This window comes from Taurulus bubalis (genome assembly GCF_910589615.1).
Source record: "Taurulus bubalis genome assembly, chromosome: 4".
NCBI lineage: Eukaryota > Metazoa > Chordata > Actinopteri > Perciformes > Cottidae > Taurulus > Taurulus bubalis.
In genome coordinates, this window is record NC_136592.1 from 14319589 (window position 1) to 14423462 (window position 103874).

Below are 103874 nucleotides of genomic sequence, written 5' to 3' on the forward strand. Positions count from 1 at the left end.
CCTCTATGAAAGACCTAGGATAAGCAGAGCAGATTAAATAAACAGATAACGGTGAAGGCTTTAAGAGCAGGGGATAAAATATGTTTGGTTGATGGAGGGTCTGTTAACTTTGCATTGCTCATAGCATCATGGGGGATGGAGGGAAAGTGGGACTCTGAACAAATAAGGAAAAAGTCATAATCCGCAAAAGCAAGTTCCAGACATTCTGTGCTTTTCCCACCACAATGCCAGAAGATGCTAGCTAGGTTGTACCAACTAAAATAACATTGCTGTAAAATTTTAGAATTAGAAGTAATCTGCTGGTGTCTCTGTCAAACCGGTCTTTGTAGCAGCTCTAATGATCCTCAGACAACGAGCCAAAAAGGAGGAATTCTTTCGATGCAATACCCACAGAAGAGTGAGGGGAAGGAAGTGAAGATCCTCATCCAGCCTGAAACTCAGCACCGAGCCCGCTATCTGACTGAAGGCAGCAGAGGGTCAGTGAAGGACCGCACTCAGCAGGGCTTTCCCACTGTAAAGGTAACTGTTAAAACCTTGACACAGCCTCTTTAATGAACTTTGTAGTACATGTCTTGACTTTTCTGCCATAGTGTGCCCATGTTCAAGGTTAAGTTAATGATTGGGTTTTTGTTAGAGGTGGAAGAGTTCAGGTCACAGTGAGTCAAAATGTAGAACAAGTCTTTTTCTGCGGAGACATAATATGCTCCGTATGGATGCCGAAAACCAAGTTTGATTTCCCCCCTAATGGACAGGTAATACTGATTGCTTTTCAAAGCCAGGTCTGATCAAGTTCTTGTTTTATATCTGCTGCTCTTTTATAGTATTTTGTATTGTATATGTGGAGAGAGATTTCAGAACTGTTGAGTCAGATAGGTTGAAGTGGATTGAACAGGATCTCTTCATCCCCAGCATGAATGAAATACTTCATGTCTGCAGATGACAACCACCTGCATTACTTTTGAGGTGATGTGTGTGGTGAATCTGGAAAACTTTTGTGACAATCTGCCCACTATTGTTTGATATTTCCTGAGTCTGTTGAGTCAGGAGAAAGACTAGATATGCTGTCTAGTGTTTGATCATCATGTGGTCGTTTTATTATCGACCAAGAGGTAATCACCCGGAGATGAATCAGGGCGCAGAGAGGTGTGATTTCTACCTGATCAGGTACTCTTTGTACTGTCAGGGCTTGTGACGAGCATGTGCAACCAGATGCAAATAACTGGTACGGAAGTTAGAAATAGAAGTTAACAGCAGAAGATAAAAAACACAGGTTGGCTTTCAAAAGGCCGACTAGATTGCACAGAAAGATGTGCTGATAAACGAGCAAAGATTACAGGTCATAAAAAGCTTAATTGCTCGACGAGAAGATGCCAAAATGCACTTGGGCAACACTCTGAGATAATCTGCTGGACAGGAAGGGAAGCATCTATAAAAAACGTTTTTTATAATGTATATATGGCTTTTCTTTTCTTTTTACTTCCACAGCTGGAGGGAGTAAATGAGCCAGTGGTCTTGCAGGTGTTTGTGGGTAACGACACTGGGCGTGTCAAGCCTCATGGTTTTTATCAAGCTTGCAGGGTGACTGGCCGCAACACCACAGCCTGCAAAGAGGTGGACATTGATGGCACCACTGTTATCGAGGTGTCCCTTGATCTGAGCACCAACATGACACTAGCGTATGTCCTTCTTTTTTTAGATTGAAATTAAGGTTGTTTTTGTAATAAATATTACTCCAATCAATTTCATTTTAATGCATTCAACCCCAAACAGAACAAGTGTACCTTTTACGTGCCCAGTAGTACTTCACAGATAATTCAAACCAATTGCTGAATAAAGATATTGCATAATGGATAAATACTTTATTACTGGTATAAAATCAGTTATTGGAATGACACATTGTAGTATTTAGTGCTGTAAAGAGCTGCTAGTTTAGCAAACACTGTAACGTTGTTGTTTAAACTAGAAGTTTTCCTGGCTAACATGGTCTCTCTGTGCAGGGTGGACTGCGTTGGGATCTTGAAGCTCCGTAATGCTGATGTCGAGGCTCGTATTGGTGTGGCAGGATCGAAGAAGAAGAGCACACGCGCTCGGCTGGTGTTTCGGGTCAACATCCCACGTCCAGATGGATCAGTGCTCACACTACAGATTCCCTCTTCCCCAATCTTGTGTAGTAAGTCAGTCCCCTTGTGTTTGATCGGTGAAAATGCAATGATAAATGCAGAAATCATGCTATTTTATTTCACTATAATAAACCAGTTTCACTAGAATTACAAGAAGCAGAATCTGTAATTTACATAGTTAATAATTAACATTTAAAATTGAGCTATTTTCTCTTCTTTAACGAGAGATCCTGCTTCTGAAGTTTAATCGAGCCTGTGGGCGGGAGACTTCTTTTATGTGCACACTAGGTGACAGTGTGGAAGGATCCCCTCAGGTTCAAGTGTTATTTAATAATGTGTAAAGCATGACGGGTGTGGTTGGTTTCGCAAACAGGAAAGACACTTAGGGCTATAAGAGTGTTTCTGTGTAAATTGATTTGAGAGAACTGCTTCGAGAGAGACAACGGAGAAAGAGAAGGAAAGGACAAAACAATAGCGGTGTGTGTGGACTTCTATTGTTTACACAACATGCAATCCCGGGAAATATCTTTCGACAAACCCCCAAAAAATAGTAATCCCCCTTGGCATCTGTATGTGTGTGAGTGTAGCATAGGGAAGTGAAAAAGATTGTAGGCTGTCGGGAGACATATCACAAATGCATATTACAAATGTGATTGTTGCAACAGTTTAGTCCTTTTATTGTGGAGTTTTAGTCTCATTTTGTAAATACCATTTCCAGCACAAACCTTCTGTAGTTTAACCATTTATCATTCAAATCAATTACTTTGAGGCATTATAGACCTTATACAATTTGAGTTTAAACTCATCTGCTTCTTTTGTTTCTTTTATGAAACCTAGGTATTTTTTGGTGAAAATCAGTAAAAGTGACACTTTCAAAACTGTTTATGTCTGTATGTCTGTATGACTGTTTTCAGCTCAACCTGCAGGAGTGCCTGAAATCCTAAAGAAGTCACTACACAGTTGTTCAGTGAGAGGTGGCGAAGAGGTCTTTATCATTGGCAAAAACTTTCTCAAAGACACCAAAGTCATATTTCAGGAGAATGTCTCTGGTAAGAAATTATTATTTATAAGAATATGATTGTTTCTGGATATTTTGGGTTCATGCAGTATAATGGTTCTCCATGCTGCATCTTCTGTGTGTTCCAGATGAGACATCGTGGAAGGCAGAGGCTGAAATTGACATGGAGCTGTTTCACCAGGTAAAATGTGATTGCTCTTGTGGTATTTTTGTACTGACTGATTAAAGAGATGGTTGGATTATTTGAAGTGGGGCATAGTCAGCATATTACCTACTGTAGATGGCTGTCAGCACACCCCCAGTTTGGAGAAACAGACAGGAGTACTTGCACAGAAGCAAAGCAATGTACTGCAGTGGATGAGGGCAGCTGCAAATTACCACCTAAAAAAAATAGGGCCCACCCAAAAAGATTAATATCAGTTTAAGTGTACGCTATATTTAAGATATTTTCACTGTTTTATCTTGCTGTCAGACCGCCTTTTCTACGAGGAACTGATGCCGTTATCCAAGCTCTCTTCAAACTCCTTCGACAAGAAGGCATTAATATTCCCTCTCAGAACACTGAAGTTAGCTACCACTGTCTCTGTCATTTTTATTTTGTTTTGTTGTGTGATTTTGGTGTTTTAAAGGTGTCACACAGTAACACTAACTAACTAACCGATTGAGGCAGTGGTAAAAGAGTGGCTTAGAAAACAGTGCAGATAACCGCTCTCCACTGAAAATGGCTGTCAGCGGCTGTAGGTATTACACTGACTGACTAAAGATAAGTGCTTCATACCCCACTGGAAAATTCTAAACTACCCCTTTAATGCCAATTACTAATCACCTGAGTAGAAAGAAGCAGCCTTTTCAGATTTGTATGGGGCTTTAGATGTAATCATCTTAAATGACTGCTGGTTCAAAGGTTTAAGTAGTCTCATTGTGTTCTGACCTAATTACCCTCAGTCTCAAAAGCTGTACTGAGTGTGTCTCAACAGTCCAATTTAAACCTTTGCCCTTGTCAACAAAATGGTCATTGAATGTACACTGTGGGGTTTTGTTCATTCATTGCTTCTGACTGATACACATGTTGTTTTTCTGCAAAGCCTAACAAATATATTGACTGCATTTCTTATTTTTTTAATTAACATTACATTTTAAAGTGCTTTTTTTAAAACCAGCACTGTCAACGTTTGCTAGTAGTCTTCTTTTCTGCTCTTTTATAAGGCAATGCTACATTTTTCAAAAACTTTACTGCCACCAGCTGTTTATAGGTGGAATGAAAACAAAAAAAATTAAACCGAGTGATTCAGCAATTACCCCTGTATATATGGCCACAGTGAGAATGTCCTCGAGTTATGAACAACATTATAAGCATTACAAAAAATATATAGATAAATATTTTAAGAATCAAAAGGGTAAAAATAAATTACCATGTTTTATGCTCAGATCTTAGATATTTCCCTGTAAATTTCTAAAACAAATCATCATTACTGAATGCAGACATCAATGTGTAGAATCACAACTACCTCCAATCCAGTCCACACATTTACATTACAACCTCCAGCAGTCACAGTCATGTGTATCACATCACCTCAGGATGTGTCCATCGGGCAAAAGATACAGACAAAGTGATAAATATTTGTATACGATATACAGATATTCATCTTTAATAATAATATATCTTTATATATTATACTATATCAAGTCTAATCAACTCACTCTTTGACTCTGAGATGAGTGCAGTTAGACATGCTGTACTATTCATTCTTTCTTGCTGACTTTCCTTGAATGATCACCCCTCTAGAATCACCTGATAGTGAAGGTTCCTCCGTACCAGAACCAAGCCATCACCGCTTCAGTGTGTGTGGGAATCTATGTGGTGACGAATGCTGGGAGATCCCATGATGTTCAGCCCTTTACCTATACTCCGGATTCAGGTTTGTTCCTGTTTCAGTTTATTTACTAAATCACACAAAGTTTCTCTTCATCTGTCTCTTCTTCCCTTCTCAACTAATGAGACTAGCTGGTTAGAAAACGTGCACATTTTTGATGAGGTCATTCTTTACAAAGTACTTTTCATATTTACTGGCTGGCACCACAACTGGCTCTCTACCTACACTTAAGAAGCATCAGAGAAAGAATTAGCAATCAGTTGAGAGATGAGACCACAATAAACAGCCCATGTCTAAACACAAAAATCTAGGCTCATCCACATTCAGGACTCTTTCATCAGCACGTTTTGTATTTGTGCAGTCCTTAGCTACAAAGTAAACTAAGCCAGTATTGTGCTGTATTTTTACATAGATTTTCAAATTGTGTGACCTCATAGAGATAAAAATCTGTTGATGTTTGCCTTTGTAGCAAAAAATGATGTTCCTGTGAAGAAAGAGGCGCCCTCTCCAGTGAAGACTTGTTCATTTGATGAACAAATTAAAGGTTATTTTCCCTTTTGTTCACTACTTTTTGTAACCATGATTGATGCTTTAAGTTTGAAAGCTGTTAATGTATAATACACTGCAGCTCACAGTTGACTGCCACTTCTCTGAATAGTTGAACACAAAGCAAAATCAAACATTTTAAAAATACGACGTATTCCCTGGTGTTGCTCCTACAGCTCTAGATGGGGCCTTGATGCCTTCAATATTGCCTTTAGTAAAGAGAGAAGATGTCACTCCGATGGAGGTCACCAGCAACCTCCAATCTTCTGGTGTATTTAAGGTGATGTGGTGATTGATCTGTAACCTATTTAAAGGCCTCATTAATAACATTTTCATAGTCAAATCACATAAATGTTCAGAAAAATAATATTATTGTTCATACTTAATTATCTAGTCTGTAAGAGAAGTGTTTTATGTGAAAGATAACACAATAAAACTGACAACAAAATCTAAAGGCAAAATAAAGCACATCTGATATCTTTTATCTTTTATTTTTTATTTTGTGTTTTCAGCAGACTGGTGACTTGTGTCCCACTCAGCAGAACCCAGACATGACTGCAGGACATCAAAATAAAAACAGATCATTCTCAAACAACCTGTCTCAGCCTGCAGGCGAACCTGACCAGGGCCAGGCTCCTGTTTTCCCAAACACAGAGCCCTTAGGCACTATTCAGAAGCAGGACATTGCAGCCACCAGCTCCTTCTCTGTGCCCGCCGACTCTCTGCTCCAGCCGGGATCACAGCAGTTCCTCCTGGAGCCCAGAGAGGGCCTCGGGCAGGAGAGGCCCGGCAGCGGCTCTGGAGTTGTGGGGAGGCTGTGTGGAGAACCTGCACCTCAACCTCAACAGCAACAACTGCCTATTTTCCCCCCAGATGAAGTAGCCCAGCTGGAGGAGGCAGTGAGGCAGCTTAAAGCCAAAGGGTTCTGTAACTTACCACTTCAGTCTGACAACTCAATGGCTAAACAGCAGCAGCAGCAACACATCCAGCACCAACAACAGATCCAAAAACAGCAAATTCAGCAACAACAACAGCAACAACAGCTTCAACAGCAGCAGGTTTTGGAGAATTTACAGCAGCAGATGTTTCAGTCACAGATTCAGATGCAGTGTGGCATGTTTCAGGACGCCCCTCAGGCTAAGAATGCAGAGCAGCAGGTATCATCACAGGGGGTGGTCCCAAACCAGGGGACTCTTTTCCAACAGGCCCAACAACAACAACAACAGCAGCAGCAGCAAGCAGCTCTCTTTCAGCAGGCGAGTGACCTGCTCTCAATTCAAACCAACTTCCTCCAGCAGACACCATCACACCCTTCACCACCCATGTTCCACAATCCCAGTTCTTTGGCTGAAACACAAGATTCACAAGGAACGTTGTTCCAGAAAGCTTCGCAGGAGCAGGTCCAGGCCGCTATCTTCCAAAACACCATGACAGTACTACAGTCTCCGGAGCAACAGCCCTCAACCCCTGGACTTTTCCTCCCCCAGACATCCCTGTCCTCTCAGCTCACAACTAGTAGTGCTCAGCAGCAGCAGCAGCAGCTGGCCTTCCTCAGTGCTCTACAAACGCCTGCCTCTAAACCACAATCAGTATTTCAGGTTCAAACCCAGCTCCCCCCTATCCAACAGAGAAACCCCATGGATCAGCAGCAGCCCTCCCAGCCTCAGCCCCACACACAGGCACCCCAGCAGTCTTCCCTGTTTCAGAACATATCCCCACATCCATCTGCAAACACACTTTCTCCAGGCCAGCAACAGCAGACTGGCCTACTGTTCTGCAACAACCCCCTGTCCACTCCGGATCAGGCCTCCAGCCTCCTGTTCAGCAGCCAGGGCCAGATGCCACCGCTGACCAGCAGCAGTTTAGTTTCCCAAGAGCCTCCAAACCCCTCTCTGCTGTTTTCCCAAGCCAGCATGGAGACAGTAAACCAGCAGGATCGCTCTGAGCCCATGGCCTTAGGGAACCCAACCGATCCACGACAGCAAGTCCTCTTTCAGGAGCAACAGCCGATGCAGCTGGGCAGCAGCTCAAACAACCGGCAGGAGCAGCCTGTGGGCCTCTTTATGCCTCAGTCTAACATGGCCTCTCTGCAGGGGGGGCTGGCAACTCAGGAGCTCGCACAGTCAGCCATGTTTGCCCCACAGAACGGCGTTGCAAACCTCCAAACGACCACCTCCTCCCCTGTTCAACAGCCAGGGAATCTGTTTCAGACTGCTGTCAGTGGGAGCATCAATCAGCCCAGCCAGCCTCAGCCACCTGGCCTCTTCCTTTTTGGGATTCAGAATGGTAAGAAATTGATTACACAGGTGCACACCTTTTTAATCCTGTAGTATGAATGACTGCCAACAAGGGCAGATGGCAAATATTATATGAAACATGTTCTAAATTGCCAACGAGAGCTTTTGTTATTGACATCAAATTGACAGTTTTTTCATAACAAGGTCCTCGCATTCATATAAAGGATAGTAGAGTTGTCAAATGGTGAAAAAAGTCAACGGGAACCAAATGGGAATGTGCCGCTTGAAAATAAAATCCCCTTTAATTCCCTATTCCCTATTGGTTTACAATTTTTATAATTTATTGAGACAGGAAGATTCTCATCACAAAGTCCATCGACTCTCTGAATCTTACTTTTTAACTTTTTATACAAAATCAGAAAGGTATCAAATATAAAACCAATAACAAAAAAAAAGCTATTTCTTTTGCATACTTGAGACATACTAAATGTTGACAGAATTTGATTGCATTTCAATGCACTTGAAACAATTGTATTTTTACCCACTAAACTACAGTTGAACATGAAAGTGTGTGTGTGTGTGTGTGTGTGTGTGTGTGTGTGTTTCAAAAGCAGAAAGAAACGTGGAACATTAAACTTACTGTACAAACTTACACTGTAACGTGTGAGGTTTGGAAACTCATTCTGTTCCTTCCCTGCAGAATGTGACCAGCTGATGACTCCTGGAACCACGCTGTCGGACCAGATTATAGCCATCAGCCAGTCTGGTCAGAACCAAAGAGAGAGTGACGCACACATCCAGTCTCTGCTCAGCCAGTCCCTGTCTCAGTCTGGGCCCGTGCAGAACAGCATGAATGTCTCTCAGAACATGGAGAAGATGGATGACCTGATGGTCAGCCTGCAGGAGTCCGGCGGCAACTTAACTCGCTCATACTAACTTTGTCATTTAATTTTTGTATGTAGAATTATTTTAAAATGTAGAAATATAGACAAAACACGACTACATGCACAAAAATAGTTGCGAATTAGCCCTGCATCATGAAGTTTGAGACAAATGGAACATTCTGTTCTGAAATCTGAACTTGTATTATTGGTCTGCCCGAACATCCGGTCTACTTCAGGACTGAAGATTTAACAGGAAAGAGCAGTGAAGGTGCTGCTGTTCTTTCTTAGCCAGTCTCTTCCTCTCGTGGTTATTCTCCAGAGTGGCATGAATGACATCTGTTATCTCATTGTGAAGGTTAAACTGGACAAATGAATATCCAGTCAGTGAACTAGGAATTTGTTTGGGAAATTGTTGGCTGAGAAAAGTGAATATTTCTTATTGACTCCATTGTATCAAATGTGCAGAATTAGATGGACTCCAGGCGAGAACAGGCAAATTGTCATTACTTGGAGAAAAACACAATTTGGTGCTTTTTTGTCTTCATCTTTTCCTCCAAAGGTACAGTAACTTAGTGGTTGTGTTATTCATTTGACTTGTGAAGTTTGGTGTGTATCTGTAGATAGATTGTCAGTGATGTCATCTTCAGCGTCTCTTGGTTCTTGGGCCGTTTTCTAAAGTCTCCAAAGTGTCTTGTGGTGTCCATGAATAGTGTTCCCTTTGATACTTGTTTTGTATTTTTGTTGCACGGAAGGTGGACTGTGTGGCGTAGCAGCAAGGTTTAGACAGACTGTGGCAGGTATGGTTGAATACATTGATGATGTGAAAGGTAGTTGACATGGGTTGAAATTATTTTCTCCCATCAGTGCAGAAAGTGTATTGAAAGAAGGTTTGAGGGGAGACGGAGAAATGAGAGGTAGAAGAAAGTGGAAATGTGTTCCACACTAATCTGATGTGTAGTCACAAACAAGCGTCTTATGTGTCGGTGTTGATTGTTTAAATGTTGTAGCAGCTAGCTTGCACCTGATAATATGAATATATTCACTCACTCCGTCTCTGATAGACGGCAAAGTGAGCTTGGTTTTTATTAATGATGTAGAAAGAAGCTGTGTTCAGTAGCTGTATGACTAAAGTAAAGTGGCATTTTGTTGCTGTGTACAAGAGGCTGGATAAATGAGATCTGGTCTTGTCTCGACCGGTTTGGTGCTGTAATACCTGGAAAGAATATTTGAAGTTCAGCCACCAACTGTCAATGTGGATCTGCAGTGAAGCTCACCTCCAGCTGTGAAACATATCTTTCAGTATGACATACTTTACCATCTCCACCACAGTGTGCAGATAGCACTTTGTGATATAGATAAGATAGCTTCTGTATTCATCTAAACCAAACTGTGTCAGTTTGCTACTTTTTAGAGCAGATTATCCTTTTAAAACATTACAAAGAGATGGATCTTTTAAGAAAGTGTAGTGGTATAAATATGATACCACAATAGAAACAACTTAAACAAGTATTGGCTGATACTTTTCTTTTTACATGTATGTTCAGCACTGCTGTTCTTTGTGACCACTTGACTCATCGAGGGTACAGTACAGTCCCACAAAAGCTGGTGTAGGTTTTTGTCAGCCGCCTCTTCCTCATTGCAAACAATGAAGAAGATACATTTTGAAACATGCTGTTACAACATTCAACTATTCATTCCCAAAACATTATTTATTCATCAAAACCAGTGAAAAATGTGGATCGAGACAATTCATTCAAATAATCTTATTTCAGTTGACATATAACTCAAACACATCTATTGTAGAGAGAGTATAATGTAATATAGTATATGATTATTAATATTAAAGTGTTTTAGTATCACTTTGATGGCATCATTCTGCGTCAGGCACGCATGAACTGGAATAGTATTCTTAAACCAGCTAGAAAAGAGCCTTTTTTTTTTACCAGTTTTATTAATGTGGTGGATTTAGTGAATGTTGAGGAGAAGCAAACTGTACATCATACATCTCATCCAGGTTAAGGTATTAACATGCAGGAACAGAGCCCGTTTTACATGTTTTCTTGTAAATGCAGTCGTCTGGAGTTGGCCAGTGGCCTCAGGACCAAAGTTTGACTCGAATCTTTCTTTGCATAAATCCTGATGAAAGGCCAGTTTTATGGCTCGTGAGCTTTTATTAAACGTAGACATATATGGTTTCCTTACTAGGCACGATGTCCTGCTGCCACACTTCTTTCCGTTTGTTTGTTGTGTTGTTTTGGTCATGTGTGCATGAACAAGGGGCTGGTCTCTGATGAGGACAGAATTCGCACAGTTTGATGCCTAAGTCGTTGCCTTGTTTTCTCTGTACAGATTGGTAGAAACGCATACACACGTTACATTTTATACACTTTAAAGTCAGAAACCGCTGTTTTATGATGGAGATTATGTAAACTTTACTAATGTGAGTTTGAATGGTTGTGAGTGGTTTTTAAAGGGACCCTACTGAAGGAAACCTGGCGTTGGAGAAAAGAGCTGTCTGTGATCGGCTTTCTTCAACTTGTGAAATAGATTTTCTAGTGTTGAGTATTTATGATTTTATTACTTTTTGTCTCTTTTACAAAGTTTAGATCCTTTTTATTTTATTTTAATCTATGTAGTACCAGTCCCTCTCTTTGGAGAAGCATATCTAATTTATTTGTGTGTTGTTTATTATCTGAATTGTTTTCCTTAATCAGTTGTGTTTAGATATTCTCTGTATTGATAACAGCAATGTCATTTGGCCCCTTACAACAGCTGATATTATAACTGGCACCATGCCAAGATGACGGTGATGCCTTTTAATGGGATTGTAGACTATGAATAACATGTATATTCCTGTCCACCGTTATCTTTTGGGGGGATTTTGTAATAATACATAACTAAATGTACTTATCAGGTGAATGCTCAAGGCTTATTATTCTTGGACCCCGGGCCTTGTAGTCCCTCTTGACCAAATGGTAAACAGGTTTTAATCCCTCGGAACAAGACAAACACATTTCAGTATTTTTACTATGAATATAGAACTGAATGTGATTATGCCTCAGTCTACTGATACAGTCTACTGTAGATGTCTCACTAAGAATGCTCTTGTATACACATACTGTGGAGGTAACTACTTTTTTGAAATTACAGTTTCCTCATTTTTGTATTTACAAAGAAATAAACATCAGAAATATATCAAAGAGTGACTCATTATACAGTCACTACTAACTGTATAGAAAACAGTGGGATTTTTGATAAAATGTCTCATATTTCATGAAGATGCTACAGACTAACTTTATCTGTTTCTTGCAATAGAACAAGTGTTTTTCTTTTAACATTACCCATTCATTTAATTTGATCTGGAATCACAGGTGTCACTAAAGTGTCACTTTAGACTAGTAGATATCGTACATGTGCCTTGAGGAAGTGATGTAGTAGCAACCAGATGTTTTGCCGTTGTTGCCTGTTTAACACCTTGCTGGTTCTGCCAGTAATAATTAACTAGAATGTTTTAAGCCATAAGACTTTAAATGTACTTTAAATGCTCGACAACAGTGACCAGATAAATTCGTTTCTGGTTGATAAACGTGTAGTGCAATTTCTGTCATGCATCTAACTTGTTTGTATTGAAGTATCCATTGCATTTATGTTATACAACGTAGATGCAGACCAATTTTCCCTGAAACTGCTATGCAGCTAATATACTGTAAATGTAGATCTGTTAGTTTTTGAATATATATTTTTCTAAATGGCATCTTCTGTTTTCAGCATAAAGGAGAAACCAAAGTAGATGTTCTTTCTATTATTTATGTTGCTTGTTGAAATATTTGCTTTGCTTTGTTTGTTGCCTGAAACCGATTTTTAAATATTTTAGTCAGTTAAAATGTAAATTTCTCTTCTCAACAACCATCTCAGTCGTGTGTGTGTGTGTGTGTGTGTGTGTGTGCGTGTGCGTGTGAGAAACATGGGTCACAAATGTTTTTTCAGTCATCTTTATTGCCTTCTTGTGGATCCAGGCTTAGTGTTTACTGGGGCAGTGGTTCCTAATATTTCAGATTTCTCACAGGACCTCTGTGTTACGAGGATGTCATGTCATTCTCACAGTAAAATTCAATGCATACTAGATTTATGTCCTGAATTATACACTCTGCAAAACATTTGTCCCTGATTTGTTCACCATCTGTTTTCATTATTTTCCTAAATCCATTTGCTCTCTCAACATTTCCGTATCTCTGTATCTTTAAAGTATCTTCACTCCCAACATAAGTGAACCACTCTTCTAGTAAACAGCCTATTCGGTCCTGGACATAGCAAGGGGGAAAGCTTTCCATTCTGTTCCTATCTGTCAAATAATCAGCCTTGGGGGAGCTTTCTTAATATTTGGCTTTTGCTGCGATGTTTTTGATTCTCTTGCAATTACATTTCTGTAAACTTGCTGCTATCTATATTAAACGTATATACTTTAAATATTAGGCCCCTGAGCTTTTATTTCATGTTTTTGGTGTCAGCTACTGCAGAAGAATGTGTGGCTATGGGATGACACATCGATTCAGGAATATGTGGTTTTAGTTTTATTTAATACCGTTCCAAAACACCTGCTCTGGCACAGCTAAAGAGCCCGTGACAGATGGCTGGTGATTTTTTTTTTTTCATGTAGTGTTCACAGAAATGCTCGCTTATATGTCATATCTTCTAAAAGCCAACACACATTGTGAAATTGACCCACTTCATTACAGTTTGTGTACAGTTCTTTATATTTTGTATGCATACTCTTAAAGCAAATCATTGTCATAGATGGGCAGTTTTGTCCCATTAAGTGTTATCCCTTTGCCTCTTCTTGCTTTTAATGCCACAAATAGCTTTCGGCATGCAACATCAGACTTCTGCGGAAGTTTTGCAGAAAACATTTTATAAGAGATCATTTCTGTATTATGAAGTAATACAGGGAATAAAGATATAATTATGGCTTTACTGCAACATGTTTGGTTGTTGAGAAATGTTCCCTCCTCCTACAGACTGTGCTATGCTTCACATAAATTCTGAGAAAGCTTGGGATTTATGTTTGATTTGATTTATCAATAATTGCAATCAGACATGAATATACAAAATACAGGGAATAGTTATTTGTTATGCCACACAGGAAAATATAACACCTAAACCTGGCTTTGATTTTAATAAAAAAGGATCAACTTCAAGTTGAAAACCAAAAGATGACAGTTATGCCACAGCTGCATGAGAATGTCACCGCTGGCTCCTTCATCCTGCTTTCATTCACATATACAATTTACTGTGTGTGTCTTGCTCAACACTTATGTTATTTAGATATAATGTATTTGTTGTGCTTAACCAAATTAGACAAATTCTATTTTCATGTGTTTTTGAAAACCCATTTGAGATTTGATCCAGACTTTAGTTTTTACACTTTACTGAAATTTAAAGTAAAATTAGCTGTAATTGTTCAATATGAATTTTGAGGTGTATATGTTTAAAATGGGACAGAAGAGTAAGTAAAGTGGCCTGTATTTACATCATTTGAGTTAAAAACAACAACTACTGTTTATGTTGGATTTGAGGTTGTGACTTACACATTTAAACTAGTTGAGGCCTTATTAACCACATTGATTGCCCACCTGACAAGTTATCGTAGAAAATAAGTGTTATCACAGTTGAATTGTAGGTCTTTACAAAAGCAGAAGTCACAATCAAAGGACACATGTAAGCTCAGTCTAGAATTAAGCTTCAGTTTATCAATATGGCTGTAGGGGGCGAGGCTACCGCTCGACTAAATCCCGACTGTTATTTCATTACGGAACGAACTCCCCACTGTCACAGGTTGAAAACTCGTCGGTTCAGACTGCACCTTGAACCATAAAATAATATTTTTAAAGAAGAAAAAATTGACAAATCATTTTATTATCTCGTGGCATGTGTGCCACTTGAAGTAGATCAGCATTAATTAAGTTGTACTGGCATGATTGTGGCACTGTTGGGTTGTACCTTCATGGTTGAATGCACTTATTGAAAGTCGATTTGGATGAAAGGTTCAGCTAAATGTATGTAATGAGTTAAACTAAAGGAGTAGCATTATGTCTTCAAGTGATTGTGAACAAAACATTTGAGATTTGATTCAGACTAGAAATAAATGAAAAGCTTAAAAATTAACTGAAGTCTAATAATTGTTTGTGAGTTTGAACGTGTTTGTTTATAAAATAAAGACAAAAGTTTATGCTGACTTTGAAACTGTTACTAACCCTAATATTTTATTAGCACTACTTCAGGTCAAAACTACATGTTGACCAGCACTTTGTTGTAGTTGTAATAAAAAACAAGCCAGATTATTTATCCCGCCACCACCTGGACAAACAATAAGTTGCAACCTCTAATTGTCTACACTCGATTGTGTTTGTGTGGCTGTATATACTGTAGTTTTATTTCATTGACGTATAAATTCCCGTTTACTGACAGTCACCCAAACGCACCATCAAGTTCTCGCGTTTTTTCGGCGCGTGCGTGTCAAATGATCTTTGTGAGCGCAGCATCGACAACATGGCTGACGGGACAGCGTTGGACGGAGAGAAACTCAGCAAAAAGTGAGCTTATTCTTGTCTCCCGTCGCATGTTAACCATTCTCGGCTCTCTACTCGGTGTCGTTTGCATCGAATATTTTGTTGTTTTAGTAGTTGTGAACGTTTCAACTTGGTGAGGCAATTTTATTAAGTGTTGCATCAGGTCAGAAGATGATAGCGAAGACCACGAGCCTCCACATCGCAGGATGCAGTTCGGTTGTGCCTCTGGTAGTTGTAGTCCTGGACATGAGCTGAAGCCAAGCGCGAGAGTGTCGGTTACTCAACTGTAAAACTACAAGATCCACTTTTTTTTGTATTGGTTGTAAAATCGTTTGGTTTCTTTTCATTATCTTCGATAATAAACGTAATGTATGGTACATTTATTAATGTTACTCTGGCAGAGCACTTTGTTGTTTTGTATTTCAGGGGTATATAAGAGTCTAGAATATTCTTAAATCATGCTTACTGCATTGTCCTTCGTCTTTCTTGACTTCCTGTAACGCTACTTCCTAGCACTGACGGTATGTTACCTCTGACACTCCCCTGGCTAAAAGTGTCTCTACAGACACGTTATATGTTGCCTGGTGGGCCAAACTAAGACAGCCTCTATTGTATGTAAAATACATTGTCTGTCTATTTTCTCAGGTTTGTCCGCTGACTGGTAGCTCAGCATGCTGTGTCTGGTCAGGGCAGCCAGGCAGCAGCTGCGTCGAGCCTTTGGGGTCAGGGGTCAGTTGTTAAAATGCGCTGCCCCATGTACAGATGCAGTCTCAGCTCAAATTTACGGGATTCGCTGGAGAGGTGACAAAAGGTTGGTGGATTTCCATTCCAATGAGAAAATCAACCAACCTTTTGTCATCAGAGAAAATGTGGTCCCCTTTCCCTTTCTGCATGAGTGTTTGTCTCTGTTATTAGTTGATTGTGGCGTAGCCTTGTTTGTTATCTCAAACACCAGAATAACAAAACGGCACACAAATATATTATTTCCCACATACCCACACTTTTATTCTATTCTAAACCGTTTGAACACCCATGCAATTAATTTCATTCATTCGTTGTTTGTTGCATCATTAACTGCAAACTACAATATTTAACCTATGACTAATTTTTGTATTCATCTTATCAGTGAGCTGAAGAGACGAATGAAAGCTGATAAGAAGGCGACCGAGAAAGAAGCCAGGGTCAAAGAGCAGTTGGACCAAAAGAAAGAGTCCAACGACGAAGGAGCTCAAAATGCTTGTGGGTTGGATGAGGAGGCACTTGACCCAAATGTAAGATTTTTCTGTGTTGATCATATACCTTACTCTTACATTTAATATACCTTTTAATGTGTTGATCCTTTGTGTATAAATGTAATTTGTTTCCCTTTGACATAGCAATACTACAAGATCCGCACGCAGGCCATCCAGGAACTGAAGGGCACAGCAGAGGACCCGTATCCTCACAAGTATCATGTAGACTTGGCACTCACAGAGTTTATCGAGAAATACAGTCATCTACAGCCTGGAGATCAGCTCACCGATGTTGTTCTCAATGTGTCAGGTACCAGGAATATTTTATGATCTTATATTTTGTATGTGCACTGTACCCCAACAGTAGGTTCCCTGTTAATCATGTTATATGGTTTTCAGGCCGTGTCCATGCCAAGAGGGCTTCTGGTGCCAAGCTAATTTTCTATGACCTGCGAGGTGAAGGCGTCAAGTTGCAAGTCATGGCGACCTCAAGGTACAGAATGATGCCACCGTCAAAATACATCATTTTTTAGGCATCATAACTGTAGGCAGATGAAGAGTCGTACAGAGCTGGATGCATTGGTGAACAGCCTGTGTTCAAGTTAAAACAGAAAGAAGAGCGTGGAGGAAAACATTTTGGTTTCATGCTGTCACACACTGATGTAGTTCTTGTTCTTGAAACATATGTCCGTACTGTTACTGGGGGAATTCATCGGCTGCATAACCACTCAACTCAAGACAAGACTTCTTGACAGATTATTCGTATCGTCACATTTTTGTGTTGTGAAATGTTATACAGCATATCATTTCACCTTGTACTTTTTCTGTGGATGATTAAGCATGCAGGGATTTCATTTCTGCATATTTTCTCCTACTCTGTCAGAACGTACAAGTCTGAGGACGCCTTTGTGGCCATCAACAACAAACTGCGCCGCGGAGATATCATCGGTGTCCGTGGTAACCCAGGGAAGACAAAAAAGGGGGAGTTGAGCATCATTCCCGTGGAAATGACCCTACTATCGCCATGTTTGCACATGTTGCCCCACCTCCACTTTGGCCTCAAAGACAAGGTAGTGCCCATTGTGATGGTAAACTCATTTAGTGCACTCTGGCCTTTTTCTCAAAAAGACACAAATTCACACGTTTCTGCAAACACCACATTTAAAAAGTGAGGATGGACGACACAACGCAGAAGCATTAGTTATTATGTATCACTATTTTCAATGCATTTAGGGTAGTGGCTAGTGAGACTGAAACGTCCTCACATAGACAAGTCCGCCACCGCCTTTTCATGAAAAAGCTTAAAGATTCACAAGATTTGCCAGAGATTGTAGTGCCTCTTCCCTGGAAATTAGAAAAATGCCTCCAGAACGTGAAAAACATATTGACATGGCCAGAGCTCGGAGAGGGGGCTTCAAGGTCTTCAATTTTACTCATTTAGAGGCAGGTTAGTAAGTTAGTTAGCTAGCTGGCTTGCTAATTTCTTACTGACTTCATGCTACAGTTGCAGAACATAAAAAGCACCACATGAGCTGCTTGGTCTACGTTACTTTAACATGTAGGCAGACTTTACTGTTTTTATCTTATCGTTCATGTTGGCCGTTAACGTTGCACAAAAGTGGAAAACCTCAAAGCTTTTCATTGTTATGTTAGTTTTAGTAAATTAGCTCACAGCAGCCTGTGCTGATGGGGAGAGGACAAGGTGACCAGTCAATACAACAGCCAATGTTGAAGCAGTTTTTTCTCACCACTGTGTAATCTTTCGCTCAAAGGAAACACGATTTCGTCAGCGCTACTTGGATCTGATTCTCAATGACTACGTGAGGCAAAAGTTCATAACTCGCTCCAAAATCATCACATACCTGCGCAGGTTCTTGGACGAGATGGGATTTTTGGAGGTAAGAGTTGGTGTCTGTAGAGAGTATTTGTTCTACATCTAAACAACATAGTCAGTAATTTGTCAGTGCAGCTTTGCTGAATCCTGTTTGCTGTTACTTTAGATTGAGACACCAATGATGAACATTATTCCTGGTGGAGCAGTCGCCCGTCCATTTATTACCTACCACAATGAGCTGGATATGAACCTGTACATGAGGATTGCACCTGAGCTCTACCACAAGGTAATACGCCTTTCAGAAGTCATCCATCACTTTCAAGAACTGTTCTTCTCAGTAATCAATTACTTCCATATTTTTGTTTATGTTGTGAGCATTTTGTACAGAAATATATTCATTCGTTGTATACATCAAGTTGTTTATTACATGTCCAATGTCTAAATATTAACGCTGCATATCAAACTTTTCCCACAGATGCTTGTGGTTGGAGGAATGGACAGAGTGTATGAGATTGGTCGTCAGTTCAGGAACGAAGGCATCGATCTTACTCACAATCCAGAGTTCACCACCTGTGAATTCTACATGGCATATGCCGATTACCATGACTTGATTGATATCACAGAGAAACTACTCTCGGGTAAGTAAAACAGATAGTTAGCATAGTGAGAAATAGTTAAACTGGTGAACATATACCAATGGAAGAAAAAAAACTAATCAGCAAAAAACTTTTTGCAGTCTTGCTAATATCTGACTTGATTTGTTTGTATTGCCTTTGTTACGTGTGTCTTTTAAAATCCTGTTGGACTAATGAAACTGACAACCCTGCCATTTCTTGCCTTTACAATCACATGCATGATTGTAATGCATGCCATTAAGGGAGCCTCATCACTCCTCTAGTTAACTCAGTGGTGCCCTCTTTGTTTCAGGAATGGTGAAACACATCACTGGAGGATACAAGGTGATTTATCACCCTGATGGCCCGGAGGGACAGGCCCAGGAGATTGACTTCACTCCGCCATTCAGAAGAGTGAGCATGACACACGACCTAGAGAAGATCATGGGAGTGAAGTTCCCCCCTACTGACAGCTACGACAGTGATGGTGAGAGCCTGTAGAAATGTAGAGATGGATTTTATGTGAGAAGTCAACTGCCTCTGAAAACTGAGAGTAGCTTTTGTTTCTGTGACATTCTCTATCTTTCACAAATACAGGGGTTAGTCTTCATGTCATTTCAATATTTCAATTGTTTTTATTCTAGCAGCAGATTTCTCTTCATGTTTCTCTTTCACTCTTATCTTCAGAGACACGTAAATTCTTTGACGACCTGTGTGCACAGAAAGGAATTGACTGTCCTCCACCCAGAACCACTGCCCGCCTCCTTGACAAGGTGCTCCATTGATGAACATAAGCATTTGTTGTACAGTTGTTGTTTTTTTCACCATGAGGTATTTACTCATATCATTTTCCCCTAAGATGGTTGGAGATTTCCTTGAGGTTACCTGTATCAACCCCACATTCATCTGTGAACATCCTCAAATTATGAGTCCCTTAGCAAAATGGTGAGAAACGCCTCGTTTCAACTTCACATTTATCCTTTAAAGATGTGACGTTCAGGTTCACACTAACACTTCCTCAATTTTTACAGGCACAGAACACAGAAAGGCCTAACGGAGCGTTTTGAGCTCTTTGTGATGAAGAAGGAAATCTGCAATGCTTATACTGAGTTGAATGATCCGATCAGACAGAGGGAGCTTTTCGCGCAACAAGCCATGGTGTGTGTATAGAAGTATATATTTGTTTTTTTCTGGTTCATGGTCACAATATTTCGGTTATGGCTCTGTATTGTTAAACTGTTAGTGTATATATATTGGTGCATGTTAATACGTGTTATGGTGGATCTTTTTCAGGCCAAAGCAGAAGGCGATGATGAGGCCATGTTCATTGATGAGACCTTCTGCACAGCTCTGGAATATGGGCTGCCACCAACTGCCGGCTGGGGGATGGGCATCGATCGTCTCACCATGTTCCTCACGGACTCCAACAACATCAAGGTAAAGCTGTCGTATGAATCATGATGCTAGCAGACTGAGTCATTTTTAAATCCTTGTACCGCAACGACAAAATACATTTAGAAGTTGAATGTGGGAAAACTGTGGTATTTTGACCACTAGTAACGCTCTGCAGCTGTTTTTCTATGAGTGGGTCCCCTTTTGTTTGTCTCGTACACCTGCATGAGGACTCGCATGCACACAAATGCCAATGGTTTCACACTGATTAACAGTTGGTGGGAATTTGATGAAATATGCAGCAATCTGTGCATTCCAATACCCATACTACCATACTATTGAGAATGCCAGAAAGAGATTTAGTACGTCTCAATGCTCAGTATGTCAATTGCATAATGCCACTGTCCCACTGCATCCGGTCGCTTTTTGCAGTGTGCAAGCCAGCATTTTTCACTAGCTATTATGACCCACAATCCTCTGCGCAGCAGATATTTGAGCAAGAGTTCAAGAGTAAGTAGTGTCCCAATATAATGCATACTGAATGGAACAATCCTTAGTCAGGATGTAGGATGTACTCGAAGTATACAAAAATATAGAGCATTTTTGAATACTTTAAAATCTGTTGCATTGCAGCTTGCAAATGTATGTAGAAGACTAGTTTGTTAGACCTCAAGGATAAACGTAATGCTTTTTGGTGAGAAACACTGAATGTAAACTTTGTTTGCACTGCTGCAATTGTATAGCTGCGTTGTCCTCATTAGGATTTCAGGCTTTGTTCAGACAAAAAAAACAACAGAAGGACACATGATTAATGGGACAAAAAGAACAATGGGTTAAAAAGATGTAATCAAGAAAGCACATTTCTTGCACACATTTCCCCTGCCAACAGTGGTCCTCTTATGTACGAGCTGTAAGGGTTAAAACAGTTTTGTTCTCTCACAGGAGGTGTTGCTCTTCCCAGCTATGAAGCCTGACGACAACAAGACAGCGGCCACAGCGCCCACAGATGGCACCTCCGTCTAATGACATGACTGCTCCTGCTACCAGATCTGGGCAGGAGTCCGTATGGAGTAGGAGCCTTTACCTCACTGTGATCATCAGTGAGGCCTGCAGTTTTTTTTTTTGTTTTTTTTTTATCAATGTTGGTCTGTCAAAGGTTTGATTGGTGCTGTAGTTAAGGGAAATCATCTAGTCTCAGTTACATGGTCGACTGGTAAATTATGACAAATGCTTCTTTCTTTCCTTTTGTATTTCTTACACTTTTGCAATCATATTTGCTGCGTCCTCCTCGTGTGACTCTAAGGAGACATTTTAATCTGCATTGGCGTCCAGAAGGTAAATGGATGGTATTTGATCAGGAAGTCATGTGTGATTGGCTGTTGTATACAAACTTGGCTTGAATATGCTTTGAGATATTTCACAGGGTGCTTGATTCTGGCTACCAAATACAGAGCAGATACACCACATAATAAAGCTGAAGCACCCGTGTTCTCGGTATATGCATCTGTTTTACCAGGTCTGCTTGTATTCCATGTTCAAGACTTTTCAAGCTCGAATCCACAAATTAAATATTCCTCTGCCAAGAAGTTGAAACATGGCAATGTCGGAATAAAGAATGAATCAACATTGTTTGCTCTTGTGATGCTTTTGGTCTTTTCACAGAACAACATTCAATGTATTTTAAAAGTTTACAGAATATGATAGGATTTTGGTGATTTTGAGGCCCGCTGATTTAAAAATCCTGCTCATAGTAATGATTATCATCTTTTCTGTACATGAGAAACTATTTGAATAATTTTCTACATGAATTTGAGACTTTGTGATACTTTATTTAGTGCTGGGGGGAAATTACTTTTGACTCTTCCACTGGGACAGAGCATAGGGCCTGGTATAATTGCACTGACCTGGCAGCTGAGTAAATATCTTAATCAACATTACAGTAGGTGATGCAAGAAAAATTAAGCATACAATTATAATGAAATGCCAGTAGGCCATTACTTTTCATGAGGCTGTTTTTAAATATCTTGTTTTATTAAATGAGACGCTACTTTAAAAATGCAATCTTAATGATTTCTTACTTATTAGTGTGTGTATTGTCAAATTCCATGTCACAATTATTTTTCTTTCCCACTATTTCAATTCTGCGTATTTAAAAAGTAACTGAAGACATTGTCTTGCCCCCTTAGGAGTGCAACATTTCCCAAACCAAAATGATTTGTCATTCTTCAAACTCAAGGCTGCACAACCCTTACTGGTGTAAACATTACCACGTCTCTGAGGGAGCGACACATATTACACCAGTAGTTATATAAATGTATTTGCTCCGGGATTTAAAGCAAGTTTTGAAATGTGCACATATTTATTAGAAGCACATTTCATCCAAAGGTGGATATGCTCCATCTCTTTTTCAAAGCAATATTTTTGCAAGGGAGGAAGTAACTAAGTACATTTACTCAATTACTGATCTTGTAGGTCCTTATTTAATTGATTATTTGTACTTACGTTAGAACATATTGTAGCCTACGTGTTACAGTTACCAACTACTTTACATGCAAAACATACATCATCTTGTAAACATGAATCAATGTGGATAAACTACTTTTCATCAACCACTCACTACCTTAACATGCTTCTTAGATGTATATGCATTCATAATAATAATTCAATATAAAAGTCTAAAAGTGGTATTTATTTATTTTAAATGGGACTTTAAGTAGCCATTTTGGAGTGTTACTCAAGCCCACTTTTGAATGCAAAAGCTTTACTTGTAATGCGCTTATTTTTAAAGTTACTTTTTCTAAAGTAGAAGCTCTGAATACTTCACCCGACAGTGTTCATGTCCGATGATTAACGAGTGGAAACGGTTGCAGTTATATGTTGGGTGAACTCACCCTCCTCCCACCATCACGCGTCCTTCCTCCCGGCGGGAGTCCGCAAACAGTGGGATGGTGCGCGCTCCCGCAGTCAAATGTAAGTGCACCCGAGTGGGACAGACACACTGACAGAAGATGGCGATGAGAGTGGCTCTACGGCGCCTCTCTGCAAACTTTTCTCCCAGACTGCCTCAGCTCTCGCCGGCAGCGCAGGTTTCTTCTCGGCTGCTGTGGAGGAGCGACTCTCCGCGGACACTGAGCTCGACCTCGGTGCTGTCCACAGGTAAAAAACAATAAATAAACAAAGCACATTTACATGGCTGTGCACAGGAGCTGTGATGTTACAGACTAGCATGCGGGCTGTCTGTAATGGGCGAAACAACTCACGCAGTTTGTGTTACTTTCCCACAGCGGAGAAGAGGAGGAGCAGGGAGGGCGGATATTTTGTTTTTAACTCTGAAGCGCAAACAATACTTTAGCAGCCGCATGTTATGTTGTTTAAATTATGCAACAATAATTTATTTTTGTCTTTATTTGATGAAATTGGTAAAAAGCCAAACCACGAGCTTCAAATTGGGGTGTTAATTAATAAACGGAAACAACAAATTACCACAGGCTTGGCCTGTCTCGTGCACCAACTTAAAGCTTATTAAACAGAAGTCACCCATGATCCTGGATACCACAAATGGCTGTGGGGTGGTACATTGCCTGTGTGGTTCTACATGTGGTCTAACATTTTAACAATTTAATTATTTTTCACCTAGTTGTTGCTTTCAGTCATTATTCTTCCAGCCTGTGAAATGTTGCCCCTTTTAAGGCTCTCATTATAATATTTAGAAAGACATTACCTCAGCCCTTTAGCAATATTCAGCTCTCAGGACTGACTGCTCTCCCCTGTCATGCATCAGCGTCTTGCACAGTTCACAATCTGGTTCAAACCTGTATTTTGTACGCATTGTCTGATGCCAACACTGGAAATTGTTGAGGCGTTGTGATTCTTCCCTCGTGGTATTGTAAAGATGACAGCATGAGCATGGAATCAAAATGCTCTAACTCCAGTTTTTTTAATTGCAGATTACAGAATCAACCAGATTCTCTCCTTTTTTCTGTCTAAACACTGATGGTCAGGATCCAAAATTGCACCTGCAGAATACTCTTGATTTTGGAGATGTTCATTTTTTTCATTGCAACCTGTAAAGTACAGCTTTGTTATTTCTAATTGAAAGCACATGGTGTTTCATAAGAAACAGCCTTCTCTTCCATGTCGGTCCATAGTACAGAAAGATGTTCTTTGACCATCCGAATGATGTGCTTTCACTCTGGTGGGCTCATTTTCTTATCATTGTCAGAGCTGTGTCTCATTCACTATTCATAGTTTCATGTTGTATTTGAAAGGTGGTAGATACAAAACATCTACTATCATGTTGGTGACTCACACTAATGAATAAATCTGTGCCAAGCTAAATTATTCCCTTGTTCTCTCCGCAGCCCTAAAGTTCACAGAAAAGCACGAGTGGGTACGAGTGGAAGGTGGAATCGGCACAATTGGTATCAGCAAGTATGCTCAGGTAGGTTGTTGGGTCTTGTTAATAATCTTTAATTTATGACACAATTGGTTCAGAGGTTCACTGATGGCAATATGAAAATAATGATATGCTAATGTCTGCAGTTCAGAACTGCACTTTGTCCTCACCTGCAGCAACTGTACTCTGACCAACTAATCCCCTGTTTTATGACTATTGTTTGAGACAATTGATTACCACCAAAATGCTGTGGTGTGCAGAAAGTCTCAAGGACGGCAGGCGTATTTTAGTCTTTGGCCTGAATGCCGCTTTTAGAGAAAAGATTGCTCTGCTTGGAGGCGTTGTATTCATATGTTGAGCAGTAACAGCTAATCTGACAGCCACTTAAATCAAAAATTCTAATTAGTTCATCTCTGCTGCTGAACGGACAAACGTTATTTAAGGAAGGTGATGCAAGATGGTGATGTCTACTGTGTTTGTTGTTGCTTGTTTCTAAAGTGACACTGCAAATGTAATATCTGAAGAGGAAATTATTTGTTTGGTCAAATATTGAAAGTCTATCTCGGATCAAGACCGGCTTGGTGCCACAACTATTGATTACCTCAGGGTGTTGTAAAAGTATAAACTAAAGTATAAGAATGACCAAGTCAGTGTTCCTGCAGTTAAAATGATGTTGAGGCTTCAACAATTAACTAGTCTCAATATAGTTTCCTTATTTTAGGCTGTGCCCTGTTAAAGCCAGAAAGGTTTCCTTCAGTCTCTAAAGGAAACATTTGGACTCTAATCGGTTATTTGGGACTCACCATGCTCGGGCCAATCAATACAAGCACATTCCCACCACTCAGTAGAGTATGTTGCACCGGCCACCACATTTGAGTTTCGTATAAGACCTTTAAATTCCAAAATCAGTTGTGCTAACAGTTTGGGTCCAGTGTCTCTCTGCTGATTAGCTGCACTTTATCATAACGTTACACACAAAAAAGTTCTCTGAGCCAGTAATCTCAGTGAGATTGGGTATACTGCAACAGTTTGCAGGTTGAACTGATGTACAAATTAGTGTGATTTATTTTTGCTAATTTTATCTTCACTGCAAATCTGACTATGCAGCCTTTTTCAAATGTCGGTAGACTGAAAGAATAAGCCGACTAACAATTGTCTGTCTGTGTTTGTTTATATGTATCTTATTCCTCTGTGTCAATGAGCTCTATTCTAAAACGATTTAAACATAGAAGATCTGCACCACAATTAAACTGGGTGACATTTCACTGTCTTGCTGGTATAAATACTCACTACAGCAAATGTGAATTAATCTGTGGTTAAAAACAATCCCAATCAAATGGATATTTTACTCCTGATTGAGTGATGTTTGGGCAAATATACAGTGCCAATGTTTAAATTGTTATTGCTTTTTTCATGAACTATATGAGAATGTTTTTAAGATGTGCATCTTCAATAGAAACAACCTTATTTTAAAGTGCAAGAATTGTTTATAAGACATTCTTGGATTACTGCTTTTACTCACTTGATATAATACTTTGCGTATATAAAAATGTAGTTCTCATTTTAGGAAGCATTAGGTGACGTGGTATACTGTGGACTCCCTGAAGTTGGCCAAAGACTTGAACAGTTGGGTAAGAGCCTAAAATACACAGCACATTTCTGAAAGTAATTCCAGCAGTGTGATGAGAAGTAGCTGTCATGTTTTGTCTGTGTCTCTGTGTGTTGTAGAGGAGTTTGGTGCCTTGGAAAGTGTAAAGGCTGCCAGCGAGCTATACTCACCACTGGCAGGAGAAGTGACTGAAATCAACACAGAGCTGGCAGAGAATCCTGGACTCGTGAATAAAGCCTGCTATGCAGAGGGTAAGCGTCTCCAGTCTCTGTGGTTCTTTGCTAGTACATTTCTCCAAGTGCATTGGTTGCCAAGATAGATGAAAAGTTGCCAAACCAGAACAAGGTAACCGCTTGTTCATCAGAACATTCTTTTTAATTTGATTATTTTTCAGGGTGGCTCATCAAGATGACGATTGAAAAGCCTGAAGAACTTGAAGGCCTCATGGATCAAGCTGCATATGATACATTTATAAAGTCACTTGAAGAATAAATGGATAAATTCCACTGTGCGGTTTTTATAATGTAATTGCAATCAAAGATTAGTAGGTAGGATTACTAACCTCTTGTGTGACACTCTTATTTATTTTGGTACTGAAATTGTGCTATAATAATAATAATAATAATAATAATAATTAAAAAAAAATCATCAGTAATACATAAGGTTAGGTTTTTTTTTAGCTACTAGCCAACCAAAAGGGCTCTTAATCTCGAGATCTGTTGGCACACTTGTTTCTAATGATTTGCTCCGTGTGCACACAGAACAGCCCGGGAAGCGATTGTAAGAGCCGTGTCACATTAATTTAATAAAATTTGTTCCTTTCACCCCTATTATATTTTTTCTTCTTTCTTTCTTAGGTCTGTAAACTCACAGTTGAAACAGTGTGTTGTGATGCGATGCCCTTGGTGTCAACATGACATAAATTCACACAGCAACCAGGACAATGTAACTTCAACTTTTAAGAGAAGCTCATGCAGAGTTTGTGATGAGTTGTAGGCTTTTTCATATCATGTTGCTCTACATGTGCTTCTTCTTTTTGCTTGATATAGTTCCACACACCTTGACTTTTGCCCCGTGTAAAGAAAGGCAGAGATTGCAACTGATCAATGATTAATGAAGTGGTGAACAATAAACTGCACTCTCAAACTGAAAACTAGAAAATAAGAGCAGAAATTAGTTTTCTTGGCTAAAACTAACTAATTGAAATATTGTCACTGAGATAATCTAGTTAATTTCATCATAAGATTCCTATTAAATAATTTATAAATAAGACTTATTTTTAATTGTATTTATTAAGCAAATGTCCTTACAAGAGAAGGTATATTGTGCTGAACCTATTTGTGTACCATCCAGGTCTGCTATTCAAAACATTCAAACGTGACCTGTCTGCGCTTGATATCCTGCTCCAAAATAATAAAACATTAGGCTGGTCAGATCCATTACACAACCAATTTAGGTCAAAAAAAGTTATAAAAGCAATCCAAGTAATCCTATGCATTTAATATCAAGGAATCACTAAACTGTAATTGTTTTTACTTGAATCTCCTTTACCATGGCACAGTTTACGCTCACTGCAATAGCAATTACTGAAAGGAGTGGTCTCTGCCTATAATTATCTTTTTAAATGTTTTTCTGAACCTCCATTGTGTTCACAGAGGACAAGTTGATTCTGTGACATGCAGAGATATGAATTCAGACCGGTGTGAGCATAGAAAAAGTGCACACAGAAAAATGTCTTAAACGTATTCACATGTGATCAGATTTGGAATTAGTAAGGAATAAGTAACTATTCATTAGATGGCCTTTATTATATCTTTCTACAGATAACTCGGATTGCTTTATCATTAAATGTTAATGCATCTGAAAAAACTGCAGTCATTACAGCAAGTAGTGTGCTGTTCAGCACCACTCTGTCACAGTGTGCTGAAGGTTGCACATGAAGCACAAAATGAAAAAGTCCTTTCCCATGTGAGGGCTGTTCTAAGGACTGTTCTAATTTATGCACATAACAGAGGGGAGTGTTTTTTGCATTTGATCATAAATCTCTACACAGAATATAAATTAGTATGTCTTCATTATATCAATTTTCAGAGCAGTTTTCATTACACTGTTGTCTGTCTTCATATCAGAATCAGCTTTATTGGCCATGTGTGTTTACGCATGCATGGAATTTAACTCCGGTTTCACTTTGCTCTACGTATTTATACACAATTTACAATAAACAATATAAATATAAAATAGACAAAAGTGAAAATGGTGCAGATGGAGGTGACTGATTAATTGTTCATCAGAGTGACGGCCAGTGGGAAGAAGCTGTGGCTGGTGGTTTTGGCATACAGTGCTCTGTAGCGCCTACCAGAGGGGAGGAGTTGGAACAGCTTGTGTCCAGGGTGTGAGGGGTCTGCAGTGATCTTTCCAGCCTGTTTCCTGACTGGAGGTGTGCAAGTCCAGAATGGAGGGCAGGCTGGAACCAATGGTTCTCTCTGCAGACCTGACGACCCATTATAGTCTGTCCACTTTGGACCTTAATTACTAGCCATAGCCAGTAGAGTAGGAGAAATATTCAGAATAAAATCTATTGGAGTAAAACTGACGGTTGATGGGACGGAAGAGAGCTAGAGGGAGTTGAATCCAATTCTATATAGAATTGAATCTAATTCTATAACTTACTTTGACAACTTGACTGTAACCTTTAAATCCAGAAATAGTAAGTAATGGTCTTTGTATACTGGACAATAAATGTAAAGTGTAGCAAATTGAGTGCATAATTCTAAAACTTCACAAATGGAAATTTCTTATTCTTAAAACTCACAGCATCCTCAATAATAATACATACGTATAAATTGTGAGGCCTTAAAGGCTACTATCCTTGTCCAATCTTTGGTGACGAAATAGAAGTTGTTAAATAAATCTCCACGTTTTTTGGAACTCCACTTTTATTTCCAAACTCAATTGCAGCCCATTAACTGTGGTAAAGCCATAGAAAACAATTATGAAATAAATAATAATAATACATTGCTATTGCTATGATATCATACATTTAACATGCTTATGCATTTATACATGCTTACTTCCAGTTTTCCTGAAACAAAATCTTTCCTTCTGTGCACTGTTTAAACGTGATTTCACGTTTCAGCATAGACTGTATATGAGAAAGTTGCTGTGCATATTAATCTATTCCTTAATCCTTTCATGCATAGAGTTCACTAGTGGACAGCTATTAAAATGTTGTTTTCTTGTCTATGAATGCGTTTTGATGGCATAGTTAGTTGCACATAAACCACTAAAGTGAATGCTATTACATCATCCAAAACACTGCTACTCAGTAGTAAGCCATTGTAAGTGCAAGATATATTTCTCAAAACCAAGATGGCTGACAGAAGTTCAGAAAGACCCAGTCACTCATCAATATCTTGCCAATCCTTCTATGGAAAGAGACCCCTGCAGGTATGAAAATGTTTGTGACATCAAGTAACAACTAAGGAATTGTATCATTCATACATTTTCCAAGTATTGACTTTGTATTGGGAGGAAATTACAATGAATCATCTGTCCACTTAATTGGACATCATGCATCACTGGCTATAGGCTGATGCTGGGAGGAGGGAGTTGGGCGGAGAGAGTTGAGGTTGAGGAATCCCAGGATGTGCCACCTAAGGGCTCAAGTGAAAAAAACTGAAAATACAAGCAGAAAGTGTGAGTGAGAGCAGGATCCTCTGCATACATGCATAGATTTGAAGTTTATCAAGGATCCGCTGGGCGGGGTCAGATGATTCTGCATGTATACGTAGAACCAAGTACTGGTACATCTGCATGCAGTGTCTTGTGGCTTTGTGCCACAAGACACTAGCATGCAGATAGACAATAGTGCCATCACTTTTAAAACTGTACCCAGGACCCCGCCCATACTACTACTACACCTAGCAGATTCATATAATACTATATAGCTACATGGGACGGGTGTTACATAAATAAACACCATATATATATAAAAGTATGTGTATCTGTTTATATATAAACACAATAATATATATATATATATATATATATATATATATATATATATATATATATATATATATATATATATATATATATATACATACATACATACAATGCTATGTGTATCTGTCTATATATGTATATAATATATAAAATATATATATATATATATTTATATATATAATATATCAACTTTATATATATATTTATAAACCCAATAATATATATACATACAATGATATGTGTATCTGTGTGTTAATATATACATATATGTATATAATATATACTATATATATATATATATATATATATATATATATATATATATATATATATATATATGCAATTATATGTGTCCGTTAAAAAAATTCCTGACTGAGGTTATCACAATTAATGCATGAAAGGGTTAAGGTACTGACAACATATTTGTTTTGATGTGCATGTATTGCACAGGGAACATACGGGAATAGACGTCCGATAGCAGGATTATCTGTATTTTTACAGTATATATTTTTATCACAATGATTGCATTTTATATTGCCTATTCTTTCATTAAATATTCGGAAATATTTGGTTCACATTTTACGTTTTAGCGGATGTTCCTTGTGAAGATCCGCTCATTTATATACTCTTTGATTACGTCTGTTCAGCCATTGGCTGTTTGACGCATATCCCACAATCCACCGCATTACAACTTCCTTTTTCCTTTCGGCCATTTTCCTCCCTAGCAGGTACGGTATTTTATCTCTACACTTTCAGAAGTAATCTACTGTAATCCTTGTTATTTCATCGATATATGTTCATTTCAATTACAACCCTTGATAGAGCGTTTCGTCACCTTTGAAACAAGGTGATTATTGTCTTAAACTTTCCTTTATAAATTGCTGAACAACATCTGTATTAGTAGTGGTCCCCGATCGAGTCGTGTCTGTGTGTGACCGTTAGCACACAACGTATTAGGCCGAACTATAGCGCCACGTTTTTATAATGTCCCGTGAAATAAAATCCAGCATACGTATTGCGAAATGGAAAGGCCGAGTTATCACGGCTTGTAGCGGCCGCATACATGAATTGCCTAACAAATCGACCAGTAACCTCGTTAACCTGCTAGCTTAGCACTTAGCATCGCAGTTGTAGCCTCCGATAATCATGGTGTGCCGGCATGACAGTCCGCTCATGTCCGTGTGTCGTGCTGCTTTGCAGGGAAGAAGCAGGCAGTCATGGCCCCCAGCCGGAATGGAATGCTCTTGAACCCTCACTTCCACAAAGACTGGCAGAAAAGAGTCCGCACCTGGTTCAACCAGCCCGCCAGGAAGACCCGCAGGTGAGAACCCTCTGCATTGCGCTGCACGCCGTCCAGTCGCATCATGGTGGACTAGAAAAGAATCACTTTGGTTAAATTTAAACACTTTGTCTGTATTTTGTTTGCACGGACATGGAGTAATGCACAATAACCTGAATGTGCACTCTACAAACATTACATACTGATTGTGTCTTTCTTGAAGGCATGTGTTGTATATATTGTCTGGGAACACCTCAGGTGTTACCTGGGTACCAAAATAGCATAATGTACCTTGTCTAGTGTGTCATTATGTACAGATGTGTTCAGAAGACGAAGTACCATCTTATGTGTTTTTGTGTCACAACAGTCAAATGATGACACAACTCCGGAATCTCTGTATTTTCTTGATGATACACTGAACCCTTTTATCTGATGACTGCTCTGTTCTACAGCCATTTTACACTCATTGACGTGTATGTGACATTGCCAACATACTATGTATGCAAAATATTATATTGGTGATCCTCCTTTGATGCGACTGCCACCGTTTCATGGTGGGAACGCACAAGAGAATGCAAAACAGACCTGTACATTATATTTATTGTGGTTTCTGGGACTGAAAGAGGCATTTTGTTACTGTGGATTTAATTGAGATATCTCTTTCTTTAGGCGAAAGGCTCGTCAGGCTAAGGCCCGTCTCATTGCTCCCCGTCCTGTTGCTGGACCACTGAGGCCGCAGGTCAGGTGTCCCACAATCCGGTACCACACCAAGGTTCGATCCGGACGTGGCTTCACTCTGGAGGAGCTCAAGGTAATACCTTCTATTTGATGGTAGTTTTACAATCGGTAATAATAATTCACTGACAAAATACTGGGCACTGTTGGGATAACTTAATTATGTAATCCAACACCAAAGGGAAATATAAAGCAGTAAAGCAACTGATTGTCTTGTGTAGTCGGGTAGAAACATGTTTGTTTGTCAGCATGAACTAAACTCTAAAACCTGGCAGAAATGCTATTGATCACTACTGTGGATGCAAACTAGAACAAACTCAACCTTTCTGTGATGAATCATGCATCCCACCCAATCAAAATAAACTACTAGCTGTAGAAAAACAGGCTGCTCAAAGATGTGATGTTCTTGCCAGACTTACCTATCCATTCCTCCCCTGTACTTTCCTGCTGTGGGAGAAAGGCTAAATGAATGTTGCTGTGCATCATCCCAGAACATGTGGACTTCGTTCATAAGAAGTAGGCTCAGAAATGATTACTAGTGAAGTTTTTTCGGATGAGCCTACTTTGTACAGTTTGCGGCATACGCGGTACTAGTTGCTTTACTGTCGGACCTCATTCTCAGTTATACGATTTATTACAACCACCAGTTCTATTAAAGTTGTAGAGGGCAACAAATGCTCATGGTGTAGTCACAGCACATTTCACATCTAGGGAGTTTCATCCTCCACATAAGCCAGATAATCTGAGCAAATATCACACATTTCTTGTAAAATGTCAGGCTTTTGAAATGTGAACACAAGATATTTCTCCACTAAAATAGACTGTGGGGTGGTTTGGAGCGTGCTGTGCCCCAGTTTATTAGGGTGAAGTGTTGCATTATTATTAATGCTGCAACACTTCAACTCAATTAATTGATATTAATATGTATCAGCATATGCAAATAGTTTAGCCATGTCAATGCTATTTTAATAAAACCGATAATATCCTTACTAAGACTCCAGTCAGGACTAGGCTCATATTTTAAATATGTATCTATATGTAAGCACACAACTTGTTGGCCAATGATCAACCAATGCTGAGCTGCGAGCTGGTATTTTATGTGTTTGTGTCACAGCAGTCAAATGATGACAAAACTCCGGAATCTCTGTATTTTCTTGATGATACGTTGAACCCTTTTATCTGATGACTGCTCTTTTTTTGTTCAAAATGAAAAATAAAATCAGCATCTCCATCAAGTTCTTTCTTATGTTTAACTTATTGTGCTATGTTCCTCCCTACAGGCAGCTGGCATCCACAAAAAGACAGCTCGCACCATTGGCATCTCAGTCGATTCTCGCCGTCGCAACAGATCCACAGAGTCTCTTCAGGCCAACGTGCAGCGCCTGAAGGAGTACCGCTCCAAGCTCATCCTGTTCCCCAGGAAGGCTTCTGCTCCCAAGAAGGGAGACAGCACTGTAAGTTTCTTTTTCATGTTGCATGGAACATTTAAAATAAACTTCCCATCCAGTCTCAAAAGAAGTGGCAGACTAGTGGTTGTTAATGAATTGTTTTTTGTTTCAATTGTGTGGTAATCTTCCTGAGAAACAAGTGCTAAACCATTTATCAAAGGTATATGGTTTGTAGGAGTGAGTCATCTGTAAAGTGCAATTTGGGAGCCCTCAAGTGTTTTACTATTGCTCCATCTTGTGAACATGAATAACCGCTTTTACACAAGCTTTTAAGAGTAATAACCAAAAGAAACCTGCTTAAAAAACTTTAATTTATTCCTCATGCATTTTGAAATGATGAACTTCGTTCAGCACCAATAATAGTGTAGAGATTTGTCTTTGAGGGTGTTCAAATATTTAGCCCTAATCTCTGTATCTATACATTTTAACTTTCATAAATGCAGTACAGTGATAACAGTCCTCCATAAGCGCTGCAGGACACGGTTTATTGAGCTAGTGATGGCTAGATGTTTATCTGCCTTACTGTGTAATATGGATCTTTTTCATTGCAATGATGAATTAACTATCTTTTCAGGAGGAGGAGCTTAAGATGGCGACTCAATGCACTGGGCCCGTAATGCCCATTAAGATGGTAAGTCTTCATTCCTTAAAGATTGCACCCAACATATCCAAAAGTATATTCCTCTTGATTACAATAGGATCACTGGAAATGAATGTGACGCGTTTTCGGCAGACAATTTGCCAGACTTCTATTCTTGAAATTACTCTCAATAAACTGGCTGTATTATTGAGTATCAGAAATGAAAGTTACAATCAGTTTGTTTTGCCTCATAGCAGTCAGATGATGATAAATCTCCGGAATCTCTGTATTTCTTTGATGAAACACTTGAACCTTTTTTCTGATGACTGTTTCTTAATATCAAGCTGGAAAAGCAATTTGGTTGGCTCAAAATATTGACGCCACAACATTGGGCGTCTATTTGCGTCAGTCAACATTACAATTGCTGGATTTGGTTGAATATAGAATTATGAACCAATATGTGAAAAATCACTCACGTGATTGTCTTTCTGCTCTCAGGTCCACAAGAACGAGAAGGCTAGGATTATCTCTGAGGATGAGAAGAACTTCAAGGCGTTCGCCAGCCTGCGTATGGCCCGCGCCAATGCTCGTCTCTTCGGCATCCGTGCCAAGAGAGCCAAAGAGGCTGCTGAGCAGGACGTGGAAAAGAAGAAGTGATAATGGTCACTATACAACTTTGCAAAATAAAGAGTTTAAAAATATCAATGCGAGACTGTCATGATTATGATCCTTTTAGTTAAAAAAATCTAATATGAACACTTTAACCCAGTGGACTTTTTTGAGAAGCCCTTTTGCCAATGGCTCTGTTGCACTGTGCAGTAAGTACAGCTGAATGATTATTAAGACCTTCAGTTTTCGTTATTTACTGCTGTGACTTACTTGTTTCAGTAACTTAAAGATTTGAGCCCTGGGCAGCTGTCAGGTGTGAAATCTGACTGGTTGGTACAAAAGATAAATGTAGTTGTTCCCACTCACTGTACTTCATTAAATTCACTAATATGTTGGCATCAGTCTGAGGTTCATATTTGCAGCAGTAGGTGGCACTAGAGGCACAACATGTAGCTCATGAATGGGCACATTAAAGAATTTAAGAGCAAGGTTTAAGGACTGTAATTGAGGAATTGTAAATCCCTTAAAATTTGTATTTTCTCTGAGGTTATGTGCTTGCAGACATGACCCAAAACATACATTGCCATGACGACAGAATCTGGACATTTCTAAACTGCTCATGTTGGGTTTCCTGTGGCGTTCTGATCAATGAATAAATAAAAAGTTAATAAACAAAACGGTGCGGAGAAACTCTCATTCAAATGCATTAGTCATTTCCATTATGAAATATCTACATTAATAAATGCTCCCCAGTCAACAGAATCAAAAAAATGAGGTTGGGGTGAGACGGAATGTCCTTGTCTGTGTCTCCGTGTTCTATCTGCCTCAATACAAATAAATAATTCAGTTAATGAAGGGGAGTGGACAGTTAAGACATTTTGGACCCGGGCTGATTGATATGGCTGAAATGGAAACTTAAATGGATGGTTCTATATATTCTGGGGATAAGGTACTGCAAAGTATCTGTTTACTAAAACACGTCACAACACAACAGGACACTGGGTTTTAAGAACCATTTCCTTTCACCACCTTTCCTAAATGTGTTTAAAGCAAAAATAACGACAACTCCCACATTTCATTATTTACCAGACAAGATGAGAATTGCCTTTGTCCTATGATCAACTACATATAAAAAGCAATTTCAATTAATATTACTTGATGAAAGATGGGTTAATGCAACATGATACAAGATTAGTCAGTTAATCAAGGAGTCTATTGACAGAAGTCAAATGGGCAACAAATTTGATAATTATTCATTTGAGTCTTTCATCATACATTAAACATTCTCTGGTTATTGCTTCTCAAATATTCCACAATCCAACTGAAATCAATGAGGTTGCATGTATGCAGTATCAGCGTCACTCCTATGATGTATTGTGTGTATCACGTTTGTATGTAAAAAGGGAAAGAAGATCTTTGTATTTGTAGATCAAAACGGCAAATGTTACTCGAAGTAGAGTCCGCTGGAACACAACAAGCTCACTGGTTGATTGCCATCAACAGGGATGCGGTTGCTAGCCTCAGCAAGCAGAACAACTTTAGAATGGATAGTGTCTTTGAAAATATCCCAAAAACCTACATGTGTACAAAAATACCCCTACTCGAGGGAGCTGCTGGTGGAAAACTGGATGATGTTACACCAACATAACGGAGCTAGTTTGATTGAAAATGTGAGTGAGTCATGCCATTTTAAGAGATCTTCCTATTTGGGTTATTGTACATGCAATGTGGTCAGTGACTGGAGAGAGGCAGCGGGGGGGAATCTGAATAGATAATCCATGTGTAAATGCAGGGAACGTCCTGTGAGGTGCTGAACCGACAGCAGCAGCAGATGGCCGTTGTTTGGAGCTGTGGCATAACAGGGCTCAGGTGTGAGCCCCAAAGCAGACGCATCCTACTTACTCCGAATACCCATGGAAGAAGAGGCAGTGGGGTTGAAAAAAAAACTGCAGGAGAGAACATGACTTTAGGTGATGGCCATGTCAGAAAGCAGACAGTTTTTCATGTTAATCACAATGTGTTCAGATCCAGGCACTGATTTGTTACTTTTGTCAAAACAGTTACACTAACTAACCTGTGGGGAAAATTAGCGTGGTCTTTGGCTTGTTTGGTGTGCAAGTTGCATGGTTGCTTAACAGAGCAGATAATTAAAAAACAGGGTCCCAAATGTTTCATTTTTCAAGCTGTCTGAATAATTTGATTGACCTGCCTGTCTGCACACAACTTCATTTTGCCAGCTGAAAGCTCCTGAGTGGCTCAACTCTCAGAGAATCAGCCGTGTCCTCTTGAAATAAAATAAAAAAGCCGTAATGCAAAGCTCTAATGAAAAAAATGAAGTTATTTCTGTCTGAAGGACATGAAGGAATGATGAAATCGCAAAGCCTTCAGGCATAAAATGCAATAACGGCTGAAGCCTATATATTTCTATTATCATAAAGTGTACTATACTCACTCAAGGTACCTCTAAACAAACACTTTTATTTTCTGTCTTTCACTGTATTCTGATGAGACCAGATAATTTAGTCTATTTATTTAGTTGCTTTGGCTTTTGTGGCCTTTGCTTTTGTTTTGCAGAAACTGGAGGGCTGATGTTTTGTCAGTGCAATCTGAAAATCTATAAACGTTATGTAATGTCTGGAAATACATTCATGAAAATAATACATTTGTGGGTGGACTGTGAAAAGCTTCAAGCATAAACGTGGTGTAGAAAACAATACTTACATAACATACATAAAAATTTACACTATTAATCAGCTCACGATCCCTTTAATGTGAGTGACAATAGACATGTGCCTGTAGAGGCTACATGGGGATGTATGTGTCCATATGATGAAGAAAAGAGAGCAGAGAGTCACAGGTCCTCAGCTGTCTGGAGCTCCACATGGAGGTCTGGTTGTGATGTGCTGCTGCAGGACAATCAATGTATCTAAGTTCCTGTTGTTTTTCTGTGAAATGTCTCACATTTGTCCCTGCTATTTTTATTTATTTTTATCGTTGAGGTGTGACTAAACTTGCCAAGACCAGTTGATTTAGACATCCACTGCCTTCTTTTCTGAGTGCAAATTGACAAAACTAATTCTTAGTGAGAGGATTATCATTCAATCATCTAGTTCCACTTCTAGTGTTGGAGCCTGTATGTCTCATTTTAGATCGTGAGCAAATTGTTGGCCCATTTGTCAAAAGCTTACTAACTGTATATGCAGAACTACGCCATGTATGCACATATCTAAACATGACCAAAGTGGTAATGATGGGATGCTAATAAGGCATGTTCAGTGTGACACATTAATTACATGGCTGAAGCTGGATAAACATCTGATTGGTATATCCCTATTTATTTTATTGATATAAACCCCTCTGTTGAACCTGCAAGGGACTATTGGGGCAAATACTTTAACTTTAAAAGTCAAATGAAGTGTGAGAGATAGTGCATGTCCTACCCTTAGATTAAAATGTATTTAATTGATTTGTTCATAATTCATAAATTCTTAGCCGGAACGTCAGCAAATCACATAGAAACTATATGCACACATTTTCCGGATTTATCTCAGACTGTCATGCTTTGTGAAAGCCGCCAGATACTCATATCGGTTAAATTCCCCTCTTATACATTTCCATAGCATAGTGTGTTTTTAATGCTCGATTTCCAACTGAACTCCCAATGATCGAGTCCCAGCGAAAGCCCCATCCTTACATCAGCAGCTGGACTCTCTCCACTCCCCATCCCTCGACAAGCAGAGCCGACTCCCTCCTCCCCAGGAACAACCAATGAGTTGCGGCGGAGAAGGGAGAAAAGCAGTGTTTTATGGGAGAGGATTAAAACAAGTGTGTTTAAGAGGAAAGAACAACGACAGGTAAGTGAGTTTTTTGCGCTTTTGAACTTGATCCTCGGCAGTGTGTCGGTTGTGATGAGGCGGTTAAGTGCGGGTGTTTGGATCAGCTGTATGTGTTCTTATCGGAAGTGAGTCGGACAATGACACACGATGTTATCAAAGTACACGAGTCATTTCGAATACGGCGCTTTCGTTGCTAATTGTGATTAAGACACGTCATGTGACCCTGATCGTTCACTGGATTTTTAAGGATTACAGATTTGTAGCTGAGTTGATTTATTGTGCTGAATGATTAAGACACCATTGAGGAGCGTTTCCTGTATCGCCTTCCTTATTAAGTTGTTGGATCGAATCGGTAGAGGACGTGTTGCTTTACCAAGAGAGTGCTTTTTTTTAACACGATAACTTTTGCTTAGCTCCTGATTCATAGCTTCTGAATCTGATTGTATTTCGAGCTTTATTGTGTTAAGTTTGAGATTGATGCTTTCGGTAACATCTGGTTTCCAGACTCACAGCTGGCACACAAAAAAGAAGCACAAAACAAAACACGGGCGCTGTCCCTGGTGCTGAAAGCCAACCGTTCACGTGTTCGTCTGTCTTTTTAATAAGAATAATGTGACATTTACAGTGAAGGATGCTGGTAGATAAAATAAACCCGAATACTTTATTACCCTTAAAAACAGCTGAGCAGGGTCAGACAGCCTTTGCTCAAGGACATTTGAGGGGTGGATGCTTGACACAAAAAATAAAAATCAATGTCCTTTTCTTACTTTATCCTCTGGGCAATAAAGCCAATCAGCCATTGTGTCTGCTTGATTCCTGATTTGATCTGCCACTTTCACTTTTGTACCCATTGTTGAGTAAGGGAGAGTATAATTATTTCAACAAAAATGGTCTGTGATCTCAACAGGAATAGGAAACAAGATAAATAGTGGCATGCAGAAAATAAAAATATCAATATTTCTTTGTATATATTTTTTTGAATAGCGCTGTAATTCTGACTTTTTTCATGTAACTAAGCATTTTAAAAGAGGAAGAACCAGATTTGACCGTTTTAACACCTTTTTCCAGGGATCTGATCCAGGCTCCTGAAAGACACAACCCCACCACCTTCATGTCCTGTTTCTCGTCATTACCGAGGTGAGATGATACTCCTCACAAGGGGATAGCTCTGACAGGCAGTGATAACAGATTGGGTTTGCTTTGGTCTCCTGGGACTCAACAGGAATCTCTGTTCTTTTTCATGGCATCTGTACCAAGTCAAAAGAGCCTGTCTCCTGTGAGCGTGCCACGTCTTTACTGAAATCCCTTGACCCAGCACTACCTTTTCCCATCCCTCGGAGCTCCCACATCGCACTGCTTCGCTGGTTGGCAGTTCCTCTCGCCGTGAGCCAGGATGAATGATATTCTGGAGGCCATCTCCCCTGCGACCAGCCTCAGCGGTCCAGCTACCTGCGTCTCCAAAGTAGAGCTGCGTGTGTCTTGCAAAGCCCTGCTGGACCGAGACACGCTGAACAAGTCAGACCCATGTGTCATTCTCATGGTGCAGACCAACGGACAGTGGACAGAGGTGAGCACCCCCACTTGTTATACTTAAATCTGACAAATACAAAACATCTGACAGTTAGACCAGTTGGCAAAAAGTGTGCAGCTGTTCATCACCAAATAAGCATAAGTATGTAGCTTTTAAAAATGAATCCACCATATTTGATTAATCTCCCTATCTGAGTCATTAACCACATTATTTAATGATTATTTTATTTAAGAATCATGCCTTGAATCCCACATACATCGAGTTATTCAAATTGCAGCATCTCGGGGTGATCTGAGCAACATGATTTCTCAATGGTTGCACATACTTGTTGTATAAAGAAAGTGAGAGTACAGTTGGCCAGCCTTCCCTCTGTTGTCTCAGAGCTCAAAATATAAGATGTGGCACTGGTGATGTGTGAAATGCTATATATACATTGGGATGAATTTTCCGCCCCACTCCAGTTTAACCTAAAACCTGTGTTGTCGCACAAGCTCGACCAGGGAGATGAATATGTTCATGGTTTGCTGAACTTGCAGCTGTTTGTCACTTGAAAAAGAGCATGGCTTACACAACAGCTGTCTGATTCAGAATTTAAAATGTCAAATGCAGAGTATATTTTCAGAGAAGGCGTGAACACTGTCTGTCTCCACATTTCACCAGGCTACAGCAGATTGTGCAGTCTGCTCTCTATGAGTGCCAGTGGTCCATGTGTGGACAAACAGTGGGTTGTTGATAAACAGTGTGATGAGGTGTGTTCCAGCTGAAAATGTTTACTTTCTTGGATTGGTCCCAAGCTGATTTGGTGGTTAGGCAGCGGGTCTCTCATTTCCCTGTTAATTAAGTCCTTTAGTTCATTAGGGAAAGCCAAAGCTCAGGTCTCCATTAAGTAGAGGATGTGTTTAAACACGGCAGAGGATATCTAATTACACAGACTTTCTTTCCCCCGCTACCCTTTGTCCAACAAAAAGAGAAATCTCAATTTCTTGCCATACAAAAGCCATTTGTTGTTTGGGTTGTATGAATGTGAAACCTCAAGACACTATTATGATAAAAACACTCGGCTGGCAGTGTTGAGCTCACAGTTATGGATTTTCTTGGTTGTAATTTGATAGGAGGCTGTTACATGAAATGACTGACCTGGGTTCAATGTAGCATGTATGAGGGACTATTTTTAGCTTCACTAACTGAAGCAAATTCATATGATATTAAATAACGATGACGCACATTCACACAGTGCAGTATTATAATTACACTCAGAAGAGCTGTCTGTCTGTCTGTCTGTCTGTCTGTCTGTCTATATATCTATCTATCTATCTATCTATCTATCTATCTATCTATCTATCTATCTATCTATCTATCTATCTCTCTATCTATCTATCTACATATCTATCTACATATCTATCTATCTATCTATCTATCTATCTATCTATCTATCTATCTATCTATCTATCTATCTGAGACTTGACAGTCATGACAGTGTACATAAGATGTCCAATCCTCTGCTGTCAAATCCCTCAGTACTGGGAGGCACCATACATTGTTTACTTACGTCAACAACTGATTAAGAAGCTGAGCCCACTCATACCACCGCCACCCTCTTTCCCTTTTCTGAGCTCATTCTGTTTGTGACTTTAACCTGCTATTTGTCAAACATCTATTTCAATATGACCTTATTTCACCACCTATTCTACTTCCAAGACAAACTTAAAGGCAGAGTGCAGATGCCTTGAGGTGTTCTTTTTGTGTAAACTGGACTCTATACGTGCTCCGGTGATAGTGAGTTCATTCGAAACCAGATATTTCCACTGATATCCGACCTGAGCTACAAGGGCTTGTTTTGATTGAGCAACAGCGATAACGCTCAACCTACATGGTAGAACTGATTCGAGAAAGCCTTTGTTTCTATGTCAGGGATCGCTCTATAATTCTGGCCCCACTCCAACAACAAACAGGCGTCACAGACTTCGGCACCATCTATCCTTCATTGCTCTGAGAAGCTTTCATCAACAGACAGACTCATTCCAAATCTGTCGAACCAGATGGCACAAAGAGAGGAGGAGATGTCAGGAGAAGACAATAAAGAGAAATGAAGATGAATGAGGCTGAGGAAGCCAAGTCCTAGCTGGAGGTTCTTCTCTTACTTTGTGATGTTTGCCAGAGTGAGAAGGGAACAGTAGAGCAATCCCTGCTAGCCATCCACTGCATTTGTAATTGTCTGATTATTATTATTGTTTCCATTATACAAAGCTGAAGTGAGATGGATGTTAACAAGATAACTAGTCAGGTTATAGAATTGTAAACCCAGTGATGTTTATTCTTCAGTTCAAGAAGATGTGAAGATGTTTTACAAACCAACATTTTGTATTGCAAGTAATGGTGACTTGTTCTGTGTAAAAGGGTGCTCAAAAGCAAACAGCAGGACAGCACTCCAATTCATTTGTTTATTCATGCATTGATGTTTCAGGCAGACTTCCTCAATGTGTAAACTGGCAACAATGTGAAACAAGGGTAAAACAAAAATTGAAATACAATAAACAAGGATAGTGACATCATCTATCTATCTATCTATCTATCTATCTATCTATCTATCTATCTATCTATCTATCTATCTATCTATCTATCTATCTATCTAGCTAACGAAACAACCCCTTGAGACGCTTTTGTGCTTTAAATTAACTTTTATATGACGACCACTACAATGTGTGAAAGCCTGCCTTCATAGAGGTGGGGATATCCCGTAATCATCTAAAAATGGAGATGATGGCACACATGTTCTCTCCTGGGAAGTATTCACAGTGTTGCACTTGTTTTTTAATGTGAAAACTGACAGAAAAAGTGGATAAAGAATGAAAGAAGACGAGAGCGGTTTAAACCAAGCTTACAGTTTCACCATTTATGAAAAAGACTATCTCTATACCAAAGTGAGAAGACAAGACATCAGAGAGTCACCATTTTCTGATGGCATTAGGTCACAAATCTGGACTTGTAGCCAAGTGTATGACTATGTTTAGGATGACTACTAAGAGACATTTACAGATTTGAAACACTCTATAAGCATAAAACCAGTCTTTGATTGAATGTCAATGTCTCAGACTATACCTTTGGATGGGTCTGTTCTCTTTTGTGGTTTAAGTCCAAAAACAGGCACTGAACATAAACATAACTACAGTATAACATGAAAATCCTGAGTGTGTGTATTTTTGCTGCATGTTTGCCATTATTGAATTACTTAAATATTATGTTCAATGATGATTTATCCTTGTGACAAATTGGGCGGTGTGTAGAGCTGCGTGAGCGCAAAATCCTCCTTCATGAGCAGATGGGGATTCAGAGAGCTGAGCTTTTCCTTGTCAGGCATTGAAAAGCAAGCATGGACATTTTTTTGTATACTGAGATTAAATGTCCGAACCCTCCAATCTTCTCTCACATCATCCTCTTGAAGGAACGTAATAACATCTGCACTTCTGTAGTCGCTGGTGTTCCTCAAAATAAGCAGAAGATGTTGTGTTTTCCACTCCTGTTTTCCTCTGAGATCTGTAGAAGTGCTATCACTCCATAAGGTCCACTTTTGCGTTAATCACACATGTGGTGAATTAAAATAAGAAATACAGCATTACAGTGGTTGTGTATTAAATGAAAGTGTGTCTTCCTCTCAGCTGGACAGGACAGAAGTGATCAAGAGCAACTTGCATCCAGTCTTTGCCAAGGTTTTTTCATTGGACTACTACTTTGAGGAGGTTCAGAAGCTGCGATTAGAAGTCTATGACATCCATGGCACTCACAGCATCGGGACCCGCGATGATGACTTTCTGGGTGGGGTGGAGTGCACTCTTGGCCAGGTAGGCAGATTGACTGACTAATCCATGTATTTCACTTGTGTTAAACTGTAATTTGTCTGCCGTAAAAAAACAACTAAAACATGTTGGTAATAAATATACCTGACGCTGGTGTTGATGACTAAGATCCTCGTACTCTGCTTTTTATTGCTATGGAAAGCTCAAGGTCAAAAATGCGTTAATCTTGCTCTTTGCAGATTGTGGCCCAAAAGAAGATGGTGAAGCCTTTGTTACTGAAGTACGGAAAATATGCCGGCAAATCCATTATCACCGTAGGTTTCTTACTTTGCGCTTGTAACCTTGCTGCTATGTTGAATGACATTTTCTAGATTGCTGAACATTAAAACAGTGGAAGTTAGTAACTAATGGCCAGTGAGAGCTGAAAGAAATAATAAATGGCAAATGTATGGGTAAAATGTATTTCTCTATTCATTTAAATGTTTTCCAAGTGTCACATCTGTTTATTCTCAGGCACCATAATGGAGTTGCATTAAAGATCACTTCATTAGCCTAATTTGAATGGAAACAAACAGTGTGTACCTCGATACTCTCTCATTTTTTAGACTATTTAAAATAATGTCTTAGAATAAAGTTGAAGACACCACTCAAAGAATAGCTTTATGTTGCTGCTGAACATCTTTGCTTGGTTGTTGTGTGGTGGTAGCTGTTAAAAGTACACATCATCTCTGAGTACTTCCTATGTATGCTAGTGTCTATTATTGGTGCCATGGCACTCCATTCATGCACAACATGCCAATGCACACAGGGATGTAAGAGGAAATGATGCATGTCTAAAAAACCACATGTGTCCGATGTGGAAAGAAAAGCTGTTGGTTCATTTAGCACAATCTTACAGTTAACAAGCCAGTGGTGGTAGCATATTAAAAAAAAGCCAAGCTAGATTGTGCAGTCTTCCACTACCTTGTTTGAGAAAACATGAGAGAGACAGGATGAGGACATGATAAGAGGACCTGTACCTGCAGCACTTTTATGCAGTGATTTTATAGATAGTATTGGATCCCTGTGCTGAGGGAAAAGTTAAAGACAAATTCATCCTTGTTAAATCTTTGTCATTTAATCTTCGACCAGACTTTCTTTTCAAACCAACAAAGACACTAAGGTTTTTGAACAGCTGTGAGAATTCTCACACAGGGATTTTTTTGACCAATTCATCTATGCAAATATATAGTTCAGTGAACCATTGTTACATTTAATGCTTGTATTATGTTTTTTTCTCGAGCAATTACTTTACACATCAATATATTTGTTTTTATCATGAGTTGTTTCACACAGAAAGCAAATATTATGTGGCAAAAAAAAGCAGAAAATCTTCTAATGATGTTTCCCTGAACTTGGTACCTGTCTGGACAAGTTGTCTGATAAAAAGTGCAAGTTTCCTACTTTGCCAGTCATCATTGTCAAGCCTTGTATTTTACTGTATGAGGTAACTTTTATGTTCAAGTTGAGACTATAAACTATAACAGCTTGCAGCTAATGGGGCTCTCTACTCTCTAAATGTAATGATAATTAATAATCATGTTTACGTGACTAATACTACATTAATAATCATGTTTACATGACTAATACTACACTAACACTAATGCATGACTAATACTACTCTAATAATTATGTTTACGTGACTAATAATACACAAATATTCATGTTTACCTGACGAATACTAGACTAGTATCCATTTTTATCTGATGAATACTACACAAATCAAATATTCATGTTTACATGACTAATACTACACTCATATTCATGTTTACATGACTAATACTAGTCTAATACTAATGCAATACTAATACTACAATAATATTCATGTTTACATGACTAATACTGCACTAATAATTATGTTTATGTGACTAATACTACACTAATACTAATGCATGACTAAATACACTGATATTCATGTTTACCTGATGAATGCTACACTAATATTCATGTTTACCTGATGAATACTACACTAATAATCATGTTTACGTGACTGATACTACACTAATATTCATGTTTACGTGACTAATACTACATTAATAGGAATAATGTCCAGCATCCCAAGTTAAGTAAAAGCCACTTCACCACAGTGCAGCCGCTACTAAAGTAAACGTTACTTTTTACAATGGAAAAGAAAGTGGTGTATAAAAACTCACAAAAAAAATAAAGTATCGCTGTTTAAAATACTAGCAGATATCTTTCCATTAATATTCTACATAATAATAATCTCACTGCAACCAAATGTGATTTGTCAAAAAACTATATTTTTCGAGTGGAGTTTCAATTTCCGGTCACAACAGTATAGCTTTTATGAGTTTTTTCTTTCCTGAGTCGTAGATTATGTCGTTGTGATTTCTTGCTATCCATAAAGCCCATAAGCACAAAATATTACTGACAAATCATATTTCCTCTCAGGTGCACGCCGAGGAAATTTCTGGTAACAACGGGTATGTGGAGCTCTCTTTCTGTGCCAAGAAGCTTGATGACAAGGTGAGCGGAGCACATGGTTTTATTAGATGTGGTTTAACAGAGATAGTAGCAGCAGCAACGTGATAATCGTGATGCTAAAGTGCAACTTCAGAAAGTAGCCATAATGTATTATATATGTATGGTATTATTTTCTAATCATTATATCATTTAATGTTTAAACAAGAGAAAAAAAGATAATAACACATAATATCACACCTTTGTAGAGACATAATGCTTCAACATGTGAAGGTACAGTGATCATTTATCAACATACAAATATTGTACATTAAATGACGGCACATGATATCAGATGTGAAATATTATTTATTTGTTGAATTCATATGACTTTAGTTTGAGTCTGGATATGACTGACCTTAACTGCTCCTGCTTTCACGCTGTCAAACTTTACTGAAGGCATATTTCAATCAAAAATACAGCGGGAGCTTACATCCAATTACAACTCTGATGATCGGAAGTCACTCCATGTTCTTGGGAGCGAGCCTCAGGATGCCACACTCACAGCCTGCCCTTAAAGAAGTATTGGGAATTCAAATTGTCTGCAGCATGTACATTTATTTTTGAGATTGCAGTTTGCAGTTTCCTGCTACTCTGACAGTGAAATTGAACCTGATTCTTACACAAGGGAAATTATTAAAAAAAGTGCATCTTTCCCGGCATGTGCTATTTGCTTCATGTATCCAGTGTGCTACTGGAACTATTGAATTTCTGCCTGGAGAATCCACCCGCTTGCTTTGTTTAAACTGATTTCAACTGTGGGCGCATCACTGAGGAGCAATGCTGTGTAATCATGTACCACAAAGACACAAAAGTGAAAATGTTTTCACTCTGAACAAACATTTCAGCTGCTTATTTGGAACAGAGTTTGGTTCTGGATGCCAAATATCAAACAACACTGATGTAAAAATGATAGTCTTTTTCAAGCACATGGACAATTTCTGTCTGGTGGTTAGATAAACATCCCCTTCTCAGGTAGAGGATTGCCAACATAATTTGGTCAAATTAAACCATGAAAAGCTCTGGTGCTGGGACATCTTGTTTGGCAGTCTCACTAAATGGGGCTCATTTAAGCAGCATGTGTGACACATTTAGATGTGATCAACAAACATGGGTGTGAGCTATGTTTGCTGTCACTCATACAGGGTTAGAATTAATATATATATTATATTATTAATAATAATAATAATTATTAATTATATTAATATATATATTAATTATAATATATATATATTAATTCTAACCCTGTATAAGTGACCGGTAGATGGAAAACCCAATATCATGTTAGCAGGACAGTCAAATTAGGCGAGAATGCTAACAATGGTAATGGAAAGGCCGGACAAAATTAATGATGATGTTTTGTAGTGTCATTTAGTCACTCGTTAGCAATCGCTTTTTTAAAGAAACGGAAAAGCTTAAAAATGTCCTAAACGGGTAGCGTATCTACTGACGTATTTTATATCGTAGAACAAAATCTTCAAATCTCTTAAGCTTGTGTTCACCACAGACCTTATTTTAGGCGTCTAGCCAAAACCCCATTCAACCCATTGAATTTGAGACAAAGGAACCAGAAGTGTGAAAATGCAAAATCAGTTCCCTTTTTAGAACGCTTTCCTGCACAACTCTGTGCCGTTGGACTTCAACTCTAACTCGTTAATTCATGCAAACAAAGATATTGTACAGAAGGTAAACGGTGGATGTCAACAGGTCACACAAGTAGTAACCTGTTTACCATTATTATAATAAAGTTACCATTATGTGATTTCATCAGTAATCAGGTGTAATACATGCTAATTTTCTTAACAACGCAATTTAGCAGCCATTAATCTGGCAGGTTGATGTCGGGCGTAGCAGTTTATCTAACAGACGATGACTGAAGCAGCGAACTGTTTCTAATTAGCTGCTTGTTTTCTGTATCACCTCAACCTGCTGTAGATATTGAAGGATCACATTACAGATGTAGATGAACAGGAGGATTCATGATGAGATATCATAACTGGCCCAGGATTAGATTTTGACATCTGCGTCAGTGCCGCTGATGACCCCTGGCTAGCGGTTGCCGTGACAACAGAGAGAGGATGCTACAGCTCTTTTTGCTCAACTCCCTAAGGAGATGTATCTGCCTAATGTGGCGAGAAATGCAGCTTTAACTCTCTTTTTGTTGTACAGAGCCCCTTCACCCGCAAATCCCCCTTTCAGCCGCCACACACACACACACACACACACACACACACACACACACACACACACACACACACACACACACACACACACACACACACACATACAGTAATAATTTGTTTTCCTCCCTGAAGAATCAATTGACCTGAATAATCAGTGTTGCTCTGCTCTCAGACGCCTGTACTTGAGACAAAAGATGATTTAAGGCGTCTCCAAATAATGACCAAAATCTTACGTATGTTTTCAACGTATTTACTAACAGTGATGATGGACACAGCCACTGTGGAGTTAACTCAAATGCAGGATGTTAATAACAACTTGATGCTGGCCGATTTCAGATGCATTTTGCATATCGGAAGTAATGGAGTGCAGAAGAAAGTTTAAATGATCTGCTAGTGAGCTTCAAATATTGGTTGCAGAAACCAATAATGATATTTCAGAACTGCAATGAAGGCTGTAAGGAAGGAAATAGCAGTCAGTGATTGAGGAAAAAAAAGAATAACCAGGGAATGGCATGAGCCGAAAAGCATGTCCAATATTCTCAAACTGACCAAGAGGTTATAAAACAGACTTTTTTTCTCAATCTTGGTGGTGTCTCCTCCAAAGAGCCACCCCGCTGTGCTGTAAATGTTCTGCCTGCTTCTCCCTGACCTTTAATCACGGAGACAATCACCTGTGCAATCAGCAACGATACAAATCTGTGTCAACAGCCATTTGTATAAACACAGTTTCCTGCTATACAAACGATCCGAAAAACCAAGGTAACGATTTGAAAAACCCAAGATAGGTATTGAAATAACCCAAACGCAGATTTATTTTGAAATAGGTAGTGCTTTTTCTCAAATTTTGCTTGTGTAAAAGTATAATGTGTCAGATTGTATGTAACTGACACATTCACCTCTATACCGTCAATCAAATTAAGTCAAATCTCAGTGTTAAATGTGAGGTTTTATGTGCTATTTGTTCTCATTAAATAGATCTTGATCTCACTGAGTCCTGTTGACTTTTCCTTATTTGATTAAAAGCGATTTCAGGAAGAAATTTGACCTGATGATACTAGAAGCAATACTTACTTAAATATACTTTCTAATCTTTCCTATTAAATCTTTCCTATGAATCAATCGTTACAGGGTATTGTATTCAGAGTAGTTTTGATATTCTGTTTTCTCTGCAGGATCTCTTCAGCAAGTCAGACCCGTTTTTGGAAATATACCGAATCAACGACGATGGAACCGAACAGCTTGTGCACAGAACTGAGGTCAATTACTCATATACACTCAGTTTAAGCAATGTTTTTTTTCTGCAGCGTTGCTTCATATGTAATGTGTTCCTACTCTAACAGGTGATTAAAAACAACCTGAATCCTGTGTGGGAGCCCTTCAAAGTGTCTCTCATATCTCTGTGCAGCTGTGATGAGGAGCGGAAGCTCAAGGTAAGAGAACTTTAGCAACATCCACATCAACAAGTCCTCATCAGTAAAAAAAAACGCGGGCATCAGGATTTAACAGTAATAGAATAAAATACTTTCATTGAATATTTTAGGGATAATTTAATACATATTGTGTGGATACTATATATAGCGCCAAACCAACAGAGAGAAAGTAGTAAACAGTGTTGTCCCTGTGTGCCACAGTGCCTAGTGTGGGATTATGACTCCAGGGCGAAACATGACTTCATTGGCGAGTTCTATGCCACATTCAGGGAAATGCAGAAAATTTCCAGTGGAAATAAGGTCAGTGAATGGAGAGGCGGAGCAGAGACAGCCGTGTAACAGTTTCATCCATTTCCAATATGCCTCTCATTTTACTCTGCTGAAATCCATCCCAGATGAAACAAATGTCATGTTGCTTAAGACTTACCATCAATGTTCACAACGCTGCTGTTTGTTGCTCCTGTTCTTTGTCTTCCACTTGCTTTGTTTAAGGTTACGTGGGATTGTATCAATCCCAAGTACAAACAGAAGAAGAGAAACTATAAAAATTCAGGAGTTGTCATCCTCACTGAGCTCAAGGTAGGAATCAGTTGAACCAATCAGTGTTTTATTTGATTATTTAACATTATGAAATAGGAACAAAAAATTTGTCCCGGAGGCTTTTTGTTGTAGGAAACAGTTTACTTAGAATTTGAGGAACAGTATAAATGAATTGTAGCAAGAAGTAATTTTATGCACGTACAGTATGCTCTGAACATAGACACAATCTTGTTTGGTTTCTCGTACTGTACAGCTAAATGAGAAATGTCACAGCTACCTTAACAGAAGGTGTTTTTAGTTCCTGCAATCTTCCGTAAATATATCACTTTTTTTATCCTTTACAGTCAACAGATTTGTTGAGTTAATTCCGTTTTAATTACCAGATGCTTCTGAGGTTTTGCCTTCAAAAATATAATGTTTTTTTTTTGCAGCTCCACAGAGTGTACTCCTTCTTAGATTACATCATGGGAGGATGCCAGATTCACTTTACGGTAAATTGAGTAGCTTTACTGTCATTGAACTTTTAACTGCACTGGCTGGTGGTATGAATTACCTACTGTCAGATTACTTATTTGTTTAAGACCATATTGTTAGATAAACAGTCTTTGGTCTGGCTTTTCTTTGGTGGTCTGTTAGCATGCAGTACACAGCGAATGTTACATTTTCTGATTGTGAAAGATTACACAGTAATTCAAATATCTTTATCCTTGCAGCATAGTGTTTTTGTCCATCAGTAAGGTTTACCATAGGCAGCTTTGTGGACCTTCAACTCTGGCCTTTTTGTTCGCCCTCTGTGGTGCCACCTCTTATTCTCGCTGTATCACTGAAGCAATGAATATTAATTAAGAGGATTTTTTCTGTGGTAGATGCAGTTCCCCCTTGTTGAAATACTTGCCTATTTAGATCTACTGTGTACTGGAGCTGTAGCTGTTTCCATCTATGTGGGTGTGAAAAGTGCAAGTTCTTACCTCTGATCAGATAATTTATACTGCCATTATGCATATGTCAGGCTCGCTCATGCAGAATTATTTATAATATCATAAGCAGCCAAATAAAAATGTTAAGCAGCAAAATAAAAACTTTGATTCTGTCCTATTGTTCATGCTTCACATGTATTTCTATCAGGTTGCCATTGACTTCACAGCCTCCAATGGAGACCCCAGGAACAGCTGCTCTTTGCACTACATCAACCCTTACCAGCCCAACGAGTACCTGAAGGCTCTCATAGCAGTGGGGGAAATCTGCCAAGACTACGATAGGTTTGTCAGTATTTTCTTTCTCAGTAAAGGCTGTTTTTCACACTTTTCTGCCTCGAGTGATTGTCAGTGTCTCCTGGCCTTGCACGCCATTTTGATGGGATCGCTCACACTGAAATAAGCCACTCTATCTGAATCACAGCAAAAGGATTGGAATGGAAATCATGGAGTACTGAAACAGAATGGCACTAAATATTGCAAGTTTTTACATTTCATGCTCACCAGTTTGGTCTAGAGCTGATGGAACTGAACGGTTGGCCGCTAGCTCCTCCATCTCCGATTCATTTCTTTACTAAAATGTATTTTGTGTCGTGAAGAGCCTCTCATTGTCAAAACAGCAGCCGGTTGCCACAGATACAGTCTTGCTGACTATCTTCATCATCTTCACATTGGCCAATGTATTTTAATCTGTGTTTAACCATGGCAAAGTACTGCACGAGAAAGTGTTTGTACCTGGAAAATTAGAGCAAACTAATTTGGCCTTCACTGGCATTACTTATGCATGAGACTAATCTGGGGCTGAAGCTGGTGTTTGGTAGCAGCAGTCAAGGACACTGACACAGTATTCTGGACACAGTTGACAAACCATATTGTCAAAGTATTAATCACTTTACAGCTTCTAACAATCCATCAAAAAGTTGACATTTTGACCCTTATAGACACATGCATTTAAATGCTGTGCAACTTCAGTTTTCTTACTGAACTTTCTAAACTTTTCATGAATCTTTTTCTAATCTAATTTCTTGCATAACAGTTTGAAAAACTGAATATGTTAACAAACACCACATCTGTCACAAATTGATTTTTGCAAATAAGACAACAAACCAAAGTAAAAAAATGTCTCTGTCTTTTTTCTTTTCTATATGCTACTATTGAAAAAAACTCTCTTATTATAATGAACTCCTCAATATCATGGTTTCATGTAACTTCCATGTCTTGTCACATAAAGAGAGCGAGAGAGAGCGAGAGAGAGAGCGAGAGAGAGAGAGTCTTTGCTGTTTGTAAGGACAGTGCTAACTGACAGTGGTGGCTGGCTGCATGTGCTTTCTCCTTTAGATAACTCAATGATACAGTTTTCTCCCAGCATCAGTTGCAGCTCCTGGTCCCCGTTCTTAACTTGCATGGGCTCATTACCCTGAACTACAGACAGACACATGCAGAGACAAGGGCTAGCACCATGCTAGCATGAAGTGGGAGGCATTATTGGTGGTGAAATAACAGCGTGGTGTAGAATCAGATAAAGGTGCTGCAGGAGGCCTGTTTAAGGACTCATTAAATACAAAGTGGCCAATATAGTTATGAGTTTTTTTTGTTGTGAAAATGACTGATTGTCTGTTGTTTTTTAAAGCAAATATTAAACAGCGTACACATGTGCAAAGAAAATGTTAGTTATTGCAGGCAGGCTTGCAGGTACTTGCTAATTAATAGGACGTCATTTATAATATGATATGTGTCAGAGAAAGACCCTCTCATCTGTCAAAACTAAGCTAGATGAGGATTAACACTCTGACTCTTGATTTATGCAGATCCTCCTATTGAATATCAGGGGAGCACTGTCTGGCTAATTATAGCAAGATATAGCACTGGAGACACTGAACATCTGCAGCTCTTTCTTGTAGCTTTATCATTTTCTTGTTTACTGAACATAAAAGAGCATCATACATGGACACATGCCTCTGGATGATCAGTGACAGCAAGTGTAGGCAGCCATTCGCTCTTAAATTGCAATTGTTATCATGGTCTAAAACTGCGTGGGCAAGCACACCTTTTAGCCTTCAGTGAACATAGGTGATGTGGGATTTTAGAGTCCTTGCAGAGGAGTGCATTACGGAGCTGGAGTGACGAGCTTTTGCCTGTGTGGGCAGAGGCTCGTTTACCTTGCTCAGAGGGCTATTATACCGGGCACATCTCCCCGTGGCTTTTCACGTGTGCTGACAAAGAGAGAAATAAGGACCATCCTGAACTTAACAGCGAAATTCATGTAATGAAAATGATTTGTCAGTCTTCTCTACCCTCATGTCTGGGCTGACGGTACTGGTACCTCTATACCCGGATAGACAAGATGCAATCTTTTAAGACATTTTCAAATTGTGCATAGAAATCAATTAATGAAGGCTCCAAGGGCAAACTTTTAAAAGTATGGAACGAGTGTAGAGGTCAAGATAATGAGTGCTGCACAATACATCTCATGATAAAATTGGCTCAGCATGAATTACTTCTTCCCCATAAGAATCAGAATCAGCTTTAAGAATATTTTACCTTTAACATTATTGCGCTACATTGGTTAAAACCAATATAATACCAAATAAATTGTGTTTTTTATTATTATTTTGCATTCAGTAAACATACCCATGTGTGTTTGAAAGGTCACAATAGTGGGAGTAAGGCCTGTATTCAGTGGATGGAGAATGGAGATGAGAAAATGGATAAAAAAGGGAATTGAAAACATGTAAATGTTGAAGGTGAGTGTAGAGGAAAGACAGGTTTGAGTGCTGTTGTATCAGTTGCAGAGCTCACTGAACACTGCAATCTATTCAGTTGTTTGGAACATTACTGGACTGTGTTTGTATCTGAATTCAGTACAGCACATTAGCCAAGTTATGTGGAGAGGTAGCATTACAGAGAATACAATTTCACTCATTCAAATGCTTTTTTTTGGGAACAGAGGATAATGATGTTAACCAAATATGTGCTCAAAATGGCCCATGTAACATATCCAGTGTCTTCCTAACTAAGCCTACAGGCGGTTGCTGTTCCTATTTGCAGCCACTGTAAAATAAACAATATTGAAAGGTTATGGGAAAAACACCAATTATCTTTCTTTTTTTTTTCCATCCAACATCCTTGAGGAGGAGCAATAATAATAAAATTGCAATATAAATAAAAAATCTCCTCGTTAATACAAATGTTCAATACTACTGCTTCTACTAGTACTACTACAGATACTCATGACATAATAACTTTTTCAGTGTTAGTGTACATGCTGCTACAACAACAGCGACTGCCACTGCTACTATTATGGTAACTACAACTTGCCAAAGTAAAGTTGCTTCTGTCAAGAGTTCACACTTAAGCTTGTATTCACTCTGCCAGTGTTTATATATGTCCACACCCATCAGAGTTAATTAAACTTCAGCTGCCTCAAAGCCATATTAGCTCTAAGAGTGGACAAACAAGTCTCCAATCAACACTTGTCAACAAAACAAATAAATCAACATTTATTAACAGTGTACATGTTGCTGTGTACACAGTAAATCAATCAAACAAATAATTTCACAATTCTGTCGACTTGAGATGTTTTTTGTGATTGCACTGGGCTGGAGATTTGGGGTTGTTTTGTCAGTCATGTGTTATACTACACTTCCCACAATGCAACTATTTTTAAGTTCCTCCTTGCTTGGTAAAAGCTTGTGTCTTTAAAGAAGGAGTGGATAAAGTAAGCAAAATGAGTACAGCAAACCTTTTACACACATGCAATGGACTACTTTTTTATATTGTGGTAATTTCTTAGGGCATTAGAGTGGTGCAGGCACGACAGATTTTGGTAGACGTATGTCATAGTGCAGAACAAAATGTTAAACAATATTGTTTTACCCTCAGACCTTATTTAAGCCTTCAAAAAGCCTGTTAAAAAACACATTTTCTTCAAACTCTTTGCAATCAGGAAATGCAAACAAGCACAAGTTTTGCCATTGGAAATGTGAACATATGGATAGACCATCAATATCTTTTAGATCACTGCCAAAAGCTCTTCAAGTGCAGTAACTGTTCATGACTGGTTAATTTGCTATCTTTACAGTGACAAAAGATTTTCAGCTTTGGGGTTTGGTGCCAGAATCCCTCCAAATTATGAGGTGAGTATCTCTCTGCATATCTCTGCCCTCCTTGTTTTTCATTGATACTAAACCTCCCCTTGTTCTATTGTGTTCCATAACACTGTTCTTCCCTTCACACGAACAATGTTATGCACGTATTGCATGGTTTTCCACTACCTTGGGACTTTACGCTAAGCATCTGATTTCCATGACCTGTTTTATGACACAATTTGTCATTCTGTCAAAACTTCACATTTAGAACTACTATGCTATACTATTTTTATTCATAAGCCCCATGCCCTAAAATATCAAATTGTCCTGAGAAAATTACATGCTCCAATGAAATAAAAGCCCCATAGTGTTGATGCTCAATTTACATAAGAATTCATGAGTTCGAGAGCATTTGTTTAAGCAAATTGAACTTTGAGAAGCAAAAGCCTTCAGTGTTTCTGAATAGAGCCCTGGGGAGATGTTTGACACACACACACACACACACACACACACACACACACACACACACACACACACACACACACACAGACACACACCCACACACACACACACAACAACAATATCTACAACGGCATATTTCTTTATGTGAAATTGTACTGTTCTATGTGCTGATGTGAAACACTGATCATTATCATTTCAATCATGCAAAGATTTGTGGCTCACTAAGTGCAAACTATTAATTCCTGAATTTACCATGACAGTGACATGGCCTGCAGGAGTCAAATTTATTTTACTTCATGCTGTTGCCAAATTGTAGTTGGTGGTGCAGGTGAATGCTAATTAAGTCATTATACTAATCATGAACTGAATCTAACACCTGTGTGCAGATTTGATGGACTCTTTCTCAGTATATGCCGCTTGAAGTGCACTATTGTATAGTTAATAATGGATTGTGCATACTAAGTGTGATTTGAAAACAAATAATGAGTAAAGATCCAAGATGCTAATTTGCCAGCCAAGGATGCATCAGATAGTGAGTCTTGAGAATAAATGGTAAGCCTTTCATTGCATAGACTATGGCCTATTGTGTTTTGTTAATTTAATGCCTCAGAAAACTTTCACTAGTCAAAGCTGAAGTTTGGAAGAGGATATCACTTTTTTAGTATTATTTATAAAGAGTTTAAGGATGCTTTCACATCTAACTTTTTTTTTTTTTTTTGTTAAGATGGACTCTGGTGCGTTTGCACGTTTAGTGCGGTTTGTTTGTTGCTGGTGTAAAAGCTGTCCATCGAACTCTGATGCAGACTTAACAACCACGTCAAGAAGCCCTCTTTCAGGCGGTCTCGGCACAGTTTTGCTCCCAATCAGACTCTGGTTGGGTTTGTTTGTGGTTTGAAACTAAATGAGAAAGCAAACCACATGATTGTATGGTAATAGATATTTACATATGCAAAAAAACACTATATATATAGATACATATCTGCAGTGATGTTTGCATGAATTTAAAGCTAAACTTATATCAAATCCATCTGCTGGTTGCAAACTGTCCAGGAAGGGATGCATATATTTATGCAAATCATATGGTAACCATGGGGACATGTATGCATGTGAGTGCAGGGCTTTTCCTTGAACAATCTGACAGTCGGAAGCAGAGCAGCGTGTTGGGCTTGCATCCTACTGCGTGTACTTTATCATCTCAATAAGTTCATTAAAAATGAGTGACAGCGATAGAAATCCCCACAGGTAAAATGTTCAAGACGTCTCTTTGTATCCTGTCTCTATCTGTTGGTCATTTGCAGGCAAATACTACCTCTTAATAATAATATCTCTTATTGATCAGTTATTTCGTTGGAAGCTCTTTGTGGCACCAGAAAGCATAAATAAAAAAATGATCACCCTGTACATAAACCATCCCTGAACTGAAATTGCTCAGATGTGAAAACCTGCTGGGCAGTAAATTAGATTACGATTCTAAAAAGTCACGATGTATCACATTTTTCCTTCGTCAGGTCCAAATGAACACTAAACAAGTCTCCTTCACTGGGATTGTGTGATTGTGGTTTGATTGTATTTGATTGCCAGTGACCTGCCAACATCAGCAAATACCCCACAACTGCGGTCAGATTGAAATTTAAATGTTGCCAAATCATGATTAGAGTTGCGAAGCATGTAACCTGTTACACAAGGTGTAACATCACAAATCCTCTTCAAACCAGTGACAAAAACACAAATACAGAACAAAAACACAAATACAGAACTATCACAATGGAAATAACCAAAACTGACTCTTCATCCCTTTGCTCATAGTAAGAAGACAACAAAGACAATTGGTTTTCAGAGTCTTTTAAAAGGAGGGTTGTTTGCCATGAAACAGGCCTGTTATATGAGATACAAAGCAAGACCTCGTCTCTTGCCGTGGACCAATACAAAAAACGAATTGTGGTCTGTATAATAATAATAATTTCTCTAGGACTACTAATATCGTTCTATACACTGACTGAATGCAGGCTGCTAATCACATTAAAGAAAAAAAGGACTCAGAAGAAAGTAGCCAGCTGGAGAGGAGTCAGCTGTCACTGATCTGTCTGACAGTTGGTGCTTGCGGTAAAAAACGGTTTCTTGTGAAGGAGGTATCAAGAAGGGGATTTTGTTTTTGCCAATTTAACAGCTTTGATATAATCAAAGTAAATATGACGTTTGGAATAGACCAGATAAAAGAAGAGGGGTTGCAATCTCTTTTCAGAAACCACATTTTAAGCGAATAGTGCATGCTAAATGCTCGCTACTGTATAGGGTGATGATTCAGGAAATTAGTAGACATTTCAGAATGTAGTGTACACATATCCGTACTTCACATAACCAGGTTTCACTGTAAAAAAGCCCTAAACAAGTGAGATATTTGTAATCAGTGGTTGAAATAGACATTGTTGTAATAAAATGTTGACAATCTTAGCTTAAATTATGTGCAAATTCAAATACAATTTATTGAAATTCTTTGTATATTATTGTTGTAGTGTGTGTGTGTGTGTGTGTGTGTGTGTGTGTGTGTGTGTGTGTGTGTGTGTGTGTGTGTGTGTGTGTGTGTGTGTGCATCTGTCTGTCCTTCTGTCTGTCTGTTCACAGCTACCTTGCATACTACTGGCCTCATAAGCCTCATATTGTTTGTGGTACTATATGTTCAAGGACTTCTTGTGGTGGTATTTTATTGACTTTTTTTACAACGTCATTAATGGCTTACTTAACCGTAGCAAGTGATCAACAACTGCTTCAGGAGCAAAATACATTTCCAGGCCATCTTTGGGCTTTGTCATGGCTCAAAAACTGACATCCATAGAAAGGTTTGCAACCTGTGAGACTTGTGAGATTCAACCAATCTTGGTTTGGGATGGGAGCTAGAGACACACCTGGCAGAGATGTGCACTCTACTAAGTGGACTTTTCTAGTTAATTTACATGCAAAACGTATCATCATGCTGAACTAGTGTATCAGCCATGAAGTCACTACTGATATAAACATATCTTCTCTTACTTACCTTGAAATGTGTTGTGGTAACTGTATACATGCATACATCCAAGGCAAACATTATGTCAGTGCTCGAGATATGCATTCATTTAGTTTTTTTATTAAAAGAAATGACTGCCTAACTAATTAACCTGCCGGGTTGCGAACTGACTCCCAGTCCAGGCCTTCACAGATTCCAAACATGACACCCATTTAAAAAAAAAGAAAGAAAAGAAGAAGAAGAAGAAGAAGAAGAAGAAGAAAAAGCCATCTTGCACACCTAGTAAGTATTTCACAACTTCCTCTTTCTCAATCCACAGGTGTCCCATGACTTTGCCATTAATTTCAACCCAGAGGATGATGAATGTGAAGGTAAGGAAGGGCTTTGTACACTTGTTTATCTGAAAAGTGCATCTCCTAGTGATTAACGTCCGTAATTTGACAATGCAGCTGCTAAAGTATCAGTATTACTCAGTTGGTCCCCCATCACAAATGTCAGGTAAATGAATACATGACATCATATTCATAACATCCAACAGTAAAGAAGGAAGCCAACTCCTCTAGAAAGAGAGGCATAGTAGTGTTTATATTTGATTATCTTTATGGATTTCATAATCAATCAGTACTTAAAATACACATGAATAAGCCAAAATCTGAAACTTTGCTTCATTCAGAGTATTTAACTTGTGTGAGGCAGGAAACATATTCAGGCCTCTTTTACTTATCTGGGAGACTATAGTGTATAATTCATCTCATTGTACCTTTTTTGTTTGTTTACAATGGTTGTTTAATGATATGCGTAGTTAATTAAGTGATAATGGTGTTGATTGACTTAACTTTGCTTTGTGCTCTCTTTTGATCAGAGATCCAAGGAGTGGTTGAGGCATACCAGAACTGCCTTCCTAAGATCCAATTGTATGGCCCAACCAATGTTTCTCCCATCATTAACAGGTTAGCCAAGCTGGCAGCAGGCGACGGCAACATTAAAGATGCTTCTGTGAGTGACTCTTTATACTCTATTAGAAATATATGGATGTAATACAGGCTTTGTTGAAGTGCATCCCTCTGAGTTCCCAGAGTGAGTATCCTCTGGTTCACCTTGCTGTTAATAGTAATAATGCCCTACGGCTCAAAAAGGAAGGAGGGGCCCATTATAGAACAAATTAGTATTCTTTAAGTTATGCAGTGCTGTATGGCTGTTGTATATTTTATACATGTTTCCATATTAATAACCGTTTTTCTGTTAGAAATTACCTCATTAACTGCTGTTAAATGTGACTTATTAATAAATATAGTTATTGTGCTCCTTATCCCTCCTTAATATCTCAAGTAGGTAGGAACACAAGTATTTTATCTATTTACTCTCTTAAATTACCACCGGCTGCATGGACATTGTGTTCTAAAATACTACACTCTTGTAATTGCACTTGTAATGGCACACATTAGAAATACACACACTCAGGACATTAAGTAACACATAAAGACAGTAACAATAAGCTAACCACTACTCACAGGGCCAATTGGAAACTATCAGCGCCATGCTAATTTCTTGTAATTCTTGTATTCTCATATTATAGGGCTTCGTGGACACATACATTCATTTCACATATACACACATTCACACACACATGTCTCTTCCTTTTGTGATTTGTGAGTTCCATGTATTTTATTTTTAATATCCTCCTTTTTTATCTGTTCTTGAGCCCCTTGTTTTCAATGTAACATTTTAATAAAGTGCCATACACACAGCCTTATCTACTCAGTGGAGGCTGTAAAATGACCAAAGATAACACAAAAGGCCTTCAGACCACGAAACACACTGTTCTTGCGTATAACCACACTATGCTGTTAGAATGGGTTAATGTCCATATGGGTTAATACACACTGAAAACTTGTATCTTCTTCCAGCGGTACCACATCCTGCTCATCCTTACGGATGGTGTGGTGACAGACATGGCAGACACGCGTGAAGCTATTGTGCGAGCCGCCTACCAGCCTCTCTCCATAATCATTGTTGGTGTGGGCAATGCAGACTTCACAGACATGCAGATTTTGGATGGCGATGATGGAGTTTTACGCTCCCCGAAGGGCGAGTCAGTCCTGAGGGATATCGTTCAGTTCGTGCCCTTCAGAGACTTCAAAACGGTCAGTTCTTCTCTCCGTCTGTCAATCTTCACTTGTTTACTTTCAGCTTCAACCACACTCCTTCTGACTGCTGTGCTAGCGATGCTCATGGACATTACATTTTTTTTACATAACGCCCTCTTCACTTGTTATTCAAAACAGCATGCTGCAAGCTTATACTCTGCCAGTGCCACAGATGGACATCATAGACTATAGGAGAGCCAGAACAAAAATTCATCTAGCTACATGCGATCTGCAACATTTCAGTTGTACAACTACACTGTCTGTTGTGGATTTGAAGAATTACATTCTAAATTGAAAAAAATCCCCACATTTGCATTATAGTAGGCCTATATATATTAGAAAAAAAAAGCGAATAAACGAGTAGATAAACTTTGCAAATGCAGACGCTTCCATACAGGAAACAAGGTGATGAGAAGTGAGGAGACGGGTATGAAAATTATGTGAATTATATTCTTTATGGTCTTCAGACACCAGATCTCACACCAGTTAAACACCTTTGGGAGAGTTTGAACTGGTGCATTGCACAATGCTTTTCCAATACAATGTTTCACTTTATGAAAATAGGGAGTGCAGTTATGCATTTTGCAGGTGGGATTTTAAACAATGTAAGTGTTTCCACAAACTCTGGGTGATTTACAAAAACACATATTCAGGTTAACTTTACAGATTGGTTACTACTTCAAGGGAAAAAAAATGTGTTTAGAAAATGGGTCTAGATTGCATAGATTCCATAAGACTCAACTTTTCCAGAGGGATGACCAACATGTATTCCCTTTTACAGTGTTTTGATGATGGGTATAAATCTTGACAGATTGACAGGATTGTGCATATGTAAATTAACCCTTATGTAATGATTTTTTTCTATTGAAAATCGTTTTTTGAAATTTGCTTTAACAACAGCATTTTATCCAAACTGGTTTTAACAATGAATGAACGTTAAAACACTAGAATGCAAACACTGCAAGAAATATGATACATTTGTATGTAGCTCTTAGGAAGTAGAAGGGAATTTTGTCCAGGGTCATGAACAGAACAGTTACCCTTGAATACAATATCTGACACTGACATAACTCTTTTAAATTGTTTGAAACAAAGAAAGTAGTCCTTACACCATCAGTTTTCCCTTGATCAGGAATATAAATTACTTAAAAGCTTCACTGGTAAATGGTCTGAATCTCAGATTAAAACAATGTTGAACTGTTGTTTTGACAACTCCAGCTGTTCTCTGTCTCTATTGCAGGCTTCACCTGCAGCCCTGGCCAAATGTGTTCTGGCGGAGGTGCCCAAGCAAGTAGTGGAGTACTACAGCCATAAGGCCATCTCCCCTATGTCTCCGATGAGGGACCTGCTGACCCCCATCCTCAGCCCTGTCGCCACCACCCCAACAGAATAACCAGCCTTCCTGCTTTTGGGACCAAGCTTTGACCACAGCACCAGTCCAGCAACCTGAGAGGGAGAAGGGACGCATGCCTTGCGGTTTTGGAGAAGGACTGGAGAGAAAATCTTTCTATATGTGTTGTAACTCATTTATTTCATTCTTCACACCTATCAAAGTGTTTACACAAGGACAGTACGACAGAGGCTGTGGGTTACATTTATCTGCTCAGTGTGGATCCAGCGCTTCTCTCTGGCTGCGCAAACATGACCATCCAGCTGTTTCAGCATCATGAGTCCTGGAGGCTTGTGTTGGTCCCCCCCTCCTGATTTTTATGCATGCAGGCCAATCCCTCAGTGCTGATCCTTCAGATGAAGGCTTATTATTCCTGACTGGCCTTGAAATTCAGAACCTCGTAATTTATGTTACTGTTTTCCTTATGTCCTATCTTCAGATAATTTGAAGATGTACTGTATGGCACAATCAAAATTAGATTGCTCAACTTGAAAATACTGACAATATTCAAACCAGATTGAATTACAGGAAGTGCAAATTTTGCTGGCGATGCTGCAGTCAGATCTTTTATTACGTTGACCTTTCCTCATGTACCTAAGTCTGTCCATCTGCAGGATTGAGCTTATTTTGGATGACAATAAGACAATATTTTCAGACACACACAGGTCACAATTTCAAATCAACCTACCATGAATTGACATAGGAACCGACTAAAGGTAAATCATGAATTAAATTGAAGCAAAATGTGCTGTCTGCAACAGCATGAAACATGAATGACACCGCCCCTAATACCTAGCAAATACGAAAGCAAGCAATACTGACTGTGTATGGCAGTTAGCAGGGGCAGGTTGCCAAATTGGTGTATTATATGGAAAATAATTAGCGAATCACCCAGTAATTAGGCTTTCTTAATACCAGGTGAGAAAACCGCAGAAGTGGAAAAGTCTGTTTCGTTCTGATGTGTCACCGTTTCAGACGTATTCACCTCGTACATCTGTGAAACTGCAAGTGACATAACTTCCGCAATGTGATATATTTGCTATAGCTTGAGCTCTTTATGCTTCTTTCAGTTACAACAGGGAGCAAATAAATCATAGCAAGACTGAAAATACAGCCAAGTTTAGTTGGCAAGGTACAGTAGGATATGTGTTTGGGTTTCTGCCTTTTCCGAGGTGATTTCCGAACAAAGCCCGGATAACATTTTTCTCCGAGAGAAGATGAATAACAGCACCCCATTTTTGGTCCTTTGTCAGGTGGCTATGCTATAAACTGTGAAAATCTATATTGTTTGTTATTGTTGTCATCCCTGAAGCCAGCCGACATACAGGTAGCATTCCTCTTGTTTTTGCAGTGTGTTTCATTATTTTTCCTTTCAGCTGCTTTTTATATTCAATATAATTCTGCTTGATGTTTCATACGGGATTTATGAACATAGTTGAAATCCAATGAAAGCACAAAACCGATCAGTGAGTGCTGTAAAATAATAAAAATATGAAAAAAAAGTATCGTTACCAAAATTCCTCAGTGATGACTGAAATGTTTCTTACCATACAATTAGCATAATCAATTTGCATCTCCAGAACAAACTGATCTGTGAATCTATTCTTTTCATTTCCAAGAATCTTTTGCCTGCAAGGATCACTGTTTACTTGAGAGGCTGCATTTTAGTTTTCTGCTTTTCTTTTGAGCTTTACAATCTTCATCATATTCAAAAAGATATAACCTTCACTTACCTTGAAATGTTTTCTTAACTTTAAGGAAATATTTCCAAAACACAGATTTCACCTTGAAAGTAGATGACGAGTCAATGGTTATCAAGATCAAGATCAAGCATCTATAAGAGCAACATGTTTGAGATAAGAATTAAATATAAATCCCACAAAGTCTCTATCGGAGCTAAGCACATTATTTACTGTAATGGACCTGTTTCTTGCCTGGCCCTTGGTTTTTAATTGCATGCAAACTAGTATTGTTAAAGAAGTCAAATGTGGATCTTTTAGATCCAAAGAAAGCCTAATATATTCCTTAAAACTGGAAGATTTTATGAAAAAAGCTAACAGTTGTTACACGTACCAGCAGCCTAACTGAAGAGCATCAGAGACATACATGCTCTACTGTTTAATTCCTTACCGTTCACAATACAGTAATAACTCTAATACTGTTTGGTTTGGCAGCGGTCGATTTGCTGCCTCTTCAACACCTCAATGCTTTGTATATTTGCTTTGGGCTTTTGCATTTATCTGATATGATGTATTTGTGCTCTGAATGACGCTGAATAGTGACAAATTTAAAAGGACAAAAGCCATTCAATGCATTGGAAGAATATCTAGTCTTTACACAGCTACTCTAACATACACATATCCACCCCCAAGCTACATATTTTAATCTGACTTTGATTTGTCCTCTCGAGCTTCACCAGTCCTCCCCAGATACAGACTATTGACTTCTCATGAATGCACCTAAACACAGCCAGCTCTGCTGTTGGCTGCTTTCTGAACTCCTTTGAAGATCACCTATTGAGGAGTCTTCTGTCAGTGTGGATCACAGGATGAGGCCTATTGATTCAGCAGGTCTAGATCTGGAGCCATACTCTGTCACTTGATTGTAAATCATCCTTGAGGGACTTTGGTCTCACGATGAGTCGTAGGTTGGAGTTATAGATGACAAGGTTATTTATTGAGAGACCTAGTTGTTCCTGTGTATGGTGATTCATTAACTTTTGTATTTACACATCGTAAAATAGTCTTCTCAGGATTCTTGGTTTTTAAAAAACACAAAAAGTATGAGCAAGATATTAGCCATCTTCAATGATAATAATCCTAAAAAACTGAAACATTTAACCAGCTTTGTGCTTTCCCACAAACCTGGCTACCTATTCTGATTAAATACGGCAGGAAGTGCAGATATCAGCCAATATTTCTGTTCCTTGAGGGCAAACCAGCTCACATATTATCTAAACTGCAACTTTTTTTCTCCCTATTACTGATACCACGGTATTACCTGAAGTTACGATCTGCACCAGCTTAAATGATTAATTACCCTGTACTCTTAACATTTCAGATGGGATTTTACAATTGACCTCAGAAAATTCCAATTTGTATTCCTAGCACAAAATGTATTTTTTTAATTATTTTATTTTGCAATCAAACAACAAACATAATATGCCAAAATAGGTGTTTGAACATGAATACAATGAGCCATGAAAATATTTCAAGCTCTTCTGTGGTTAGCTGAATTACAAAATGTTAATGTCTTAAGGTAGTACATGTTAATGGGCGCAAGGGTCTTTTATGCCTCACCTTATAAGCCCCAAACAAATAACTCTTCATTCCTGTTTTGAAAGTTATTTTGAACTGTTTATCTTTTTCATTGAGTTGGACCCAAGTGCACAGCAATTGGGTGTCTTATTTACTATATATATAAAAAAAAAGAAACGCTGGAGACATTAAGAGCTCAGTTCATGTGGCCATCTTGCACTGCGGATTTAAAAAAAGCTGGGAAGAGTTAACTGAGCTGCTTATTTCCCCTTATCTGTACTTGCACCATTGTCCGACAAAATTAACAAGTCATAGGTTTTACACCACACTGATGCATTTGAAATTTCTCATCCACTCTTTCTATCTTTCTCTTTCACCCACCCACTACTAATCAGGACAAGGTTTACAGCCCATAACCATAATATGCAATTGGTATAATTGCAGGCCGCGTGGGAGAGAAGCAACCCATGCATCAATAGTAAATATTAGATTTTTTCAAAAGCAAGAAAGGGATTTTTGCATGCTTACTTTCATTGTTAAGCTGTGCTGTTCAGTCGTTCCTTTGGGTCTTATGATATGCTTATATGCAAGCCTGTTTTTACACAAACCTCTGTTCTTGTACTTTATGCTTGCAGTTAGGTAAATAAATCTCATCATTTAACTGAAAATGTCTCTGTTATTCCTTATCATTTGAATGACATTTGTTTTTTTTGGGGGGGGTGCGGGGGGGGGGGGCACACATTGTATATTACATCTGTCTGCTTTTGTCCGTCAGTTTCTAATGACCCTATTCACTCATGTCACATTTTCTCATTGCTCACCACTGTACAAACAGTACACTGAAAAATAATGAGATGCTTGATGAAATGCTGGTTATGCTCTCATGTATACTTGCCCTGTGTGGTTATGCTGCGGATGCTGTAGGTACTTATTGTATGGGAAGAGGGTCTGAGCTTACTCTTTAATTCTATCAGACAGCTCCTTTCATTTAACGGCTATTGTTGAGAGCACTGAATGGCGGTTGTTTCCATGGTGACACCTACTTGTGGGGAGACATAGACCTTCATTTTTGTCAGATTCAGGGACAAAGATCCAGGATGTAGTGAGGGCTCTGGGAGGAGGCTTTGATTGTAGTGGCTGCTGTCCTTCACAAGGCCACTAAAAATGTCTAGCGGGGCTCCAAGCCTCAGGTGAGCTTTGTGCTCAACATAGACACTTCCTCTCTCTCACTCCACAATAACCCCTTTGGTGCCCAACCGACTGATTTATGGCCACAATTAAAAAACACTCATCACCGCTTATCTGCCAATGAAATCAACAGCAGACTTGCACACTGGGACAAGGTGCTGTTGTTTAGTGAACAGCTCATTGCCTCAATGTTATCAGATTACCTTTAATGCCTTTAAACACAGCTGGGCTTCCCTCACCCTGGTATGCCTGCACATCTAGCTTGAAGCACTGTAAATGGGCTGGTTGCATATTGCCTGCCAGTAATGAGGAAATGACTAATAAGAGATGGAGAATGGGAAATCTCAGTAGTAATTAGCTGTCTCCTCCTTCCCCCGGGGGAACAGCGCATACCTTTGAAACGCTTCCAGCTAACTCCTCTGATGTTGTCGCTCACATGCTATCTATCTCCTAGTTAGTTTGTACCTTTACTGTAAAGGACATGCATGTATCTATATATATATACACACACTTATAAAATAAAGTTGCGAATACATCCCGAATAATAAATGAGGCTTTTGTGATAAGCCCATTGCGGAGTGCACTGTGTTACGTATAGAATATAATTGAAATAGAATAGAAAATACTTTTTGTGAGCAAAAGGCAGAAATGCAGCACATTACAAAATGAAAAATGATCATATTCTGTTATTTGCATTCAGAAAGCTTGAAGCTAGTCAATTTAAACATGGATGTAGTGAGTCATCCAGATTCAAGACTCACGCACACACAATGCTGAGGAAGAAGACCGGACATGACACAACAGAGGGGACTGTAGTTGTTGTTAAATTGACCTTCAGGGAAAATTTAGCCCCATCAATGTCATAGGCTTGCATTGTGTCTCACTCTCCTGCTCCTTCATGCATTCCAATCACGTCCTTTCTCTGCTTTCTCACACCCACATTTTAATATGCGCAATCAGTTTGTGATTCCCTTAGTCATTGTCACTGCTTGATATAAAACAAAGAAAACCCTCACTAGTGTGCTAGTATGCTTGCAATGACAACACTAACATACTAATTTTTAGCAAGTATGCTTATTATTATTATATGCTTGCATCCAACAATTGACACACGCTTTCATCATAATTCTTGAGGACATATGGCAATGCGGATGCCTGTTAGAGATGAAATCTCTAACTTTGTAAGTAATCCTCATTTTATGCCATCTTCTTTGTTGAGTTTTGATAGATGTTAAGACTGATATATTTACTGTTGTTTAACTTGGCGATGTCTGCTATTCATTGTCATTTCTCAGTGTAGCAGCTTGCTAATTTCCTGGCTTACAATACAAAGAGAGGCTGTGAAAACTAAAGCATCACACAGAAATTATGTTTAAATTGGCAAATCTGTGCCATCTATTGCTGCTTTGGTGTGTTACTTCACCAATTTAGCAAGTGAGTGTTAATTGTATAATTTAAAAACATATCAGGGGTTATGACAACAATTGTGGCACAGGGAAAACACATTTATGTTCAACAAATGTCGTATGTATGAATAATGTGTTTATAGTGTTCAGCCTGCAGGCCTCTGCAATCAAATGAAAGCCATACAAATGCTCCACTATGTTCACCATTAAGTTGCTAACTGTGTTGTCTGTCATTTGGTACTGCGCATGTGAACAGTGGATTTTTAGAGATATAACAGTGCATGTAATTACTGTGAACTGTTTAGCGCACTGCACATGCGGCAGGGTCGGGATTAGATATTTGTGTTATTTGTGTTAAACTGACATGAGTCAAACATGCTGAGAACAACTGCTATGGATAATGATGTCATCCACAATATGATGGCAGTAACATGGAGCCTTGAGAATGCAGCACCTGCTGTATGAATGATTGAGGCAAAACAACCTGAATGAAACTATAATACATGAAGAGCAGAGAATGACATTTTTTTCTCTTTGACTCTTCCCTTATGATATTCTCCCAGTGCTGGCATACGTCACAAGAATAGTTATACACTCTAAACAGAGACATTTTTCATGTTGGTGTCAAATATATTTGTGTAATGCAATGGCTGCTTTGGGGTTGCTAGAGGATGTGGATAATGCAAGACGACAATGAACAATGAGTTTTTAGAGAGACCTTGCTGATTTGTCCATGATGATGTTGCCAAAAATGGGGACCCTTTTATATCAGGTCACAAGGTACAAATCAAGAAACAAACATGGTATAAATAAAAAAACAAAAACATGTTAGGTATCAAATTAAACATAAAAATCAGGGATACAATACTAGATACTCCCCATGTACAACCTCTAAACACAACTCAAACAATAAATAGGATTAGGGGTTAGGGTTAGGCCTTAAAGGGCTACGTCTAAAATGTCATGGATGCTGATGCAACTGTATATACTATATATATATATATATATATACATATATATATATATATATATATATATATATATGTATATATATATATATATATATATATATATATATATAATGGTTACATTGTATGACTTTAACTTGTAATAAGACACAGTTTGGACAATATACTTTTGGTTTTCAGACTATGAAAGTGGTTTTCAAAGCAGTATAGTATAACGTGCATCTCTATAAATAGACCATCTTCCATCGCCCCTTTTTATAACTACGCACAGACCGGAAATATGCCGGGTCCGTTGGGCTCAGGGTTAATTTAACAGCGTGACCTCGTGTTCAGACGTTTACAGCTTTACACTGAAGATAAGTACATCTTTCAGCCAGTTCAATGGCACCAGTGTCAGGCCCTTTGAATAATAGAAATACAGAAATGTTTCTACCCTCACAACAGGTTAAATGAAGTGACACATACCGAATTTAACCATCATAAATGGACATAATCTGTTTTAGAAGAGAATAATCACTGGTACTCTCAGGCTCAACTGGTAAATTGAAGGAAACAAAATCACATCACAAAATAATTCCTTGAAATGGACATGAACATTGATGATATGTAACAGTGTAGGATGTAGAGATCATCTTTATTTTTAGCAGAAAAAGTAAAGAGAAGACCTGACAAAGTCACAAGTAACAAACTAGTTTAATAATTATCCCTTGCAGTCCAGTCAAAGTCCATCTAGACAGATGGTGTCATGTTTTTTCAAAGGAGAGACACATTTGTACATCTGCGTCAAGTAACAGTAATGTTGTGAGTCAACTCCAATATAAAGTGGTCATAAGTGCGTGCTGTCATATCAGAAAATGACATCTGTTACTTTCAGAATGCTATTAGGGGACTTTCAAGTCAAGATAAAAGACAGTGTGCATCTGTGATTCAGTTTAAATCTTCAAAAGACAATAAGAACGGTTTCTTCTTTTAAGGTTTACTTTATATTCGAAAAGATCATAACATTAAACATTAGATAGAATGGAATCTATAGAGACTTGACAATTTCACAGGTTGATGCATGTGTCAGTCTGAACAAATACTATAAGGTTTTCATGCAATGCTAATTAAGTCCCTCCACCTCCAGATGGGCTGTATTGACTATGAGGTCAAATTGCAATGCAATATCTTCCATGTTTGTTGATCCCAAGTTGTATTTACAAGCGTAAAAGCTAGTCATTCTCATGAGTAGAATCCCAGAACAACCTCAAGATGTGTTTAAATTGGATTTGTGAAGATTTTGTATTGATTAGTAATGTCATTTAAGATCCTAACCCTTCCCTAATCAGTGTTCAAGGTGGCTTGCTAAACTCCTGAATTAGTTACCTACTGATCACTGATGTCTTTTAAGAGACAACACTCCCTTTGGCTGATGGTCTGTTTGCTTGTTATCAATGTAATCTCTTGCTTGTGATTCACATCTGTGACACCCCAGCTGATGCTGGTGTTTTATTTTGTTCAATAAATACATTCCAATGATTCCAATTTAATACAATGTTTCTATTATGTAGTATAAATATTTATACTAGTTACCATAACATTGTACTCACCAAAGTCACAGAAATCGGGGAAGTATGTGAGAAAGAAGTGGTCAAGTATAAAAAAAATCATTTCAATGGGTGTTGTTGTTCGTCAACTGCCACATAGACAGTGATGTAACCTGGAGGGTGATTGGAGGTGACTCAAGAAACTGAGATTACAACATAATTAAATCAACTTAATTCAAACCACATTTCACACTTAACAAGACATCTCAATTAATTGATGCTTCCCCCAACTGTTCTTTTCCGGACAGTTTCATTGGTGACTTTGTGTTTGTGTATTCAGTATCTTTCATGTTTTAACAATGATACAGAAAGAAAGGGGACTGGCTGGCTGCTCTTGTATTGCTGTTGTTTAACTTTTACCAGTACAATAAATGAACAGATAAAAAAACAAATGTGTTGCAACTCAGTCTTTTTGTTTTTTAATAAGCCAATAAAGAGAGGCACCAATTTACAGCCTCCAGTGGCTCACTGTCTCTGCAGGAGATACATGGACTTAATTTTCTCCAATGCTCAGCCTGCATGTATCTATTGCCAAACTAACAAAAGCAAGGCACAACCTACGAGGAAACAGATACTGATAGTTTATGTTTTTGAGTTGTAATCAGACATTATATTTTGGCAATTATTGGTTATATGAAAGGATGGTAATTGTAATTGTGGAGGTCAAATATAATTTATGAAGATTCTTATGAAACAAAATATGGTCAATTGTAAAAAAAAAAAAAATCCGACACGCCTTATGTCAATAAACATCAATATAGTGGTATTTAACTTATTGTAGTGTCGTGTTCATCAGAGCAACCGCAACCACTGCTGGAATCTCTCCCTCTGCTACGTAGCCAACATGGCGATCGTTAATGGTGAGAATTGTCAACACTATAAGTACAATAGTGCACTGCATTTTACCATACTTGTCTGTATGCATTTAAAATAGCAAGTTAAAGTACCGAATTTAGACACGAAAGACTAAAGACATAAACATGTATTTAAAGAGGGCCGGAGTGAACTCTGACCCAAGGTGTTCATTCACAACTTCTTCTGGTTCGATGATTACAGGCTGAAAGCAATTTGCTATTTCCTAACTGATGATTAACTTTCAGTTTCACTGAAAACTGAGATTACTGTTTATTGATCTTGTTCATACCAAAGAGCTACTGCCCAGTTTCTATCCAAGCACGTAAAGAGTAAAAGTCTATTAAAGAAGGGGCTTGATCTTAGTCATAACAGTTGAAATGTAATTGAACATTATTATGAGTAAGGGCACATGTTTTTCATTGTTCTGCTGACCTTTTTTAATTAACTTTATGTCTGCATTCTCTTTTACTGACAGTTTATGTATAGGAATAATCAACCTTTTATCCTATTGTCTCATTGTAATAAGCATATCTTATCACTGGACTGTTTTAAATGCTCTGTTTAATAAAAAGTAGGAAAATGTCATAACACTAGGGAAATAAAAAGATAGCTAAGACTTAATTGATCGTCATGGGCAAAACAAAATCACGTTACAGCAACACAGAGAGAGGTTAAGTAAATACAAGTTAAATAAGAAATACAAAATATATACATTACACTACTTCAGGCTATATACTGTAAGTGAAGCAAGTATTTGTATGAAATGCATCCTATAATGCAACTGCAGCAGCCTTGTGTGTATGTACAGTAGTTTGAGTAATACATACAATATACACTACATTATATATATGTTTATATATATAATGTAGTGTATATTGTATCTTGTAACAGTACTTGTATGTACTTGTAACAGTTAATAAGGGTCCCCTCTCAATACACTACTCAGTGTGTACATAATTCACTACTAATAAATATGTCCTGGAGATCTCAAGAGTTTGCCCCCCAACAAAGTAGGTAATCATGTCATAAGAGGAATAATATTTAAAGGTACAGATAGAAAAGACAAACAGAGAGAGACAGACGGAGTGAGTTTCTAATGGGTTTTAACATATATAGATTAACATGCATGCATGTATTTATTTATTTTGTTGTTGTATGGTTTTCACCTTGTGAATCTGTGTCATCACGGCCAAATGTGGTCCTGTAGACACCTAGTTGAGACGAAAACGAAGGTCGAGTTCAAAGATGGATGAGGTCCGAGCAAGGGGGGGCGCCAGTCCAAGAGCCTCTCCACTTTTCTCTCTAACCTTACGTCCCTGGACCGATTTTGTATCACGAAACATTTTACAGATGTGTAGTTAAAATTGAAATGAAGTCAAAGATGGGTGTGGTCCGAGCAAGGCCGCTTGAAATAGTGGTAGAAAGTGTCAAGAAGGGGTCATTGACCCCCTAACTTTATGCCCCCCGCCCAGTGTGGCGTCGAGACTGTATCATCCCATCGCAAGATAGTCTGTAGCATATAATTTGTCTTTGTCAGTCGTCTGATGAACGAAGGACAGTTGACTGCACATTCAAAAACCAACAATCAGAGGGACATCAGCAACATTTGTGAGACAAATGCTCCAACCAGAATGAGAGTAATATTTATTTAGTGCTGTCCAGAAGATAGAGCAGTCTGTCCTCACAAAGCACATCCATTGTGGGAGTAATATATTGCGAACATCATTTCCTTAAACAAGACATTTTCTTATAATGGCCAGCAACAGTATCTGCCTCTAACTGCAAACTCGTGACAGAGGTGACATCTATCAGAACTGAAGTGAATAAATACATCTGTCACTATTTGTCTGTAGAATAGCCACATGATTGATTAATCACAGTTTCTCACTCGATCACAGAAGATGCTTGTAGTTACTGCTGTGAAAAAAGCTTTATTGAAGGACATTTGAAAAAACATGGGAGAAATAATGTGTCAGCACTTATTTTTTCACAGTCTGATACAATCCAGAAAAGCATTTAAATAGGGGCAATAACTATTATAACAATTTGTAAGACTGTATCGATGACGGCTGAACTACGGAGTGGGCCAAAACATTAAGATGATATTGCCTATGAAGCCAGTTGGGCCAGTCACGGCAGTTCAACTTCATATAAAGTAGACATAAGGCCAAGGGCATGCCACAGACGTGCCTCAGCCACGTCTGAATCCAGCAACTCCCTTCTGCCCTTCAATAGCCTATTTTCCTCTACTTCCAGTCATCTGACCTTCCCCACCCACCTGCTCACCCCTCATTAGCCCAGTAGTACATATGCCGATTCATTTCTACTCGTACCCTGACAATGCATCAAAGTTGCAATGCTACATGGTTGATTCATGCCCTTGTTTTCCAGCCACCTGTACCATAGCTTGTATCTAAACCTGGCTATCTGTACCTGCAGCTGATTTCTTCAATGAAGCCCCCCTCTGAGCGCCCCCCCCAGGGGCTCCACTAATGCAGCGTCATGCTGATGTGTATCTTTATGCACTTTATAATTGTATTTATGCCGGTCGTATTACGTCATATTTATTACGTCATATTTATTACGTCATATTTATTACGTCATATTTATTCGTCTACACCGTGAAGGCCGGTCCGTGAAAATATTGTCTGACACAAAACCGGTCCGGCTCAAAACAGGTTGGGTACCACTGCATTAGAGTACGGCTCCATAGCCCACAGCGGATCCGCACGCCGCCGCACCCACACACACGACCCGCAGCCGCCCCCAGCAAGCAGCCGCAGGGGGCGCCAATCCGCCAACCCCCCACACAGCGACATGATAGATATTGGAAAACCGCTTCACGGCCCAGATGATTTTTTTTTTTTTTTTTTTTAAGTGGTCGTGCCACCCCCCACGTGTCATGAAAAAGTGCCGCCCCGGGCGCTGCCCGGGTCACCCGTGCCCAAAACCGCCCCTGTGTGCGTGTCACATACACATTCAAAATGAGTGTTGGTGTCAAACACCAAGGAGCACTGACCAAGCTGTGTTACATGACGCCTTGGGAGTGAGAGCGGCTTGACCTCGCACACATCAGCAGTGACCCGACGTAAGCAAAGGTAATCCTTGCTCAGACCCACAACCACATCCTTTTCGTAAGTGAGAAAGGTTTTTTTTAGTTGGAGAGGGATCTGACGTGTTCATCTGCAGTCGGTATCGTGTGGTGTCATTGACTGAAACTATAGAGGCAATATTTCCCAGCATGCAACGTGTGCTGTGTAGCTTGTGTCCTTTCGATTTTTTGAAGCAGACCAGCTGAGTGCAGGAAAAAGTGAAATAGATTTTCCCTCATAATTCCCTCATGCAACTTTATGAGACAGAAACCTGGAAAAGATGTGCTATGTTAAATTAGAAAATAAAGGAGGTTAGATGTTGGAACTGTGTTTACATTCATGTCCCTTTATTTATCTCACTGTGATGGTGACTGTGATAACTGGGTTGTAAAACTAGACGCTTTATGCAGGGTCAAGATTCCTGGTATTAATATGTTTGCTTAATTAATCCCAAAAGCATGCATTTAATTAAACTGGGCCACTTTGACTGAAGTGAACCCTTTTCTGCAACTCTAATACAGATGTATAATAATAGCAACAGTCATCAATTATCAGGGGAAGAGTGGGTGATGCACATAAACAGTTTATAGTCCATTAGGAGCTTGATAATGGTTGTTGCTCCATTAAATAGTTGCCCAGTGTGGACAAAGTCAAAGCTTCTTCTGGGACTGACTGTCTGTTGTGATTTAATGCCATTGTCCCTTTATTAGTACACCACTTTCATGTTGATACTATCTCAGTGTTTTGCAAGCACAAAATGCCCTGATGGGAAGGGAGGAGTCCGAGTCCCATTTTAATTATAGATTAATCTGGAGGCTAGAATACGCAATTTCTCTTTACCCTCTGTGATGCTGATGCTACAAATGTTAATATGCTGTTATTGCCACTAAGTGATAGTGCACAATGTTGTACTCTATTCTACACATACACACACGCATGCCCACAGTTAGTTTTAGGAAGAGAGACAGAGACAAATGGTCAGAGAGAGTTGGCTGACTTGTGTTATTGGCAGGTGAGTTACATCTCCCCAAATCTGTTTTTGAACACCTGGTGGAGATTAATTTTGGTCCTGCTCTTCAGTGTGTTTTTTATCTGTATCCCCAAGAGATTAGTTTCCAATCATCAGCATATTGTATGCTCAGCTTCCGTTCTCTATTTGGGCTGTTCCAAATATGTTGACACTAATTTAGGTTTATGAAATTACCACCAGTTTGAATTATTTCAGCTTTGTTTTAGAGAAATCATGTTTGGTCCATCGCTTTGGCATGGCACATGGTTCTAAATACTTCCATACCCACAAGCTTTGACCACCGCTGCCATGTAGAAGAAGTCAGTCATAGGTGAGAATAAGTGCGCTAGCCAAACATGTTTTGTCGGGGAAGTTGAGAAAACAACAAAGTGCCATAATCTCTGAATTCATCCAGAATTGTCACATGGAGCACTTTCTGAAACAATGCATTTTCTTTGTTAGACAGTCTCACTTTTTAATCAATACAATCAATAGCAAGGATCACACCATCAATGTGATGTGTTTAACGATTTATCTAAGAAAAAACATGAATGATATGTGAGGCCTGAACGCTTGTAGCCCATCCACTTAGCCCAGGGAGTTGTGGGGAGCTTCCTAAGTGAAATCCGCGTTCGCACTTGGGCACGACGAACCCCCTCAGGGCCCTTTGCAGAGGAGAGGATGAGAAGAACAGGGAGGGAGGTGCGTAGAATACGAGAGAGGAACTGGAGCATGGGCTATGCGGGTATTTATGGGAAATACAGGTAGTGGCACGGCTTAGGTGTGGTCCCGCTTCCAAAGGTCTGCTTGGTAGCGTCAACATTTGCGACTTAGGCCAGCAACATGGCAACGAGACAGAAGAAGAGAATCCCAGATGTTCAGTTCATCAATAACTAGTAAATCACTAAGGCTTCCCCTGTGTGTTGTGCTTGCTGCAGGTCTTTACCAGCTGCCTGAAACACTTCTACTCGCACTCTAATGCCTTCAGTGGCTGCCACTGGGCTGTGTTTCATTGAAGACAATTTATAGATCAAATTTCTTCTCTGGACAATTGATCAACAGCAGGTGCAAGACATTCCTTCTTATCTCAGTAAGCTTGGAGATAAAGAAAAAAGAGTGAACCAGTTAGAGCACTGAATTGCTGAGAGAGTAGGTGTGAGATTTCTGCAGTTAGACACTTCCTGGATTAAGCCTCTGTGCGGTGGTACTTACTCCCTGACAGACTGCTTGGATGAATGGCAACTACCTCCACAAGCCTCTGACTTCCCCCACATCCCCACTGTTATTTATTTTAATTTTCAGAGCTCTCATTTCCCCTTGCATGAAATCAGGTACTTTGTGTGGATGTAGTGAAAAAGGTTTGGATGACAAAATACGCATAACATCAAAGAGATGTGATTTTTTTAGGGTAATTGTCCATCTGCCACAAAATGCTCAAAGGTGGGAATAATTGAGATTGTAATTCACAAGTGCTCCACTTAATTTATAGAGCATTTGATTAACAGGGATGTGGGTCTGCCGCCTCCACACACAGTCTATCTCTCTTACGTAGCTAAATAAACAGTGTTTTTTGGCAGCCGAGCAGCATATTGGTCAAGTTCTTGATTCCTCCTATACACCCTGGTCTGTACAACAATGCTGTGATCAATGCCATTGATTCTCCACAGGTCCACTGTGTTCTGAAGATCAGATGCGGAGCGAGAACAATATGCCTTTTCCTGTCTCTCTCTGCTATCACTATTCCCCAACTTCATTGAAAGCTTGGCAGATTAGTTGTCACCTTTAGTGGACAAACAGGCAGACTGAGGAAATATTCAACACTCAGCCTCAGTCAGTAAAGTGTATTAGAATTCTGGGCAAACTGGTGAAGCTATAAGTCTGTAAACAGGTGACTTTGAGCTGGAACACTGGTTGCGCCAGGTTTGTCATGCACCTGAATTCACACAGAGCAGATGTCCTCAGGGGTCTGAGGAGTCAATGACCTCCACAGTTCACTTCCTGAAAAAAAAAAAACAATGAAAAAGAAAACAAGCTGCCAAGTTGTGAATGCAGCCTGCATTCGGCATAAAGTAGCTCCATTGTGCGAAACATTGTTGATCGCTTTGAAAGAGTGCTCTGTGTATTATTCCATTTCCTAAACTGCAGCCAAAACATTAATATCAATAGAATCAATGTAATAAATTCATCTGAAAACAGCATAGTAGTTTATTAAAGTGATCATAAAACATATACTGTCGTTCCAGTATAAAATCCTTATTTTAAAATATCTAATCAACACACAGATCTGACAGCGAAAATCTTTTTGTTGTAAGACCAACACTGCTTGACATAGAAGCAATGTTGTATTATTGAAAAAGCTAAAATATGCCTTAAAAATGTTTGTTTTGTTTAGAAACACCATGCTGGGAGCTGATTCTTAACCTCTTGAGGATTTATTGGGAAACATTGTAGACATTTATCTATCTTTACCTTAAGCTCTTGAATTCAAAATAATAGTCTGTTAACTTGAGCAATGACTTTCTGCACAGCATGTGGACAACACAATTTCCTGCATTACTACTCAGTGGTAATATAACAAATGACTAAAAATGACCAGTTTCATGTGTCTGCAAATTGATTTAGGGCTGTGCTGTCTTGAAATGGATAACGGCTCTGTGGAAAGAAGGAAATCAATCTAAGTCTCGATTTGGAGTCCATATTTTATTTTCTCTCAGATTCCTATTGGAAAACATGACAAAATACCTCAGATTTCGTAGTGAGATAACAACAATCTAGCAGACATAGCGCTTCTTGAAGATAAAGATAACATGTGTATTTGTCTTCTTCCACTGGGTATGCAGCAGAGTTTGTTATTAAACTATGCTGTCATGTTTATATCTATTTTTTATCATTTGACCAAGCAGAGATATTTGAATTGGGAGTGAGAACATGTTGCTCAGATGACAAAACCCCCCAAAAATAGCAAAGAGCTTAAAAAAATAGAAGTGCTGAAGACTATATAGAGAACTTAAACAAATGTTTGCAGCAGAACTCCACAAAGAAAATAGAAGAATGAGGATCTCGAAGTCTCGAATGGAGTCCATATGTTATGCTCCATGGTCTAAAAGATTCCTATTGGAAAACATAACACAATACCTCTGATTTTGTAGTCAAACAATCAAGCAGACGTCACGCTTCTTAAAGATAAAGATGAAATGTGTATTTGTCTTCTTTCACTGAGTATGCAGCAGAGTTTGTTGCTGTCTTGTATTTATCTATTTTTTATCATTTGACAGGCAGGTTGTTTGGGGTCAGGGAAGAGTCACAGTGACAACGCAGAAGCCAGCTGGGACAAGGTTTATCCTCGGGTCAGAAAGATCACCTATATGAACATTCAACAACCTGCTGTGAATAATAAAACTTCACTGCGGAAAGTTTTCTTGAGACCAATATGTGTTGATATTGCCTGATGTGCATTGCTCATTATCACCCTCTGTCATGTGCTCTCTGTATTTTTGTTTTAAATTACAATAGCCACATGCTTTGAGAGGCCGCATATAATATCTGTTTGTTCTATACATCCTTTAGTCACAACAGCTCTCCAAGACTGGGACATTCAATGGTTATACTGGGGATAATTAATATTATCGTATTTCAACTCCTTTCAATAATGTGTTGAACTCTATCCTTCTCTAAATCATCTACAAAGTCAAATCTTGCAAAATACAGATGGCTAAATCCTCCAAAATGTCACGCATTACAAATATGACTTTGAAATGCATACCTTTGATCTTCAGCGACTTTCAGTGAGATTTATCATTCTGTCATCAAAGTGAAAAAAAAACATTTGAACTCATGTCATTGAAAAGAAACACTTCCATTGTTGACAATTTATACAATAATGAGTAATGTTTCTGTTTTATGCCCAATTGAAAGGATCTTACTGCAAAAATATGTACAGTACAGTACATGCAGTGCCATAACATTCTTAGCTTATTGGATGATTAGGCACTGTTAATCTTAAAGAAGCAATCTGACATTTTGCGAAATATGTTTGTTTGTTGATAAATTAGATGATAGGATTGATATGAGTTTAATCTCTGTGCACACAAGTTTAGACACATATTTCAATCTTTCTGCACCAATGTTGGCATCAGACATGATATTCCATTAAGTATTACTGTTATTGATCAGTGCTTTCTGACTAATAGCATTCATTCACTTCTTCTTTAGTGATATAGAGAGCTTCAGTGAAACTGGAAATTCCACCACATGTCAGAAAACCCCACTCAAAATCACAATGACAATCAATCAATGTTTCTAGATAAGGGCAGTAATCTTTTAAAGAACAATCAAATATTGATGATGTCTAATATGTTTTTCAGCTTTTCGTTGCCTTGAAGGAACATTGTTTTCCAAAACCAGATCATGCTGGGTTAAACATCATCACCTCGATGGGAGCGGCGACGCTTTTATCAGACACACCACTGCAGACAGCAGCCTCAGAGATAAACATTGAATTGCTCAGCCAAACATGGAGGACAATGAAGGACCAGGCTGATAGCCAGAGGTTGGCTGGCCTCGAGTTGTCCAGGAAGCTCAAGGACTGTCCAGTGGAAAATATTGTGCCATAAAAAAGAGGGGCAAAATGCTAAGTCCTGAGAACCACAGTGCCTGTGAGGAAAAGAAGGCGATTGAGTTTGTCACCAAGCTAGAGGGACAGGAGAAAGAAATACAGTCCCTCCACAAACAGATAAAGCACCAGAAAGAGACCAGGGGAAGGCAGGAGAGAGACAGGCGGCCGTATCCCTGGAAGGAGACATGGGATATACTCCAGGAAACGACAGTTCTGAGAGACTGGGACCTTGCGGAGACATGTTTAAAGGGGGTGAAGAAAGAAACACGCAGCTGACAAAACTTTGCAACAACTACACCTTGAAGTGAAGGTTGCCACAGATAAACCCGTTCTTACTCTAGCTTGTCAAATAAAACTGCTTTGTCAGTGCCCCTCTGCACACAAAGGTCCCCTTTAACGACTGGATGCGCTTGGCTTTCAACTTACTTCAATGTTAACTTTAGTGGACGATAAAAGCATTTGACATAGTATAAATAGTCTGTTTAGTGCAGGTGGGACAGTGGTGGATGGGGCAAACAAACATAGGACTTTCATCCAGAACAGCGATGCTGTGTGAAGTGACGCATTTGTCCCGGTTACGACTCTCACCAAGCAGAGATATTTGAGTTGGGAGTGAGAACTTGTTGCTCTGATGACAAAAACACAATAAAAAATGTGCTTCAGAAATATAAGTGCTGAAAGGTTGTATCCAGAACCTGAACAAAAGTTTGCACCAGAACTCCGCGAAGAAAAAAGAAGAATGAGGATCTTTGTCGAGGAAACGGAAAATTCCATTTTGAAACGCAGCTCAAGGCAGAAAGAATGATGTATATATTATATGTTTTAAATATGTCATAAATATGCCTGTAGTTTATATAACATAACTGATTGGGCAACTGAAGCAATAAAGGTTAGGGATGTTAATAACAATTTATCTGCATATTATACCACTTCTTTCCTTTTGCTTTTTTTGTTCTTCAGATATTCCAGCAGTTGAAAAATCCATCCTTGAAGTTTCTCTCTATTATACTCCCTCTGGCACAAACAGACCTCCACCTACGCGGTGCCTCGTATTGATCTGCCTGACATTTTTAAATGTTTGACTGACGCTTTATCTCTGCCACAGATTTTGTCTGAAGGGATGGCGGCAAGATTATGCCAATTTCCAATCTTGTGTCAGGACAGTGAGATGTGGAATATTTTTGGACGGAGACGTTAGAAAAATGATAGTATACTGAAGGAATCACAATGTCACTATCAGTTTACGCTGGTTTATAGTCAGAGCTTATTAGTGTGTGTGTGTGTGTGTGTGTGTGTGTGTGTGTGTGTGTGTGTGTGTGTGTGTGTTATTGAGTTTCACCATGGATACAGCACATATATTTTTAGCGGCTGTGAATCATTCTGTCAGACTAAATGACTAATAATTAGGGTTCCTGCATCATCATGCAGTCATTGGTCAGTGGCAGACAGCTCAATCTCTCACAATCCCGTCTCATTCCCATTTAGGTCTCTTTCCTCATTCACTCTCAAAGTCATTCATTATTTTACTATTTGGTCTATTTTTTGGAAGTTGGTGCTGCAGCACTGATCACAACATCCTGAGTACAAATATTATGGAAAACGCAACTTTAGTTACTGCTCCTGGTGTTTAACACTCTCTCCCTTATGTTGATCATGCTGAATATGTATTCTTTCAAATATTTCTATTTCTGAAACACATTTTCAGTGGGTGTTGGCCTCGGCCTCGGTCGTCCCTGGTCACCAATTCTGTTAGTAATTGTTATGGACAGGATTCCAAGCTGCAGTCGGAGGGAGAAGAGTGTCCAGTTTGGGAACCTCAGAATTGCATCCCTGCTGTTTCAAGATGATGTGGTTCTGCTGGCTTCATCAGACCACACACAGGGCAGTTTGAAGCCAACTGTGAAGCAGTTGGGATGAAAGTCACTACCTCCAAGTCTGAGGATGTGGTTCTCTTCTGGAAAACAGTGGATTGTGCCCTCCGGGTTTTGAGTGAGTCATGGCCCCAAGCGAGGGAATTTATGAATAAAGGGTACAGTGGAGCGTGAGTTGGACAGACGGTTTGGTGCTGATGCAGGCATTGTACTGGACTGTTGTAGTAAAGAGGACCATGTTTGTCACTGCGAAATACATGGTCTAACGGCGTACACTCCGGTAGTATAAACTCAAAACTTATAAGGCAATGGTCTGATAAAAGAGGGTTCTGTGGAAAGACTATCAAATGCTCCACGTCAACGACATATGCAAGAACAAGGTCGAGGGTGTGGCTAAAAGCAGTGAGTTGGTTTCTGTACTCTCTGACAGACACCAATCAAATCAGTCTTAAGGACCAAACTTGACAGAAACTCCGAAAATTCAGATAGAAATTCTGAATACGTATATTACATTATATTTTATTTAGCTGACGCATTTATCCAAAGCCACTTACAATAAGTGCAATTCAACCATGAGTACAAACTCAGAACAACAAGAATCAAGAAAGTACAATTTCTTCAATAAAGTCAAACCACAAAGTGCTATTAGTAAGTGACATTTAAGTGCTACTAAAGTGCTACTACGGCGCTACCTTCCTTATTCAAGGTGTAGTCGAAAAAGATGTGTTTTTAGTTTGCGACGGAAAATGTAGAGACTTTTTGATGTCCTGATCAATGGGGAGCTCATTCCACCATTGAGGAGACAGGACAGCAAAATAAACCAGCTGCCCAGTACACTATAACAAACATAATTGGCTGTACTGTTTATCATGTTGGATGTGAAAGACTAAGAACAAGGCTTTCAAAAGACACCAGTCCACAGGAGGCTTTTTTTTTAGAGAAAAAAATAAGAAAATACATCCACAGATACATACACAAAGTACAAGTGTATTTACAGGTGTGTAGTTGTGAGAACAATGTTGTTTCTCTTTTTTGATTTAATACCTCTAAGCTTTTACCTAGCTTTTAACTCTTTATATTCAACATAAGTAACATCCATATTTTAACAGTTTATTGTGACAGTTTTGAAACCATAGTTCAGAAGTACTCATTTGCATTTGGAGAGTATGGAGAAATGTTCATGAATATTCTCACCAGGCTTTACAAATGAAACATGATGAATGTGTTGTTGTTTTTTTTACATACAACTGTGTGAAAAAACATGCTGTGCTGTAATGACTTCACTTGGAAGAAAACATGTAAACCACTGAGCCTTAACCCCAGCCATAGCTGTATGTTCTGTTCATAAATATGGAATATTGTCTAAAATATTGAGACTTCGGCTTTATTCATCAATCTGTCAGGACAAATCTTGCTTCTCGCTCATTACCATTGTAGTTGTACTGGGCAGCTTCCAGGTGTGACTGTGTTCAAGCGGCAGCAGGATGGTCTTGAAAAATAAAGCATTGTTGTCAGTAAAACTTTTCTAATTGTAATTGTAGTTCCATTGTGAAGTAAATGGACAGGAACATGCGGCTACTGCTTAGAGCAAGAGACGCCGCTTTCAGGTCTGGTGACATACTGGCCTACAAAAGTGCCCGGAGGGACCTGAAGAAGGGCATCAGGGAGACCAAGTGCAGATACAAACAACGCATTGAGAGACACTTTGAGAACAACGACCCCCGGAGCATGTGGAGAGGAATTAAAACCTTGACTGACTACAAGAGCAGTGTCCCCGATACCCTGAACCGATTCTTCGCCCGCTTTGACAGACAGCACAGCGGAGCAACAGCTGAGAAGACCCAGCCCAAGGATGAGGAGCAGACACTCTTCCTCCAGCACCGCCAGGTGAGGTCTGCTCTGAGGAGGATCAACACCACCAAGGCAGCGGTACCAGACAAAGTGTTGGGCCGAAGACTGAATACCTGTTCCTACCAGCTGGCAGGGGTGTTCACTAACATCTTCAACCTCTCCCTGCAACAAGCTGCAGTCCCCAACTGCCTTAAAGCCACCACCATTGTCCCTGTCCCGAAAAAGACCGCAGTCACCTGCCTTAACGACAGCAGATCTGGACAGCCACCAATTTGCGTACCGAGCAAACAGATCTATGGAGGACTCCATCGCACTTCATACAGCCCTGTCTCACCTGGAGCACCCTAACACATACGTCAGGATACTCTTCACTGACTTCAGCTCTGCCTTCAATACCATCATCCCCCATAAACTGGTGCATAAACTCAAAAACCTTGGACTTTCTACATCACTCTGTTCATGGATTCTGGACTTTCTCTCAAACAGACCACAGAATGTGAGGATAGGGAACCTGACCTCGACAACCACCATCCTGAACACTAGTGCACCGCAGGGCTGTGTGCTTAGCCCGGCCCTCTTCACCCTCTTCACCCTCTTCACCCAGGACTGCTCGCCCATCTATTCCTCCAACACAATAGTGAAGTTTGCCGACGACAGCACTGTGGTGGGACTCATCTCCAACAATGATGAGACACACTACAGACAGGAGGTCCAGCATCTGGCAACCTGGTCATGAACACCACCAAGACCAAGGAAGTCATAGTGGACTTCAGGAGATCCAAGAAGACCACACCCTCTCCACTCTACATAAGTGGGGAGGAGGTGGAGAGGGTGGACAGCATCAAATTCCTGGGACTCCACATTACTAAAGACCTCACTTGGTCCCTGGACACATCACACCTGGTGAAGAAAGCCCAGCAGAGGCGTTTCTTGCTGAGGAAGCTAAAACAAGCTGGCCTGCCCCTTGAACTTCTGGTTAACTTCTACATAAGTGTGATAGAAAGCATCCTCTGCCAGTGCTTTACTGTGTGGTACTCCAGCTGCACAGCAGAGAACAGGAGGGACCTGGCCCGGGTGGTTAGAACAGCACAGAGTATTGTGGGAGTTACCCTCCCTGACCTGGACACTGTGTATGCTGGCCACCTCCAGAAGAAAGCCAGCAACATCTACAAAGACATCACACACCCGTGTCACTCTCTATTTGTTCCACTGCCATCAGGGAGAAGATTCAGGACTATTAAAACCCGGACTAACAGGCTGAGGAACAGCTTTTTCCCCAAAGCGGTTTTCTCTATCACCCCCACACCCACCACCCCACCCAGCTCACACCGGACAGTGCTGCGGGGGGACAAAAATAGATAATAACACAACACTTTTTTCACTTTTAAGCCATTGATGCCTGTGTTTTATGTTTTATTTATTTTTAAATGTCTTATTTTAAATTAGAATGTCCTGTCTTCATGTTTTTTATACATGTCGCCAACTTAATTTCATTGTATGTTTTTTTAAATGACAATAAATTCCCTTTCCTTAAATCTCAAATTGATTAAAAATCAATCCGTTTGCATTCCAGGTATTTGACTTGTCAAAATGACATTGATGATATTGTCTCCACCTGTTCCTTTACATTTAAGTGTACAGTACCAGTCAGCCACACCATTGAGTTCATCTGTTGTTATCATATACTCCATGTCTCATCGGATAAGAATATTATGGATGAAATGTGGTTATTGGACAATAGCTGTTCTGTCGTCTGCTCTATTCTGCTTCATTGTAGTGAAGAATTATGAAAGAATACTTGTATTATTGTGAGCTTCATGCCATGATCAAACTCTACTTCAATACATAGTAACTTGTTTCTCTTGTCTCAATCTGATCAACAAATAAATGTAAACCAACATACGCATTTTTTAATCTCATATTCTTTTTGGCAAGTACAAGTGGAAATGACAGTAAATGGAGGGGATGAAAGAGAGTTGTCAAGTCTGTGACACATGGGATTTAACGGCAGCCAAAAAGCATATTTCTTGCTCTGTGCCAGCGTGCCCATACTGAAGCCTCCATTTGACGGAAGTTATTCTGCCAACATCCATATTCATAATCACCTTGGCTGCCATAGTATTACTGCCTTAATGATTCATAAATTGATTAATTTGTGGTATATCAACCTATTGATGGCCTGTACATTACCAGTGCATTGTAGAGCTGCTAGATATGGTTGACAGTAGACTAGAAGGGAAATATATGTTCTGTTGCTGTCCATGTTTTGATTGATTTGTGGATTGATTTGAGTTGATGTTCATGACTGAATGAACTGACCAGGAGGTGTTGAAATGGCAGCCTTGATAAAAACTAATTTCAATTCAATTTAATTCAGTTTATTTTATATAGACCAACATCAATGTGTACAATCTGTACACATAACATCCCTGTCCCGGGACCTCACATCGGATCAGGAAAAACTCCCCCAATAAAGATAGTAAAGACCCGTTCACAGGGAAAAGAAGGGGAAGAAACCTGAGGGAGAACAACGGAGGAGGATCCCTCTCCTCGGATGGACAGAAGCAAGAGATGTCATGTGGCCAGAATGAATAACATAACGGAGTTACAGCACATTCAATGAATGTGACAGAAATTATTCATATAATGAGTAGTAGGCATGGTCCATGATCCAGATAACCACGATCCATGAGGCAGAGGGTGGCGGAGAGGGGTGGGGGGGCATCAGTAGGGCCATGGCAGCAGGCAGGACCGGTTCCAGGCCGGTTCCATCAGCAGGGCCATGGCAGCATCGTTCAGGCACAAATAATGGTTTGCTTTATTAATACAATTATCATGTTATTTTAATTGTTATAATGTTTACTGCTGTAAAGCCAGGTAAAAAAACAATACATTTATGCAATCTCTTTACACAGTGAAATAATGTATTAATCACTGGTTTGTCTGCATGGAATACCTCCCATGTTGTATGACTCACCAAACACAGGACAGCCTGTTCTCTCCACGGGTCAAACACAGACATCCTGTACCTTTGGTTTTGTGCAACCTGAAAGTGAAAGATAGTGATTTTGAAAGAATGGTGGAGAGAGAGAAATAATGAAAAAAAAAAATTAAATACACCCGGTCTCATTTATCAAGCAACAAGGGAGATACAGCAAAAATTGTATCATACTGACAAGCTACCTCTCAATAATGGGCTGACAACTCCATAATATATATGTAACTGTCCACCACATTATAATGGGCCACTGTCAGTTCAGCTTTTATTCAGTGATGGAATATGCTGCGTTTTGTAATGTTTAGATACCAGAAATCCATTTTCCCTATTTCTCTACTCCACAATAAGGCAGCAGCTACACACTGATAGTGAACAAGGCATGAATGGTAAACAAGCTTCATAAAGATGAAATCCTGGGGGATTCTTCTGCAAGCACCTGCTCCTACTTAGATAAAGAGCAGTGAACCCAGAACAGGAGGGGATGTAGATTGAGGGGGAGGGGAAGAAGAATAGCAAGGGACTCCATGAGTGCAGTGTGATTTCAACAATTGCATTTTGTAAGATGCCTATTGTAAAATGGATAGGAAAATTAATAACGCTCAACATCGGAATATTTTTCATTTTCCCTGGATGTGTCAGATAAATGAAATATAACATATAATGTAAACGGTGGATACTTTATTTATCCCTGGGGAGAAATGTACATGTCATAGCAGAAGTACATGAACAAACCCCACGGTGGAAACAATTGTACATGGATACATGTCAAACACAAGTACAAACATGAGAGGAAAAAAGTATGTCCCTTTTGTGCAAGCATACAAGGGTGCACATTACAGAAATGTTTGCAAAATTGTCGTAATTATGAATTGTAAGTAAAAATGATAATGATAATGCATTTCTAACTAGCTTGTTGAGCTTGTTAGCATCTCTTTCCCCCGCGTTCTGGACCCAGCACACGGCAGTGTCAAAGATAGCGCTGGCAACCTCAGACTGGTAGATAATCTGCAGCATCTTGTTGGAGATGGTCAAACCTCTGAGCCTCTGCAGAACACAGAAACACTGATTATTCAGTACTTGGACCCTCTGGCCTCTCCCTATAGACCTACAACAACCTCGCTGACTTCAGTAGATCAGCTAGCTACCTAGAAATTGTTTATATTTTTAAAGTTATGGCCACGTCAAAGAATGAACTGCATCTTGTATGCCTCTTATGAGAGTTTTTTAGTCACACCTACAGGCATTTTAATTAGAATAAGAAAGCCTTACTTTTATAATGTTTTCTCATTTTTGTTTTACAACTCTTCAAACTTTAATTTAATGCAAATAAATGTTGCTAAATACTCTGGGTGTAGAAATGAACAACATATATGTGCTGCCACTACAGACAGTATATCAACTCTGATGGCACCGCCTGGAAAAATCTTTTAGATGCTGTTATAAAACCTCTGTTGTCTGACAACACCATTATTGAGTCTTGATGACGAATGGTACCATACTATAACCTAATAATAAAAATCACGTTTCTCCTTTTGAGCCTGTAGATGAATCATGATGATGACTCTTCTTATCACAGTCTGGTGCTAAAGACACAAGCGGGAGATGGGCATTCTTCTGTTCATTCAGTAGTCATTTAGACATGTTTTTGTTTTCTCCAGCAAGATTTCATCTGTGGCAGCTACAATCAGATCTTCTGTTAGCATGGTAAATAAAGTAATTGTACCTAACAGACGGATCTAAACAATGCTCATTAGTAACAGTCCTGAGGCTGGAGATAAAAAAGTGTACATTCCATTGATTTTGCATTTGATCTTTTAGTAGTCTTCAAAATGTGAAATAAATCATTCTGTACTTGCCACTCCAACATAATTTATGTGCAGAGCTGCCTGTGAACTGGTGTGTGTGTGTTTTCTTTTTAGTGTTCCATTATTAATATAGCCACTATAGCGGCATGTCTCTATGTACTGCAATGTCAGTCAGTCGTTCTACCATTTTGGTCCACAATGAATCGTCTCAACGACTTTTAGATTGATTTGAAAAAATATTGATGTTCTCCTCAGGATGAATCTAAGGACATTGGTGATCCCCTGGCCATCCACCTCACCTCAAGCCCACTATATGTGGTCTCTGTACATTTTGTATATAGCTCTGACCATTGCATAGTTGCGTGGATGCGTTTAATGCATGCGTCCATCCCGAAAAGGATTCTAATTGACTTTTCAGTTGACATTGTTTTCATGACTAAAGACACAAATCAAATGGACAAGTTATGTCTTTGAAAATGAAAACAATTAATTGCATTTTGTGACCATTTTTCAAACGTCCATAATACCGGGCTGCTAATACCTACAAAACAAATTACATTCCCATCAGCTTCAGCTGCATTTGTTTCTAATTAGCAATTGTTAGCATGCTAACATGTAAAACTAAGGTGATGAACATAATACACATTGAAAAACATCAACATGTCTTTTAGCATGCTGAAATTAGAAAATATAATTTAGTTTATAATTGTCCTCTCAGAGGACTTGGTTTAATATTGTAATGTAAGATTAGGCTACCGCTGTACACATAACCTTGACTGCCCTTGAATAACTGCTGAAGTATTTATTTTCCCTTGTAGGACTTAGAAGTAACTGCATCAGAATTATATACCAAAATCCAACACTTTGAAAACAAATGTTTTGTGATGGCTCTTTCATGAGGAACTATTTTGTTAAAAACTTGTTATTGTGATATTATTAGGCTGTTAATAAACTTTAAGGTGAATAAAGCTGAAGGGGAGAAAACGGTTGCCATAACTGTAAGCTGCAGCCCTTTCAGCCACTCAGTGGCTCATTTTCATTCACTGCATGTTACTCAGCATCAGACCTTTGACGCACACATGGATGACGTCAAATAATAAACATTTCTCTGCACAATCACCAGGAACCAACTTGTAAAAGAAAAATCCATCAGCTTTGCTGAGAGGGCAATAACAAACAAGACTTTTACTTCAGCTGTGCATTGAGCATTTTCAATTCCTGTCTACTTTATTATGTATTGTTACTGTTACTCCTTAATACCTATTAGTCTTAGCTTAAAATAGTGCTGCAAAAAAGTATTTCTTTCACAAAAACTTTCACATATTATTGCAGTTACACAAAAGTTTATTATTTTGTTATCACAATTTCCTCTGGGGTGGAATAAAACAGGCATTTGCTCATTTGCTGAAGGCTATACCCAATCTTTAAGTGGTGAAATTACAGTGTTTTTTCAGTATCAGGATCTAATTTGTTGTCTTATCTTGTTTAAGCCGAGAAATGGCAAATGGCAGTTTAGATAAACTGTCGGGAGAAAGATCAAACTTTGGTCATATTTGTTAAACATGATTGTAAAATGTTTTGTAATGTCTCTTCTACCGCCATTATACTGTGTATACTGTCTGTGAGACTATAAGAACAGTACACACAAAGCACTTTTAGTAAAAATGTCAGTTCAAAAATCTACTTGAAATACCTTAAAATCTGTTTATGACAGATTGCATTCATTTCAGGACACTGGGGAGCTTCAAAATAAAGTTGCATGCTGCTGAACAGCAAGGCTACCAAGGAATTGAGTGGTTATATGCAAGTTGCAGCCATTGGCAAAACATAAAAGATCAAATCAATCCCGCTTTTCTGGACCCATGGATAATTCACTCACATTAACACTTTTATTTATTCAGAATCAGAATCAGAATCAGAAACCGTTTATTGCCAGCAATGTTTGCACAAACGAGGAATTTAGTTAGGCGGAAGGTGCATACATTAGACATTAGACGAGACAAACAACAATCAACGACAGCAACAGTGTAATGATGTCTAAATCAGATAAGGATAAAGTGCTCAGACAACAGATAACATTAATATAAGTTTATGTTAAAGTGACGTGTGTTTAAGTTAAAGTTAAGTGTATGTGGCATGAGTGTTTAAATATGAAGTGTGCAGTGGAGATCCATCCATTTAGTTTGAAGCTAATACTATAATGCTAAATGCACAGCAGTACCAAAGCATTATTGGCCTGGTGGGTGACTTTTCCAATGTCAGACAAACCCTATTCTAGGAGGAATAAAATAATAATACCCCTGTTGCAAAATCTCTACAGAGAGATGCATTAGTTAAATTCAATGGTGATTCTCTGAAAAAAAACATATTTTCAATGGTATTCAATACCCAGGGCTTTTAAATTAGAGGTGAGGATAGCTGTTATGCAAGGCTTAAATTCTAGCCTTGGTGAAGGTATTTCTGTACAAGGGAGAGAAGCAGAGGCACTATGACATGACTATATACTATACTATACTATATGACTATATACAGCAGCAGAGCTATATGAATATTGGCATATGAGTCAAATCTGAATATGATTAATCTATATTGCTTCTGTATATATTTGATGTGTAATGCATAATTATTAATGCTGGGCAAAGTTGAAAAAATGTAATCGATTAATCACATGATTTTTCTGTGATTAACAGCGATTAATAGCATTATACGCAAAATCCGGACGTTAAAATTCAGCTTCTGCACAATGCATGCAATGCTCTTCCTTATTTGAGTCCACAGGGAGGACACATTGGTGTGCGGGCACAAAGAGGATGTATCTTAGACACTTAAATAACTTCCAACCTGCCAGGTTGGTTTTGTCTGCGCTGATAGTGCCCAGTTATCAGTTAGACAGACTGTCATGACAGACATCAAGTTTTCCCATAATCGGCCATCAAATCCCCCTGCTATAGTATCTCTCTGAAACATCACGCATCAACCCTCACTGGTGGAACTAGATAGTTTTGCTGCCCACACAAACACTCACACAAGCACACATGCACAGACAGATAAAATCAATGGCTACCTTCCTCCACATCAGGAAGTACTGTACAGTAGCTGTCCAATGGAGGAGTCAACCCACTCACAGGATATTCAATTGCAAGCATGTACAAATTCATCCTCTCTTTATCTCACTCATGTTCACATTGGATCAACTACATTTACACATGCACCTTTGGGCAGGCACTACTAGAGTGTGCACACCCACACATGTACACACACACACACACACACACACACGCACACACACACACACACACACACACACAAGCTGGATTTATGAATGAATTATGCATTAGGCTACTCTTTAAAAACAAACATTGGCTTTAAATTGCTTGACAAACCACCTTAATAGTTGTGAATCAATTATGTAGCGTCATGTGGACAAACGGTGAATATTGTACAGCTAATTGTTTAAAACTGGAACGTTTTAGGGAAATGGATATGGTATTAGTCTCTTGCAAAAAAGTAGGCTACCATTCACTCTAGGAAATATATGTAGCATCTTGTGCTATATCTGTGACGGTCTGGTGCTTCTACATCTTTTCAAAATGACACAGAATCAGGTAAGGAGCATGGAATGGACTGTGCAATGAACATGAAGGAGTACAAATGGGGCGGGGGACTGAGAATATTAATCTGAGAGCCAAAGTCCACCACATCCTCCAGGCTTCGTGTTAGAAAACATTAAGAAAAACTCTGCTCTTTAGGACAACGAGAAACACATATATCAAACGCAGATACAGTTCTCCTCTGGGGCATCCAACCGTGGTAGCAAAACAGTAAAGCTTTGTGTCTTCGGTCCTTATACTATAATTTTACTGTATATATATTTACAGTCAATCCTGTGTGTGTGTGTGTGTGTGTGTGTGTGTGTGTGTGTGTGTGTGTGTGTGTGTGTGTGTGTGTGTGTGTGTGTGTGTGTGTATGTGTGTGTTGTATACTTGTTATAGGAGAAGTTCCTCCCATGTCCACACTGTAGCAGCTGCTATTCTGCTTTAAATTCTGTAACATACTGTGGGGCTCTGCAAAGAGATGGAGTTGAAAGTATTATTTTGCTACCTAAATTCTACGATACAAACATTTTGTCATTGATCTAAATGTTGTCTGCATAATGTACCACTGTTTTTGTTAATTCTAGTGATGTATACGTTAAATTATGTTCCACAAAGGCTAATTTTCAAGGTATAGGATGTATTTACTGTAATAACTTTGTTTGTCTTCTCGGGTAATAATAAATCATATAGGTGGTATTAGTGTTCCTGGGGATGCAGGAAAGTCGATCACTGTGCTTGGGAAGAGTGTGCTGTTTAATGGACAGACTGTCACACAGAAGAATGCCTCTGAAACTGATGGTTACCTGAGCGGGAAATGTCAGTGACAATCTTTCCTGCCCTTTTCTTTACCCTTGCATCATGTAGTTTGTTTGTTTTTTTTTTGAATGAGAGAAGACGGCAGCTACCACTCAGCAGTGCAGACCAAAACACTTAAACTCGTAATTGGAACAGGAGGTGGAGGAAAGCCTGACACTGATGGTGTGTGATCGTGAAAATTGGACCATGATTGGTTGTAAGATGACCGGCTACCTCGGCTGTGACATAGCGTAGATCTTCTGTGGCACCTTAATAGTGATAAATTGTTGACTGACTCGTTATTGTGGGTGATGAAACCTGCCAAGGTGGGCTGCCCTGCAAACTTGAAGCTTGATGGATGGGGTGGATGCAGTCAACAGGGGCATTTTGATTCGCTTCCACTGGACAACTTGCAACCAACAGAATCATTTAAATTACAGCAATGCTTATTGTAAAAACATTAAATCAACTCTGTTTTACAAGGTAAGTTGCAATACAATGTTTCTGTGAATTATTCATGACATTAGATACATAGTTCTTAGCATTTACTGTAGAGGCCACACTTTACACTAACATCTCACCTTTATTAATTACAATAAAAAGGCAACACTACTGAACAGTACATTTTACTCAAATTGAAAAAATATATACAACATAACATTTGGACCCAGTCTAAATAGAGTAAAACTGAAATAAAAGTAAAATGAAAACTCTACCGTCATTTCACGCAAATCAGATATATTTCTTCATTTAGAGTATAATGTCACTCCATATAGAATTGGATTCAACTCTTCCGTGGCGGGCGTTCTCATGCCGTTTTACTCCAATAGATTTTATTCTGAATATTTGCTAAGTAGATTGTGGGAGTTATTGGTTGCTTGGTTTGGCTAACTCAGACTTCTGAAATCTCATAAGATTTGACACAAAATTCTGAACTTTGTTTCCCGTCTCCCAGAGAGAAGTCACACTAGGAAGAAGGATTATAATGGCCAATAACTCTCACTGTACTTATGGACTTATGGCTAGTTCATTTGTATTAAGATGTAGCTGAAATAATACAAACCTATCCTATCTTTGGTTCTAAGGTGATAACATGAGACAAAAATATATAAGTTCGACCAATAAGCTTTGTGATCAATAAGACATAATACAAATGCACACTGCTTTGTGTGACGGGGCCTTAGGGGACGTGGGAATGAAAGGGAACCAACAACTGCACCTGGACACTTCCACCCCAAGAAATATCAGTCTTTAGAATTTGTTGAGGACAGATACATTACTAATATTGGGCCAGAGACGCGTTTTATAAAATTAATCAGAGGTTTATTACAGGTTTACATACATACATACATACATACATACATACATACACACATACACTCAACAAAAGACAACACATGCAGAATAAAATCACAGCCAAACAATGCAAAAACAGAAGAACAGCAAAACAGGCGTGGCAAAACAAACAAAAGCAAAACAGACTAAAGCAAAAGCAAAACAAGTAGAATGGGCACAGCAAAACAGACTAAAGCAAAACAGCAGGAGAACCTACAAATGATAAAAAGAGATTAAAAAGGGTTACACCATGCAGCAACATACAAATTAAAAGTCTGACTATAAAATAATCTAAAACTGACCATGAGCCACCACAGGACCAGGACAGGGACAAAAAGGGGAATGAGCATGACAACAGGTGCCTTATATATTGGCGCTGAGTGAGGGAGGAGCCAGTCCGAGGGCTGTGTTCAAAAACCTTCTGTGGGGAGCATTCCCCATTACAATCGAAAAAACTTTGCAGCCTTCAATAAATGGACTTAGCACCTACATATTTCTTCCTCGTGGCATGTCACTTTTCATTAAATATAATATCCCTCCATTGCCTTTTTAAAAGTTATTATACTATGTTGTACTGAGTCAATTGGCTCATTAGAAAGAGCTGCGCCTCGCCTGGGATACAAACGAGAGCAGGCGGCCGCAGCAGGAGCCGTTGACAAAAAACTGCGGTTAAGGCTGACTTCCTGTTAGTTCCGAACTTTAGGCTACTTCTAGTTTACGGATCACGTTTGGATTTATTCATATGTGTTTATAAATATATATTTATGTAGAAATGTGCATGTAGCTGCATCCTTGTCTGCCTGTGAAATACATACTGGTTTTGATGTGTGTTGTATAAATAAGATTTTGCATTATCAACCACACAAAATATGTTTTAAGATTAAACCGGAGACTAATAGTCAACAATGGAGCGTTAAGTATTACAACTACACATAAAATAAGGATTTTCTACAACACGTGGTGTGTCAGATCTAAGAGCTCTCTGATGAGGCATTTTCCATCATGCACTGAGCCACTCAGTCGGTGGAGGGCTACGCCTGGCTGTAAAATCAGCGGCCGCCTTGCTCTCATGAGATTATTGTTGACCACGTGTGCATAATGTCAGAGGGTGCATCCCAAGTCTCTAAATTGTCGCTTCCTTGCTCCTCGATTGAACCGGCAGTGGTTCTGCGTCGCCATCTTGACGGCCGTCCCAAAGCTCTTATTCTACTCTGAGGAGCGAGGAGGGATCTCGGAGGAGCCATGACCGAGGGGCCACGAGCGCAGGCTTAAAGGAAGTCTTTTAACGCTGGACACACATCCTCACTGTTCATCTATCATTTGATTGGACGCTGCAGCTGAGCGGACTGATCGCTGGAGTTCAGTGGCGGGCTGTGGATTCTGTACCTACGCATGCTGTTTAATAGCTGATCGCGGCGCGAATCCTGCGCATATAGGCAGGACACAGAACACAGTATAAAAATACTCAATGCAGTTTGTTTGACGGGTAACACTAACAGACGACAGAGAAAACATCTCCACTCTGACACTGATATCTTTATTAATATAAATAGTAGTTTAACACCATTAAATGAACCAAAAACATTATACGATCTTTTATTATCAATATTTTAAGTGCATTTTTATTGGAATGTTCGCTAAAAACTGTCCGGACCAGAAAACAACTACCCCCTGATCATGTGTTCAGACACAAACTCCATCATAAGTCTTTCCAGCTGTTGAAGCAGACCTGATCACAGCTGATCCAGCTGTGTATCTGCATATAGATAAACCATAATAACAAAAAGGGATATGAGACACACATCGTTAGCGTGATAACGTATTTAATTCAGTATGTTTGAAACTGAACAAAGAGAGTTTAGTAGCTTTGTACTCTCTGTGAAAAGTACCTTGGTTTCACTTTTATATTCCTTCTTTCATTTCTATTCCAACTTTGTTAATAAAGTAAAACTATGAACCGGGTTGTATATGACATATGTCATCTGCATGACGCAACACTGTAAAAAGACGGACAAAGTATTTAAGATGCGCTTCATAGTGGTCCAAGATGGACTACAACATTGTAGTAGACCGACGTCACTAACATGCGCCTGCCGTTGCGTCATAACTACATCGCTTAGGGAAAGTGGAGTCGGATTTGCCAAACACCGCGATTGTCTTCTCCTAACTCTTCATGGATTCTCCTTCCCATCTTTCCTTAACCCCCATGACGTTTTCCACAGAGGTTAAGGAAAAGTGCTTAGGGTTAGACCTTGGGAGGTAATTATTTGACTATTCGACCGCAGCCATTGTGTCTGTTAAAACATATGTGTCCTCTCTCCTTGCATGGTTTCCTTGCGTTTCTCCACGCATCCCTGGTGGGAGGGACTAAGACGCAAGGAAAGGACGCAAGTGAGGGAAACGGGGATGCAATTTAGAGACTTGGGACGCACCCAGAGCAAGTCGGGAGCAAGTCCGACACAAATCTAACCGGCATGCATTGCGCGCCGATCGATTGTAGAAACAACACATAATGAACTGCCACTGACTGACCTATTATATAAAGACATTATACAATTTCCAAAATGAGTTAAAATTACAAAGCAATTATTAGCAGTTCAAGAAATGTTGATACGGTTGCAGTGGATGTTTGGAGGAGACTGTGACCGCCCAACCCTAATTGCACCAGGTGTGCCTCTGATTGTGGAGGTAAAAGGCTACAAGCAGCTGCAGTGCTGCTTTTGGACGTAACCCCAAACCTTTGCGTACTGTCTTCCAGCGGACTTAATTGCCTCACGGGCTTGATGTTTTGGTCGCGACCATGCCACTGTGAGGAAAAATGTATTTAACGCCTAACTTCTCAACTTCTGCCGACTCCAACCTGTCAGGTGTTGACCCTCAGAGACTGCAGGAGCTGACTCACCGGTCCGTTAAAGTAAGCATTATTATCGTTTTTGGCGTGATGATAACTTTGGGAAATATTGCAGTTCTCCTGGTTATTACTTCCACCGTGGCTGGTTGGTCAAGAAACTCTCGGTACTTTCTCCTCTCTCTCACTGCTGCAGACTCTGCGTTTGGACTGCTGGTCATGCCCTTGAATCTCTGGGTGAGCCTGCTAAAGGACTACACCGAAGGGCCAGATGCTCTTTGTCATGTCGTGGCTTTTTGCAATGCCACCGTCTACTCCACCTGCATGTATACACTGGCCACGATAAGCCTGGAGAGGTACATTGCAGTGTTTTATCCGCTGCAATATTCATCTCTGATGACAAGAAAAAGGACCCTGCTCCTGATTGCCTTCGCCTGGTGCTTCCCTCCCTTTCTACTGTCGCCAATATCATTTCCAGATGGCATCATCGAGGTTCATTTTTCAACTGCATCCCTGGTCTGCAATCCATCCTACTCTACAAATGCTGTATACTCCCTAAGCTTGACATGCTTAATATTTTTCCCCTGCTCCATCATCATGACGTATGCAAACCTGAGAGTGTGGTGCGCGGCAAAGAGACAGAGACTGAAACTGCGCAAATACGACTGTGCGCATCGCAGGAGACACAATGTGGCATCCAGAGTGCTTGTGCCTGTGATGGCAGCCTACTACACCTGTTGGACACCCTGCATGGCGGCTATGATCTACAATGGTAAGCAATACATCAGGAGGTGCAAAAAATAAATGAAAGGGCCATTATTTTTATATATATATATATATATATATATATATATATATATATATATATATATATATATATATATATATATATACACACACACACACACACACACACACACACACACACACACACACAAAAAATAATATAATATTTTGTCTTCCTTAATTCTGTGGATTACTCTCTTAATGGATGTCTGATAGTTCATTGTGAGAACATTGTGTTTGGCTCCAGTCTGCACATTTACCACTTTTTGACTTCTTTTCACACATTTAATTAAATAAGTAAATCCAGTCAAAATGTAAACAAAGGGGTCCAGAATCATCTGAGGAAGACCACTCTAGAATGTTTGTATCCCTTTGGTATATGTCTAGACTAGATGGCATTCACTGCTCTTGCAACACACTTTCTGTGAAGCCAGGTTCTTTAATAATACAGGGCAGTTTAGGGGTTTAGAACTAAAACTCCTGTTGTCGACCCAGCTGATTTTACAATGACTGAAGTGCAAAATAAATCTGCAATGGCTACTTAAGCACATGTAGGATATGAGGTGTTATTGTGTGGGATTTTTTTACTTTTAGCTGTTTTATGGTCAAAAAAATGTTTTTATCTAAGAGACAACATTCAGAGTCTGTTAAACCAGGGTGTTAAGGAAACTCTGAAATATTTAAAGATCTACTGAATGATGAATTAAACATGCATTTAATGGCTATTTCCCTTCTACACATTCTCTATCGATTTCAGCTGTGACTGTGCTGATAGAAATAGCTGTCAAAGTTATTTATGTAATTATGGACATGAATATACTGACCTATGGCCGGTTTTATGACTCAGGCCTTTTTTGACTTTTTCTCATTTACCCCAACCCCGTGCTGTCTTGGAGTAATCGAGACTGAATGTGGAGTCTATGAATATTTTTAGAAGTGAAGACCTTTTCCAAAGAATTCATCTGATATGGATGAAAATCGCTGCAAAATGAAGCTGACAGTCTTAACTTAAACTTCAAAGTGTTTTGCTTTCCAAATGCGAGTGAGTGGTTGCCTCTACTCCACCAAATCTACCAGTTAATTGTGTACTTTTATATCTACACTGTAATATGTTGGTGAATTCATATCATTGCTGTCAGTGCAACGACTTTCATGTATCAATTTATAGACATCATCAAAAACCAGCTATAGGTAAACTGTGTTTACTTTATTTGTGACCCTTTTATAAATAAAAAAAAACTGTTCTGTCAGAAGCTGCTGTCTTGTTAACGGTTGCTGTGAATACTTGCTCCATTGCCATGCTTTCTGCCCCACAGCAGTCTCCGGTGGCAGCGCACCAGAGTGGATTGAGTTTGTAGTGGTATGGCTGCCAACTTCCAATGGTTTCCTCAACTGCATCTTCTACTTCTGGGTGAACCGAAGCTTCCGCAGGAAATTCTACCTCGTACTTCAGAGGCTGGCTCTGGCCCTCTGCCCCAAACTGGCTGACAGCCTTGGATGCTGCAGCACTTTAAAGACACAGTTTGTGTCAGGAATTCTGGATAATAACAACAGTGTCCATGAGCGTTCTTCCAGTGTATCCTCCACTTGTACCCTGTTGAGTTTGGCTTAGGATGTCTGACCCAGAAGAGCACCACTGGCATGGTGAGAGACCTCGTCAGTGACCTCTGTGCTGTCTTGTATTTCCCGGCTGGGCAGGTCAACTGATGTCAAATTTTTGGCATATCCCCAAGTAAGGTATCAAGGGTCAGATGTGGGTCACATTGCAATGCAGACAGGTTGGCACTAAGACAGTCTATCATGGCAAGTACTTGAAATAACCACTGCACAGAGTAAATCATTGAGTTATTAATCATTGTATATTTTCTTATTTTTTTATCAAACAGTGTTCAGTGGAGCGGGACACGGGCTCAATTTATAACTTTTGTTTTACCCATGCACACAGTCTTGCCAAGATTTGATCAACTGTCGGAGATGGCATCTTAAACCACCTTTTTAGTTGTTTTATAGTTAGCTATAAGTCACGTCTGTGCCCCATAAATGCCTACCATTATTTTGGATGCAGCTATAGAACCGATCTTTTATTAGTGTCCGCTGTGTTTATACTTGTTGCTTAGGTCAACATATTTCACCACACATTTGATCTTAGTCAATTGGATCATCACAAGAAACTGAAATATAGACTTCTATTCACATGGTGCATTTGTGAACTAACATCACTATCCAATTACAGGCGCTTTGAAGGACTAAAGCCATCAAACTCTCCTTCAATTTAAACGGTGAGTCAAAGACCTTGGCATATAACCGCTGGGAGAAGTCAACCTTTAAGTCACGGCATTTAAGTATATGCAAGGAGAAAACTAATTATGCAGGTACACTGTAGAAAGGTCACCACGGGAAGAGATAACTTGGGTAACATCTGAGGCTGCGGTTGTTTATTTTGAGATATTAGGTCCAAGATCATCCTCTCAGTATCTTCTACCACAGAACAGTCACGGGGAAGATTGATTTAGATTTAAAGTTAATCAGGAGTAAGAATATTTACAAAAACAAATTCATAACCAGAAATTCAGAAACATTTTATGCAACTTATTTTAGCCTTTGGGTCCCCTCATCATTCATGTTTGTGCATATGCAAATGTATTAAGCATCGGAAGGTCTGTCACAAAATTATGCAAAACAATAACTAACTTAATATTTACCTTTTTGTATGTATACATTTTGTTATGATTCTAAATTCCTAATTTTATAAAGAATGAACAAATAACAATTAATAAAGTATTGGTTTATAAATGATCTATGAAATAAAGCATTATGCCTTTGTAGTGTGTCTTCACTTAGTCTGAGTTCAGTATTTACAAATGCATGATTTGATGGAATAATTAAATCTCTCGCTCTCTCTCCTAGTTTTTCTAATTGGGTTAGAAACATACAAACCATGACAGACATACTTCCTTAATACGTGTGAGGTAACTATATGGTTTGCTAATTAGTAATTAAATATTCATACAAGGCAGGTGTAAATACATGGGCTAAGTATAATTTGCTCATGTTTATTTTTTAAAGCTTTTCACTTGACTTATTTGTACTTTTACTGATATTTAGGATATAATTTTAATTGACTCATTAATGTAGTGTGAAGCAGAGCCCCAGGCTCAGCAATGTGACTCGGCAGCAAAGGCATCGCTAGAGTGAATGTATTCCTTTCATGGGTCTAAATCCTTCAGAAAAAGTTGGGGATGTTTTTATTGTGGAAGGCGAGTGTTTTAGTGAACCTTTTAGGCAGTTGTCACAGATGCAAAACCCTCTCAGGATTTCCTCTGCAGACAGAAAATGTGACACTGACATTGATTGTTTCTGTGTGCCACTGTATCTCTGCTACCATGGTGTTTCTGCATGCATGAAAACAAAGAAGGAATTTAATTTAAACATCTCAAGTAAAACAAATTAAACTATGTTATCCATGTATTGGTGACTTTTTGGACTAAGTCAGTCCACTAGTCGAGAATAATGTTTGCTCCTGCAGCATCCATAAGTGTTTTTCCAGCCATTTGAGATTTTTGCCAAGCAGGTCTCCCGAGACACTGGAGTGTTGTGCATTAGCAGCCTCAGCTCTCCTTGAGGATGACTGCTGATAGAAATGACAGACGATCCAGTCATGGGGAATGATGTCTGTCTGAGGACTTCATATACTCGCACAAATACAATATGCTGGCTGGCTCATAAGGGCTCATAATATTGTCAGGTCATAACAGCTGTCACTACATTAAGGCTGATGCAAATGTAAAGTGTCTTTAATGATTTTTATGACAGAAACTGACAGAACATCTACGATTTGACAAATTTCGAAAACATTCCTTACTTTGGCTTACTACACATAACAGGAGTGCCAAAACATGTTTTGTCAGAATATGGTCTGACAAAATAATCTGATTGTACACAATCTTTATGAAGATCACACTGTCACAGTAATAATGTTAATGGTTGTTTTCCATCATTGCATAATACATTTGCCATCATGTGTGACGGCATTGTTTATTCTGTTTACTGCTGTTCCATGCCCATGAAAACTGGAGATGAACATGGCAAAATTCTGCACTGAATTTATTAGTGTGTGTGCACAAATCAGATTAGCCATTTTAATCTATATTTTTGCCTCTAGTAAAGGCCAATGACACAACTGACATATCTTGAGGTTGTAGTGCCACCCTGTGTTAATATTAAGGCATGACAAAATCATCAATATGTCAATACATGTATAATTCTGTGTGACTTGGGTGCTTGGATGAATTACTCTTTTTATTCTATTGAATGAGTATTTTGGTTATTTATTGCTACAATTGTGGCGTTGATGCACATTTAAGACCAGTAGTAAATGTAATATTGGGGTCTTTTTCAGCTGGAGTGGAACGCTTTATTCTTTTGAAGCAATTAATCAATGTATGTATCGAGAGGGCATCCAGTTATTTTTCTTCTGTCTGAATAAACTAGAATGAATCGATGTGTGTTGATTTCTGCTTTCTGCAGTCCGTGGTCATGGGCACTCTACACTGAGAGGACTCTTGTGGACGATGCAAATGGAAAGGCTTTAATTTCAATCACTGCTTCATGCTCCTCTCAACAAAACACGTAGATGAGGGGAGCAGGCATATGCAGACTCAAGTAGTATTCCCTTTCTGCTGGTCGCACTATGAAATATGAAATAAAATCAATATTAAAGTTCATAACCACATTATCAGCTATAGGCTACATTAATGCCATTGTTACAATGGTTGCATAATCATTTTGATTAGTCAGTCATTTGCTCTTTGACGGTCACCTCCCTGTAAAACATGAAAAGTGGACTAACTTTCTTTTTGCCAATATAGATTTGTTGCCGACCACTATGTTAAAAATATAGAAATAACATTTGCAGCTGTGTCTCTAACTACTCCATATTTGTGTTTGGGCTTATTCCTTGTTCACAGTATCACCCTGTCATTCCTTAACACGTTTGAGACTCAATGATAGACCAGACTTTAAAAGAGCCCGCTGCGCCGTTCAGAAGCTGACTACCAGCAATTAAAGGTGTATCAAGAGCAGAAGTTAGTGTACACCTGTCCTCTCTGGCGAGCATACCTATCATTGTTTTATAGGTTA

General features: G+C 39.1%; 6 protein-coding genes across 7 annotated transcripts in view; all 6 read left to right on the forward strand.

Moving 5' to 3' along the window:
- The window catches only part of nfat5b (nuclear factor of activated T cells 5b), a gene marked incomplete at its 5' end in the record, with an annotated part of 30430 nt that extends 21579 nt beyond the window's left edge, over positions 1-8851 (forward strand). The window contains 10 exons of the mRNA XM_079217003.1: positions 333-519; positions 1486-1676; positions 1998-2170; positions 3035-3169; positions 3267-3319; positions 4925-5057; positions 5482-5556; positions 5735-5838; positions 6071-7844; positions 8496-8851. Coding sequence (XP_079073129.1) covers positions 333-519; positions 1486-1676; positions 1998-2170; positions 3035-3169; positions 3267-3319; positions 4925-5057; positions 5482-5556; positions 5735-5838; positions 6071-7844; positions 8496-8731 — 3061 coding nt within the window. The 3' untranslated portion in view covers positions 8732-8851. The remainder of the gene's footprint in view (positions 1-332; positions 520-1485; positions 1677-1997; positions 2171-3034; positions 3170-3266; positions 3320-4924; positions 5058-5481; positions 5557-5734; positions 5839-6070; positions 7845-8495) is intronic.
- A 6338-nt stretch (positions 8852-15189) lies between these two features.
- kars1 (lysyl-tRNA synthetase 1) lies at positions 15190-21943 on the forward strand. Of its 2 annotated transcripts, XM_079217577.1 has the most exons (15): positions 15255-15269; positions 15891-16056; positions 16372-16516; positions 16622-16787; positions 16877-16970; positions 17361-17547; positions 18250-18375; positions 18478-18597; positions 18787-18949; positions 19239-19412; positions 19613-19698; positions 19785-19870; positions 19957-20083; positions 20219-20362; positions 21260-21943. In XM_079217577.1, exons 2-15 carry the CDS (start codon positions 15917-15919, stop codon positions 21338-21340), a joined length of 1839 nt encoding a protein of 612 aa, XP_079073703.1. In that variant the 5' UTR covers positions 15255-15269; positions 15891-15916; the 3' UTR covers positions 21341-21943. The 2 variants fall into 2 exon arrangements, with proteins under 2 accessions (XP_079073704.1, XP_079073703.1); XM_079217578.1 differs by lacking the exon at positions 15891-16056 and having other exon boundaries at positions 15190-15269.
- A 1382-nt stretch (positions 21944-23325) lies between these two features.
- gcshb (glycine cleavage system protein H (aminomethyl carrier), b) lies at positions 23326-27106 on the forward strand (the record flags this gene model as incomplete). The annotated part of the gene is made up of 5 exons (XM_079217461.1): positions 23326-23473; positions 24679-24758; positions 26281-26344; positions 26442-26573; positions 26717-27106. The coding sequence occupies 5 exons, from the start codon at positions 23326-23328 to the stop codon at positions 26812-26814; spliced, it is 522 nt and encodes a 173-aa protein (XP_079073587.1). The 3' UTR covers positions 26815-27106.
- Positions 27107-31029: 3923 nt separating this feature from the next.
- On the forward strand, positions 31030-35070 carry rpl13 (ribosomal protein L13). Its single transcript, XM_079217096.1, has 6 exons — positions 31030-31055; positions 31528-31648; positions 32276-32417; positions 33622-33795; positions 34364-34420; positions 34868-35070. The coding sequence occupies exons 2-6, from the start codon at positions 31545-31547 to the stop codon at positions 35024-35026; spliced, it is 636 nt and encodes a 211-aa protein (XP_079073222.1). The 5' UTR covers positions 31030-31055; positions 31528-31544; the 3' UTR covers positions 35027-35070.
- Positions 35071-40207: 5137 nt separating this feature from the next.
- Positions 40208-62877, forward strand: cpne7 (copine VII; the record flags this gene model as incomplete). Its single annotated transcript, XM_079216997.1, has 15 exons — positions 40208-40381; positions 44002-44184; positions 44379-44453; positions 46591-46665; positions 50015-50098; positions 50183-50272; positions 50474-50572; positions 50765-50851; positions 51244-51303; positions 51938-52071; positions 55868-55922; positions 59657-59708; positions 60200-60333; positions 61245-61481; positions 62725-62877. 15 exons carry the CDS (start codon positions 40208-40210, stop codon positions 62875-62877), a joined length of 1692 nt encoding a protein of 563 aa, XP_079073123.1.
- Positions 62878-97919: 35042 nt separating this feature from the next.
- On the forward strand, positions 97920-100347 carry LOC306735486 (histamine H2 receptor; the record flags this gene model as incomplete). Its single annotated transcript, XM_079216958.1, has 2 exons — positions 97920-98721; positions 100052-100347. 2 exons carry the CDS (start codon positions 97920-97922, stop codon positions 100345-100347), a joined length of 1098 nt encoding a protein of 365 aa, XP_079073084.1.
- Between the last annotated feature and the right edge of the window lie 3527 nt (positions 100348-103874).

Excerpts from the sequence above, each read along its gene's own strand:
- rpl13 (XM_079217096.1), top strand. The coding sequence starts at position 31,545 with ATGGCCCCCAGCCGGAATGGAATGCTCTTGAACCCTCACTTCCACAAA. Across the intron at positions 33,796-34,363 it reads CCAAGAAGGGAGACAGCACT|GAGGAGGAGCTTAAGATGGC; the intron begins GTAAGTTTCTTT and ends CTATCTTTTCAG. Across the intron at positions 34,421-34,867 it reads CCGTAATGCCCATTAAGATG|GTCCACAAGAACGAGAAGGC; the intron begins GTAAGTCTTCAT and ends TTCTGCTCTCAG.
- kars1 (XM_079217577.1), top strand. The coding sequence starts at position 15,917 with ATGCTGTGTCTGGTCAGGGCAGCCAGGCAGCAGCTGCGTCGAGCCTTT. Across the intron at positions 16,971-17,360 it reads CAAGTCATGGCGACCTCAAG|AACGTACAAGTCTGAGGACG; the intron begins GTACAGAATGAT and ends CTACTCTGTCAG. Across the intron at positions 20,363-21,259 it reads CGGACTCCAACAACATCAAG|GAGGTGTTGCTCTTCCCAGC; the intron begins GTAAAGCTGTCG and ends GTTCTCTCACAG.